This window comes from Odontesthes bonariensis, chromosome 3 (genome assembly GCF_027942865.1).
Source record: "Odontesthes bonariensis isolate fOdoBon6 chromosome 3, fOdoBon6.hap1, whole genome shotgun sequence".
Taxonomy (NCBI): domain Eukaryota; kingdom Metazoa; phylum Chordata; class Actinopteri; order Atheriniformes; family Atherinopsidae; genus Odontesthes; species Odontesthes bonariensis.
This window is the reverse complement of record NC_134508.1, coordinates 9606131-9743075: the sequence shown is the minus strand read 5'-3', so window position 1 is coordinate 9743075 and position 136945 is coordinate 9606131. Positions and strand designations below refer to the sequence as shown.

Genomic DNA, 136945 nt, shown 5'->3' with positions numbered 1-136945 from the left:
AAGCAGGCGAACAAGCGGGCGAGCAAGCGGGCAACCAAGCGGGCGAGCTCAAGCGGGCGACCATGCGGGCGAGCAAGCGGGCGAGCAAGCGGGCGAGCAAGCGGGCGAGCTCAAGCGTGCGAGCAAGCTACAACTAAGCGGGCGAACAAGCGGGCAAGCAAGCAGGCAAGCTAGTATACATCTTGAGGAGGGGGTTCTATTTATAAACTCTGGAGATATCATTTTGTGATGTCATCTATGATAATATCACGGTGATGTCATCTATGATAACATCACGATGACGTCACTGATGACATCGCTGTGATGTCATCTATGACATTCCATCTTGTGAATATTGCTTTTGTGATGTCATAACATTTCTGTGCTGTTGTCATCACACAATTGTGGAACTGAAAACATTATTTCACTCCGTTATTGATTTTCCTGAGAATGAATCTGTTATTCATGTTGGTCAGTTTTACTGAAAAATGTCGCAGTTTCTGTCCATGACTTAGCATGTAGCAGTAGCATCAACAGATCCCTGATCAGGGGTTTGTGTGGGTCGATGACTGGAGAGCAGGTTTTGGCAGGTCCAATATATATAGATAGATTCTGTATATATATCTATATCGTCTGCACCAACGACACCAAGTCAGATTCCTTGTAAGTGCAAACCTACTTGGCAATAAATTCTGGTTCTGATTACGTGTCCACAGGTAGAAAACATCTGTCTGCATCTGGCTCATCTTCCATAAGCACACTTCCTCTGTCAGCACAAGTATGGCGTCACTCTTTGTGATGACCAAGCGCATAGTGGGTGTGCTGCTATCCCACCAAAATATAACAGGGAATCGTTAAGAGAAAAAGCCTGATGGCTTAAAACATCAAAGCAGCTGAAGGAAAGAAAGGGAATCTTTGCAGAGTAAAGCTGCCTGAATGTCTGAAGCTGAAGCTACAGCTCTGCAGTCCCGGACTCACAAACCCCTGATCAGGGATCTGTTGATGCTACTGCTACATGCTAAGTGAGGCCGATCAGCGACGTCACGTTACGTTGCATCTTGGGTAGTTTGAATATGAGTAGTAACCTCATGATGCATACCCCACATTTCGGAGAATCTAGTATTATATATAATATTTTGATATACAATCATTGTAAATATTAATAATTTCTTTTTGAGCTACTTGACTCATTTAAATTTCCCCCATTGGGGGATGGATAAAGTATTTTTCTATTCTAGAAGACGCAGACGCAGACAGGCTTCTCGCCCCACCCGTAGGGCCTCTGGTCAAAATCAAATCAAACTTTATTTATAAAGCACTTTTCATACATTAACATGTAGCACAAAGTGCTATACATGTTTAAAAGCAGGTTTGAAAAAAATGACACCTTATTTCCTTATTTTGAATATCTGTCGAATATCCAATATCAAACCAACTTCACCACGGTCTTCAGCAGCAGCTGCAGGAGCAACATTTCCGTAAAGGTACTGGCTTGATTAAATTCATTCTGGACTCTATATCCGACCACATGAAGACCTCGGGACACGTCGGTTTGGCTTTAGGGACCCTCTACTCACTACCACGTAAGTGTTGTGTTGTTTGGAGCTGTAGAAGAGGTATAAAAATAGTGTTTTGTAGCGGTGACATGATATGCCTCTCTCACTTCCAGGCTAACGACTTTTGGCCAAAAACGGTCAAATCGAAATTCCCAGAACACATCCGAATGACATGATTTTGATGTCAACTCAACATATGTACTCCCAACATCCCGAAAATTGATCTAAAGTGCATTTTACTCCGGATTAGCCCTTTAATCAACTGAAGTACAGCCTTCCTCCTTCCACAATAATGTGGCCCAAAGATGAACAGGCTGGAGGAGAAACCCTCACCTAACCCCTGAAACCACCTCTGCAGCTGTCTGAACAGCGCCTCCAGTCTGGGACATTGGACAAAGAGGTGGTAGACTGTCTCTGACCGAGGGCAGAACGGACAGCCATCCCCTGTGCCAGGATCGAGGTGCACCAGATACCTGTTTGTAGCTATGGCCCCATGTACGATCCTCCACTGGATGTCTCCTGTCCGTTTGTCGACAGGAGGTTTGTACAGGGACTGCCAACAGCCTCCTGGGGAAGGTCCCATGCCAAAAAACTCTGTCCACTTTGATGCCTTTAAACCTACCAGGGTGCGCAGGTTCCCAACTTTAATGCTGAGGAGATAGAGAGAAAAGGATCCTTTTGGTCAGAAGTATCTTCCGGTCCTTCAGCAGAAGGATCCTTTCGGTCCTTCAATGGTTTCTTCATGTCCATTTCTGAGTTTGTCCTCACAAACAGTTAGAAAATAACGAGGCTTTCGGTTTCAATGAGAGTGAGCGGAAATCCAAGAAGTTTGTCTTTGGCAAAAGTCGAATCGAAATGAGAAAAAAGTCGGGTGACAGTGGGGTAAATAAGAATTGACATCAAATGGATTGGAGAGTGGAGTGTTGACACGTTGCCATGGCAACCGAAAGAGAGAAATTTTATTCATAGTGTAAGTTATTAGATACTTAGCTAAACTATATGTTTTATGTTTAATTACATGACATTCACTTCCCCTGTCACAGGCTTCTGTGCCGGCCCTTTGTGTTTTCAGTACGTACAGTTCACATCAGCACTCGTGTTTTCATTTGCACTTGCTTCGTGTCTTTTCACAGGTTGTAGCCCTCAGGTCCACCTCATAAAATCCTGTTGGCGTGAATGGAAATTTGTCTTGTTCAACCACTCGTGTCGTTAAAACTTCACAGACACCCACAAATGTTTGTTGAAGCAACACTAGAGAAGTTTGTGAACCAGAAAAGTGTGTACTTCTGACTGGTTCTGAAGTGCTTTTAGGGGTTCAATCGATGCCCAAAGAGAGTCTCTTAAAGGGGAACTGCGGTATTTTCAACATTAAGCCTCTTTTCTGAGTCGTCTGCAATGTTTTAGAACCCCCCTCACTGCTTTTTTGATGTTTACTGCTGTCTCCGGTATTTGCCTAATTTTGATTCATCTCAACCTGCTTCAGAATGGCAAGTCATGCGCATGTCCAAAAAGGTCCGTAAAAGCAAAATAAACGTCCGTTTTCAAAATAATAAACTCACCGGAGTGGTTACTGGTGTGCACTGGTAGTCCAAATCAAATTTGGTTGCGCAAAGTTGCTTCTGTCGTGTTTTATTTGGCAGCTCGTTCACGCTCGCACTATTTTCTTAGCGGTGGCGGAGTAATATCAACCAACATCCAGTACAAAATGTCAAATAAAACAATCAGAAAACTCAGAATTTAAAACTTTAAAAAACACACGAGGTTTGTGGGAATTTGAAGCAATAAGATCAGAGAAATATTTTCTTTTGGTCTCTTTCACAGAGGACTGATATCAACGCCAACAGTCACCCAATATTTGCAGAGACACTTCCAGTTTATCCTTATTCCACTTGCGCTCAGCTCTGCGACACACCTGTCTCGCAGTGCGAGTTGTTTCATTCAACCAGGGCTCTGGTTTAACTTTATGCTGCCTGCTTTTTAATGGAATGGAAAGGAGGCAGATTTTGATGGCCATCGCGATCTGAATTGCGCCAATCTTTGGCGGAAATTCTCAGTTCAAGCAACGTTTGGCGACTATACACCGTCAGGCAGTCAACATGATGTGCAACACATAGTACATACAGTATAAAAACACACAAAAGTGGGAACGGCTGACAGAGCGCCTCACACACTGACGCCATCTTACTAACTGTTACTAACAAAAGAGATACCATGACTGTTGGAAAGATTGTGCAGCATGAATCTCGATCACGTAACGTCTACTTGTTAGGACAAATTACTAACAAGTAGTGAGCAAGAGAGCAAGCAAGCGGGCGAACAAGCGGCAAAGCGTGCGAGCAAAGCAGGCGAACAAGCGGGCGAGCAAGCGGGCAACCAAGCGGGCGAGCTCAAGCGGGCGACCATGCGGGCGAGCAAGCGGGCGAGCAAGCGGGCGAGCAAGCGGGCGAGCTCAAGCGTGCAAGCAAGCTACAACTAAGCGGGCGAACAAGCGGGCAAGCAAGATGGCAAGCTAGTATACATCTTGAGGAGGGGGTTCTATTTATAAACTCTGGAGATATCATTTTGTGATGTCATCTATGATAACATCACGGTGATGTCATCTATGATAACATCACGGTGATGTCACTGATGACATCGCTGTGATGTCATCTATGACATTCCATCTTGTGAATATTGCTTTTGTGATGTCATAACATTTCTGTGCTGTTGTCATCACACAATTGTGGAACTGAAAACATTATTTCACTCCTTTATTGATTTTCCAGAGAATGAATCCGTTATTCATGTTGGTCAGTTTTACTGAAAAATGTCGCAGTTTCTGTCCATGACTTAGCATGTAGCAGTAGCATCAACAGATCCTTGATCAGGGGTTTGTGTGGGTCGATGACTGGAGAGCAGGTTTTGGGAGGTCCAACCTTTTATATAGATCTATATAAATAGATAGATAGATAGATAGATAGATAGATAGATAGATAGATAGATAGATAGATAGATAGATAGATAGATAGATAGATTCTGTATATATATCTATATCGTCTGCACCAACGACACCAAGTCAGATTCCTTGTAAGTGCAAACCTACTTGGCAATAAATTCTGGTTCTGATTACGTGTCCACAGGTAGAAAACATCTGTCTGCATCTGGCTCATCTTCCATAAGCACACTTCCTCTGTCAGCACAAGTATGGCGTCACTCTTTGTGATGACCAAGCGAATAGTGGGTGTGCTGCTATCCCACCAAAATATAACAGGGAATCGTTAAGAGAAAAAGCCTGATGATTTAAAACATCAAAGCAGCTGAAGGAAAGAAAGGGAAACTTTGGAGAGTAAACCTGCCTGAATGTCTGAAGCTGAAGCTGCAGCTCTGCAGTCCCAGACTCACAAACCCCTGATCAGGGATCTGTTGATGCTACTGCTACATGCTAAGTGAGGCCGATCAGCGACGTCACGTTACTTTGCATCTTGGGTAGTTTGAACATGAGTAGTAACCTCATGATGCATACCCCACATTTCGGAGAATCTAGTATTATATATAATATATTGATATACAATCATTGTAAATATTAATCATTTCTTTTTGAGCTACTTGACTCATTTAAATTTCCCCCATTGGGGGATGGATAAAGTATTTTTCTATTCTAGAACACGCAGACGCAGACAGGCTTCTCGCCCCACCCATAGGGCCTCTAGTCAAAATCAAATCAAACTTTCTTTATAAAGCACTTTTGATACATTAACATGTAGCACAAAGTGCTATACATGTTTAAAAGCAGGTTTGAAAAAAAGACACCATTTTTCCTTATTTTGAATATCTGTCCAATATCCAATATCAAACCAACTTCACCACGGTCTTCAGCAGCAGTTGCAGCAGCAACATTTCCGGAAAGGTACTGGCTTGATTAAATTCATTCTGGACTCTATATCCGATCACATGAAGACCTCGGGACACTTCGGTTTGGCTTTAGGGACCCTCTACTCACTACCACGTAAGTGTTGTGTTGTTTGGAGCTGTAGAAGAGGTATAAAAATAGCGTTTTGTAGCGGTGACATGATATGCCTCTCTCACTTCCAGGCTAACGACTGTTGGCTAAAAACGGTCAAATCGAAATTCCCAGAACACATCCGAATGACATGATTTTGATGTCAACTCAACATATGTACTCCCAACATCCCGTAAATTGATCTAAAGTGCATTTTACTCCGGATTAGCCCTTTAATCAACTGAAGTACAGCCTTCCTCCTTGCACAATAATGTGGCCCAAAGATGAACAGGCTGGAGGAGAAACCCTCACCTAACCCCTGAAACCACCTCTGCAGCTGTCTGAACAGCGCCTCCAGTCTGGGACATTGGACAAAGAGGTGGTAGACTGTCTCTGACCGAGGGCAGAACGGACAGCCATCCCCTGTGCCAGGATCGAGGTGCACCAGATACCTGTTTGTAGCTATGGCCCCATGTACGATCCTCCACTGGATGTCTCCTGTCCGTTTGTCGACAGGAGGTTTGTACAGGGACTGCCAACAGCCTCCTGGGGAAGGTCCCATGCCAAAAAACTCTGTCCATTTTGATGCCTTTAAACCTACCAGGGTGCGCAGGTTCCCAACTTTAATGCTGAGGAGATAGAGAGAAAAGGATCCTTTTGGTCAGAAGTATCTTCCGCTCCTTCAGCAGAAGGATCCTTTCGGTCCTTCAATGGTTTCTTCATGTCCATTTCTGAGTTTGTCCTCACAAACAGTTAGAAAATAACGAGGCTTTCGGTTTCAATGAGAGTGAGCGGAAATCCAAGAGATTGGGAACGGCTGACAGAGCGCCTCACACACTGACGCCATCTTACTAACTGTTACTAACAAAAGAGATACCATGACTGTTGGAAAGATTGTGCAGCATGAATCTCGATCACGTAACGTCTACTTGTTAGGACAAATTACTAACAAGTAGTGAGCAAGAGAGCAAGCAAGCGGGCGAACAAGCGGCAAAGCGTGCAAGCAAAGCAGGCGAACAAGCGGGCGAGCAAGCGGGCAACCAAGCGGGCGAGCTCAAGCGGGCGACCATGCGGGCGAGCAAGCGGGCGAGCAAGCGGGCGAGCAAGCGGGCGAGCTCAAGCGTGCGAGCAAGCTACAACTAAGCGGGCGAACAAGCGGGCAAGCAAGATGGCAAGCTAGTATACATCTTGAGGAGGGGGTTCTATTTATAAACTCTGGAGATATCATTTTGTGATGTCATCTATAATAACATCACGGTGATGTCATCTATGATAACATCACGGTGATGTCACTGATGAAATCGCTGTGATGTCATCTACGACATTCCATCTTGTGAATATTGCTTTTGTGATGTCATAACATTTCTGTGCTGTTGTCATCACACAATTGTGGAACTGAAAACATTATTTCACTCCGTTATTGATTTTCCAGAGAATGAATCCGATATTCATGTTGGTCAGTTTTACTGAAAAATGTCGCAGTTTCTGTCCATGACTTAGCATGTAGCAGTAGCATCAACAGATCCTTGATCAGGGGTTTGTGTGGGTCGATGACTGGAGAGCAGGTTTTGGGAGGTCCAACCTTTTATATAGATCTATATAAATAGATAGATAGATAGATAGATAGATAGATAGATAGATAGATAGATAGATAGATAGATAGATAGATAGATAGATAGATAGATTCTGTATATATCTATATCGTCTGCACCAACGACACCAAGTCAGATTCCTTGTAAGTGCAAACCTACTTGGCAATAAATTCTGGTTCTGATTACGTGTCCACAGGTAGAAAACATCTGTCTGCATCTGGCTCATCTTCCATAAGCACACTTCCTCTGTCAGCACAAGTATGGCGTCACTCTTTGTGATGACCAAGCGCATAGTGGGTGTGCTGCTATCCCACCAAAATATAACAGGGAATCGTTAAGAGAAAAAGCCTGATGATTTAAAACATCAAAGCAGCTGAAGGAAAGAAAGGGAATCTTTGCAGAGTAAACCTGCCTGAATGTCTGAAGCTGAAGCTGCAGCTCTGCAGTCCCGGACTCACAAACCCCTGATCAGGGATCTGTTGATGCTACTGCTACATGCTAAGTGAGGCCGATCAGCGACGTCACGTTACTTTGCATCTTGGGTAGTTTGAACATGAGTAGTAACCTCATGATGCATACCCCACATTTCGGAGAATCTAGTATTATATATAATATATTGATATACAATCATTGTAAATATTAATCATTTCTTTTTGAGCTACTTGACTCATTTAAATTTCCCCCATTGGGGGATGGATAAAGTATTTTTCTATTCTAGAACACGCAGACGCAGACAGGCTTCTCGCCCCACCCATAGGGCCTCTAGTCAAAATCAAATCAAACTTTCTTTATAAAGCACTTTTGATACATTAACATGTAGCACAAAGTGCTATACATGTTTAAAAGCAGGTTTGAAAAAAAGACACCATTTTTCCTTATTTTGAATATCTGTCCAATATCCAATATCAAACCAACTTCACCACGGTCTTCAGCAGCAGTTGCAGCAGCAACATTTCCGGAAAGGTACTGGCTTGATTAAATTCATTCTGGACTCTATATCCGACCACATGAAGACCTCGGGACACTTCGGTTTGGCTTTAGGGACCCTCTACTCACTACCACGTAAGTGTTGTGTTGTTTGGAGCTGTAGAAGAGGTATAAAAATAGCGTTTTGTAGCGGTGACATGATATGCCTCTCTCACTTCCAGGCTAACGACTTTTGGCTAAAAACGGTCAAATCGAAATTCTCAGAACACATCCGAATGACATGATTTTGATGTCAACTCAACATATGTACTCCCAACATCCCGTAAATTGATCTAAAGTGCATTTTACTCCGGATTAGCCCTTTAATCAACTGAAGTACAGCCTTCCTCCTTGCACAATAATGTGGCCCAAAGATGAACAGGCTGGAGGAGAAACCCTCACCTAACCCCTGAAACCACCTCTGCAGCTGTCTGAACAGCGCCTCCAGTCTGGGACATTGGACAAAGAGGTGGTAGACTGTCTCTGACCGAGGGCAGAACGGACAGCCATCCCCTGTGCCAGGATCGAGGTGCACCAGATACCTGTTTGTAGCTATGGACCCATGTACGATCCTCCACTGGATGTCTCCTGTCCGTTTGTCGACAGGAGGTTTGTACAGGGACTGCCAACAGCCTCCTGGGGAAGGTCCCATGCCAAAAAACTCTGTCCATTTTGATGCCTTTAAACCTACCAGGGTGCGCAGGTTCCCAACTTTAATGCTGAGGAGATAGAGAGAAAAGGATCCTTTTGGTCAGAAGTATCTTCCGGTCCTTCAGCAGAAGGATCCTTTCGGTCCTTCAATGGTTTCTTCATGTCCATTTCTGAGTTTGTCCTCACAAACAGTTAGAAAATAACGAGGCTTTCGGTTTCAATGAGAGTGAGCGGAAATCCAAGAGATTGGGAACGGCTGACAGAGCGCCTCACACACTGACGCCATCTTACTAACTGTTACTAACAAAAGAGATACCATGACTGTTGGAAAGATTGTGCAGCATGAATCTCGATCACGTAACGTCTACTTGTTAGGACAAATTACTAACAAGTAGTGAGCAAGAGAGCAAGCAAGCGGGCGAACAAGCGGCAAAGCGTGCAAGCAAAGCAGGCGAACAAGCGGGCGAGCAAGCGGGCAACCAAGCGGGCGAGCTCAAGCGGGCGACCATGCGGGCGAGCAAGCGGGCGAGCAAGCGGGCGAGCAAGCGGGCGAGCTCAAGCGTGCAAGCAAGCTACAACTAAGCGGGCGAACAAGCGGGCAAGCAAGATGGCAAGCTAGTATACATCTTGAGGAGGGGGTTCTATTTATAAACTCTGGAGATATCATTTTGTGATGTCATCTATAATAACATCACAGTGATGTCATCTATGATAACATCACGGTGATGTCACTGATGAAATCGCTGTGATGTCATCTACGACATTCCATCTTGTGAATATTGCTTTTGTGATGTCATAACATTTCTGTGCTGTTGTCATCACACAATTGTGGAACTGAAAACATTATTTCACTCCGTTATTGATTTTCCAGAGAATGAATCCGATATTCATGTTGGTCAGTTTTACTGAAAAATGTCGCAGTTTCTGTCCATGACTTAGCATGTAGCAGTAGCATCAACAGATCCTTGATCAGGGGTTTGTGTGGGTCGATGACTGGAGAGCAGGTTTTGGGAGGTCCAACCTTTTATATAGATCTATATAAATAGATAGATAGATAGATAGATAGATAGATAGATAGATAGATAGATAGATAGATAGATAGATAGATAGATAGATTCTGTATATATATCTATATCGTCTGCACCAACGACACCAAGTCAGATTCCTTGTAAGTGCAAACCTACTTGGCAATAAATTCTGGTTCTGATTACGTGTCCACAGGTAGAAAACATCTGTCTGCATCTGGCTCATCTTCCATAAGCACACTTCCTCTGTCAGCACAAGTGTGGCGTCACTCTTTGTGATGACCAAGCGCATAGTGGGTGTGCTGCTATCCCACCAAAATATAACAGGGAATCGTTAAGAGAAAAAGCCTGATGATTTAAAACATCAAAGCAGCTGAAGGAAAGAAAGGGAATCTTTGCAGAGTAAACCTGCCTGAATGTCTGAAGCTGAAGCTGCAGCTCTGCAGTCCCGGACTCACAAACCCCTGATCAGGGATCTGTTGATGCTACTGCTACATGCTAAATGAGGCCGATCAGCGACGTCACGTTACTTTGCATCTTGGGTAGTTTGAACATGAGTAGTAACCTCATGATGCATACCCCACATTTCGGAGAATCTAGTATTATATATAATATATTGATATACAATCATTGTAAATATTAATCATTTCTTTTTGAGCTACTTGACTCATTTAAATTTCCCCCATTGGGGGATGGATAAAGTATTTTTCTATTCTAGAAGACGCAGACGCAGACAGGCTTCTCGCCCCACCCATAGGGCCTCTAGTCAAAATCAAATCAAACTTTATTTATAAAGCACTTTTGATACATTAACATGTAGCACAAAGTGCTATACATGTTTTTAAAGCAGGTTTGACAAAAAGACACCATTTTTCCTTATTTTGAATATCTGTCCAATATCCAATATCAAACCAACTTCACCACGGTCTTCAGCAGCAGTTGCAGCAGCAACATTTCCGGAAAGGTACTGGCTTGATTAAATTCATTCTGGACTCTATATCCGACCACATGAAGACCTCGGGACACTTCGGTTTGGCTTTAGGGACCCTCTACTCACTACCACGTAAGTGTTATGTTGTTTGGAGCTGTAGAAGAGGTATAAAAATAGCGTTTTGTAGCGGTGACATGATATGCCTCTCTCACTTCCAGGCTAACGACTTTTGGCTAAAAACGGTCAAATCGAAATTCTCAGAACTCATCCGAATGACATGATTTTGATGTCAACTCAACATATGTACTCCCAACATCCCGTAAATTGATCTAAAGTGCATTTTACTCCGGATTAGCCCTTTAATCAACTGAAGTACAGCCTTCCTCCTTGCACAATAATGTGGCCCAAAGATGAACAGGCTGGAGGAGAAACCCTCACCTAACCCCTGAAACCACCTCTGCAGCTGTCTGAACAGCGCCTCCAGTCTGGGACATTGGACAAAGAGGTGGTAGACTGTCTCTGACCGAGGGCAGAACGGACAGCCATCCCCTGTGCCAGGATCGAGGTGCACCAGATACCTGTTTGTAGCTATGGCCCCATGTACGATCCTCCACTGGATGTCTCCTCTCCGTTTGTCGACAGGAGGTTTGTACAGGGACCGCCAACAGCCTCCTGGGGAAGGTCCCATGCCAAAAAACTCTGTCCATTTTGATGCCTTTAAACCTACCAGGGTGCGCAGGTTCCCAACTTTAATGCTGAGGAGATAGAGAGAAAAGGATCCTTTTGGTCAGAAGTATCTTCCGGTCCTTCAGCAGAAGGATCCTTTAGGTCCTTCAATGGTTTCTTCATGTCCATTTCTGAGTTTGTCCTCACAAACAGTTAGAAAATAACGAGGCTTTCGGTTTCAATGAGAGTGAGCGGAAATCCAAGAGATTGGGAACGGCTGACAGAGCGCCTCACACACTGACGCCATCTTACTAACTGTTACTAACAAAAGAGATACCATGACTGTTGGAAAGATTGTGCAGCATGAATCTCGATCACGTAACGTCTACTTGTTAGGACAAATTACTAACAAGTAGTGAGCAAGAGAGCAAGCAAGCGGGCGAACAAGCGGCAAAGCGTGCAAGCAAAGCAGGCGAACAAGCGGGCGAGCAAGCGGGCAACCAAGCGGGCGAGCTCAAGCGGGCGACCATGCGGGCGAGCAAGCGGGCGAGCAAGCGGGCGAGCAAGCGGGCGAGCTCAAGCGTGCGAGCAAGCTACAACTAAGCGGGCGAACAAGCGGGCAAGCAAGATGGCAAGCTAGTATACATCTTGAGGAGGGGGTTCTATTTATAAACTCTGGAGATATCATTTTGTGATGTCATCTATAATAACATCACGGTGATGTCATCTATGATAACATCACGGTGATGTCACTGATGACATCGCTGTGATGTCATCTATGACATTCCATCTTGTGAATATTGCTTTTGTGATGTCATAACATTTCTGTGCTGTTGTCATCACACAATTGTGGAACTGAAAACATTATTTCACTCCGTTATTGATTTTCCAGAGAATGAATCCGTTATTCATGTTGGTCAGTTTTACTGAAAAATGTCGCAGTTTCTGTCCATGACTTAGCATGTAGCAGTAGCATCAACAGATCCTTGATCAGGGGTTTGTGTGGGTCGATGACTGGAGAGCAGGTTTTGGGAGGTCCAACCTTTTATATAGATCTATATAAATAGATAGATAGATAGATAGATAGATAGATAGATAGATAGATAGATAGATAGATAGATAGATAGATAGATAGATAGATAGATAGATAGATAGATAGATAGATTCTGTATATATATCTATATCGTCTGCACCAACGACACCAAGTCAGATTCCTTGTAAGTGCAAACCTACTTGGCAATAAATTCTGGTTCTGATTACGTGTCCACAGGTAGAAAACATCTGTCTGCATCTGGCTCATCTTCCATAAGCACACTTCCTCTGTCAGCACAAGTGTGGCGTCACTCTTTGTGATGACCAAGCGCATAGTGGGTGTGCTGCTATCCCACCAAAATATAACAGGGAATCGTTAAGAGAAAAAGCCTGATGATTTAAAACATCAAAGCAGCTGAAGGAAAGAAAGGGAATCTTTGCAGAGTAAACCTGCCTGAATGTCTGAAGCTGAAGCTGCAGCTCTGCAGTCCCGGACTCACAAACCCCTGATCAGGGATCTGTTGATGCTACTGCTACATGCTAAATGAGGCCGATCAGCGACGTCACGTTACTTTGCATCTTGGGTAGTTTGAACATGAGTAGTAACCTCATGATGCATACCCCACATTTCGGAGAATCTAGTATTATATATAATATATTGATATACAATCATTGTAAATATTAATCATTTCTTTTTGAGCTACTTGACTCATTTAAATTTCCCCCATTGGGGGATGGATAAAGTATTTTTCTATTCTAGAAGACGCAGACGCAGACAGGCTTCTCGCCCCACCCATAGGGCCTCTAGTCAAAATCAAATCAAACTTTATTTATAAAGCACTTTTGATACATTAACATGTAGCACAAAGTGCTATACATGTTTTTAAAGCAGGTTTGACAAAAAGACACCATTTTTCCTTATTTTGAATATCTGTCCAATATCCAATATCAAACCAACTTCACCACGGTCTTCAGGAGCAGTTGCAGCAGCAACATTTCCGGAAAGGTACTGGCTTGATTAAATTCATTCTGGACTCTATATCCGACCACATGAAGACCTCGGGACACTTCGGTTTGGCTTTAGGGACCCTCTACTCACTACCACGTAAGTGTTATGTTGTTTGGAGCTGTAGAAGAGGTATAAAAATAGCGTTTTGTAGCGGTGACATGATATGCCTCTCTCACTTCCAGGCTAACGACTTTTGGCTAAAAACGGTCAAATCGAAATTCTCAGAACTCATCCGAATGACATGATTTTGATGTCAACTCAACATATGTACTCCCAACATCCCGTAAATTGATCTAAAGTGCATTTTACTCCGGATTAGCCCTTTAATCAACTGAAGTACAGCCTTCCTCCTTGCACAATAATGTGGCCCAAAGATGAACAGGCTGGAGGAGAAACCCTCACCTAACCCCTGAAACCACCTCTGCAGCTGTCTGAACAGCGCCTCCAGTCTGGGACATTGGACAAAGAGGTGGTAGACTGTCTCTGACCGAGGGCAGAACGGACAGCCATCCCCTGTGCCAGGATCGAGGTGCACCAGATACCTGTTTGTAGCTATGGCCCCATGTACGATCCTCCACTGGATGTCTCCTCTCCGTTTGTCGACAGGAGGTTTGTACAGGGACCGCCAACAGCCTCCTGGGGAAGGTCCCATGCCAAAAAACTCTGTCCATTTTGATGCCTTTAAACCTACCAGGGTGCGCAGGTTCCCAACTTTAATGCTGAGGAGATAGAGAGAAAAGGATCCTTTTGGTCAGAAGTATCTTCCGGTCCTTCAGCAGAAGGATCCTTTAGGTCCTTCAATGGTTTCTTCATGTCCATTTCTGAGTTTGTCCTCACAAACAGTTAGAAAATAACGAGGCTTTCGGTTTCAATGAGAGTGAGCGGAAATCCAAGAGATTGGGAACGGCTGACAGAGCGCCTCACACACTGACGCCATCTTACTAACTGTTACTAACAAAAGAGATACCATGACTGTTGGAAAGATTGTGCAGCATGAATCTCGATCACGTAACGTCTACTTGTTAGGACAAATTACTAACAAGTAGTGAGCAAGAGAGCAAGCAAGCGGGCGAACAAGCGGCAAAGCGTGCAAGCAAAGCAGGCGAACAAGCGGGCGAGCAAGCGGGCAACCAAGCGGGCGAGCTCAAGCGGGCGACCATGCGGGCGAGCAAGCGGGCGAGCAAGCGGGCGAGCAAGCGGGCGAGCTCAAGCGTGCGAGCAAGCTACAACTAAGCGGGCGAACAAGCGGGCAAGCAAGATGGCAAGCTAGTATACATCTTGAGGAGGGGGTTCTATTTATAAACTCTGGAGATATCATTTTGTGATGTCATCTATAATAACATCACGGTGATGTCATCTATGATAACATCACGGTGATGTCACTGATGACATCGCTGTGATGTCATCTATGACATTCCATCTTGTGAATATTGCTTTTGTGATGTCATAACATTTCTGTGCTGTTGTCATCACACAATTGTGGAACTGAAAACATTATTTCACTCCGTTATTGATTTTCCAGAGAATGAATCCGTTATTCATGTTGGTCAGTTTTACTGAAAAATGTCGCAGTTTCTGTCCATGACTTAGCATGTAGCAGTAGCATCAACAGATCCTTGATCAGGGGTTTGTGTGGGTCGATGACTGGAGAGCAGGTTTTGGGAGGTCCAACCTTTTATATAGATCTATATAAATAGATAGATAGATAGATAGATAGATAGATAGATTCTGTATATATATCTATATCGTCTGCACCAACGACACCAAGTCAGATTCCTTGTAAGTGCAAACCTACTTGGCAATAAATTCTGGTTCTGATTACGTGTCCACAGGTAGAAAACAGAATCTAGTATTATATATAATATATTGATATACAATCATTGTAAATATTAATCATTTCTTTTTAAGCTACTTGACTCATTTAAATTTCCCCCATTGGGGGATGGATAAAGTATTTTTCTATTCTAGAAGACGCAGACGCAGACAGGCTTCTCGCCCCACCCATAGGGCCTCTAGTCAAAATCAAATCAAACTTTATTTATAAAGCACTTTTGATACATTAACATGTAGCACAAAGTGCTATACATGTTTAAAAGCAGGTTTGAAAAAAAGACACCATTTTTCCTTATTTTGAATATCTGTCCAATATCCAATATCAAACCAACTTCACCACGGTCTTCAGCAGCAGTTGCAGCAGCAACATTTCCGGAAAGGTACTGGCTTGATTAAATTCATTCTGGACTCTATATCCGATCACATGAAGACCTCGGGACACTTCGGTTTGGCTTTAGGGACCCTCTACTCACTACCACGTAAGTGTTGTGTTGTTTGGAGCTGTAGAAGAGGTATAAAAATAGCGTTTTGTAGCGGTGACATGATATGCCTCTCTCACTTCCAGGCTAACGACTTTTGGCTAAAAACGGTCAAATCGAAATTCTCAGAACACATCCGAATGACATGATTTTGATGTCAACTCAACATATGTACTCCCAACATCCCGTAAATTGATCTAAAGTGCATTTTACTCCGGATTAGCCCTTTAATCAACTGAAGTACAGCCTTCCTCCTTGCACAATAATGTGGCCCAAAGATGAACAGGCTGGAGGAGAAACCCTCACCTAACCCCTGAAACCACCTCTGCAGCTTTCTGAACAGCGCCTCCAGTCTGGGACATTGGACAAAGAGGTGGTAGACTGTCTCTGACCGAGGGCAGAACGGACAGCCATCCCCTGTGCCAGGATCGAGGTGCACCAGATACCTGTTTGTAGCTATGGCCCCATGTACGATCCTCCACTGGATGTCTCCTGTCCGTTTGTCGACAGGAGGTTTGTACAGGGACTGCCAACAGCCTCCTGGGGAAGGTCCCATGCCAAAAAACTCTGTCCATTTTGATGCCTTTAAACCTACCAGGGTGCGCAGGTTCCCAACTTTAATGCTGAGGAGATAGAGAGAAAAGGATCCTTTTGGTCAGAAGTATCTTCCGCTCCTTCAGCAGAAGGATCCTTTCGGTCCTTCATTGGTTTCTTCATGTCCATTTCTGAGTTTGTCCTCACAAACAGTTAGAAAATAACGAGGCTTTCGGTTTCAATGAGAGTGAGCGGAAATCCAAGAGATTGGGAACGGCTGACAGAGCGCCTCACACACTGACGCCATCTTACTAACTGTTACTAACAAAAGAGATACCATGACTGTTGGAAAGATTGTGCAGCATGAATCTCGATCACGTAACGTCTACTTGTTAGGACAAATTACTAACAAGTAGTGAGCAAGAGAGCAAGCAAGCGGGCGAACAAGCGGCAAAGCGTGCAAGCAAAGCAGGCGAACAAGCGGGCGAGCAAGCGGGCAACCAAGCGGGCGAGCTCAAGCGGGCGACCATGCGGGCGAGCAAGCGGGCGAGCAAGCGGGCGAGCAAGCGGGCGAGCTCAAGCGTGCGAGCAAGCTACAACTAAGCGGGCGAACAAGCGGGCAAGCAAGATGGCAAGCTAGTATACATCTTGAGGAGGGGGTTCTATTTATAAACTCTGGAGATATCATTTTGTGATGTCATCTATAATAACATCACAGTGATGTCATCTATGATAACATCACGGTGATGTCACTGATGAAATCGCTGTGATGTCATCTACGACATTCCATCTTGTGAATATTGCTTTTGTGATGTCATAACATTTCTGTGCTGTTGTCATCACACAATTGTGGAACTGAAAACATTATTTCACTCCGTTATTGATTTTCCAGAGAATGAATCCGATATTCATGTTGGTCAGTTTTACTGAAAAATGTCGCAGTTTCTGTCCATGACTTAGCATGTAGCAGTAGCATCAACAGATCCTTGATCAGGGGTTTGTGTGGGTCGATGACTGGAGAGCAGGTTTTAGGAGGTCCAACCTTTTATATAGATCTATATAAATAGATAGATAGATAGATAGATAGATAGATAGATAGATAGATAGATAGATAGATAGATAGATAGATAGATAGATAGATAGATAGATAGATTCTGTATATATATCTATATCGTCTGCACCAACGACACCAAGTCAGATTCCTTGTAAGTGCAAACCTACTTGGCAATAAATTCTGGTTCTGATTACGTGTCCACAGGTAGAAAACATCTGTCTGCATCTGGCTCATCTTCCATAAGCACACTTCCTCTGTCAGCACAAGTATGGCGTCACTCTTTGTGATGACCAAGCGCATAGTGGGTGTGCTGCTATCCCACCAAAATATAACAGGGAATCGTTAAGAGAAAAAGCCTGATGATTTAAAACATCAAAGCAGCTGAAGGAAAGAAAGGGAATCTTTGCAGAGTAAACCTGCCTGAATGTCTGAAGCTGAAGCTGCAGCTCTGCAGTCCCGGACTCACAAACCCCTGATCAGGGATCTGTTGATGCTACTGCTACATGCTAAGTGAGGCCGATCAGCGACGTCACGTTACTTTGCATCTTGGGTAGTTTGAACATGAGTAGTAACCTCATGATGCATACCCCACATTTCGGAGAATCTAGTATTATATATAATATATTGATATACAATCATTGTAAATATTAATCATTTCTTTTTGAGCTACTTGACTCATTTAAATTTCCCCCATTGGGGGATGGATAAAGTATTTTTATATTCTAGAAGACGCAGACGCAGACAGGCTTCTCGCCCCACCCATAGGGCCTCTAGTCAAAATCAAATCAAACTTTCTTTATAAAGCACTTTTGATACATTAACATGTAGCACAAAGTGCTATACATGTTTAAAAGCAGGTTTGAAAAAAAGACACCATTTTTCCTTATTTTGAATATCTGTCCAATATCCAATATCAAACCAACTTCACCACGGTCTTCAGCAGCAGTTGCAGCAGCAACATTTCCGGAAAGGTACTGGCTTGATTAAATTCATTCTGGACTCTATATCCGACCACATGAAGACCTCGGGACACTTCGGTTTGGCTTTAGGGACCCTCTACTCACTACCACGTAAGTGTTGTGTTGTTTGGAGCTGTAGAAGAGGTATAAAAATAGCGTTTTGTAGCGGTGACATGATATGCCTCTCTCACTTCCAGGCTAACGACTTTTGGCTAAAAACGGTCAAATCGAAATTCTCAGAACACATCCGAATGACATGATTTTGATGTCAACTCAACATATGTACTCCCAACATCCCGTAAATTGATCTAAAGTGCATTTTACTCCGGATTAGCCCTTTAATCAACTGAAGTACAGCCTTCCTCCTTGCACAATAATGTGGCCCAAAGATGAACAGGCTGGAGGAGAAACCCTCACCTAACCCCTGAAACCACCTCTGCAGCTGTCTGAACAGCGCCTCCAGTCTGGGACATTGGACAAAGAGGTGGTAGACTGTCTCTGACCGAGGGCAGAACGGACAGCCATCCCCTGTGCCAGGATCGAGGTGCACCAGATACCTGTTTGTAGCTATGGCCCCATGTACGATCCTCCACTGGATGTCTCCTGTCCGTTTGTCGACAGGAGGTTTGTACAGGGACTGCCAACAGCCTCCTGGGGAAGGTCCCATGCCAAAAAACTCTGTCCATTTTGATGCCTTTAAACCTACCAGGGTGCGCAGGTTCCCAACTTTAATGCTGAGGAGATAGAGAGAAAAGGATCCTTTTGGTCAGAAGTATCTTCCGCTCCTTCAGCAGAAGGATCCTTTCGGTCCTTCATTGGTTTCTTCATGTCCATTTCTGAGTTTGTCCTCACAAACAGTTAGAAAATAACGAGGCTTTCGGTTTCAATGAGAGTGAGCGGAAATCCAAGAGATTGGGAACGGCTGACAGAGCGCCTCACACACTGACGCCATCTTACTAACTGTTACTAACAAAAGAGATACCATGACTGTTGGAAAGATTGTGCAGCATGAATCTCGATCACGTAACGTCTACTTGTTAGGACAAATTACTAACAAGTAGTGAGCAAGAGAGCAAGCAAGCGGGCGAACAAGCGGCAAAGCGTGCAAGCAAAGCAGGCGAACAAGCGGGCGAGCAAGCGGGCAACCAAGCGGGCGAGCTCAAGCGGGCGACCATGCGGGCGAGCAAGCGGGCGAGCAAGCGGGCGAGCAAGCGGGCGAGCAAGCGGGCGAGCTCAAGCGTGCGAGCAAGCTACAACTAAGCGGGCGAACAAGCGGGCAAGCAAGATGGCAAGCTAGTATACATCTTGAGGAGGGGGTTCTATTTATAAACTCTGGAGATATCATTTTGTGATGTCATCTATAATAACATCACGGTGATGTCATCTATGATAACATCACGGTGATGTCACTGATAAAATCGCTGTGATGTCATCTACGACATTCCATCTTGTGAATATTGCTTTTGTGATGTCATAACATTTCTGTGCTGTTGTCATCACACAATTGTGGAACTGAAAACATTATTTCACTCCGTTATTGATTTTCCAGAGAATGAATCCGATATTCATGTTGGTCAGTTTTACTGAAAAATGTCGCAGTTTCTGTCCATGACTTAGCATGTAGCAGTAGCATCAACAGATCCTTGATCAGGGGTTTGTGTGGGTCGATGACTGGAGAGCAGGTTTTGGGAGGTCCAACCTTTTATATAGATCTATATAAATAGATAGATAGATAGATAGATAGATTCTGTATATATATCTATATCGTCTGCACCAACGACACCAAGTCAGATTCCTTGTAAGTGCAAACCTACTTGGCAATAAATTCTGGTTCTGATTACGTGTCCACAGGTAGAAAACAGAATCTAGTATTATATATAATATATTGATATACAATCATTGTAAATATTAATCATTTCTTTTTGAGCTACTTGACTCATTTAAATTTCCCCCATTGGGGGATGGATAAAGTATTTTTCTATTCTAGAAGACGCAGACGCAGACAGGCTTCTCGCCCCACCCATAGGGCCTCTAGTCAAAATCAAATCAAACTTTATTTATAAAGCACTTTTGATACATTAACATGTAGCACAAAGTGCTATACATGTTTAAAAGCAGGTTTGAAAAAAAGACACCATTTTTCCTTATTTTGAATATCTGTCCAATATCCAATATCAAACCAACTTCACCACGGTCTTCAGCAGCAGTTGCAGCAGCAACATTTCCGGAAAGGTACTGGCTTGATTAAATTCATTCTGGACTCTATATCCGATCACATGAAGACCTCGGGACACTTCGGTTTGGCTTTAGGGACCCTCTACTCACTACCACGTAAGTGTTGTGTTGTTTGGAGCTGTAGAAGAGGTATAAAAATAGCATTTTGTAGCGGTGACATGATATGCCTCTCTCACTTCCAGGCTAACGACTTTTGGCTAAAAACGGTCAAATCGAAATTCTCAGAACACATCCGAATGACATGATTTTGATGTCAACTCAACATATGTACTCCCAACATCCCGTAAATTGATCTAAAGTGCATTTTACTCCGGATTAGCCCTTTAATCAACTGAAGTACAGCCTTCCTCCTTGCACAATAATGTGGCCCAAAGATGAACAGGCTGGAGGAGAAACCCTCACCTAACCCCTGAAACCACCTCTGCAGCTTTCTGAACAGCGCCTCCAGTCTGGGACATTGGACAAAGAGGTGGTAGACTGTCTCTGACCGAGGGCAGAACGGACAGCCATCCCCTGTGCCAGGATCGAGGTGCACCAGATACCTGTTTGTAGCTATGGCCCCATGTACGATCCTCCACTGGATGTCTCCTGTCCGTTTGTCGACAGGAGGTTTGTACAGGGACTGCCAACAGCCTCCTGGGGAAGGTCCCATGCCAAAAAACTCTGTCCATTTTGATGCCTTTAAACCTACCAGGGTGCGCAGGTTCCCAACTTTAATGCTGAGGAGATAGAGAGAAAAGGATCCTTTTGGTCAGAAGTATCTTCCGCTCCTTCAGCAGAAGGATCCTTTCGGTCCTTCATTGGTTTCTTCATGTCCATTTCTGAGTTTGTCCTCACAAACAGTTAGAAAATAACGAGGCTTTCGGTTTCAATGAGAGTGAGCGGAAATCCAAGAGATTGGGAACGGCTGACAGAGCGCCTCACACACTGACGCCATCTTACTAACTGTTACTAACAAAAGAGATACCATGACTGTTGGAAAGATTGTGCAGCATGAATCTCGATCACGTAACGTCTACTTGTTAGGACAAATTACTAACAAGTAGTGAGCAAGAGAGCAAGCAAGCGGGCGAACAAGCGGCAAAGCGTGCAAGCAAAGCAGGCGAACAAGCGGGCGAGCAAGCGGGCAACCAAGCGGGCGAGCTCAAGCGGGCGACCATGCGGGCGAGCAAGCGGGCGAGCAAGCGGGCGAGCAAGCGGGCGAGCTCAAGCGTGCGAGCAAGCTACAACTAAGCGGGCGAACAAGCGGGCAAGCAAGATGGCAAGCTAGTATACATCTTGAGGAGGGGGTTCTATTTATAAACTCTGGAGATATCATTTTGTGATGTCATCTATAATAACATCACGGTGATGTCATCTATGATAACATCACGGTGATGTCACTGATGAAATCGCTGTGATGTCATCTACGACATTCCATCTTGTGAATATTGCTTTTGTGATGTCATAACATTTCTGTGCTGTTGTCATCACACAATTGTGGAACTGAAAACATTATTTCACTCCGTTATTGATTTTCCAGAGAATGAATCCGATATTCATGTTGGTCAGTTTTACTGAAAAATGTCGCAGTTTCTGTCCATGACTTAGCATGTAGCAGTAGCATCAACAGATCCTTGATCAGGGGTTTGTGTGGGTCGATGACTGGAGAGCAGGTTTTGGGAGGTCCAACCTTTTATATAGATCTATATAAATAGATAGATAGATAGATAGATAGATAGATAGATAGATAGATAGATAGATAGATAGATAGATAGATAGATAGATAGATAGATAGATAGATAGATAGATAGATTCTGTATATATATCTATATCGTCTGCACCAACGACACCAAGTCAGATTCCTTGTAAGTGCAAACCTACTTGGCAATAAATTCTGGTTCTGATTACGTGTCCACACGTAGAAAACATCTGTCTGCATCTGGCTCATCTTCCATAAGCACACTTCCTCTGTCAGCACAAGTATGGCGTCACTCTTTGTGATGACCAAGCGCATAGTGGGTGTGCTGCTATCCCACCAAAATATAACAGGGAATCGTTAAGAGAAAAAGCCTGATGATTTAAAACATCAAAGCAGCTGAAGGAAAGAAAGGGAATCTTTGCAGAGTAAACCTGCCTGAATGTCTGAAGCTGAAGCTGCAGCTCTGCAGTCCCGGACTCACAAACCCCTGATCAGGGATCTGTTGATGCTACTGCTACATGCTAAGTGAGGCCGATCAGCGACGTCACGTTACTTTGCATCTTGGGTAGTTTGAACATGAGTAGTAACCTCATGATGCATACCCCACATTTTGGAGAATCTAGTATTATATATAATATATTGATATACAATCATTGTAAATATTAATCATTTCTTTTTGAGCTACTTGACTCATTTAAATTTCCTCCATTGGGGGATGGATAAAGTATTTTTCTATTCTAGAAGACGCAGACGCAGACAGGCTTCTCGCCCCACCCATAGGGCCTCTAGTCAAAATCAAATCAAACTTTCTTTATAAAGCACTTTTGATACATTAACATGTAGCACAAAGTGCTATACATGTTTAAAAGCAGGTTTGAAAAATAGGACACCATTTTTCCTTATTTTGAATATCTGTCCAATATCCAATATCAAACCAACTTCACCACGGTCTTCAGCAGCAGTTGCAGCAGCTACATTTCCGGAAAGGTACTGGCTTGATTAAATTCATTCTGGACTCTATATCCGACCACATGAAGACCTCGGGACACTTCGGTTTGGCTTTAGGGACCCTCTACTCACTACCACGTAAGTGTTGTGTTGTTTGGAGCTGTAGAAGAGGTATAAAAATAGCGTTTTGTAGCGGTGACATGATATGCCTCTCTCACTTCCAGGCTAACGACTTTTGGCTAAAAACGGTCAAATCGAAATTCTCAGAACACATCCGAATGACATGATTTTGATGTCAACTCAACATATGTACTCCCAACATCCCGTAAATTGATCTAAAGTGCATTTTACTCCGGATTAGCCCTTTAATCAACTGAAGTACAGCCTTCCTCCTTGCACAATAATGTGGCCCAAAGATGAACAGGCTGGAGGAGAAACCCTCACCTAACCCCTGAAACCACCTCTGCAGCTGTCTGAACAGCGCCTCCAGTCTGGGACATTGGACAAAGAGGTGGTAGACTGTCTCTGACCGAGGGCAGAACGGACAGCCATCCCCTGTGCCAGGATCGAGGTGCACCAGATACCTGTTTGTAGCTATGGCCCCATGTACGATCCTCCACTGGATGTCTCCTGTCCGTTTGTCGACAGGAGGTTTGTACAGGGACCGCCAACAGCCTCCTGGGGAAGGTCCCATGACAAAAAACTCTGTCCACTTTGATGCCTTTAAACCAACCAGGGTGCGCAGGTTCCCAACTTTAATGCTGAGGAGATAGAGAGAAAAGGATCCTTTTGGTCAGAAGTATCTGCCAGTCCTTCAGCAGAAGGATCCTTTTGGTCCTTCAATGGTTTCTTCATGTCCATTTCTGAGTTTGTCCTCTCCTGTAGTCGTGCCTGTAATGTTGGCGATGCCTGAGGGGCTGTCTTGACTGTTTGACTCAATCAGTAAGTGAAACAGTTAGAAAATAACGAGGCTTTCTCTTTCAATGAGAGTGAGCGGAAATCCAAGAAGTTTGTCTTCGGCGAAAGTCGAATCGAAATGAGAAAAAAGTCGGGTGACAGTGGGGTAAATAAGAATTGACATCAAAGCCACTGTGACATCACAGTGGAATGGAGTGGAGAATGGAATGGAGAATGGAGTGTTGACACGTTGCCATGGCAACCGAAGGAGTGAAATGTTATTCATAGTGTAAGTTATTAGATACTTCGCTAAACTATATGTTTTAATTTTAATTACATGACATTCACTTCCCCTGTCACAGGCTTCTGTGCCGGCCCTTTGTGTTTTCTGTACGTACAGTTCACATCAGCACTCGTGTTTTCATTTGCAACTGCTTCGTGTCTTTTCACAGGTTGCAGCCCTCAGGTCCACCTCATAAAATCCTGTTGGCGTGAATGGAAATTTGTCTTGTTCAACCACTCGTGTCATTAAAACTTCACAGACACCCACAAATGTTTGTTGAAGCAACGCTAGAGAAGTTTGTGAACCAGAAAAGTGTGTGCTTCTGAGTGGTTCTGAAGTGCTTTTAGGGGTTCAATCGATGCCCAAAGAGAGTCTTAAAGGGGAACTGCGGTATTTTCAACATTAAGCCTCTTTTCTGAGTTGTCTGCAATGTTTTAGAACCCCCCTCGCCGCTTTTTTGATGTTTACTGCTGTCTCCGGTATTTGCCTAATTTTGATTCATCTCAACCTGCTTCAGAACGGCAAGTCATGCGCATGTCCAAAAAGGTCCGTAAAAGCACAATAAACGTCCGTTTTCAAAATAATCAACTCACCGGAGTGGTTACTGGTGTGCACTGGTAATCCAAATCAAATTTGGTTGCGAAAAGTTGCTTCTGTCGTGTTTTATTTGGTAGCTCGTTCATGCTCGCACTATTTTCTTAGCGGTGGCGGAGTGATATCAACGAACATCCAGTACAAAATGTCAAATAAAACACTCAGAAAACTCAGAATTTAACACTTTAAACAACACACAAGGTTTGTGGGAATTTGAAGCAATAAGATCAGAGAAATATTTTCTTTTGGCCTCTTTCACAGAGGACTGATATCGACGCCAACAGTCACCCGATATTTGCAGAGACACTTCCAGTTTATCCTTATTCCACTTGTGCTCAGCTCTGCGACACACCTGTCTCGCAGTGCGAGTTGTTTCATTCAACCAGGGCTCTGGTTTAACTTTATGCTGCCTGCTTTTTAATGGAATGGAAAGGAGGCAGATTTTGATGGCCATCGCGATCTGAATTGCGCCAATCTTTGGCGGATATTCTCAGTTCAAGCAACGTTTGGCGACTATACACCGTCAGGCAGTCAACATGATGTGCAACACATAGTACAAACAGTATAAAAACACACAAAAGTGGGAACGGCTGAAGGAGCGCCTCACACACTGGCGCCATCTTACTAACTGTTACTAACAAAAGAGATACCATGACTGTTGGAAAGATTGTGCAGCATGAATCTCGATCACGTAACGTCTACTTGTTAGGACAAATTACTAACAAGTAGTGAGCGAGCGAGCGAGCAAGCGGGCGAACAAGCGGCAAAGCGTGCAAGCAAAGCAGGCGAACAAGCGGGCGAGCAAGCGGGCAACCAAGCGGGCGAGCTCAAGCGGGCGACCATGCGGGCGAGCAAGCGGGCGAGCAAGCGGGCGAGCAAGCGGGCGAGCAAGCGGGCGAGCTCAAGCGTGCGAGCAAGCTACAACTAAGCGGGCGAACAAGCGGGCAAGCAAGATGGCAAGCTAGTATACATCTTGAGGAGGGGGTTCTATTTATAAACTCTGGAGATATCATTTTGTGATGTCATCTATGATAACATCACGGTGATGTCATCTATGATAACATCACGGTGATGTCATCTATGATAACATCACGATGACGTCACTGATGACATCGCTGTGATGTCGACAACAGCACAGAAATGTTATGACATCACAAAAGCAATATTCACAAGATGGAATGTCATAGATGACATCACACAATTGTGGAAATGAAAACATTATTTCACTCCGTTATTGATTTTGCTGAGAATGAATCCGTTATTCATGTTGGTCAGTTTTACTGAAAAATGTCGCAGTTTCTGTCCATGACTTAGCATGTAGCAGTAGCATCAACAGATCCCTGATCAGGGGTTTGTGTGGGTTGATGACTGGAGAGCAGGTTTTGGCAGGTCCAACCTTTTATATAGATCTATATATATATATATAGATAGATTCTGTATATATATCTATATCGTCTGCACCAACGACACCAAGTCAGATTCCTTGTAAGTGCAAACCTACTTGGCAATAAATTCTGGTTCTGATTACGTGTCCACAGGTATAAAACATCTGTCTGCATCTGGCTCATCTTCCATAAGCACACTTCCTCTGTCAGCACAAGTATGGCGTCACTCTTTGTGATGACCAAGCGCATAGTGGGTGTGCTGCTATCCCACCAAAATATAACAGGGAATCGTTAAGAGAAAAAGCCTGATGATTTAAAACATCAAAGCAGCTGAAGGAAAGAAAGGGAATCTTTGCAGAGTAAACCTGCCTGAATGTCTGAAGCTGAAGCTGCAGCTCTGCAGTCCCGGACTCACAAACCCCTGATCAGGGATCTGTTGATGCTACTGCTACATGCTAAGTGAGGCCGATCAGCGACGTCATGTTACGTTGCATCTTGGGTAGTTTGAATATGAGTAGTAACCTCATGATGCATACCCCACATTTGGGAGAATCTAATATTATATATAATATTTTCCACCACAGACCGAGAGACTGGTCGCGCTCCAACGCGTCACGTCCGCTTTCGATATGATTGGTCGAAGTAGTACGTGACACACACATTGAATTCTCCAATCAGGTTCGAGAGGTTTTTGAATACAACCCCCGCCTACTCACAGCAGAGAACAGCTAGGCAACCGACAAAATTCCAGATGGATGAGAAACATCCATCTGCGTGAGAACCAGGTGACGGTCTTCTTCCTTTTGGGATGATTCGGGTGAGGCTTGGTGTTTACAGCAGCATTTTCAGGAACCTGTTTACAGCGGTTGTTACTCCAAGTGCCCTTGGTCAGGATCCAGGGTTGGGTAGCAGCCACGTCACTCCATGCCACATTAGGACGCACTTTTGTGCTGCTGGTTGATCCATCCAGGCTTGGGGTAAAATTATCCACCTTCTGACTTGAGTCTTCCTCTGTGATCTGGCTCTCCAAGCCATCTTGGGTCTTCTCACAGGCTTGGTGAGTAGTGACTGTCTGACTTATTCTAGGCTTGTTTGTTTGGGAAGTAGGCCCTCTCACCTGATTTGCTCTAGGCTGCTCAATAATGCCCAGACGCTGGTTTATGTCTGCAGTGATAATTCGCAAGTCATTGCAGGTGTTTGTTTATATTCAATATTTATTTTTATTTCTATGCATCATATGGCAGGCTGCAATCTACTGAGTTCAAATAAATACAGAATGTTCTAAATTACTGTATATAGTGTTTTTATTCTTCAATCAGTAATATAATTAATATAAACATATTTGATGTTAAAGATGTTATAGAACGTAACAGCGTTATAGAACATAAAAAATAATGCCACAGTTACTTTGCTGAGTAACTAATTACTTTTACAATGTGGTAACTGAGTTACTAACTCAATTACTTTTTGGGAGCAGTAGGTAGTAACTGTAACTAATTACTTTTTTAAAGCACACTTTGATACATAAACATACACCTTCTTTCACGTTTTTGTATCAAGACTTGAAGAAAAAAAACTCATCTGCTTCTTGTCAGGTCTTAAAACAATGTAATACAACCTCAGATGAGCTGGTAGTGATGTTCCCTGCTGAGACTCAAAGACTTTAAGACTTTAAGACAAGAAGCTCTGACTAACTTTGACAGAACACACTTGTTGACTGAAAGGCATTTACAGGTATACCTGGTTAGAAAATGAAGATTTTGCTCAGCTGTCGATTGAAAAAAATCATAATATGACTCTTTTTCTTAATACTCCGCCTGTGTTGTTTCATACAGTGAAAGCAAGACTCTAAAAGCATTGCTGATGTCTTTCCTCCTTGGCATTGTGTAAATATTTACACCGCATAATATGTCATGTCCATCTTAGGTTGTATTTACTTAACTTCAGGACATCTTTTTTTTTAAGTCCTGACATGTAAAACCATAGAACTGAAAGAGTGTGTACTTCTGATGCATTGCCATGGCAAAATGTAAATTGTTTGCGTTTTGGAGCCGTTAAATGAGCTTTCCAAACCCCAAGTAATGCCTGGGAATAGGATCCCAAATACAGATGAGTTGAAGAGGCGACGTCAAGGATGCAGAGCAGGAACAAAAGGGAGAGAAAGGAGGAAGAATCTTCAAACTATTTCTCCCCTTTGTCATCGTGGAAGTGTGATATCATTGGCAGTTAAAATGGAGGAGCTTGGAACCCTGACGAGGATGCAACAGGGACATAAGGAAGGAAATATTTTTTCACAGAGATCTGGTCACAGGAACAGGTAATTACGTGGGTAGACAGAGACTGCAGACAGAGTGGTAACGGTAAAGGAGGAGGATTGCAGTGTTTGTTAACAGCAGATGGTGTAATCCTGGACATATCACTGAGAAGGAGACCCCAGATGTCTAAGCGAAGCTCCTGTCCATGTTGTCTACTGATAAAGTTCACCTGTTTCACTTGCCAGCGCTGTGTGTGACATCTTCAGCTAAATTGTCGCCAAGCTACAAAATCTACAACCCCAATTCATTAATGGCAATCTCTAAAGTCACCTCTCTGTGCTACATGTCAGCTGAATTCTAATTTATTTGTCATCTATCTATAGGAATAGCATTTTTTTAAGAACAATTTATACTCGAGCAGTGTAATTTCCCTTTTGAGATAAATAAAGTATTATTTATTTTTTTTATGCCTTTATTAGATATGACATTTAGAGAGACAGGAAGCAGTGGGGTTTTTTATTTGGTTTTTAATTATTATTATTTATTTTTTAAATTTTAATTTTAATTTTTTTAAATTTTTAAAAATAGATTTTTTTTTAATGATTTTATTGCCTTCTTATGATTTTATGTAGCTGTGAAGCACTTTGAATTGCCTTGTGTACGAATTGCGCTCTATAAATAAAATTGCCTTGCCTTGCCTTTATAGACAGGAAATTCATTTAATAAGTTAACAGTTTAAAAAGGTTTAAAAAGATTAAAAATTGCGTACATTGACTTTAATTTGTTGTTAAGCTCAGGAGAGTGTGGTTACCGGAGTCATTTTGGTCAGGCGGCATAGAGTGGAGCCACACAGTTTTTTGACCTTTCTCTCTCTCTGTCCCTTTCTTTGTTTTTTCTCTCACCTTTTTTATTTTCTCATACTGGATCATTGCTGTACCATTCTTTGTGTTTTTTGGAAGTAAATTGAGGAACAAAAGAGGATCTTGTGGAGTTTTTATTTTGTCGTGGATGTGGATGACGAGAGAGAAGAGTGTCAAGCTAATGGCTTCATTAAGGAACCTACACACCCCATAAATAAAATATTATTGAAGTGAATAGAACAAAAGTTCTTGCTCTTCGCCCAATGTAAGTCTGGTTCTGCTGGAGATTTCTTGGTGCTAAAAGGGAGATTTTTCCCCTCCACTGCTGCCAAAGTGCTCGCTTGAGGGGAAATTGTTGGAATTGTTGGGGTTTGCTATACAGTGCCCTGAGATAATTTGGTTCTGAACTGGTGCTCTATAAATAAAACTGAACTCACATGTTCTTCCCTCCCAGGCTTATTTTTTATTTATTTATTTTTATCCACAAATTCCTTCATATAAGATCTTTATATCCTTCCGGTACGAGAGCATAGTTAGACTCAGTAGGTCTGATGAGAGATTTATTCAATTCATGTAAGGTGATTCAGTCCTTTGGGAAGAAGTTCCCATTTTCCACCAATCCCAAGCGACAGGGAATCTAACGGGACTGTAGGATATTTTGCATTTCAGCAGCGGCCTCGCAGTTGAGACATAAAAGCGCAACATCACCACTGAAAAGATGTGAGCACATCTCCTGTGCTCGTTAGAAAGATCAATTCTGACTTTAGAAACAAGCAGATTGCTTGACCCTAAACGTTTTACATGCGTGTGGAGAATTACATTAGCTTTTGTTCATGAACACAGAGCTCAGTGTACAGATGAAATGTGTTCTTTTTCTTTTCTTTTTACTCCAGAAAGCAGCCCAAATAAAAAAAGAAACTATTCATTGCCACCATAACTGAAATAGGCATGATAAGTAAATGAGTGTAAGACCGGGGTTTGGATGTTTGAATTATTGTCTTACATAAACTATCGGAGGGCTGTGGGTAAAGGAAGAGCACGAGGACAACGTCGGCCATATAACTCGATCCAGGGCTGGCCCAAGCCTTTATGGGGCCTTAAGCAGAATTTCATTTGGGGCCCCCCTAACATCACCTCAGCTCCAGATGCCTCATTATCCCATAGGCTACACTGTTATGTGTGTGTAACGGACCCAAAATCATTAGCATTATTTGTAATCATCTTACATTATACAGGTGCCATTCTTGTTTTTAACCTTAAAGGGATAGCAAACTCATAAATATGGTTTAATTAACTTTTACATAAAGAGTGATGTATAAGTATGGCTCATTAATTTAATTATTTGAAAGTAACATCAGCAGGCTGGAGACTGCATTTATAGTAAACACGTTAAATAGTTTAATTTCTTTCAGATGTGCAATGGTGTGCAAAATGTTAAAAATCTAAATACAAAGTAGAATCAAATGACATTCATATTATCTTACAGAAAAATAAAGTTGTAATCAAAATGAAATACTTAAATAATAAATACAATACTTAAGTACTTTTGCCCAACGGTGGCAGCAGCCAACAGGAGGCATAAATTAACCTAGTATTAGTATTTTGTCAAAATTATTATTTTTTTCTGGTGTAATACAATTTCGCTTAAATTATTCAATGTTATTTTAATTTCATGTATATATTTACTTTTTTATCACAACGTCTCGTTGCTCTCTGGGGCCCCCTGGTGGCGGGGGGGGGGGGGGGGGGGGGGCCTAAGTGACCGCGTAGTAGAAACAATTAGTTAAATCGTGGACTCAAAATAATGAACAATGCAAAACAAGGCAATCTGCTGAATATGTATTGACACCAAAATAAATCTCCTCTTACATTAGATTAGTCAAGATCCACCACTCAAACACTTTTACGGCTATGATGCGTTTTTTTTCAGAACCAGTTGTCGTTTTGTTTTTGTTTTTTCACCCCCCTGCGATGCCGCCCCGGGCGCCTGCCCGGTCGGCCCGCCTCTAGGACCGCCCCTGAACACGTGAAGATGGCACGATGCTGCGCGCGTAATGGATTTCCCCTGAACGCTGCTGCCTGTCGGGGGTCCAGGAGCTGCCGCTGCAGCAGTCCGCGCGCGTCAGATCTGCTCCACACACTTGATGCCGGTGACCTTGGCCGATCACGCATCTGCTGTCGCGCTCTTCTTCTCGACATGGCATCATCATCATCACCATCACCATCATCACAACCTGCCAACGGGCCGGATGAGGACTGCGTGTTGCAGCGTGGAAGATCTCAGAGTGACCCGAGCAGCATCACCGAGGTCCGCCTGGGGGGAGCTCGTGGAGCAGGTAAAGAGAAGCAGAAGAAGAAGGAGGAGGGGACGCTTGTTGGACATATCTGTCAGCTGCTGGTTGGTGTTTTAGTGGTGCGGGGACAGGAGTCACATACGTGTTTCAGATTCTCGGTGATTCCGCTGAATTTGCGCGCAACAAACGTGGGTTGTGTTGTGAACGTGCGTCATGTGGCTGCGGTCCCTCGTCGTACTGGTGACACTGCCTTGATAAGATGTCATTCACAATGACGTGATGGTGATTTAGTGGGATGTGGCGCTGTTCTGTTAGATTGTTTCCAGCTGCTGTCATTACGCTGCGCATCCCAGCTATGGCTTTGCACGTTTTGAACCATTTGCGCTCCCTGCATTTGTCCACGAAAACTGATCCGACTGCTGTGATGATGTCATCAGTGCAAAGAAAAGCAAACAGAGTATTTTTTACTGTATTTGTGTATCAGAGGTTTGCGTCAAACGAAAGACACACACTGTACAGCTGCGCGTCACGGGAGGACGCAGTACGCTGAGCTGCAGCTGATGAGAGAGCTGGTGGTGTATTTGACTGTTTCCATGGTGATCTAAATGGCAGAAGGCAAGAGCTTGGCTCTCCAACTGGGAGCCGACATGGTGCTTTTCTGTCTGCTCCACTTTGCCTATTTTTTTCTTCCTTAAATGTATTTGTCTTCAACGCTTTCAGTGACGTGCGGCGACCAGCAAACCTTAAAGTAAAATGCCAGTTAGTCCGTGAAAAGGGTTTATTTGGGAGCTGGGAGTCACATTTCCACTGGAAATCACTGGGCAGGCGTTCACTGTTGCTCAGTAGCGCCCAAGCACCTGTATAGATTTTGAAAGGTATTGTGTGTGCTGCTTGCAGCCACATAGACTCAGCTGCTGTTGGGGGGGGGCGGGGGGGGGGGGGGGGGGGCTGCAGTGATACATAATTCAGGATTCTTGGCTTCATCATACTTGACTAGGCTTTTTTATTTTTGTTTGTATGTGATGCTCCTGCAGTGTGTTTGAATATCAGGCCCTTTCCAGGGCCAGCTACCTTAAAAATAAGAGGGTCTCCGGGTTCTCTCTGTTTTCATGCCCCCTCGGTTTTCCAACGCCTGTCCCTGTTGCTGTGGTTGTTATGGTTACGTAACAGCGTTGGTTGTCTGTGAATCTCTGAGTCGACACTACAAGGGGCCGTCTCGTGATATATGCTCTTATCACCGTTTTAAACTGAATGTCCAATCCCACCGTCCAGCGAAGCGCCCCCGTGGCTGATTTTAATCTAATGCCTGATGTTTCCAGTGCAGTGTCAGGAAGGCAGGGCTCAGGCACTGCAGCCAGTCCTCCCCCCACTCTTCTTCCATCTCCTTTCTGAGTCCTGGCACCCCTACTGCAGCTTTGATCCTGGCACTTAAAGAACCACGTCCATAAAAGGAGGAGTGATAGATCTCTGATGGTGGGATTATCAAGGCACCCAGCTGGGCAATGTCACAGTGAATCAGCTGCGTAACAGGCAGGACTCCATGTTCAGATGACATTTCTGTGATACTTTGGACTAGAAACGTCTGCAGCACGTGGGTGGAACCAGAACAGGAAAAATCCCGTACTGCAGAGTCCTTACTTAAGGCAACTCGAAGCAAAAGTTCATACTGCTCCTTTTGACGCCAAAGCAGGCAAAACACTAAAGATTTGGAGTTAAAGGACAGTTTCATTAGCCGCATTCGCACTGTAGGAACCTTTGGCAGTTCCTATAACCTTTTCAGGAACGGGGACGTTTTTTCACGCATTCACTCATACAGGAACTCGGGACCACGGTTCCTGTAACCATTTCAGCTCCTTCTCCTCGGCTGGGTCTGTTCTGGGTTCTATAGGAACACATCTGACGGAGGTGTTTGGTGGTTGGTAGCTACGCCCCTTGTCATGTTGTCACGGCTGAAATGTTTCCTCATACGACACAGACAGAACCCGCGCGTGTTTAAAGGGATAGTTCGCCTCTTTTGACATGAAGCTGTATGACATCCCATATTAGCAATATCATTTATGAACATCTTCTTACCCCCTGCTGCGTCCTGTGAGCCGAGTTCCAGCCTCGTTTTGGTGTTGACGAAGGTAGTCCGGCTAGTTGGCTGGTGCTTAAAAAAATAAAGCGTCAGATAAAGCTCAAAACAATATGCGTATCACTACGGGCTGTGTAGACCGAGGTGCAGACCAAGCAGTCCCCTGCTTCCGAGCAAGAAACACCGTAACAGGCGCGGCTGTGGGCAGGTGGCAGCACGCAGTAATGTGAAGGGAGAGAAAATAGCGCCAAGCTATCGTTTGGTGAACGATTTTGTGATGCAAATGTATTACTCTTTTGAACGCATATTGTTTTGAGAAGCAAAACGCTTTATCTTTTAAACCCCAGCCAACTAGCCGGACTACCTTCATCAACGCCAAAACGAGGCTGGAACTCGGCTCACAGGACGCAGCAGGGGGTAAGAAAATGTTCATAAATGATATTGCTAATATGGGATGTCATACAGCTTCATGTCAAAAGAGGTGAACTATCCCTTTAATAAGTTAAACTTACACGCTCTCCATATTAGCTTCTTTGTGGTGTTTTTTTCTTCTCTCCTTACTTTTCGCGGGTTTTGTTTTGTTTTGTTTTGCTGTTGAATGTGGCGCTAAAGTAACACGTCACTGTCGCAGACGGCTGCGACGCATCAGTCTCTGTCAGGTCCCGGCTCATGTGCGAATGCAGACTGAAACATTTCCCCTGGGGAAGGACAGTTATCAGAACGAAATTCGAGGAGGACCGTTCTTAGAACTGCTCTGTCCGAATGCGGCTATCGTGCACTTTTTTCACAAGCCGACACAGTTTCCTGAGGCCTGGGACAAATCTGTGATATGCTTTGGTCCAAATGACACAGGGGCTAGCACAGCTGCTCCTTTTCAACCATTTATTTGGACCTCTATTCAAGTAGATCATTTTAGGGGCCAGTGGAGGGAACCACTGGACTCCACTCCAACCCTCTCATCCACGAGATCTTTTGAGATCTGTAGTACAGGGTAGTACAGGGTTTTTTTTGTTGTTGTTTTAGTTGGGTGGGATGTCAGACACCCAAATAAATGCTCTCAAGCACAGAATTTTTTACAGTGATTTTTCCATTAAAGATCTCCTTTAACCTAAATACTTATTTGGCAGAAATTTCCACCTGGCATGACTCTGCTTAGCCTGACCAGCTGGAGTAAGTCGGCTGATTATGGATTAAAATATCTTCTCTTCCGAATTCTGTTGATTCATAAGGATCAGTGAAGCATCCACCTTGTGCGGCACATACAGGCTGCATTATTTGCTCAGTTAGAGATAGTCTTGTACAATAAGTGCAGCCAAAAATGCTGTAGCCCAAAGGTGGAACCTGCTGCAGTCGCCAGTGACTCCATTGTGACACATGAGATGCCTGCAGACAACATGGATGTTCCTCATTGGTTTGAGAACTCAGCCAGTTATTTATTTCCGCTGAAACTGTATATTTGTTATGGTTTGTTGTAAGAGACGATCCAAATGCAGGCGCATAAGTCGGGGGTCGGGGGATGAATGAACTTTTATTGAACATAATTTAACAAAAGTACTGCCAAAGCAGGGACTCCAAAAACAGAAATCGAAATAAAACACTAACAAGGGGCTCACACAAAAAAACAAAAAAAAAACAAGACAGGAATATGGTGGAGGAAGCAAAAATAAATCTAAACAAAGACACAAACAGAACAGGAAGCAGAGCAGAGACTAAATATGTTGTTTAGGTGAGGATCTGGCAAAGGACAATAAAAACCAGGAGGTATTTATACTGTGGCTTGAAATCACAAATGAACATCAGGTAATGGTTAACTGAGACCAAGTGTGAAGAAAGAATGCATTTAGCAGAAAGTTAGCAGGAATGTTAGCAACGAGTGCGTTAGTCCGACTTTAAAAAAAATTGGATTTAGTACGATTTCGGTTTTACTAAGATGTTTAAATGTAACTTAAAAGTTCAGTGTTTAAGTGCTTTGTTTGTTTTTTTTATTTCTTCTAATTTCATGTTAATCTACTTAGTGTGGGCAGCAAACAACAAGCTGGCAGGGTAACAGCATGGCAACGTTTAGTAAGGGAGCTGTGAGCCCTCACATGTGCCAAACTGGCTCTGTGAGCACCTTTGGGGACAGTTCAGTGAATCAACTTAGACCCCATCCCATTCTGCTTCTGTATGTACACACAGAACACCGATGTGCAACAAAGGCTCATCAGTCCCTCTTTGAACAGTTAAAGCCTCGTTTCCACTATGCAGTCCGTCACGGGTCTGTTCAGAACGGTTCGCTTATTTCAGTGTTTCCACTACCACGAAAGCGTACCGGTTCCATGGTATCCGTTACCATGTCTGTAACCCTTCTGCTTGGGGTAGCGAGCACACAGGACCGGTTCCAGGCTCTGCTCTCCGTTGTTGGTGAGGAGGCTGTGCAGCGGGAGCTCGATGGCGCTGTGCGAAACGAAAAAGTTTTCCAGCTGATTGCCGCAAAAATGGCAGAGAGTGGTTTCAACCGGACCGCGAGCCGGTGTCGCATTAAGCTGAAGAAGCTAGGAGGTGGTTCGAAATTATGGATGTTATTTGTTATTTGCTGTTATTTGCTATTTACGCTTCGGCATGCACTCCGCCCACCCCTGAGGGTCCCCTTTGTACAGTGGGAACGCAAGCTGACCCCAAAGAGACCCGACCCGTACCGTACTGACAGTGGAAACGAGGCTTTTGTGCAAACAGGGCTTTGCGTTCACTTTCAACTTAAACATTTCAATAATCAGTGTTTTTTTATAATGACAGAAAATGTGAGTACTTCCAGCTCAGTATCCCCAGAAATGGTATGACACAGATTATGGACATAATCCGCGGTTCACCTGATAATTGCAACTGTGACCATGACAAATGAAAAATGAGTAAACTGTAATCATAGAGAGTTTTGTAACTGTCTAACCATGTATTTTACTACATAAACCTAACTGTGTACATTAATTCTGCAAAAGTGGAACGTTTTACACTGTGGACAAACGTAGCTGGTTCGTTATCTGTCATGAGTTTGGGTTGGTACTTCCCATGTGAAAGGTGAAACAGATAGCGATGAAACCACAGAGGACGATCACTGAAATCCACAATTGGCTCTTTAGAGTGTTCTCAAGCCAATAAAAAATGAAAATGATGAAGGTTTCAGGTTGAGATGTAGTTTTTTGCAAGCAGTTTCGACATATTGGGCCTACAATGAAACATAAGCCACTGTGGATCTTTAACATTATGCACTAAAAGTTCAATTCCTTGACATCAATAGCTACACCAACCGATCCAATAAGATAAATTCAACATTTCTTGACCACCAAAGCTGGTAGCTTTGAGCAGCTCCTTGCGGGTTCATCTATTGGACACGTGACAGAAGAAATAGTCCCTGCCTTAAAAAGACAAAGCCAAAGAAAATGACGACCGTGGTTTTAAAATTCTAAAAAAAAAAAAATATTCTGAGCGCATAGATCTGGGAGTGCAGCGCCCTCACTGGCAAGATGTATGGCACGGCATGATTTACTGGAAGACAATCGAGCACCTAGAGCCTCGTCAACAGTGTTGGTCAAGTTACTTTTAAAAAGTAATTAGTTACAGTTACTAGTTACTGCTCCCAAAAAGTAATTGAGTTAGTAACTCAGTTACCACATTGTAGAAGTAATTAGTTACTCAGCAAAGTAACTGTGGCGTTATTTTTTATGTTCTATAACGCTGTTACTTTCTATAACATCTTTAACATCAAATATGTTTATATTAACTGACTGAAGAATAAAAACACTAAATACAGTAATTTAGAACATTTGGTATTTATTTGAACTCAATAGATTGCAGCCTGCCATATGAGGCATAGAAATAAAAACATAAATATTGAATATAAAATTCGAGTGCAAAATTAAGACACACAAATGTAAACTTGGGTAAAAAGAACCAAAGGAAAATCTGGCCATTAAGTAGTCCAATTCTCTGTAACTGTATTTTAGACCTACTGAAAACTATCCTACTCACTGGTCACCTGTTTCTGACCCAAAAGATCGAGTGTTTTCGGCCACTCGACAGAATCGAGTGGCTCCGTCTCCTTCCCAGGGCTCACGCTAGCTGCATTTAGGCCTGGGGTTGGGTTAGCAGCTGCAGAAGCAACAAGTGCTTCATATTCGCATGGGTTGATGTAAGGTGCTTCATTAGATTTGAGTAACTTGAGGCAGACGTGGATAAAGTTTTTTTCCCTGGGCATAGCGTGCATGTTACATACACATTCTTGCCTTTTATCTCCACGAGTGAGAAGTAGTGCCGGTACTTCCAGTTAGAGAACGCTACCTTTGAACTTCCCTGGCTCGTCACCATTGTCGCTGTCTCGTGTGTGTTTAGTCGTCAGCGCGTGCAGTGAGACAGCGTGAGCAGGGAATCCACCCACACAGCCAATCATCATCGCATTTGCAACGGTGTCATCATCCCCACCCCTGCTCTCTCCAGGCAGCGTCCAGCTGATGTGTAGCCGAAATCCTACAACCAAATTGTAGTAACGCGCCACTTTATATTCTCAGTAACGATAACGGCGTTGTAACGATAGGAAAAGTAATTAGATTACTCCGTTACTGGAAAAATAACGCCGTTATACTTAAACGCCGTTACTCCCAACACTGTTCGTCAAGCCTATAAATTGTCGGCCTCGGTATTTTGGTCCATTTTTGATAGTACAGCAGTTACGTGCTTTCAGCAATTAGCAACACTTGTCGCTCACTTTCAATTTTAGATACAAATAAAGAGATGTAGATAAAATAGCGAACCAGAGGATGTTTTTACAACATGTAGAAATGACTCATAGCTTTTTGCTCCTCAGCTTGTAGATCTAAGCCATTAGCTTAGGATGCACATGCAATCCAGAGAAATAGTAGCAAAGGATTGCTAAAACGCTCCTATTAAAGATAATTTTCATTTGATTGACATGGGATTTCACACAGCTTCTACGGTGTAAGTGAAGCACATAATGCCAGTTGATTTTGCTCCCTGTCTGCAGGAGCCTCATCTTCCTATTGAAGTCGGTGTTGTTGGACTATTCTGTCCTGACGCTCTAACATCAAAGGCTTTCTCCTTGGTCACCAGCAAAGCCCCACCCGAACCTCTCCGCTACCGACAAGCCTCAGTTTAGCCTCAATTGAAGGAAAGGGAGGGGGGGCCTGATGAGGAGATTAGGATTCCTTTTATTTGGGTGCCTCATGTTTTATTAATCAGGACGCCTCCACATAAGCTAGTTTGTCTCATTCCATAATCAGAGCTGCGACTGAACAGAGAGAGAGGAGCGAACCTGGCACCTGGCAGCTCCCTCCTACGTGCGTTTTCAGCACAGCGAGGAGTATGTGTGAAATATCTCCTCAGCCACCGTGAGTCACTGCGAAGCAAGTGCAGTTCGACGTGAGATGAAAAGTGTGCATAGCTAGGAATAGAAAAACAATAAAGCAGTGTCGCTCGCACTGTGCTCAGCTGTCAGTTGTAGAGAATTTGGCAGCGAGCAGAGTCAGACAGTTTTTGTATTTTGTCCTGAAATCTTGGACCAGGAGCTCACAGAATGTATTCCGGTCCTCTCTGTAGACTCTTTCAAGCTGCCAACACTCCCATTTCACGCACTCACAGTGTCTTTGGCATGAGGCAGAGTGCCTGAGATTTTAACTTGAGATGCCCCAAAAATGCAGAGGAGCGTGTAATTGTAGACTATTGACTTTAGGTCTGTGAGCCAATGCCAACATTAGCATCCTCTGGCATAAAGTGTATGATCCCTCAGAGCCCCCTCTGCCACAAAATACAATGCATCTCACCTTAAAATGACAAGAAAAGAGACCTGTAGCTCCTTTATTAAAAAGGTATAAATCCTTTTCCAATGCTAGTGGCAGCGTGTTTATCATCAGTACACCAAGGGCTGCAACCATAGACTTTACAGTCTACTAACTATTACTTCTTCGTGGGAACAAGCCTATAGGCCACAATAAAATTACATCGTAAATAACACACCATGGTAGAAGACTATCTCTAGTAAGCAGAGATTTTTGAGGCCCCGTACACACGAACATGGGTATTTAAAAAAAAAAGATTGTCAAAACCAACTCTTTTTCTTCATGTGCATGCAAAGCAGCTCAGTATAGCCACTTTATTCTCAAAGTTGTTCCAGCAGCTAGAGGTCCAATCGAGCCTCGATAAAAACCGTGGGATGTTGGCGGCTGGTTTTTTGTTGGGTGATGTAGCATTCTGATGCCCCCGTTCTTGCCCCCGAATTTGAGAGTGACTGTACATTTATGTGCAAACATGTAGTAAAAAGTGCTATTAACAAGTTCAGCCCTGGCAATATATTGCTGGTGTGTCCTGTTGCCATGCCAACAAATGGGAATTTGACACATATTTTGATGTCAGACCAAGGAGTAACGGTGCACAATCTGACTCTACAGGCTGAAAAAAACAATTTTTTCTTGCTGTACACATAAAGGTTAAAGTCAGAATCAATTAAAATCTTCACCCTGTAGAGTGTTTTGTAGAGCATTTGGGTGCCCAAACTGCAGTAACATGTGGACAAGAGGCATGAACGCGCAGAAAAAATCTTCAGACGTCAAAATACTCATGTTTGTGCGTACGGGGCCTGATACATTTAGGCTAGTTTATCATTTTTGACTGGACCATGAAAGTTAGCCCACGCAGCAGGGTTGATAAGCAAGCTGTCTTGTGGGTATTTTTCAGCTTCAGCTCCCATTGATGGGAACACAACACCTGCGTGTACGTGCTAATTTTTACAAGACTGGGCACAGCTAGCTAATTCTTTACAGATAGAAACAGAAAATCCCTGTCGGTTGTTACTGTAATTTCCCAGCTTGGGATAAAAAAAAGTATATCTATCTATCTATCTGTCTGTCTGTCTATCTATCTATCTATCTATCTGTCAGTTTCAGAGCCTCCATGGGAGATGTTATGGTCAGTAAACGTCTCTGTTAATAAGTCTCTGTTAAGAAAAAGTGAGCACTCTTGTAGCCCTGAGTCCAGCACCCACATTGGAAATGAGCTTTTGCACATGGGTGTTTTGTTCTCATAAATGCCAATGGGACCTGAAGCCATTTAATACCTGCGATTGCTTCAGTCATTTGACGTAGGAGTGAATGCCAGTTAAAGACTTTTCAATTGCACTCAAAAGACTATTTTTAGCAAGTGCTAACAGGATTTTTGACCTTTGTAAAAAGCACTAAAGAGTGCTGCTAATGGTTCTTCTGGTCTCTTCTATGGCACGGTCTCAGAGCTTTGATTGATTTGAGATGTATCTGTTAGAATTATTAGTTTCACTTGGTTGTACATGGTTCATATGCAACACATATTCTATTTTTGGATTTATCCACACAGTGTAGCGCAGAATTTATCTTTGCATTAAAACACACAGAGATTTAAAAGGGCACGATAGCCGCATTCGGACAGAGCAGTTCTAAGAACGGTCCTCCTCGAATTTCGTTCTGATAACTGTCCTTCTCCAGGGGAACTGTTTCAGTCTGCATTCGCACATGAGTCGGGACCTTGATAGAGACTGATGCGATGCAACCGTCTGCGACAGCGACGTGTTACTTTAGCGCCACATTCAACAACAAAACAAAACAAAACAAAACAAAACCTGCGAAAAGTAAGGAGAGAAGAAAAAAAACACCACAAAGAAGCTAATATGGTTCTTCGAGGCTGGAAGAGCTCACAGAGAGAGTCAGGATCGAGCGCAGGCCATACTTCTTCGTTTCATGAAGGAAGGAGAGCAGAGCGCCGCAGACAAAGGAGACGACGTGTCAGTTTAACTTATTAAACACGCGCCGGTTGTGTCCGTGTCGTATGAGGAAACATTTCAGCCGTGACAACATGACAAGGGGCGGAGCTACCGACCACCAAACACCTCCGTCAGATGTGTTCCTATAGAACCCAGAACAGACCCGACCTCGGAGAAGGAGCTAAAATGGTTATAGGAACTGAAGGCCGTGGTCCCGAGTTCCTGTATGTGCGAATGCGTGAAAAAACGTCCCCGTTCCTGAAAAGGTTATAGGAACTGCCAAAGGTTCCTACAGTGGGAATGCGGCTATTAACAGGGTGAAGTGCAAAACGTGTTAAATTTGAAAAAAACGACATAATGTGTCATTTCCTAAAATATATGTTTACAGCTGTATTTACACTGGTCAAAATTGTGAGTGGAGAAACTCAGATGCTGGGGGGCAAGATCAGTATATGGGGCAAACAATGGGTCAGGGTGCCACAGCTGCCACAAGAGGGCTGTACTTGTCAGATGGCAGAAGTGTTGCATTGGTCAGGCGAGCAGTGACTGTCACGCCCGGACCAGCACTGCAGTCATCGCTCCCAAAAAATGGGGACGAATGATTTGTCCAAGGTCGTGCAGACGCATCAGAATTACTCGGCACCAAAATGCAAGGTTTAACAATGAGTCAAGCGAGGGGGCAAAGTTAGAGAGAAAACTTCACACCCTCTTTGGGTAGTTTTACAGCTGCTGTGGGTCCTATGGGTTGTTTGAATCTTGTGTCTGTTTCAGGAGCATAGCAGCTGAAAGCATTGCTAAAAAGTTTTTATCATGAGCAGCATGGTCATGTGTGCGACTGCTGATGAGGATAATGAAACTGTGACTTTGCTCAGACACTAATAGGTGGTCCGGTGAGTGAATTTTACCCTTGAGCCTGTGTGGCATTGATTCTTTTAAATTAGTTGGCTAAGACTCTGTGGTACAGAGGCTATTTCAAAAGCACCCTTTTTTGTGCCAAGTCATCTCTCGCGCTGTTACGCACTCTGCAGAGACGTCCCTGGCTCCCACTGGCTCAAGGGCCCCGGGGAGCATCACAGGGTGCAGGACAAAGCATGACGTCACCCTTGACCAATGTGATCAGGGGACACAATTTCCATTATGCAGGACACTGTCATTAATGAGATTCAGGGCCGTATTAAGTATTTAAGAAATACAGGGCTACTTTGACCCTTCGTTACAATACGTGACCCTTTTTGTATTGTATTTTGAATTACACACAATATTCGCACAAAAGTACCAGATACAGTTAAGCCAAAAATGAATCATTCCCATGCCAGATTCTATTTATAATCATTCTATATTTCTGGCATAAACAAGTGACAAAAAAAAAAGTGTTAAAACATCATCACAGTCAAGCATGGTTAAGCTTTCAGGGTGTTTATGAGCCAGTGGGCTTGGCGATCAAGGCATCATGAAAAAAAAGAGGACCGCATTAAGATTTTGAAGAAAAACATTCGTCAGTCTGCAGAAACACTTGGCTTTTGGCAACATTGGATCTTTTAACATGATAATTATCTGAAACATACAGTCGAGGAAGTCAAGAATTGTTAACAGATTTAATGTCTACATTTTGGAAGAGCCCAGCAAGATTCCAGACTTGAATCCTTTGATAATGCTAATATGTTTTTTTTCCAGCCAGCAGTAAATTATTGGTCAAATAACATTCACTTTAAAGCAATACTATGTAACATTTCTACCTTAAAATAACAGTTTGAAAAAAATTGTGCAGCTAGAATGAGTTTTAATATTACGATTGGCCTGTCTCCTATGCCCTTCGGGGGTCTGAGTTGGAAAAACTGCGCTATGTAACTTTGCTGGAGCGGCCTGGGAGCTGAGCGGAAGTACTTTGACTTGCTTTCTGGCACACCTACCGCAAAAACAAATAGACCCCTCTCACGCTCCCAGGTACATTTGATTACTCTTACCTTCTCGGTCGACATAGCTTGCACCTTCTAACTCCTCGCCGGTTCGTCAACAAACGTGAAAAGTGAAAGTGAAAGGGTGTTGTATTTACGACAGCGTAACCGTACATTACCTCCAAGCCTGTAGGAGAAGCCCCATAGTGGGCTTTTTGAGAAGTTACATTGTATTGCTTTAAATCAGAATTTGATATCAACATTAATAGTTTTAAGGCTTAACTGCTGTTGTTTGTAAGGCTGGCACTATCAAAATTTGTCTAATTTTACACACTTATTACTTTATTCAATCAGCTCAATGTACAATAACAAACTATTCTTTGTCACATAGTTGTCCTTATTTTTATTTTTTAGTGTGTGTATGTGGTCCTCTGACTGTTTGAGTTTGGCATGGCTCCGTTGGAAAAAGGTGATCCCATATACTGATTTTACATCAAACAAAAGTTCCAACAGTAACGCGGTTAAATGGGTTTTCTAAGTATCAGTATAACAAGCTAACATTGTCTGTAGTTGCGCGTTTTTCATCAGGGTTTCATCGAGTAACTACCGTTACTAAGGTAATGGGGACATATCTGTAAACTACAACAGCATGAAGGGATGGCATTACACTGTATCCTACTGTTGGACAACAGTTTATGATAAGCATGACTTTCTTTGATAATTAAGTTAGTTTATTCAATTTGGCTGAACTGCTGAAATCAGCCCACACAGCCAGACTGAGAGTGAGCTGCCAGCTGCCTTGAAGAGAGGCAAATTCTATCAATCTCATATCTTTATGCCTGTTATGACCCCAGGTCTAGGGGATCAGGGTGGTAACATAAATGTGTCCAGAGGGAAAAAGTAAATACACAGTAAATACATCAATCGGCAAACTACTGGACCCAAGTTAAACATGGAAATGCTGAAGAGCCAACAATGCCATGGTTTCTTTTTCAAGAAGTAACAAACAGGGTGATCTAAACCTTGTAAGTCTTGCTGTAACAGCCCCAGCGGCACTGGCATCAACCTCCAATTTGAAAGGTCGGGTCAAATCAAGTGCAGGTCGGGGATGGTATAACTTAAGCATGTTCACATGGCAGACGTGAGTTTTGCGTCGCCGATTAGGGGTACCGATCACATAGTCATTGTCTCCCATTTTCTCTAGAACTTCATAAGGTCCATCAAATTTGGCAGGTAGGGTTGAGCCAGAAACGGGTAGGAGAGCGACAACCTGATCTCACATTTGGAAGTCCCTTTTGACAGCTGTCTTATCATAATTACGTTTCATCTTCCTCTGAGCATCAGCCAAGTGCTTTTTAGCCAGAGTGTTAGCATGACACAGGCGTTCACGAAAAGTTTGCACATATTTAGTCTTTTCGTAGAACCTTCTGCAGGAACTAAGAAAGTTTCTTTTAAAGCTCTGAGTGGTCCACGAGGTGTGTGACCAAATACTAGTTAAGCTGGATTGAAACCAAGGGATTCTTGAACAGCTTCTCTAGCAGCAAACAATACAAATGGGACTCCTTCATCCCAACTTTTCCCAGTGTCTTGCTACTTGCGTAGCATTGACTTCAGGGTCTGGTGCCACCGTTCCAACGCACCCTGGGACTCTGGGTGGTAAGCAGATTAAACAACATGCTTAATATTTAAGGTTTTAGCTACCTGTTTGAACAACTTTGACTGGAAGTTTGTTCCTTGATCGGTTTGTATGGTTTTTGGTAGACCAAACACAGAAAAGAATTTTGTTAGTGCTTTAACCACAGATTTTGCTGTAATCTTATTTAATGGAATGGCCTCAGGGAAACGAGTAGCAGCACACATGATGGTGATCAAATATTGATTTCCACACTTTGTTCTTGGTAGCGGTCCAACACAGTCTACTATGACATTGTCAAATGACTGATCTATCACTGGGATAGGGCACAATGGAGCAGGGGGTATTACCTGATTTGGTTTACCAACTATTTGGCACATGTGACAACTGCGACAGAACTGTGAAACATCACGTTTTATACCAGGCCCGAAAAAGTGTTTTAACAGAAGCTGGTATGTCTTGGTAAGACCTAAGTGAGTAGTCCACTGGCTTTCATGTGCCAGAGACAGAACCTTTTGTCTATATGTAGTTGGGATAACAATCTGTTTTACTTTACTCCTGTCTGAGCTTTCTGCACCTGATGAAGACCATTGACGCATTAAGACACCTTGTTCCACAATGTAAGCTTTTTTCTCTTTATTGGCTTGTTCAGTACTTACCACATTCTTGAAAAAATTTTGTAATGTTTCATCAGCTTGTTGTGCAGAAGACAAATGTTGTCTTGTCAGGGGGCTGGATGCTCTCTCCCAGAGTGGCTCAGGCTCCTCTAGCTCCACCAAATCTGGAAGTAACGAAACACTGTTACTTTCGGAAGACAGTGGATCATAGCGAGGGAGTGTACGCGGGATCCTACCCCCATCACCCAACTCAGCATCCACACTCGGACCATCTTTATGGTCTTCCACAGACGAGGTTGTCTGGCTTGGCACTGCAACAGCCAGTGCCGATCAGACACTTTGATCGCACCAGCTTCCATCAACTTGGCCACTACTAGAGCCTTTAGGTAATGTTTAAGGACCTGCAGTTTAAAATGGTCCACAATTAGTGGCAGCTATTAATAAGCTCAATAGATGGGGCAGCTAAAAAGTGCTCCAGGCTGAATGTAACTGATATAGCACTTAAATACAAGTGACCCCAAAAAAAGTTTTTTGTTTTTTTTCTCTCTACTGTACCTCTAGACACAAGGATCCTCTTTAATTATCCCGGGACCTCTCGCACCCCAAGCGAGAATCATTCCCCTTGACCCTGATCATATCCCAGACGAGCCCCCACTTATGTTAGGACCCCAGGTCTAGGGGATCAGGGTGGTAACATAAATGGGTCCAGAGGGAAAAAGTAAAGTTTAAATTAATTTATTACAAAGAAAAACGTTCCATAAACAAGACAGGGGATACACTTTAACCACACAAACTAATATGGTGAAACCCCAACAATAGAATAACCGATAATAACCAAAGTAGCAAATATAACTCAATCTCAAAATAATCCAGGCAAACAGGGTAACAAACTTCCCCCAAACACAAACTTCTAGTTAGAAGCACTAGTCAGTTAACTCAAGCTGTTAAACAGAGTACAAATCCCACTGAAGTTTCCCAAAACAGTCAACAAAAGGCTGCAGCAAACAAAGTGGGGATCATCTATACAAAGTCTGTTTCTAAGGTTGTCCCCATGGGGAAATTAGTTCAGGAGCCTTTTATAGCGTGCAGGTGGACCTCATCGTCGACTAATTGGCTTGTCATCTCTGCTGGTCCAATAGGGGTGCTCTGCAGCTCCAAGGCAGCCAATCAGCGGAGAGTGCTCCCACACTTGAATCTACATTTTAAAAAAAAACAAAGCGTCTGCAAAGCTTCTAGAGGCCATAACAATGCCCATAAGTAAATAGTGTCATTTTCAGAGCTGCCATGTGAGACGGTCTGTTAACTTGTGTTGAAAGAAAGAGTGCACACTCTTGCAGCCCTGAGTGCAGCACCCTCATTGAAAATTAGATTAAGTGTTCCTATCAATGCCGATCAGAGCTGGAGCCGATAAATACCTGTGACTACAAAGTCATTTGATGTGTGACTGAATTAAACACTTTCCCATTGCACTCAAAAGTCAGATGTTAGCTGGTGTCATCAGTTTTTTAAAAACATTTTCTGCACCAATGGGGATTTAGTAACATTTGAATGACCTGATTGCTCACTGTTGATCAAATATGGTCAGTCTACATAGTATTGATTAAGTTGTTAATAAATCTTAAGCAAAGCTTTCAGGGGTTTTACAGATAAAAGCTTAGAAAAACAAGTAATCAAAGGAATGATTCTGATTTTGAGTTTAAAACTGGTGCTTCTTCAAAGTTAGCCATCATTTTTTTTCCTTTTTCGATTCATTTTTTTTTTTTTTTTAGCTTCAGAGTAATTTGGCCATCTGCATTTAACAACAATGAGCTGTCTGATATAATAGAGTGTTCATTAAGATGAATGGAATAAAAGCAATTCTACCTATACTCTTCTCTTTCTGAGAATAGAGAGAAAAAAATTGATATAGAAGGACACTATTTGTGTCCAAGAACAGACGTGATTAAACTGCAGCACAGGCAGAAATGGAGAAACTGTACTACCCCCTCCCCCCACTACACACACACACACACATACATACAGTGTCTCCCCTCCCCCAACAAAACAATCTGAGACCTCTACGACAACAACAACAAGGATGCTTCACATTATGATATGAAAATGCTTTTCTGGCTTGGTCAGCAGTGGCCGTGAAGGCATGCCCAAAGACACAAACGGCTCGTGTTCACTATTCTGTGCTATTGACAGCCAACTTCGCTCCCAACAGAGATTTGCTTTTATGCCTCATTGTGCTCTGTGTGACCGTAACTCGTAAAGTATTTGAGCGAAACAGCTTTTTGATCATTTGAACAGATGATGCCCTGCATGTATACCCATTTGTTTTTTCATCTTTTAGGGGTTTAACATACTGGAAGTGCACTCACATATTTTGTAGCATCAGTGTTTTCTACTGATGGTTCATGCTATCATGCTGTAATATGCCTTATTTCAAGAAAGGAATACAGTCTACTGAATGTGTGGCAGCGGCACAGATATACCCAGCGACTGCACGTCGGGGGAAGCTACTTGACTTAAGCTGTCAGCCATTTACACATAATGTATCTTTTATGAATGTTTCATGTGCTGACCTAATTTCTCTCAGAGCCGAGTAAAAGCAATATGTTGCGCACGAGAACGCGCCAGGGCGCCCAGCTGATCCTTCTAACATCGTCTCTCAATGAGGGGGTAGCAGTGGCAGGCCAGAGGAAGCAGGGCTGCGATGTGATCACTCTGATACTCTGAGAAGTCAAGAATAGTCTCTGTAGACCGCCCATGCAGAGTTATTTTCAACCATTTGTTTTCACAGAATCTACACTGCATCCCACTGCGATGGGGAACAGAAACAGCCTAATGAGGGCTTTATCACACAAAGCAACTCTCGCTCCCTGTAGAAGATGTAATTAAAAGAAACATTTAAGCCCAGAGTTGGAAGGGAGAGACTGCGCACTCCGACAGGCTTGAATGTCTCAGTGGTGTTGAAGGAGGAAGAGGAGGAGGAGGAGGTGGAGGAGGAAGGGGTGGGTGCAGCAGCTGCAAAAATCAGTCGGCTGGAGCTGAACACGTGTAACTCCCTCTGCTGTAGAATTAAGGCCTTAAAAAAGTACAAATTGAAGGGTGTAATCAGTGTCAAACTGCTGTTCTGGTGTGACTCGAGCCACCCTGTGAAGACACGGACACGTGTCTTTGATTGCATTTTTACCAGTTTTGCTCCTCACCTGTTGTAAAGGCTGGAGCACCTGTTTCAGCTTGGCATGCCACTGCTGGGATAATGAGTGGCACTGACAGAAAGTATCGTCTCATTCCTCACTCCTTTAAAGGCCTGATGCAGCCTCTCTTTAGGCTGACCCGATCTTTACCAGCCGGTTATTTGTTACTCTTTCCAGTCGGAAAAAAAAAGGTAGAGCTGGGAAGAGAAGCCTTGTAGGGAGCAGTTTGCTTTTGAACCGCAATCCTGATTGTTTTCTGATAATCTCCAAGTACAATCAACCGACGTCACTCCTCTGGGTGGCAATATGAATCTGTCGGTAATCCGCCCCTTTAGGCCAGACTGAAATAACTACTGGATGAATTGCCATGGGATTTTGCATAGATATTCCTATCCTCTTGAGTAGGAACATAATGGTGCTGCTTGTGCATAACTTGATCGATATTGTCTGAAAACCTTACTCACACTGATTTCTGATCCTCTTCTTTTCATCTAGTCTGCCTCTTCTTTTCATCTAGTCTGGCCCCTCTGCCTTTTAGTGTATCTATCACTTCATTCTTAAAATAATCTGAATTCATCCGGGAAAAAAATGAAGATAGATAGATACAGTACATAAAAAGTTTCCAGATCAGTATGCTCGGATCCTCAGGATACCGTAAATGAAACCATAGACTTTGTTTTACGAGCGCATAAAACCAAGTTTAAGCCCGGTAGAGTTGCAGGTAGTGAATGATTCTTTTGCACTGCCCGTGTTATGAGATGGAGCAAGCATATAAATAATTGTGTCATCAGCATAATTGTGTATTTTTGTTTGAATTTCCATGCCCAATTCACTTGTAAATATTTAAAAACAGAATAGGTCCCAAACTGGAACCCTGGGGGACACATTTAGCTGTCTCCAGAAGGACAGATTTGTGGTCCCTCCACTTAAATACGGAGCTACAAGATCATTTCTGTTGCATTTGAAAGCAGGCATGAGATCATTTATAACAGCCATAACAGCACCAGTAGTGGCCAGATCTAACACCAGGCAAAAATCCTTTACAATGTTATTATCAATTAAAACTGTTTCAACTGTTTCCGAAATCCAAGTATCTTAGCCAAAAATTGAGAGTTTAGAGATCAGAAGTTAGTTGTTCATCGTACATTGGGCAGCTTTCCAATTTTTTTAATTTGTACAGACACAAGACTCAAATTACAGTTTGAGTAATGGGCTCAGTTACTTTATCAGATGCCACTGCTAAAAGATAAGGATCCAGATTGTCTGGCTTGTCAGACCTAACACGGTCAATGCCTACCAGAGCTCTGCAAACCTGAGGAACTGTGAAATCAGACAGATTCATTTTCACATCAGTGGCAGTGGAAGTCAAGTCTGGAACAGATTTATTTAGATTTAAACATTCAAATATTGACCCAGCACGAATAAAGTGATTTTGACAGAATACTGCAAATAAAAGACACATCCATCATTTTTCACTATAAATCACAATAATCACACTTTGGATGGGGAACATTGTGAACAATGAACTGGCCCACATCACATAACACGTTAACATACAAATGATAAGATTTAGCCTAAAACATGCTGTTCCCGCAGTGGTAAAGTCTCGGTGTTGTTTTTCATCTCAAAAATTTAGTTCTAAACAACAGGCAAAATCCAAAGTATGCAGGCACCACTCAGAAGGTCTAGAGAGTAATATGTTTGATTTGTCATTCAAATATTTGGGGGGAAATTTGGGGGGGGGGGGGGGGGGGGGTGTGTGTCTAACATTGTGAGAGTTGTGTTATTTGTACATGATTTAAAAAGCGGATTTATTGGAAGAAGTGGGGGATCTACTAAAGCCTTGTTTCCACTATGCAGTCCGGTACGGGTCGGTTTGGAAACAGTACGCTTTGGGGTCAGCTTTGCGTTCCCATTGTACAAAGGGGACCCTCAGGGGTGCTTGCCGAAGCGTAAATAGCAAATAACAGAAAATAACAAATAACATCCATAATTTGGAACCACCTCCAAGCTTCTTCAGCTTAATGCGACACCGGCTCACGGTTCGGTTGAAACCACTCTCTGCCATTTTTGCGGCAATCAGCTGGAAAACTTTTTGGTTTGGCACAGCGCCATCGAGCTCCCGCTGCACAGCCTCCTCACCAACAATGGAGAGCAGAGCCTGGAACCGGTCCTGTGTGCTCGGTACCCCAAGCAGAAGGGTTACAAAAATGCTAACGGTGCGGTACGCTTTCGTGGTAATGGAAACACAGAAATAAGCGAACCGTTCCGACCCGACCCGTACCGGACTGCATAGTGGAAACACGCCATAAGGCTACACTGTATGGGTCCCAGATTCTTGAGTACCCTCACCGAACACAACCGGGTTTTTGTGCTTTATCAAACCTCAGTCACGGCAGTGGTAAATTAATACGATGATCATACAAAATGTTGCCTGATCAGGCAGCATTGAGCCCAACCTGACAATCACGGCCTCCTCCACCCAACCCCGAAGCACCGTCCTTAGAGGAATCCCAGACATTATTACGCTTGCAGCTCACACACACTACGAAGTGGAGGCAGTGTCTTCCCCACTGCCCCAGTCCTCCATCTGTTGGTGTGACACTGCATCAGCTCCGAGGCTGAACCTACCTGATGAATGATTCAGCAGATTTAAAGGGGAACGAGGCTGGAGCGGAGCAGCAGCGGGGCTCTGGAAATGTACAATTTATGTTTCAAACCAGGCAGTGCTGCTATAATGCAAAGTCTTTTTAGTCAAGTTACATGTCAAAGACGTGACTAAAACACAGTCGGTCTCTGTTTACCACCTGTGCAGTAGCTCTGAGCCTTGCATGACATTTCAGACTATTCTCTGTGAAATCTGCAGTGATCATCCTGACTGTTGGGTCTTGGGCACATCTGCAGTTTTTTTTTCTTTTTCCTGAATATGACCCAACAAATGTTGAATCCATCCACCCATATTTAGTTATTTCACCTTGCTGGGTCTGACAAGGTTTTCAGAACAAATTATTTGGGGCGATAAAAGGACAAAAGTGCTATTTAATATTCAGTGAGACGGTTTCGTTAGCCTGGAATCGTGGGGAAATGAAACTCGTTGTGTTTAAAATGACCTATTTATGACCAACGATGCCGTGGTTTGCCCTACTGCAAGGCAGCCACATGGATGATAAATGAACAATCTTGTCATTTCGGACTAATTATTAGATTATTTATGTAACTGTTCCTTTGACAGGCTCTCATTGACTGCCCCATGATTTATTTACTTTGTGGCTAATCTCTGAGGCACAGAAGCGCCACTGTGACCACTTTGTGGTTTGAGGTTTGCAATCAATTGTAAAGTGCTTTGGTGCAATTTGTTCCATGACTGGATATTCGAGCAGTTATTTTGCTGAGGCCGAGCATGTTTCTCCCGCTTGTGTCATCTCCTCTGTGAGTGCACAACACTTACCCCCCCCCCCCCCCGTCGAAAAAACACACAAAATGCTGCTACCACTCATCTTCTATGTTTATGATGCACCGCTTCTGAGAATTCAAACCCATAAACCAGTAGAAACATGGGGATGTGTTTTCAGAAAGAAATGTTGTTATTCTAATCTAGTTAACAGTTTTCTATTAATTAATTAATTTTTTTTTTTTTTTAACTAATATCTACTCCGTAGCACCGACTTCTTTCCAACACATTCTGATTATCAACTTGTCCCATAATACTGCTCAGTCAAGGACCCCTCCCCCCCTTTTTTTTTTTGCACCACTGGTCCCTCAAGCGTTAGACCGTTACAAGCTGCGAGTGAGAACAGGTTGTTCTTTCTGGATAGTTTCGTTCAGCCCTATTTTTACGGTAATTCAGCAATTTGTGTTTTTTGGAAATGATTTTTCAGCCAATTTGCTTACATAGTAGGAACTGCTGAGGCAAAAACTCCACATTTGGATGTGGGCAGTGGTCCGAACCTCTGGACTGGTATCCAAAAGACCCCAGACATCCTCGCACGTTGGTTTTAGGCGCTGAGAATATCTGGTTGTATAAAGAAAAATGTCATGGTTTTCTTTTTAGAATAGATCCTTTCACAACATCAGTCTACAGTGTGTAAAAAAAAAAAAAGGAAAAAAGGTCCCACACTCATCTGCACAGGACTTGAAAAATATTTTTCCTCGTCAAGTGAGAGTAACCAACGCGGTCCATTATTTTTTTTTGTTTCCTTATTTCCACACCCACAGTCTCTGAATTAAGAGTAATTGCACCTTTCCACAACAGAGCCCAGTTTTCTGGCATGTACCTAATGCAACTATCATTCCAAACATCGATTACAAGAATTTAGTTTTTCTTGGAATAACGAGAGGCGTTTTGCTAGCAAAAAAAATGGCTATTTAGCTGAAAGTGGATGCAAACCAAATACATCTCCGGCACCAGCCACTGAAACGCTGCCTATCTGCTTCCAATATGTGAGCGCTACACTACTGCAGTCCCTCACATTCCTCCAGGCCCGTAAGCCAGAGGTCATTTGTCAGTTTTAACCGGTCACAGATTGTGTAAACAACCGTCTGGCTTCCCCCTCCATCCTCGGCCATATTAAATGAAGCATCGTAAATATTGAATGAGATTTGGGTTTGCTGCGTAGCCTACATCGTTGTTTATGTTCTTTGCTTACAGCTTGTGTTCCAGGGGGATGAAATCCAGCCACCGACTTTTATCATGTCTGGTGTAACTCTGCCCTGTTTGTATATGAGCGGCCCAGAAGAAGATCGATCGGAAGCCTGTGTTTACACACTGAGTGGTGTTAACTCGATCGTTAATAATTCGTCTCCAATTGGCCACACGCACAGTTTATGGACCTATAGGAAAAGAAACTAATTTAAACACACATTCTGCGCCTTGTGAACGGAACAAGTCTCACCATCTACTTATTTAATTGCCAGTGGCATCTAATTATGGAAATGTGTACATTTCCGGCCCTGAATTAGCTAACACCTTTGCTTGAGTAATTTTGAGCTGTTTTAGCTCTATGGATGGCATTTTCAGCTGACTAGTGTTCTGGTGCCACAATGAGCTCGACTTCTTCAGTTTTGCGTGACTGGTCTTGACTTCCAATTTCCGCAGACGTGAAATGAACACGACCCCTAAAAATGAACATCCAGTAGGAACACTGGTGAGCAGCTGACTTTTCATCTCTTGTCAACGTCATGTTAGTTATGTCCAAATAGCTGCAATAGCGACAGCAGTTTTAGTAGGCTCTGCTGTAGTTTGTGTTTTATGCCAATAATTAGAAAATGTTAGCTTGCTAACAGTAAGCATTGATGAAGTTTTATTAACTGAAAATTTGCGAAGAATAACTTTTAAAATGTGTTGATAAACGCTAGATTGATATTGAATCCTTATTTGAAAGCAGTTTTTCAGACGTTATATATATATATATATATATCTTTATTTTTTATTAAATAAATCCAAAAGATAAAGACCCTTGTTAGTGGGAACACGGTAAGATTACTTATTAAAGGATTATATACTTGCTATTTCAAAATGACAGACCCCGCTGTAGGCCTTTGTCATGATTATAGGGGACGTAAATCTAAATGAAATTGAATCTGTGTTGAATTTTAGTGCACTTGATTTTTGTTTTGGTTTTTTTCCTCCACATTTCCCCCCTGCTCATCCATAACCTCACTGCACTGGTTGGTCCAAGCAACAGACAGGTAATAAATGCTTGTCAGCACCCCTAGCCCTAAATTATGGGCTTAAATTTGTCTCAAAAATAACTGCAAATGCACAGAGGGTGATCTACAAATATGCCTTGAGATGCACACATGTTTTGCTATCCACAAATACAAATTCCCTATTTGTAACTTGTGTGTTGGTTTTTACAAATATGTGTATGTGCAAATATATAATTTTCCATTTGTAAAACGAAAAGCCATTTATGAAATTGAAAATTCTGTTTGTGAATCGTGACTCAGCATTTGTGGATCACTAATCACACGTTCGTATTTTTGAGACATTCTTTCTCCAAATCCACACAGATCCACAAACCAATAGCTCGTGATTCACAAAGCACAATCCAGTAGATGGCACAAATCATAATCATAAGTCCTTCCAAAACCAAACAGCTATGAGCAAAATTAGTGCTAGAGTAAGTGCAATTAGTTAAGAACCTAGACAAATGGGAAAAAAGACAATTTAGGCTTATTGGCATATTTGTAGATCACCCTCTGTGCATTTGGGGTTATTTTTGAGACAAATTAAAGCCCATAATTTGAGTTGAAACTGAATGCAGGCAGAATAGTGTGGGCAGTCCTGGTATTAGGCTGAAAGGTGGCGGAGTAATTAAACAGCACTGATGTTCAAACAACAAACTGCAGGCTCAGAAAAAGGCCGACCACAGTTTTCTAACCCCTTGTGACAGTGGAAATCACTTTACGGCAGAGGTATTTGTCTTGTGGGAGGAAAGGTACAGGTGTAAAAAATTAATTGTAATCAAGAAAGAATGCCATTCGTGGCGCTCTATGATCCATGCTAGCTCACACGGTTCACACTTGAATAACATTTGCGCCAACTGCGTCTTTTCCAACATTTTAATACGTATTCTGTGCTTTAGGTCTGCTGTTTCCTTAGAAGAAAAGACTTAAAGGGATAGTTCACCTCTTTTGACATGAAGCTGTATGACATCCCATATTAGCAACATCATTTATGAACATTTTCTTACCCCCTGCTGCGTCCTGTGAGCCGAGTTCCAGCCGAGTTTTGATGTTGATGAAAGTAGTCCGGCTAGTTGGCTGGGGTTTAAAAAATAAAGCGTTTTGCTTCTCAAAACAATATGGGTTCAAAAGAGTAATACATTTGCGTCACAAAATCGTTCTCCAGAAAAAGTCAGACCTCACAATCGCTTGGCCCTATTTTCTCTCTCCCTTCGTATCACTGTGTGCTGTGTAGACCGCGCAGACCGAAGTGCAGACCGAGCAGTAAACACCGTAACAGGCGCGGCTGTCGGCAGGTGGCTGAACGCAGTGATATGAATGGAGAGAAAATAGCGCCAAGCGATTGTGAGGTCTGAGGCTACCTTTACACGGAAACGGTCTGAAACCAAAACGTAAAAGTGGCGTTTCGTTTTCACTTTTAAATCTGCGTTTAGACGAGCGTTTTAGGGTGAAAATCTGCGTGCATACGGAAACGCAAAAGTGTGTGACATTTCATATTTATCGATGCAGTAAACAGGCCAGATGGCTCGGTGGCAACACTACCAAGACCAAGTCTTTCTACTTCTCTTCTACCTGTTCACTCCAATCGCGCAAAGTAGTAATGAAATACTTAATAATGAAATGACTCTTGAACGTCAATTACCGCGCCTAAGGCGAGTTGAAAGTCCGCAGGGACGGACATGTTGATAGCCTACTGATGTTTCCCACGGTTTTCTGGCGCTTTATTATGCTTGTCATGTCATTTCTATGTGACGAGAAACGCAGCCAACTAGCCGGACTACCTTCGTCAACACCAAAACGAGGCTGGAACTCGGCTAACAGGACGCAGCGGGGGGGTAAGAAAATGTTCATAAATGATATTGCTAATATGGGATGTCATACAGCTTCATGTCAAAAGAGGCGAACTATCCCTTTAAACTGAGAATAAAATGAAGCCAAAAATATCTGTATGTATAAACATACAAACATGCGGTCCTATCACTGAAAATGTTTTCCGTCTGTAAACACTGTACAACACCAGGCCCGCCTACTACGCTGGGCAGTTGAGGCTGTGAGTGTGTGCCACTTTATTCGCCCGCCTCCTCCCGTTCAGAGGGGCGGGGTCCGCCATGATGCTACATCATCACTAGCAGCCAGTTGCAGATGTAACTCGGTGGCTTCCACTTGCTCCGCTTTTCTTTTCTTTTTTTTTTTCCTTTTCTCCCCCACCTCCACCGTCAGCTCCCACCGCCTTTAAACAACACCTTTAAACCACTTTCTGACCGAGGTACGTGAGCGTTGTTTCCGTTTGTTTGTTAGTAGAGAACAGAGACTGTCTCCGGCTGTCTCCGCTCAGTCGGTCCACTCTTCGGGACCATAATGATGTGATACCGCGAGGCGGAGGAGCCCTTGGAGAGCTGTTTGTCCGACGATAAGTAGGTGTTGCTAGTTTTTGCCGTTGAGAGCATTTCCACAAAAGCGCTGTCCTTGCAAAGGTGGCTTTTGTTTATTCATATGAAATTGACTTGTGTGACATTTCAACACATATTAAGCTCAAACTCTGTCCTGTAAGATGATCTCACCAGTTTACAGCGACCTGTAATTAAATAATGTTGATTATTTTCAGGTGTGATTATAGTTGAGTTTATATCTTTCTTTTTCCCCCTCTTCTTTGATTGCTTTTAACTGTGTTTTTTAATTTTTATTCTATTTTTTTCTCTTTAAATTACTGCTTTATGTTGTTCTTTTAAATGCCTTTTCTCTATGTAAAGCACATTGATGAAATGCGCTGTATAAATAAAAGATGCTTTGCTTTGCTTTAAAAAAAAATTATCATAAAGTAAATTTTTTGATTTATCAAAATCAAATCTATTTGTGTAGCACATTTCATGTACTAACAATTCAAAGTGCTTTACAAAAAAATAAAAGCAGCTGCTGCAGGGAGTGTAAGAAGCATTAAAAATGCATAAAAATAATGTTAATAGGATACACTTAATACATAGAATGTGTGCTTGTGTTTGTAGGTGGTGCAAATTGAGTGTTTTTGACAAGGAAAATGGAATGTAAGTGATCGGGATGTTGTGACATTTCCAGGTGCTCTGTGTTTGCCACAGTCAGCAGCCTCATTGGCTGTAGCAGCAGAGATTAGCTGGAGGCAACGCCACATTCTACAGCATCTGACTTCTGACTATTCAGTTTAGCTCTGAAATAAGCACTCCAAAGAGTACGCTGAAACCCCAACGTCTTCGGCCCGCAGTTGGAATGAATATTTAAACATTGCTTGCAGAATTTTTTTTTAAAAATCAGCATCTTCCTGACTTACATTATGCATCATTAAGACGCTGGGACGTGATTGGCTGTGGTCCCTCCGTCTCTCTGTGTGGCAACAGCCTTCCCATCCACCCAGCAACTCCATGTTCCTCATGCTGTGGTGATTCTCCGTCTCTGAGGGCCCTCTCTGCAGCATCCTGCGTGGTAACTATAGTAACTGCAGCCTGACCCTGTGCGTGCTTGTTACAGTTACTACAGGCTTGACCTGAATTTCTCACCGCACTCCAGGCAACCACTCACAGCTTGGACAGCTGACCTGCTTCTCACATTGATTAGTGATCAAGCAGCTGTGGGCGAGGGCGGAAGTGTGCTTGTGATTGGCTTTATGTTGTCAGAGGAGCCAGCTAATTTACACTGGATCCTCCTCAGGGGGTTTGTTGAGTTGCTTATGTCGAAGCAGTACATGATTCTCTAAGAATTTAGTTTTTTTTTTAAAGATGTTACACATGTAAGTCTAGCTTTGGGTTGTAGTCAGTTGGAGCTCCGATGAAAATGTTGATGGCGAGCTGTCCTGCGCCCGTGAAGGAAGTCTGGGTTAAATATGGCTCCTGCTATTCGGTAGAATTTAGGAGAAAATATTTCTGATGGCGGCTGTTCTTCCTTTTTAATTTGAACTTTTAATTTTCAGCTCCCGACCAAATTCACCTCACCTCAAATCAAATCAAATTTATTTGTATAGCACATTTCATGTACAAAACAATTCAAAGTGCTTCACATAAAATAAAAGCAGTGCAGCAGGGAGTGGAAGAAGCATTAAAAATACATAGAATAGAAATATACTTTATTCATCTCCCGATGGGGGAAATTCAAATTAGTCAAGTAGCTCAAAAAAATTATTAATATTTACAATGATTGTATATTAACAACAACAATAATAATACAATAATAAACAATTTTAATAAAAAATACTACTAACTAATAATAAATGACCAAATAAATTAAATAAAAATAAAAAATCAATCTGACAATTTGAGAAGAACATAAAAGAATATAAAGAGAAACAAATAAAATAATTAGGGCTGTGACTCGATTAAAATTTTTAATCGCGTTAACTACAGGCTTTGAAATTAATTAATCGCATTTTAATCGCATATACTTTATCCTTTAGAAAATTAACATTTTCAACAATATTTCAACTAACACAGAATATATCCCTATTTGAAATCTGAATGTAGCATGCATGAAAACACAGTATATAGAATCTTGGATGTTAAGCTGCGTTGGGCCCCCATTAGCTTCCACGCTAGCTGCTACATGTTCCGAGACACATAATGGCTCGGCGGCCAGCAATCGGATAAACCAATGAAGTGAATCAATCCTGTGAAAGAATGAAAACAAGGGAATGAAACCTGCACTCACCCATTATGAAGTTAACTCTGCCAGCCCCATTATCTTGCCCCTGCTCAGCCAACTCCTTGAAGTCGGGTATGATTGGTAACGTTACGGCGGCTAGCATTAGCAACGAGGCTGCTAGGCTTGCTAAATCGGTAAGCATTAGGCTACTGAAGAAAGCTAGTCTTTTTAGCTACGTTATATTATCATCTTTCTTCTCGGCTATAACCTTTTGTTTACGGTCACTGGCCCTAACCTGACGAGCTGTCAAATCACCGGAAGTTTTCACCGGAAGTACAGGCGCACACACAAAAGCTCTCTCCAGACATATCATTCTTTCATTCCGCCCAGATGAAATTTAATGCCGCATGAAATATTGGCTACACAACGAGCCCCTCGTCAGCCCTCATCATCAGTAAATTTCTGAGTGGGTGCGATCAGTCTTGCTTGACTTGCGTCCCTCCGTCTGTATTTAAAAAAAAATAAATAATAATAAAAAAATAAATAAATTATAGTGTGCGATTAAAATGCGTTATTTTTTTTAACGCGCTAATATGTGTGTAGTTAATTAATCGAAATTAACGCGCTAAAGTCCCAGCCCTAAAAATAATATAAATGAATTTAAAAAACAAGCAACAGTCCAGATAAATTAAAAGATATTTCATGCATAGACACATGAGAAAAGAAATGTTTTTAACCTGGATTTAAAAATGTCTCCATTTGGTGAAAGTTTAATCTCCACTGGCAGTTTGTGCCACTTGTTTGCAGCATAACAGCTAAATGCTGCTTCTCCATGTTTAGTCTGGACTCTGGACTGGACCAGCTGACCTGAGTCCTTGGATCTAAGAGCTCTGCTGGCTTTATATTCTCTGAACAGATCACCTGTGGAATCCCTCAGTATAAATCACAGTACATTTCATTTCTGCCTCCCCGCAGTCTGACTTGGATCGGCAGCACAAGTGCACATGATTAATTTCTTAAGGGACGGATGAGCAGATGTTGTGGATTTACAGGCTGCCAACAGAAACTGGAGGCGCTCGTGGAACCATCCCCACGCTGCCCACGGCTCAGCTGCAAGCTCCCTGAGGTGTCAGCTTGTTGTCGAAGCCAGACTGTGTAGGAGTGACTATTTCTGTCCTTTCTTCAAGGAACCTCTCTCGTTCTCTCTCAGCTCAGCCAGTCTCTGTGCTTCTCTGCCTGTCCGCCTGTCATTGTGATACCTCCTCTCCAGCTTATCCCGCAGACTTAAGTGTGCTTCAGGATGTCAGAGTACCTGCTAAGAGCGGGTAGACATCAATTCGCACTGTCTGCGGCAAGAGATCAAAGCTTCTGCACGCTATTAGTCAATCAACAAGAAGCGAATTGGCAACTGTTTTAACGGCTGAAAGGAAGGAACGACACATTTTTTTTCAAGTACCAGCTTCTCAGATGAGAAGATGACTTGTGTTGTTGTAAAAAAATGATTTATTGGTTATGGATGATTTAGGTTGGAAGTGTCGTTTTAGTACATTCTCCTTTGATAAGACAGGCTTCAGTTGTACCAAACACTTCAAACCAACATGAATAATGGGGAAAGGATTTCCAGAATCGAATCTCTAATGTCCTTGTTTTCAGCTACCTTTTAAATAAGTTTAATTAAAAATAAAATAAGAATTAGAACGGAAAAGATTAGCTGGCTAGTTTGTCCAACTGCTGAAAATGGAAAAACATTTGAGTTCTTCTTTTTAGGCAGAAATGTGACCAAGTTGATTGTTTCTAAATGACTATAATTGCAGATTTTCTTGTATCAGTTGTCTGATTAAAATTCATTAAAGAAATCAAGTAGCTCTCACTAGGTCTTAAAATGAGGTAAATACAACCGGAATTAGACAACAGCATGTGACATATTACCTATTAGCTGATATGCTGTGTTTGGTTTCCTCCAAACGTGCAGCTGTGCATTAGGACCAAACATCTGCACTTTGGTCTCATCTGTTCCAGAAGTCTTGCGGTTTGTTCAGATGCAGCTTTGCAAACCTAAGCTGTGCTGCCATGTTCTTTTTAGAGAGAAGAGACTTTCTCCTGCAGCCCTTCCACACAAGCCATACTTGTTCAGTCTTTTTCCAACTGTGCTGTCATGAACTTTAATATTTAACATGCTAACTGAGGCCTGCAGAGTCTGAGATGTAGCTCTTGGGTTTTTTGCAGTTTCTCTGAGCATTGCACAGTCTGACCTTGGGGTGAACTTGCTGGGACATCCACTCCTGGGAAAATTGGCAACCTTTCTGAATGTTTTCCACTTGTGAAAAATCTTTCTCTCTGTAGAATAATGGACTTCAAATAGTTTGGAATCACACGTATGGCTCTTCCCAGATTGATGGGCAGCGATAACTGCTTCTCTTAGATCATTGCTGATGTCTTTCCTCCTTGGCATTGTGATAAAATACACCTGAATGCTCCAGACCGGGTTACACAGTTAACGACGATGAGTTTATCAAGTGTATTTGATTAGCAGCACCTGGCTGCTACTTACCCTTTAAATTTGAATGGATGCAGTAAAGGATGGACTCACCCGAGGTTGTATTTTCATAAATTTATGACCTGATAGGGACCAGAGGATCGCTCATTGGAATGCATAAACCTCTGGAAAATGTTATTTATTTTTTTATTTTTTGGGGGTGTTAAATTAATGCAACTTCATTATTTTAAAAAAAAAAAAAAAAAAGCTTGGGGGGGGGATGAAAGCCGCAGTCCTAGAGCTGGCAATTGTATGTGTGAGTGATGTGAAAAACGTTAACAGAAAGCCACCCTCCCTCCAACAGCAGCTCTTCCAAAACACCGCGAATTGATGGCAAATGCGGAACAAAAAAGGAAAATAAACCATTTGAAGGTACAGCAGGACGTTATAAAAACTTCTACACTGTCGTTAGCTGCGTGCAATATGTGTGCACTTCTGTCCCTGCTGTATGATGTGAAATTGTTCAGCAGACGTCCATGTTCTTCACAAAGATGCACTCGTGGCCCAAAATAGTAAAGTCAGTTGGGAGTGCTGGCTGCAGATGTCTGCACTGACCTCAGAAAAGGCAGTTGTGCTGAAGCTGATTTTATTTATTCCCCTCAGTCTTTCAAGACGTCTTTAAAAGCATCCCATTGTGTGTGTGTGTGTGTGTGTGTGTGTGTGTGTGTGTGTGTGTGTGTGTGTGTGTGTGTTGCCCTGAAACCATGTGAGTCACGCACGAACAATGCGATTCTCTGTGCTCTCCTCAGGAATTAGGCTGGAATCAATAAGGCATTTTCTGCCAGTGACCCACATTTTCCACTCTCACATGATGGAGGGGTGTCCATACCGTTCAGCCAATTGTGTTAGACGTGATTAAAGTAAATTCTCAAACCTTGATCATGTCAGTGAGGCCGGTAACGTCAGGAAGGTTTGAGTTGTCTGCAGCCTGTTTTTTGAGGAAGCTGCTTTGTGTTGTAGATGTGATGGACCAGCAGAGGGCGCTGCATTCCGGTTGCCTGGTCTCAGGGGTGCGTACGCCTCCCGTCCGCCGCAACAGCAAGCTGGCCAGTCTGGGACGCATCTTCAAGCCCTGGAAATGGAGGAAAAAGAAAAACGAGAAGCTGAAGCCTTCGGCAAGTGAGTGTGACAAAAACGTCTCGTGTTTCCTTCAGCGGCCGTAAACAGCGGCTGGTTTGGGATTCACCTTGGGGACAGGAAGATTGAGTCTGCATCTGCAAATAGTTTCCAGTTCCCATGCAGTCTTTGGCCCGGTTTCATCAATATTTTTTGTTGTTTAGCAGCGGAGAAGAAGGCAGCTGTACGGCAGAAGAGAGATGACCTCGTCAGGCGGAACCCCGGGGAGACGGAAACAGGTGCAAAATCAGAGATTAGCACACCCTCCCGAGCATGCACACAAATGACTCCAGGCTTGTTGCAGTTGACTTGTTCAGCCACATGATGCCCAACTGCCGCACAAACTCATTGCTGTCCTGTCTGTGGGCTGCACGCAGAGTCGGATCTTGCTTGTGGGGGTAACGGTGAGGATCCAGACACTCCGACTCACTCTGATGTAGAGGACAGAGATGAGGAGCTCGTGGCACCTCTGGCCAGCACCAGCGAAGACCTGGGGAGTGACTTAGAAGCCTCAACAGGTAGAGTCCAGCACTGGTCAAAGAGCACACAAAGCACAGCATTGCTGTGTTTTTTTTTTCTTCCTTTCAGTTTGAAGGGTTAAAGGGATAGTTCGCCTCTTTTGACATGAAGCTGTATGACATCCCGTATCAGCAACATCATTTCTGAACATTTTCTTCCCCCCTGCTGCGTCCTGTGAGCCGAGTTCCAGCCTCGTTTTGGTGTTGACGAAGGTAGTCCGGCTAGTTGGCTGTGGCTTAAAAAATAAAGCGTTTTGCTTCTCAAAACAATATGCGTTCAAAAGAGTAATACATTTGCATCACCTGCACCTGTTACGGTGTTTCCTGCTCGGAAGCAGGGGACTACTCGGTCTGTACTTCGGTCGACACAGCCCGTAGTGATACGAAGGGAGAGAAAATAGTGCCAAGTGATTGTGAGGTCTGACTTTTTCTGGATGCATGATTTTGTGATGCAAATGTATTACTCTTTTGAACGCATATTGTTTTGAGAAGCAAAACGCTTTATTTTTTAAACCCCAGCCAACTAGCCGGACTACCTTCATCAACACCAAAATGAGGCTGGAACTCAGCTCACAGGACGCAGCAGGGGGGAAGAAGATGTTCAAAAATGATATTGCTAGTACGGGATGTCATACAGCTTCATGTCAAAAGAGGCGAACTATCCCTTTAATTTACATTGCAACGTCCACTCCACATAATAACGAGGTTAATGGTGTTCAGCAGATCACACGTCATGTTGTTTTTAATCCGGTTGATTTTTAATTTGATTGATGTAGTGGTAGTTTACAATAAAAGTCACCTCACACCACTTAACAAAGGAAGTTCATTTCAAGTCCAGTATGTTTAGTCCATCTAATGAGCCTGTTAGTGATTTTAGTGCTTCTAAACTGAAAGAACCTCTCTGTGTTGATGCATGTCTACATTTTCTAGTATTTTGCTGCCATTTTTTTTTGAGAAGTGTGGTAAATATGTGGAACAATCTGATTTGGAGGCTGCTCCTGGGGTACGATTGAATAGTTAAAAAATGCCTCCCCAAAAAAATCCCAGCCAGTACAACTGGTTTAAACTATGCTCACAATGTGGAAATATGTCCTATGATCACACAACTTTATTTATGTTCATCTTGCTTTTCTTTTCTTATAAACTATGAAACATAAACTGAAAGCCTAACATGTAATATACAAAATGTCTGTAAATTGCCTGTAAAATGCCATTAAATAACCGGCCATCTTTACACGGACCTGAACTGACGATTGTCTTCCAAATAGTCCAGTTAGGGTTATATTTGTACTTATTTAATTTGTTTAGGTTATCTCATGATGGCTGCTGAACCATTAATCATTTGGAGGGGGAGCTGTAAAGTAAAACGAGCGCACCCATAAGGAAGCGGTAACCTCGGCTGCGTATCTGCCACCCTGACTGGGGACATTTTCACAGACTTGTTTAAAAGCAACCAGAGAACGAAAAGAAAAAAAAAATAATTAAAAAGCAGGAATTGCATGAGCACGAAGAAGAGTATCGAGTGAAGGAGAAGGGTTCAAACTGCACTAGCAGCAGTTAATCTGAGAACATAACCAGAGTTTATAGGCGAAACTGAATATAACTGCCCGCTTAAAGGAACTTTTTCAGTGTGCAGGCAGAGTTTTGAAGGAGAGCAGTACAATATCTGAACGTGAACGTTAGAAATCCTGCTCTCAACTCAAGAGTACTCTTGATAAAAGATAGGGATGTCCCCTATACTCTACCTGCTTGATTCTTAACAGATACAGGTAGTAACCAGCTGGTTAACACGACGACTCCTTTCATATTTAAAGAGCCACTATTTTCCTCAGGAGCTGTGTGTGTGTGAAAAAAGAGAATGAAATGTAGAGAAACATTCTTATGTTATTTGTAGGGCTGGGCAACGATTAAAATTTTTAATCTAATTAATCACATGAATTCCCTGATTAATCGCATTTGTACGCAAAATCCAAAAATGAATCCAAAAGTAGTGTATAGCTTTTAGCATTTAGTTTTATTTTAAATGTGCTGCCATATGAATGAAAGTGCCATAACATTTGTTGTGCAAACACACTTTTAACATCAGCATCTTTCTGTAGTTTTTATGTAGAAGCCTCGCTCCACTGTCTGTTTCCTTGAATGACTTGCTGCTATCAGTTGTGTGTGTTGCCTTTAAGTGATATTTTGGACTGGAACTACTACGCTGAGAAGACAATTCAACTTGGCTGTAAATGCAGGAGTTGTTTTTTTTTTTTTTAATTTATTTTGAAATACGTGCTTTTATGTTGAAACAAGTAAAACAGGAAATAGCGCTAGTTAGCTTTGTGAGCTAGAGACCGAGGAGCACCTGTAACGGTGATGTCCAACTTTAAAATGAAAATGTAAACGTTCCGTACCCTTCTTCATGTTTGGTGGACCCGCAGCAGAAAGCAACAGACTTTTACAATAATAAAACCTGCATTAATGCGCGATAAATTATTTGTCTGCGTTAAATAAGTAACAAGTTAACTCGTTATTATCGCGTTAACTCGCCCAGCCCTAGTTATTTGATTACAGTCCACTGTTGCCTCACCCTGCCAGTTCTTATTATATCAGGATCATTCTGCTACTCACCAGTTGCCAGAAACTTCAGTCACTGTAGATCAATGGCTGCTCTATTCCATTTTTTATGTATAAACAATGAACTCAGTGACTGTTAGGATTTGGATTTTGAGGCAGAAAGCATCATTCACCAATTGGTGTCCTGGTGGACTGGGATGGCTCCAGCTTCACCATGTCTCTAATCGTCCACAAGGGGGAGACAGAGACTTCAGAAACAAAGCAAAACCTTTTCTTTACCCTTGCTGATGGTTCATTTCAGTACAAGATACGTCTGAAGATTCGAAGACGGTGGGAGATCCCAATCAGAGCGAAGATGGAGAAGATGAAAGCACCTCCCTAAGCGACCCCTGTGAAGAGAAGATGGCGGCGAAGGTTGAGACCGTCGAGGGGAAACAGGAGGTGGCGGCGGCTAAGCCTCAGAGACGAGCCAGTACCCCCCCTCCTCCAAACCTTCCAGTTAAACTGCTCACCAGACTGGGCAGCCTCGATGGTGAGTGTACCTGGATGAACCTGTGTCTCACAGTGGTGTCATCTCCCGCTTAATGACCAGAGCGTCTGATTGTTGACTGGTTTCTTCTTCTTCTTCTTCAGGTGTTCCTTCGGTGCCAGTTAAAAAGTCCCCGGCCACCTTACCCAGGAACTTCACGCTCCCCAAGGATCCTCATGGCTCTCTATTGAGAGGCAGGATCTCCACACCCACTGGGTCCCCCCATCTCGGAGCGCTGCACCAACAGCTGCCCCCCAGCTGCATCATTGAGGAACTGCACCGCGCCCTGGCTACTAAACACAGACAGGACAGGTCAGACTGGATGTGCAGCATTTTGAACTCACACCTTTGTTGTGTAATTTCTATTTTGTCGGTGTCACCAGATCAAATATAATTTTAATTTGTTGTAAATCACTACAGTCTCAGCTTCCTGTCAACCCAAAATATGAAGAATGTGAATTAAAACTAGGGCTGGGCGCGTTAACTCGTTATTATCGCGCATTAATGCATGTTTTATTTTTTTATTTAAAAAAATAATAATTAAATTAAAAACAAATTCCTTTTTTGGGGGGGTTTTGTGCCTTTAATGGATAGGAAAGTTCAGAGAGAGAGGAAGCAGGGGGCATAGAGAGGCCTCTTGTACATGTGGCGCCTGTTCAACCCACTATGCCACAAACCACCCCCGTTTTATTATTTATTTTATTATTGTAAAAGTCTGCTGCTCACAGGCTTTTATTTTGTAAAAGTCTGTTGCTCACAGGCTTTTATTTTGTAAATGTCTGTTGCTCACAGGCTTTTATTTTGTAAAAGTCTGTTGCTGTCTGCTGTGGAACCGGAAAAGAAAGTAATCGGCGGATCCACCAAACATGGAGAAGGGTACGGAACTTTTACTCGGCCATTTTCATTTTAAAGTTCTTCCAGACGGCGGAGTCGACAGAACCAAAGTCATCTGTAAACACTGCCAAGTTGAATTGTCTTCTCAGCGTAGTAGTTCCAGTCTAAAATATCACTTAAAGGCAAAACACACAACTGATAGCAGCAAGTCATTCAAGGAAACAGACAGTGGAGCGAGGCTTCTACATAAAAACTACAGAAAGATGCTGATGTTAAAAGTGTGTTTGCACAACAAATGTTATGGCACTTTCATTCATATGGCAGCACATTTAAAATAAAACTAAATGCTAAAAGCTATACACTACTTTTGAATTTATCTTGGGATTTTGCGTACAAATGTGATTAATCGTGATTAATCAGGGAAATCATCTGATTAGATAGATTAAAAATTTTAATGGTTGCCCAGCCCTAATTAAAACACGGCATCCTGACAACTTATTTCGTAAACAATGACTTCCCATTTAGATTTGTGTGGATTACTTATTGGTACTTTAGTACTTAAATTATTCCACCTTTTTAAGACAAAACATCTGTTTATTCCTAATAGGTCCTCACATTATGTGTGTGGAAATGCCCAAACTTTCACTTTGCCATGAATTCTGCTATTGATTTTCATGGTTCACTTCCATCCTTCCAGGTTTTGCTAACGCGTTGGACAGTTATTGATATGGCAGCACGAGGGGGACCTACTTAATGTTAGGCGCGAGGTCTTAATGTTATGGCTGATTGGTTTTAGGTCTTAATAAAATGTCTGTCACATGCTTTGGTCCATTAGAAACTACAAAGATGCAGTACATGGGCTCGCCTTTCAACCATGAAACTAAAGCTCCTTTCATTGCAACTGGAGTGAGCCACACGGCTCCAGTTCAACTCTTTCATCTGCCTTATCTGTCCTGTCCTGCAGCCTCAAGCAACCATTCAAATCTGATTTTGGACAATAATTACACTCGGTTACCCGATGCTTGTTCATACTCTATTAGAAGGAATACAGCATCTATGCAGAGGTTACACTAGCTAACACCAAACTGGTGCTTATTCTCAAATATTTACACTTCCCTCGTCTGCAGTTCTTCCACAGACGGTTGGTATTGATTTACTCTTACAGGCTCATTGTGATGCAGGTATTGAATTGTTTTCAATAATAAAAAAACACTACAGTTAGTTACCGTAAGCCTTTAAAAACATTTTGGCTACATTAAGTGCTAAGCTATTAGAGTTGTTGCAGATTGACTAGCTGTTGAACTGTTTCACCTCTGACCATTCTTATTTTATTCGTCCGAGTTCATGTTTGATGTTCTGGATGATGTTTTCTTTGTCAATTCTTTCAGTTATGAAAATTTAAAAAAAAAGAAATGCATCAAACTTGCATTTGTTCGGTGTCACAGTTATTTTGCACAGTATGTTAGGGGTGTTGGTGTAGGTGGACCAACTCATGTCTCCAAAACCAATAAACACATCAAAATGTGACTTTTATGTACCACTACATGCACATTAACAGAGCATCCTATTGCAAACTAAATATCTGACATGATAATAGAAGCAGATTGTGTTTCATTGGTTTATTTAGTTTATTTATTTATTTTTTGTTGCTTTTTAAACGCATCTCGGCCACCGAACAAGGCCTTTTGCTGAAGTTGTCTCTGACAGGCTCGCCTTGTGACATGTGATCTCAGTTTCCAGACAAAGGAAGCACGCTCTTCTCCGAAACGCAGACTGGATGGACGCCTGTCTCGCACGTCCAGCACAGAGAGGGAGCCGGCCGGGGAGTCGGGGAGCAAGAAGGAGTCTGATGAGAACAAGGAGAACTGGCGCCTGGACGAATACTTGAGCGACCAGGACAGCTGGAACGACTCCGTGATCTCTGGTAGGTCTCCTGACAGCGGACACATACTTGGATATTTACTTTGCTGCTCTCTGCCTCTTAATATGCAGAGCTAACAGAGTCTGGGCACGGCGTCAGAGGATAACGAAGCAGCACAATCTCTGCTGATGTCTGTTACAGTCGGAGAATGACCCGGAGAATTATAGCGCTGGTGAATGGCAGACCTGCTGGTATTAAGTTTCAGTGACCTGCCAACATCTGCTCTGGTGGCCTAATTCTTGGTCATTCATGTGGGTCAGTGGTGCACGGTCGCCTGCTGTTAACATGTGTGTGACTCTGGAGGGAAAATATTAAAAGGGTGGGTCTAAAAGCGAAAGCAGGTTCCCTGGTTTGCTCAGTCTAAAATACTTTTTTGACCGCCGAGCTGAACTGATGAAAAAGTTGTTGGCAGGTGAGTGTTTTCACTTTGTTAGATTAAATCTGTTATACAAGAAGGATAGAGAATGATTACTCGGTACATATTTAACATTCTCAAAGGTTTTCCAGGTATTTAGTTGAGAGATTTGTCGGGTTTTTTTCTTTTCCTCGGGTCTTAGCAGGAAGCACAACAGCACGCTGTGTGGTGATTAGCATCGCAACAGAAGGTTTATCTGGAAAACTATGCCTGGCAACCACTCGCGTCTGTACTAATCTTCCTTTGTGCTGAACAACCACAGGGACCCTCCCCCGCAGGATGAGGAAGGAGCTGCTGGCTGTGAAGCTTCGGAACCGGCCCAGCAAGCAGGAGCTGGAGGACCGCAACATCTTCCCAGTGCGCAGCGACCAGGAGCGTCAGGAAATCCGCCAGCAGATAGAGATGAAGCTGGCCAAGTGAGTCGCTCTGTGTGGACCCAGATCAGCATACCATCAGCTCCCCCCCCATCAGACCCCCACCCCTCTCATCATGCCCTACCTCATGTATGTCTGTTTGATCACTCAGCACCACTCTGGTCTACATTTTGCCTGCTTGTGTTTTCCTCCCACCACCCACTGTCCTTGAACAAATCCTAACAGCTCTCACTGTTTACTTGGAGGTCACATTTGAAAATGCACTGCCCCGTGATATCTACTTGAATCAGTTGTGTGTTTTGAGATGCTTTGGTGGCTACCTCCTCTTTTTGTATCCTTCATATGAGGAAATGTTGGCTCACACTAGGGCTGGGCGAGTTAACTCGTTATTATCGTGTTAACGCATTCATTATTTAACGACGATAAATATTTTATTGCGCATTAACGCATGTTTTATTTAAAAAAATAATAATGATAATTAAAAAAATCAAAACAAAATATTTTTTTAGGGCCTTTGTGCCTTTTAATGGATAGGAAAGTTCAGAGAGACAGGAAGCAGGGGGCAGAGAGAGGGGGCACGACACGCAGCACAGGGCCGTCTGATGCGGGACTCGAATCGGGGCCAGCTGCAGCGAGGACTATAGCCTCTGTACATGGGGCGCCTGCTCAACCCACTACGCCACGGACCACCCCTGTTTTATTATTTATTTTATTTTGTAAAAGTCTGTTGCTCACAGGCTTTTATTTTGTAAAAGTCTGTTGCTGCAGAACCGGAAAAGAAAGTAATGGGCAGATCCACCAAACATGGAGAAGGGTACGGAACTTTTACTCGGCCATTTTCATTTTAAAGTTCTTCCAGACGGCGGAGTCGACAGAACCAAAGTCATCTGTAAACACTGCCAAGTTGAATTGTCTTCTCACCGTAGTAGTTCCAGTCTAAAATATCACTTAAAGGCAAAACACACAACTGATAGCAGCAAGTCATTCAAGGAAACAGACAGTGGAGCGAGGCTTCTACATAAAAACTACAGAAAGATGCTGATGTTAAAAGTGTGTTTGCACAACAAATGTTATGGCACTTTCATTCATATGGCAGCACATTTCAAATAAAACTAAATGCTAAAAGCTATACACTACTTTTGGATTCATTTTTGGATTTTGAGTACAAATGCGATTAATCGTGATTAATCAGGGAAATCATGTGATTAATTAGATTAAAGATTTTAATGGTTGCCCAGGCCTACTTGAATCAGTTGTGTATTTTGAGATGCTTTGGTGGCTACCTCCTCTTTTTGTATCCTTCACATGAGGAAATGTTGGCTCACACAGAACTAGGCTAGCTCGTGCTAAACCGTCACGCTCCAGTCCTGACCTAAACCCTCAGTCATGAACATCCTTCTCGTCTTAACCCCAGACACTTGGCAAACTAAACGTTTAGAGCCGTTTTTCCTCTGGTGACCCAGTTTAGAGCGTTTCTCTCAGACTTTCCAGCTGCTTAGTGGACCACTGTGTCTAATCGCCAATGTTGTCTGGCAGCTGGTAATGTAACAAGCGTGCAGTGTACAGTGGAGTTTATCAGAGCTTTTCTCTGAAAAACAGCTGTTTGCGGAAACAAGGCAGAGGAGAGCAGACAGCGACCGTGAGACAAAATATTGAGTTGTCATGGAAGTTAAGTAAATGATGTGTAATGCACTGTAAGTTTCAGCCACAAAGCCAAACGAATAAGCTGAAAACTGAAGAATTTATCTATGCATTGACATCTTGTACATCTCGCAGGTATTCAATCCTTTCTTGATTCTTGAAAAACTTTGGCATTCTGCACTGGTATGTCTGGTGTGTCCATTCATATCACACAGCTCTATGGTAGCCTGATTATGAATGAATAATGATGTGCAAAGTGACACTCCCGACCACTCAGTCAGGGCACAACTCATCAGTACACTTTCTAGGTTTTTTGTTACTTATATAAAGCTAATCCGCTGTTGGCTTAAAACAGCTGAATCCATCTGAACAATCCTGCAGGTAATCCTACCTCTTATGAGGCTGATCGTCTTTTTTATTTAATTTTTTCTAACACTGTATGTTATGCAGGTAAAAATAATGCCTGTGCTGTACTTTGGCACAAAATATGAGGGCTTTTTTTTTTTCTTTCCATTGATGTTTTGGACCTTTTCTTCATCCTTTGGTCTAATTCTTTTAGTGTGGAAGAGGATTTTCTGAACCTCAGAAGAGGAATGCAACCCAGAACATAATCGCATTTGTTGTGTTATGTAAAAGGCAGTAGGTTGTTATAATGCTGGCTTTGGTTAGGCTCTTTTTGTGAATAACGAAGCAGCCGGCTGTGGTGCGAACTCTCAGTCTGAGGTAGAAGGTTCACACTTCCAGCTCCAGATCTCTTGGTTAAAAAAAGAAAAAAAAACAACCTGGCTTCAAATTAAAGTTGGATTGTTGCCGCTTCCAACAACCAAGCAGGTGTTGGTGCCGGACAGTAAAACCGCAGCTCTCTTGACTGATTTACTTTTTGTACTCGCACAGGGTTGAAGCTGCTTTTGTGGCTGTTTTCGCTGTTGCTTTATGGACAATAAACGCACCGAGTTTGTTTTTCATACCTTTGTTAATACGGATAGCTGTGATGACGTGTGTTAGAAGTACGTAGCAACATGAGTGTTTTATTTGGAGGTTGACCTGCTTTCAGATGGTTTAAACAGAAGCTTTTGTTCTCAGAATGTGACACATTACATTAATTAGTATTTCAAATGCTTTAGTATGAGTCCCAGCTCAAATGAACTAGCATGTTTCTGTATGTAACAGTGCTGAGATCTATCTATCCATCCATCCATACATAAGCAGTTGATAGAGGCCTCTTTTTTTAACTTTAATGACTCTTTTTAGTGGATACCATATAATCTTTAAGGACTTTGGTGTTGTATCTCACTTGATGTGGCGTCCAATACTGCACACCCTGTTTCTCTCTGTCACTTTCACATGTGCGTCTAAATTAAGCCGTAACGGTAATCAAAAGTGCCCAATGTCTGAATGACTTGATGCCTTTGATGTCAGAAATGTCCCCGTTTGGAAAGGGAAATATTAGCCCCACCATGCAAGTGTATGGGATTGGTTGTGTATAAAACCCTGACTGTTGGAATCTGTAATTTGGCAGTTGTCACTGGTGCAATACAGTTCAACCTTTTGATACATTGAATGCATAATTTTGGTCACTTTTACCTTAATGTGATCTTCATTCAGACATCCGTGTGAAAGTGAAGGAAAAAAATCTGATTTGTGCAAATTTAACCATACATAAAGCGAGGCATGATTGTCCTTACAGTCACAGTTTTTCTCATGACAACATGTCACATCGCCGTAAAACCGTCAAGTGTGCAGTTGTTGTATAAGTCACTGCAGTGTTAATGCCTTTCTTTAGATTCAGGGGCCGTTTACACGGAAACGAAAACGGGTTAAAAATGCAAAACCTTTTTGCGGATGCACTATATCGTTTAGATGGTAACGGCGTTTTGGGGGCATGAAAATGCAAAAAAGTGAAACCGCCCTCCAGAGTGGAATTCTTAAACGCTCCACTGTCGCGCCACCGTGTAAAGGATGAAAACGCAAAACTGCGTTTCTCGTCACATAGAAATGACGTGACAAGCATAATAAAGCGCCAGGAAACTGTGGGAAACACATCAGTAGGCTATCAACATGTCCGTCCCTGCGGACTTTCAACTCGCCTTAGGCGCGGTAATTGACGTTCAAGAGTCATTTCATCAGATAACAATGATGAGCGAGAGTAGTAAAGAACAGACCAAACTTGGTCTTGGTAGTGTTGCCACCTAGCCTAGATTTAAAAGTGAAAACGAAACGCCACTTTTGCGTTTTGGTTTCAGATCGTTTCCGTGTAAAGGTAGCCTCAAGTTTAGTGAACATTCGGTGTTAAACTCATGGGGGGTTTGATTGCACCACACTAACAGCATCACTCTTTGTTATCAGCTCAAGGAAAAACCCATATTCATTGTTGAATAAATAAATATTGGCACTGTTCAAACTTACCTCCTCTTTGGTTTCACCCTCAGAGTTCCTTTTCTCAGTGTCTGAGCTAAATGAATAGAAAAAGCCTGAGCTGCATCTCTCTGTCAGATCTCTCCGACAACATTTTGTTAAAACAAAAGGTTCCTTTTTTTTTTTTAAGCTTAATTTTGATGGTGATGGTGTAGCAGGCAGCAGATACCCTCTGCAAAGAGGATCGGGCCACTTTTACAAGCAGACACTGCTACGTTTTACACCAGCACTGCACGCTTGGCACTCTGATATGAATTGTTAACGTGATGCAACGTGGTGTGTGAAACGTCGACTCTATATGACAGCTCACCTTGTGCACTGTCCAGCCACATGCAAGTTGCAAATGTCGGTGCACACGACGAGGCTCGTTGCATCACTTTCTCAGGCATGTCTGAATGCGGAGTGAGGCACATTCACAGAAAAGTGATCGGTGTGTGAATGCTGTCGCTTTAACATGTTGATGAAGCCCTTAACGTCATGCACGAAAAGTCTAACGTGTGAAAAGGGCATTTGTCTTGACTATTGTCTGTACAGACGCAATCACATTGTTTAGTTGAGCCGTTCTTAGCCCCAGTTCTTAGTCCATTCCAAAGGGTCACAAGATAAATCTGTGTGCTGCCATGATTGATGGGAGGGCGAAAGAAGAGTACTTCTACTACTCAAGTCACATATTTGGGCATTTACTACAAGAGGTAGTTTGACTGGAGGTTATGCCACAACATTTTGCTTCTTTTTTTTTTTTTTAGTCGCTGATTGTTATAATTAGTCAATGGAAGTGTGATGTGTCAGTATCTTTGGAAACTAATCTTGCAGTGTGGATGTGAAAGACCTAGCTCAGTGATACTCACTATTTATTTCACAAGAGCCACATTGGCAGAGCAAAATCAAGAGAAGAGCCACTTTTACGACAACATACTAAATATGCATTTCTACATATAAAACATCCCACAAAAAAAGAAACAACACAGCCAATACATGTTAAATTAAGACCATATTTACCTTAATACTGGGATGAGCGGAAGCTGGCGTGCTTGTCCTTGACTTTCTTCATGATGTATTTGTAGTTTATTGTTGTAATCATAGTGAGACATTCAAGATGGACATGGTTTTTGTGCTGGTTTTCGCCCTTTTTTAATTAAAAACCGATCCATTGTGCCTGCATCTCGCAGTACACCCGACGTTTGTTGGCTCGTCCCCTCTCTGGCGACTTCATGCTGATTTTCGTTTGGTTTTTGTGCTGGTTTTTGCCCTTTTTTTAAATTAAAAACCGATCGATTGTGCCTGCTTACAAATACTTTGTATATTTTTTTTTTTAATTTTTTACATTTATTACTTTATTTTATAATTATTATATTTGTTGTTTTTATGGCACCAAACAGACCAGGCCAAATTCCTTGTCATGTAAAAATTACTTGGCAATAAAACCTTTTCTGATTCTGATTCATCTTGCGCTAGCTCCTTTAGCCAGCGCGCACTGCGGTCAAGAGTGACGGTGGTTTAAGCGGGCTGCGTTGCCAGGTTTAACAGAGCCCCCTTTAGGAAACACCATTAAGCCTTAATTAATACTTAATAAAAATACTTAATACTGTGCAGTATTCGCTGTATGTTATTTGAAAAAATGTATTGTTATTGTTACCATATTGTTATAAGCTACTATGCAAGTGCGAGCCGCCAATTAGAGATTGAGGAGCCGCACAATGAGTATATCTGACCTAGCTGTTCGATTAATATTGGAAATCGTGTTCTTCTATAAATAGCCACAGAACAGTGTGATAGTCGCTGTATAGTTTTTAAAACATAAAGGTCGAGGCGGGACGGTTCCCTCCAGGGGAACTGCCCCCCCCCGTGTGTCCTGGATATGGTTTTATTACATCATCACAGGTCAAAGCAGCTAATTAGAGAGATGAAGACTTAACTCTGAGAGAGAGTTGGTTTCCGTTCCTGTCCGACCACACTGGGAGGGAGACAGAAGAGAGAACGTTTGATAAAGCAGGATTAATTTTTCAGCTAAGCCTTTTGCTCCCCGCTTTGTTACTTAGCTGTGAGAGATGAGCATGGCAGGGTGACATTTACACAGGCTAAATGATAACGTTGCCCACCAGCTTCTTTGAGCATGGCATCAGGCTTCCCCATGTGCCTTTTTCCCACGCCCTCACTCAAGGCATTTCACAGCTGCGTGTCAATCTGGTTAGGCGCAGTTGCTTTGCCTGCGTCTGATATATGTGACGTTATCGTAAACCAAAGCCGCTCCAAGCACGCTTCCTTCCACGTGAGCGCACATGCGCACATTCCGGCAAGTAATTGCAGAATAGCAAAAGACTCTCTGAACTTTGTAATTGAGCATAACAGAACAGGGCAATGGGAGCAGTTTGGTCTTATGACACTGCTTCATCCCAAACTCTGCTTATATGAAGTGTGTCCCTGATTACACTTGCATAATGAAAACAGGAAGTAATCAATTGAATGTCACAAGGGGGTAATGTAACATAGGGTCATGTGCAGTGTGAGCAGGCTGCCTGTTGTGTGCTTGACAGGTCAGAAAGAGGACACATTTGAGATAAATTAGAAGTGATAAAAATGTGAATTTAGATGTTTTTCTTACTATATGCATTTAAATATTGTTTCACATGACATTGACACAAAAGTAGGGGACATACCGTGCACATTCATCCCATGATTTAAAAAAAAAAAAGGGTCATTAAATATTGAGCCTGCTTTTTCAGATGACTAAAACTGTGCGAACACCCAAAAGCAGAAATGTGCAGACTTATTCTCTTCACCAAATTTATGTAAAGCCATACATGAACAACTTACATTTGCATGTCAAAAGAAAGTTTGCACCACAACTCAACAGACATAACTGAAAGCAACAGCAAATAAGTAGCACAATTCTTTTTGGCATTCTGAAACGGAGACCCTCATCAGTGAAGCGGAGTATATGAAATCTACTCCTTTTGGTGGTCTCGGAACAAAAACTGCCGAATGGAAAATAAGTTGAAGAAGAGATCATATCGCTTCTGTTGAAAGAAAAGAATCTCATGAAGATAACTAGGAAACGTTCCGATTATAAAAGAGAGGATACGCGGACCGGTAACTTCTTCATGGGCTATGGATGAGCACTTTGCCTGTACAGCAAACAGCTTACTGTTGAGATGATCTGAAGGGAAACCCAGATGTACAGATGGATCTGTATGTTTGCTTATGGCAGGGTATGAGAATGAACTCTAAATGCGTGTTCTTATCTAAAGCTTCATTAACAAGGTCCTGCACAGCCAATACGCACGACCATGACACATGGCTGCCGTTACTCTAATTATATTCGAGTATATTATAAACATGTATGATTTTAAACTAAATCAAGGAAGAAAATCATTCTTGCACCGAACAATCTCTGTGAAACGGTCCGTTTTGTTTTATATAAAATTATGTCGCCTCTTTTTTTTGGTCATCAAATGTGTTTTTTTCAGTTTTTCATCTGTTGGTGCCAGGAGACATTGGCTGTGTTCGAAACCGCGTACTACATACTACATATACAATATATATATTACAAACTGCATACTTCCATACTGCATACTCATCGATCAGACAGTATGCAGAGTGTTTACCCACAATGCATTTCGCTCCTGCCCGAGCCGAAATCAGCCGGCCTGAAGCTGATTTCACTTAAGCTCTAAACTCTGTAAACTTTAGCAACATTTGAAACATTTTCAGGCGAGAAAGTAGTCGTTTAGATCCCCAACGTGTTGAAAACCTGACAAAATACCGGCTATTTACAATTTTGTTCCCACCAATTTGGCGCTACTAAAACTAGCCACAGTGAGCAACGCACTTCCGGTTATTTTCACAAGATAAAATATGCGTTGCCTTTTATCATAGGGAAAGCCATTGCGATACAATTGGTGCTTTTGTTTTGAAAACAGGAAGTGAACCTACCCTTGTTGTAGCTAGCTTGAAACTGCCGTTTTGACAGGAAATGACGATCGGCCACGTTACGTTGCATCTTGGGTAGTTTGAGTATCAGTAGTAACCTCATGATGCATACCCAACATTTCGGAGAATCTAGTATGCATCCGGGAACTTCTCGCTTACTCAAACTCGCATACTAACTCAAAAAGTTAGTAGGAGTAGTAGGAGAAGTATGCGGTTTCGAACATAGCCACAGGCTGGCATGAAGACCAGACAATGTAGACGAACATGGATATTTTGACAAACCAATTTTTCCATCCCCCCCCCCAAAAAAAATCCTGTTCATACACATTTACAACTCAGTCAGTAGAGAAAAGCAGGGTATGACCAAGACAACACGGGTTCCACAGTGACCGCTAACTTCACACTGGGTACAGGTAGTACATACATCCAATTAAATTCAGTTTTTGGACACAGTACAATTCAAGCCAAATATCATCTAATGCATTGTAGTAATCCAAATATAATTAAATTAAATTGAATAAGTTGAAAATATTGCCTAGCAAAGGAAACCAACAGATTGCTCTTTAGTTCAGTCCTCTGTCCTGAGCATGCACAAGGTGACAGTGGAGAGGAAACCTCCAGCAGAACCAGTCTCAGGGGAGTGTGGCCATCTGCCTCGACCACTTGTATTGACATTCCAAGGGTGTTTGCGGTCAGAAGGGATGTCCAGTTGCCCCGATGAATTGTTTAGAGTGTGCACAACTTCTCTGACAGCACTGACAGGGCATCTGGTTACAGTTGTCTTCCCCTCAGTGTGCGGGTGAAACGGCTCACTCACAGCCAGAGAAAACTCCCTCAGTAGCAGCAGCTACTTTATTCGTGTTGGCATCAACCATTACCATATCAACAGTGGGAGGTTAAGAGATATTCTGATGTGAAACCAAAGCGTTAACAGCACACAATCAATTGTGGCAAGCCAAAAAATTCCTGCGACTTTGTCAACATGACAACACTGTAAATGAAGTTTGGTTTTTTTTAAAGATATATTCACCTCGCCGTGAGTTTTTCAGAATATTGAATTGGAATTCAGTTGAAATTGGAATTGGATACACAGTAGTACTGTGTGAGTATCACCATTTACAGGTGTTTTTTTTTTTTTTTAAAGACTTTGATGGCAGAGTAAAACATTTTCATTGATAAATGGGAATCTTTACCAAAGTGATGAAGAAAGTCGAGAAGTCCCTGATTCAAACCTCGTGAGAGAATCGTGGGGACTTGGTGATGAATGGCTGGCTCACTCCTCTTTGCAGAGGGTCCCTGACTTTGTACAATGCAGTTCTTGTAATCTCATTGACCAAAGTGTCGTCTTGTAACCAAACTCTTAAACCCAACACACCCACCAACCAAAGCTAGTTTTCATTGACAAAAATGGCCCAAAGAGTCGACTGAAGGAGAAATGCTTTTAAGGTCTGGCAAAGCAAAATGTTTAGTTCTGTTAGTGGGTCACAGAGTTACTGTCATAACATCAAATCGCTTTGCTATCAAATGTTAAGACTTTCCCAGTTATTTCTTTTACACATCTGTGGACTCATTGCAGTGCTTTTGGTTGAAAATGAATGAAAATGAACATCCATTTTAGTCCAAACTTAACTTACTGTCGGAGGGAAAATCATATTGAAGACCGTACCCTGAAAAAAACAACTCATAAGATTTACTTAAAAAGTCTTTGTAAGTATTTACACTCAAATGATTTAAGTAATATTTAATCCTGCAATATCAAGTAACACTCACTTGCCAGTATTGCCATAAAACATAACAGTTTAAGATATTAAGTAACATTTACTTATTTACATCAAAGTTTTAAGTTATATTTATTTAAACAAATTAAGTAAACTTGTTGTTGATAGGCAGGAACATCATTTTACTCAAAATTAAGTAAATTTTATATATCTGTAGTATTTGCTGTTATGAAGTAACTTAATAGATTTTAACAATACACTTTCATAGTAAAGTTTATGTAGTATTTCTAGGTTTATGTACATACAACTATTAAACATTTAAATTGTATGAGGAAACCTAAGTAAAACTTACTCTTCCCCCATAATTCATGTATTACGTTAATAAAATGTTTAATTTTACTTAAGAAGCTCTAGTTCTTACTGAATCTTAAAAATACAAGGTAGAAATGATGACAGTTACTCTAATAGAGTTTACTTCACCAAAAAGTCACTTTTTTCAGTGTAGTTTAGTATGCAGAGGAGTGGACGTAAGCTTTCTGACAGTTGTAGAAGTATAAAATGATGTTTTAGCAGAGTTTTACACGAGTATCACAATGGTAAGCAGGTACTACCCCACTTAGCTCTGAGTTACTGACCACAGGACTGGCTGGTCGACATGACCTGAGTCAGGGCTGCAGACAGCTGAGGCATGCCATTGTTTGGAGTGATGGCACCGTGTGCTTGTCTGCCAGTGCCAGTATCCTGCTGACCACATGGTTTACAAGAGAACATGACGAGTCCCTCTGGGCAGCTCGCACAGCAGCAACAAAAGCTGCTCTCTAAACATCCACTCTGTACCGTTGGTTGTGTACACGTGCTATGAATCATACGGAATCTGTCGCATTGAATGGGTCGTGCTAAATGGAACAGAGCTGTGTTTGTGGAGGTGGCTAGAACTCTGTGTCCTGTATGAAGCACTTGTATCAGCGTTGAAGTGCTCCGAATGGCCTTGGGAGGCGCAGCTGTTTGTGCAGCTTTGGGAACAGAACAGCCTTCATTACAGGCAAAGAACAATCAGATGTTCTTACCTTGACTGTAGATCAGAAATCCATCTGAGTTACCCCGTGCAGATGAAAACATCACTTGAAAATGAATGGGAGTCATTGTGCTGTCATTTTGCTCTGAGCAGGTCAGATGTTCTCATTTGATGCTGCTGTGTGTTTAAAAGAGGACATGTTGTGCCATTTCTTTGTCATGCTTTAGATACCACAAAGAGAAAGTATCACAGCTCCCTTTTACGCCATGAAATTGCAGCTTATTTCATAGCAGCTCTGTGGCAAGCTTGTGCCACCGTGGGTTCCCAACAGATGCACAGACACTGGGTTCGAGTTACTCTTTTTATTTCTTAACTCGAAAGGATGAACTCAGGGGACGGTCTCAGTTTCTCCACGCTTTCCTTGCTCTCCTTGCTCCCCTTGCTCCTGTTCTCTCTGCCAGGTCATCTCCTGGCTCTCCTTCCTCCCGCCCAGACCAGCACGCTACTGATAAAGGGGAGAATGATTAGCTGATGATGTGCAGATGTGCCCATCATCTCCCCTCCCCCTGTCCTCTGAGCCCTTCCCACCTCTCCTCTGCACCTGATGCACCACGCCCCCCTCCACAAGCTCATTTTAGGGGGAGAATTTATCCACTTGTCACAACTTGCCTTTTCTCTTCCGCGAGGTGAGTCTCATCTCAGGTCTCATCTCCTACAGCTTCTAAGGCTGCAATGATGCCTTGACGTCATCGATTACTTAATTTAGTCGATTTGCGTTGCATTGCACTGTTTCCATCACCAACAAATCTTCCTAAGTGACTGGATTATTTATTTTTTTAACAGAAACCTAATAAAACTGCGCTGTGTGGAAAAGGCCCACCACAGCAACACAACTGCGATGCAGGAACATCTAAAAAGACATAGAGACCGCTGTGTATATATTATTGAGTTTTGTCTGATTGTTGGTCGGTACCAGTATTGTGTTTCACAAACAAACTCTGTATTCACTCAAGTAAGACTATTAGCTAGCTAATGCAAATGGCTTGTATGGCCAAGCTACTGCTTTCGATCATGCTTGTAAGTTGTACCCACTGTGGTCATGCATGTGCAGAACAGGGCTCGGCTATTTAATTTGAATTTAATTTACAATCGTGGCCTTCGACGACAATTAAAGCAAGACATCCATTCATCCATCCATCATCTTCCGCTTCTCCGGGGATCGGGTCGCGGGGGCAGCAGCTTAAGCAGAGAAACCCAGACGTCCCCGTCCCCGGCCACTTCCTCCAGCTCTTCTGGGGGGACCCCGAGCGTTCCCAGGCCAGCCGAGAAACATTGGCTGTGTTCGAAACTGCATACTGCATACTACATACTATATACTCATCGATCAGACAGTATGCAGAGCGTTTACCCACAATGCATTTCGCTCCTGCCCGAGCCGAAATCAGCCGGCCTGAAGCTGATTTCCCTTAAGCTCTAAACTCTGTAAACTTTAGCAACATTTGAAACATTTTCAGGCGAGAAAGTAGTCGTTTAGATCCCCAACGTGTTGAAAACCTGACAAAATACTGGATATTTACAATTTTGTTCCCACGAATTCGGCGCTACTAAAGCTAGCCGCAGTGAGCAACGCACTTCCGGTTATTTTCACAAAATAAAATACCAGTTGCCTTTTATCATAGGGAAAGCATTGCGATACAATTGGTGCTTTTGTTTTTAAAACAGGAAGTGAACCTACCCTCGTTGTAGCTAGCTTGAAACTGCCGTTTAGACAGGAAATGACGATCGGCGACGTTACGTTACGTTGCATCTTGGGTAGTTTGAGTATGAGTAGTGACCTCATGATGCATACCCAACATTTCGGCGAATCTAGTATGCATCTGGGAACTTCTGGCTTACTCAAACTCGCATACTAACTCAAAAAGTTAGTATGAGTAGTGGGAGTAGTAGGAGAAGTGGTTTCGAACACAGCCTTAGTCTCTCCAACGTGTCCTGGGTCTTCCCCGGGGCCTCTTCCCAGTGGGACGGGCCCAGAACACCTCACCAGGGAGGCGTCAAGGAGGCATCCTAACCAGATGCCAGAGCCACCTCATCTGACTCCTCTCGATGCGGAGGAGCAGCGGTTCTACTCTGAGCCCCTCCCGGGTGGCCGAGCTTCTCACCCTATCTCTAAAGGAGAGCCCAGACACCCTGCGGAGCAAACTCATTCCGACCACTTGTATTCGCGATCTCGTTCTTTCGGTCACTACCCACAGCTCGTGACCATAGGTGAGGGTAGGAACATAGATTGACCGGTAATTCGAGAGCAAGACAATCGTCATAAAACAATTATTGTGCTGCATTCTATCTCTCAATAATGGTTCTGATTCTTCTGTGACAAATACAACGCACTTGGGGAATTCAAGAATGGCCATTAGAAGTCAGATTTCTTAGTTTAGTCAGATTTCAAAATACCAGTATGATCTCGTTTCTTTCTCTTTCTAAATTATTGCTGATAAGAATTTGGTGCAAACAGCAAAGAAAAAAAAGAAAGGGCAAAAGTTTTTTTGTTTTTTGTTTTTTTTTTAAAACCTATGGGGTTTTAAATCGGGTTGTGTTGACTTCTTCTCGTTGGTACCTACCTTGACGACTCTTTCTCTTGAGAGCGTTTTTTTTTTTTTTTTTTGTCCCCTCATGCACAGAAATATGTCTCCTGTGTGTGAAATCTGATTATAGCTTCTTTCAAAATGACTCACTCCTACTCCCAGTTTAGAATCACTAATTAACCCATCAGGCATGTATTTGGAACGTGGGAGAAATCTGAAACACAAGGAGAAAAACCTACGCAAGCGCTGGGAGAACAAGTGCAGGCCACACAGAAAGACCTGTCAAACCAGGAGGTTCCGACCTTGCTGGTCTAGAATCACGTAAAACTTTCATGTGTATGAGACTTATTGTCTCATATCTATCTAACCCCATTTGGCTGCTCTTTTAATTTCCCTGTCCCTGATTGGTAACAGTATAGATGTATGCTTTATTTTTTCCCAACTTTACTACAATACCAACAAGCCTCTGCTCCCATTCCCATAGGGAATCACGAAATATGAATGGCAGTATAAATCTAAATCAATATAAAAGTGACTGATAGTAGTTGATAAAAGCAGACAGAAGCCACAGATCATACTGCTGAGAACGCTGACATGTCAAACGGCTGTAAGATTGTGGATTAGTGTTTCTTTCCATCATGCACCTGGAGGTTGTCGTTGACTTTTTCTTTTCTTTAGAAATGCAATACACAGGCTCATCTTGTGGAGACGCAGTCTGATTTCAGATGAGCCCCTCTATTCACTTTATATCTAAATAATTGAGGGATTTTACTTGGGGAATCATATGATATTATAAAACAAAGAGGTTTCTTTCTCTTGAGTCTCTTAATGCGGCATAATTTTCTTTGATGGTTTCAAGAAAGACTAGACGGGGAAAAAAACCTAAACTAAGACTTTTTTGTTTTGTTTTTTTACATTTTCAGAACAGAACAGAGAAGCCATTTGTGGGAGTTAGTGAGTCATGTACACTTTTCTCTTAAAATAAAGCCTGGTGTAAGTAATATCAGGTAACATATAAAGAGTTTAAATACCATAATAGGGAACTATTGTAAATACCTTTTGAAATCTTTCCTTTTTATAGACATATTTAACAAACATTGTGTTGTGTTCAGCCCATGCACTGCTATGCACTGACAAACACATGGAATATTGCATCGATTTCCATCACTTTAGTGCATCGCTATGCAGCAGAATGCAGAGCAGCAGGGCGGCCCAGGATAGCAGAAGGGAACCCTCTCTTTCTAAATTTAGCTGCCACTGGCAGAATGGTGCATCAGCTCCCATAATCAATGGCCTGTTTACGTCACTGTAGAGCTTCCCCTCCCGCTGTCCCAGTCCCTGCTGATGGAAAAATAGCATTCTCTCTCCCCCGTCCCCCTTCTGATTGAACTGTCCCTACACCACTGCAGAGGAGCTCACCGCAGTTTACTGCATCGCTTTATATATCTCCATCTCTTTTATTGTCTTTTTTGCAGGCATCTTCAGTTTGTTCGCTCTGCTGAGATCATTGTTATATAAATGTGACTCTGCAAAGACTGCTGAGATTTCTTTGCAGCCTGATTGACCCTCTGTGCAGTGGTGAGAGGGTGGCAATCATGCATCCAATAACCAAGAAGAAATCTCCTAAGTGTGGTTCAGAAGTGATGCCTTTTCTTTTCCCTGCGTTTCTTAGTTTCTACGTGTCACGTGAAAGCGTTGTTGCAAGACTGAGAAGGGACTGAGATAAGTGGAGCTGGCAACTTTTAAATTAGGCTAAGATAAGTCAGTGTTTGGTGGATGCGTGGTTGTCCCTACGGTGGGCTTCCCGGGTTCTGTGCTCCTTGGGGGCTGTTGGTGGCCTGGGTCTGGGGGCCCTCTCGGCCTGCTTCTGATTGCTGGGGGGATTGTGGCCCTATACACTGATATTTAAGCATGGTTATTATGTGGGACCATCAATCTGTATGCACATGCACATAATCATGTTCATGCACACACACACACACACACACACACTTTTCCCCTCAAAAGATATATTGAGGGGAAAAAAATAATGGTGGAACACATTCATTCATTAATAACCAATGATAACTTTCTTTGCTTATTTTTTTCTTTGCTAATGTCAGCAAACCGCAGTCAAACTTTCCACCTGATGCAATAAAAACAACAGATTTATCACAAAAGCACAATTCTTCCTTTAATTATCCAACCATCTTTGAAAAGAGCTCAAAGAACAAATCCAGCACCATAACTGACCCCTCGTCCAAACGACTGAAACAATCCAACAATCGAGCATTAAACAAAACAACAGCAGAACTGGTGTGAGCTCCAAAACCAGTTGGGATGCTTTCAAGTTACAATTGATTGAACTGATAAAAGGTCTTTCCGGGGCAATGAGGTATCGCTCAAATAGTTCACATGATGTTTTCTGACCCCTAACAAGAGTACAAAGTTCAAGGATCCATGTCCAAATTTGTAGAAAAAGCTAATTTAGTGATTATTAGACACGTTTTCTGCTTCACTGAAATGTCTGCACAGATAAAACTCCATCTGAATGTGACAAAGATCATAAAGGAAGTGGAAGGAGGACACACAGCAGCGATGTGACAGGAAGCTACTCCGTATCTCTCAGTCCACCGAGCCTGAGAGGAAGCACTAATTGGATATCTGTGCCACACAGGCTGATTTCTGCTGACACCACAACTCACTGTGTGGAGCAGAATAGAGCACCTAACCACAGCTGCTGTCCTCGGCTTCAATAAATAACTCCGAATCTCATTGGCCACACAGAAGCTGACTGCAAGACGGCAATGTGAGCATTTAGGAATCCCAGAGCTATGAGTTTGTCTGGTTTTTTGGGTTGGTTTTTTTTTGCAGTCCTCTAAGTGGAACATCATTTTAGTGTACTTGGACAATGCTCTAAAAAAATTGGAAAGGTTAATGTGAAAACTGAAGCGATTTCAGGATGCATTTCCTTACATCAAGCACCACCCTTTTAAATATTACTGCTCCAAACTGTATTCAGCACTGTGGCAGTTTCCAGGCAACCACAGCTGTCAGGTGGTGACTGGCAGGGAATATTTTCAGTTTCATAATCCTTTTCACCCAGGATGAAATATTAATTCATGCTCGGTGAGGGTTTCCCTCCCTCCTGTTTTTTTTTTTTTTTTTTTCTCTCCCACAGGTAAGAAGTCGGCTTAGGGGAAGGCATCGCTTCCGAAATCAGAAATGTCAGCGCGCAGCTTTCATAACAGCAGGGAATGTAGTTCTTTTTTTCTTTTTTTTCTCATACAACAAAGGCTTGGCCTACTTTGGGTACAAAGCTGAGTGAATTCTGAGGATACACAGTGTAGCTGTAGCAAGAAAAACAAAAAAAAACAAAAACAGTTCTGTAGTCTCCGTCATCTGAGGGCAAGAAAAGCAACCTTAGCCTCTAAAAGGAAAGTGGCAGCTGCTCATGTTCTAATTCTTTACCACTCACGTGTGAATAAGTGTGAAATTTCTTTTTTTTGTTTGTTTGTTTTCTTGTAGCCTAGCTGCTGGTTTCTTGTTTTTGTTTGACTTGTGTAAGACACTGGTTCTGTTATCTGGAGCATATTATTCTGCTGATTATGCTATCGTGACCCCCAGCACTTTAGTCCAAAGTACTAACTTCAGAGACAGAAAAAATCTGCTCTAACATGCTTATAGAAGCTGCATGCTGATGGATGTTATTGTATATATTCCATAAAATGATATGAGGGGAAAAATTAGTTGGTAAAAGGCTAAAGAGAGGATCTTACAGCTCTACAGGAGTAATAACACATGAAATATCCCGTCATAACAAAATTGAGTTTTTCATTTAAAGTTGCTTGTTAAACACTTGTTGGTGCAAAATGACTATCTTATGTTTGTAGTCGTAAGTGCGACTAAAGAAATATGAACAAATTATGTACTTTGGCTGGAGGACAAAGTACCTAAAGAGAGCATTTAGAATTGGTTCTTTGCTAAGTTATAGACTCAAAACTTGTTCATCCCTTGAGTTAGGTGCATCATGTTTGAATGATCCATAGGTTAGTGCTCAGTGGCTTAATAAATAAGAAGCGGATTCCTCTGAATATGGAATATGAAAAAGCAGCCCTTGTCCAAATAAGAAAAACTTTGAAAGACCTACACTTCAAAATACATTTTAAAAGATTACACCGCTCCATATGTCTAATATCTAACGCATGATGGTTGTTGTTTTTTTTGTTTTTTTTATCTTAATGGTTTCATAAGAGTAGCGCCTCTCTCAGGATGTCTCTCGGGTTGCTGCTGGTGCCTTTTACAGTGAGCGGCGTCACAGTCGGGCATCATTCCAGTTTCATGGCTGGCGTTGGCTGATATTGTGAAACAGTTGGAGACGCGTAAGCACCGGATGACACAGCCTGCACATATATGGCATGAAGCAAAAATCCTCAAATTACACGTTGTCACTAGTATCCACCACCCTCTTTGCGCAGGTAGTAATTAATGTTCCACAATGTTTTTTTTGTGTTTTTTATTCGGGGGATCTAGCCGCTAGTACCCTCTGATTGAAATGTCAGAAGTCTTAAAGCGTCTGTGCCCACTCAGAGCATTGTTTGTTTTCCCCCGCTTTCCAACCCACTGCCAAATCAGGGTTAGCTCAGCAGTGATCACAGACATGACCCATGACATACGTGCTCCTTTGTTTTGTTTTTTTGCCTATAAATAGATGGTAACTGTACGGTAAGGGTGTAACTTGGGCATGAACCTCAGTTATGGATTCACAGTACAGTCTAATATCAGTACTACAAAGAAAAATAAGAAATGAAATGTGGTTTTTTTCATGTATTTTTGCATAGTAAAATACTCAAAAGCATGCCTGAATCATGATGTCGGCGACAAAGACGCACGTAAAAAAACGCCTTTCTCTCATTTTGTTTGCGCTGAGGGAGCAGCCATCTTGTTTTAAAACATTTTTAGGAATGGTCACTGGATACGAACAACAGGACGAGAGCAGATAAGTAGACAGAAAGTCTAGTCTTTAAGTCTAGTCGTGCTGATTCTTTGATTTACAGGCCATGCTGAACTGAACGTCATCCATTAAACAATAAATACACACACACCATTAAACCCTTTTGGTATGGTACGGACTTTTTTTGTCCTAGTCTGGGTCTTGTATGCATCCCAAATTGTTTCTGGTTTTCTTGTCAACTGTAAAAGTGTTCTTACTTTGATAAGAATCAATGTCCTGTTCTAACGTACGTTGTTGATACCCCCCGTAAGAAAAATCCTACTTCGGTAAATGTTTGTCTTCTCCTCTGTAAAGTGACCAGTCAGTGGACATTTGACTTTTTTAGCGTAATGTATTGACATTTTGTGGGGTGGATGTCCATGTCACGTATCAAGATGATTTTTGTCCACATCTACAGGATGGATTGACGTTTAATTTCTCTGGACATTCATTGTCCCCATACTGCGACTCCTGAAAACGTTGCCGAGCCCCCCTGAGGAAAAGTCAGGACAACATTCGTTGTTTTTAGTCAAATATTTACTCAACTATTAAATTGACTCCCATAAGACTAATACACGTATCCATGGTCCCCTCAAGAAAAAGTGTAAAAAACTGTGATTCTTTTGACTTTTCATCCAGAATAATGATCATTTCAAAATTTTAAATGGTATTTGCTGTGGTTTATGAATGCAAATGGGCTTTCCTGTGAGCCTCACCTGAACCACATGCTTTGTCATAATTACAAAAGGTCAGCACGTTCAACAGTAAACATGGTGTAAATGCTAAAGAGCGTGTTAACAGCACGCCTGATCCTGAATGTAAACGCCGCATAGCCATCAAGGAAGCTGTTAAATGACTGTCGGACTTCATCTACATTAAAGCAGCCGCATGTTAAAATGCAGTTTCTGTGCACATCGGCAACATCGGGCTTTACGGTTCATTTGCAAACATTCATTTGTTAATTTCCCCTCCTACTTTACATGCCACAGGTAACTTCTGCAGAGGGAATAGCATGCTGGTTAACAACGTGTACGTGTGTGTGTTGCTCTTGTTTTACACGTTATCGTTTTCAATTCGCACATTTTTCTTTTTCTTTTGATTAACACAAGGATAAGGAAAGAAGTATAAGCTGCCAACAGATTTATATTTCCATCTGCTTCAGAGGCTGAGAAGTCCAGGCTTTATTCAACAATGACAATTGTGTCAAGCTTTTCAGAAAACTTGCAATATACACACAGTTGGAGCTTTTCTGGTGTGGGAGGGTCTTTTTTTTTTCTAAACATATTTTTATGATTTTTCATTGATTTAAACATGAACATTATATCCCTATCTGGCAATAATAATAAAAATAAATAAATAAAATGGAATAAAAATAAATAAACATAGAATAAAACAAAAAAAATGATACCAATGTAGATAAATAATAATTAATAAAACAAAATTACATTCCAATAGGGTCACAGCAGTGCACAAATTGCAGAACTTGTACAGTTAATCACAATTCAAGGTTGTGAGTTTCCAGAAAGTCCATATAAGTGAGCAAAATTCATTTTCTTTTACAATATTTGTTAGTCTTTCCAAAGCGAGACAGGACATCAGATCTTTTGTCCACATTCCAATAGAAGGTGTGTCCATACTGTGTCCAAAGTCAATGAGCAGTGACTGCTGCTAAAGTTCTCTGAGTATATTCCCAGTAAACATATTTTGGCTTGCAATGGAAGTTTTCTTCCAACTATGAGGCCGATACAATGTAATACATTGTGGGAGGGTCATTTTAGTTTTAAAGTATTGGGACGTCTTAGAGCCGCCTGAGGTGTCTGCATTGTGTGAAGTGAAGACTTATGCAAATTGCTTTTTTCGTGTTTTCTTCTCCGCGGCAAGTTGACAGCCGAGCCAATAAGGTAAAGTCCCCCGTAGTGTCGGAGGTTGGTCCGTGCTATTTTAAGGCGCCTCAAACACTGTGTTCCCAGTGGGTGTTTGAAGACCCAGACTTGATCTCTAACTGGATCTGTGGACCTGCTGCAAAGGGCAAAAAGCTTAGAGACAAACAGCTGGCTAGATGGATGAATAATTGATTCATGCTTTTATGTAAGAGTCTTTGAATGTGCCCCATGCGCTGTTTGTCAATAGCACAGTGAACCATTGAAGAGGAGTTTTACAAGTCGGCTGCAATCCCGTCGATATACCAACACCTAGGGGTGGGCGATATGGGCAAAAAAAAATATCTCGATATTTTTTAGGATTTTCCCGATAACGATACTTTGACGATATTTTCCAAAAAAAAAAATAAATAAATTAAAACTTGCGTTAAGATCACAATAAAATGACTAAAAGAATAATTGCAGTGACACAAGTATTCAAGGAAAGGACATTTATTCTCTTAAACAACTTCAACAAAAATAAATAAAATTCTTGTAAACATGAATCCACACATCTAAAAGAAGAGGTTATGTCCTGCCATCGCTTACTCCTCCTCTCATACGGTACCCTTTAGCCGAATGATTCTGCCAGCGTTTGTTGGGAACCTTGTGGTTTAGGCCTACCGGTACTTGTTTTTTGTTGAGAGTCTCGGGAGTTTTTCAAATTCTTCATATTCCTTACTGTGGTTGTAGCGCAGGTGGTGGAAGAGATTCGTTGTTGAGCTTTGTTTGACTGTAACGGATTTTCGGCATATTTTGCAGATTACATTGTCCTGAACAACGTCATTCTTTTCGAACCCAAACCATCTCCAGACTAGAGAGGTAGACCCCCGTCTTGGCACTCAATCGTCTGACCCTGAAGTGGTGGATGGCCCAGCAGCTTCAGGGTCGGATGCTGCTGCTTCCTCTGCTTGCATTTTCTCCTACTGCGTGCGTTGCAGGCCGGCGTGGCGGGTCTGGCCCAAGACTATTCACGCGAAAACAGTCACAGTAGAGCTACTTTTTTAAGGTTTGCGGCGCGGCGCGGCGCCGTGGTAAGGGCAGAGGACCACTGGCGCCGCACTTTATTGATTTTTGGCGATTGAAAAAAATAAATGTATATATATATCTCGATATTGCAAAATTACTCATCGTCAAAACAACATTCACAATAATTTTGCAAACGATACATATCGCCCACCCCTACCAACACCACCTTTTTTAACTTGGCGATGCTGGATATGTGTGGCCAACCGGCATTCTCTTTCATATTCGTATGACCTAGTCAGGGAGACATTCGGGTCAACAAAACAAAGCCCAGAATCACAACTGAGTTACGTAAATACTGAGCTTCTGGTTGGCTATTCTAAAGATGGTTCCTTGAATTATTCCCAACCCCCCCTTGGACTCACTCAGACTCCACATCCAACCGTAGCGCTGCTGCCTCCTCACGCTCCGTCACCGAGGGGAAGAAGGAGCGAGAGATTAGGACACACCTCAGTGGGTTCCAACCGGCCTCCGCTTGGCCGTGGCGTCTGACTCATCCTATTGTCTTCCACTTTTTTACGGGCTGACATTCCCATCAGCCCCTGCTCTCGCAGGCGACTCATTGCTTTGACGTGCTGGCGAGTTCTCCAACAAACGAGGAACTTTGGATCCCTGCAGGAGGCTGTGACTAAAGGGCCCGCTTGGGGTTGTTTGGCAAAAAAAAGAAATAAGCTGACTCACTTTTGCTTTTATGCCACTTGCATTTTAATTCCACTTTTAATGCAGAGCAGCTGTAGTTCCAAATGCTACGTACATCTCATTGGGCTTTTCTGGCAGATGCTGATGTGATTGCCTCTGTGAACTGAGGCAAGTGTTATTGACCTGAAATGTTTTCTGCTGAAGGCTGAAGACCACAGATCACACCATAGCTTTGCTCCATTTAACACACTGGCTGTGTTCGAAACCGCATACTACATACTACATACTACATACTACTTACTACTTACTACTTACTACATACTACATACTACATACTACATACTACATACTACTTACTACTTACTACTTACTACATACTACTTACTACTTACTACATACTACATACTACTTACTACATACTACTTACTACTTACTACATACTACATACTACATACTACTTACTACATACTACATACTACTTACTACTTACTACATACTACTTACTACATACTACATACTACTTACTACATACTACTTACTACATACTACATACTACTTACTACATACTACATACTACTTACTACTTACTACATACTACATACTACATACTTCCAAACGGCATACTCATCGATCAGACAGTATGCAGAGTGTTTACCCACAATGCATTTCGCTCCTGCCCGAGCCGAAATCAGCCGGCCTGAAGCTGATTTCACTTAAGCTCTAAACTCTGTAAACTTTAGCAACATTTGAGAAAGGCGAGAAAGTAGTCGTTTAGATCCCCAACGTGTTGAAAATCTGACAAAATACCGGCTATTTACAATTTTGTTCCCACAAATTCGGCGCTACTAAAGCTAGCCGTAGTGAGCAACGCACTTCAGGTTATTTTCACAAAATAAAATACCCGTTGCCTTTTATCATAGGGAAAGCCATTACGATACAATTGGTGCTTTTGTTTTGAAAACAGGAAGTGAACCTACCCTCGTTGTAGCTAGCTTGGAACTGCAGTTTTGACAGGAAATGACGATCGGCGACGTCACGTTACGTTGCATCTTGGGTAGTTTGAGTATGAGTAGTAACCTCATGATGCATACCCAACATTTCGGCGAATCTAGTATGTATCCGGGAAAAAAAGTCAGTATGAGAATTAGGAGAAGTATGCGGTTTCGAACACAGCCACTGACTCGCCTCAGCTTCCAGTATTGGTGTGTCTGTGGTCTTGTTTTTAAACCCTGAGTAGTCCCAGCCACAGCTGAAGCCATCACAGGACAGGATTATTTTAGATCCCATCTGCCCTGTCAGTACTTGGGATGGCTGTGGACCAAATGTTTGCAGCTTAGAAAAGGTTTCCATTATTTTGTCCTCATCCTAGCTGAAGCTCGACTGTTGGAACTTAAATGCAGGTATATAATCATGACAATCATAATGACAGGTTATTAGCACATTCAGGTCTGATCTGAGGCACTTATGGCCTGGTTATTGTGACATCTTGAAACGCATACGTGTCCTAAGCCACACTAAAAGACCACTTGACTACATGCAAGTAACAGTGTAGTGGCCATTTGTCCATAAAAATCCAAATTAAACTTAAACCAAAACAAAATCAAAAGGCCACTGATGCACCATGGGGGATGTGGTTTAACGCAGGCAAAAGAAGATGAATGTCCAAACTGAATTCTTGCGTTTTCTGATAATTTATTTCCAAACAATAAAACAAACAAAAGAGCAAAGAAAACCTGCTGTTCTCTTCTTTTCCCTGGTAAAAAAAAACAAACCATTGGCCCACCCAGGTGCATGCTGGTACTCCAGGTGCCCAGTGTGACCCAATTACCAAAAATATTCTAAACAAATAACTAACAACGAATATTGGCAAAAAATCTAATCTAAATAAAGCACTGAAATTAATAAAATAAAGTTACTCATAATTAGCCAATTAAATTTACAGCTAGAACCAAAAAACAAAAAAAAACTTTACAAATAGCTCCTACAAACAGTTTAAAAAAAAAGTTAAACACTGATTTTCCACTGACTACGCTTCTCCTGGGGCTACAGTAGTGGACACAGCTCCGCTTTTTTCTTTGCAGAGACACGTTTCCCGTCCAAAAAAGTCTCACATGGAGGCTCTCGCTGGCTGTGAACGCGCTACTGTTGGCATTGGGAGAAAGTTGGGTTCTTATAGCAGGTGTACCTGCTCAAAATGAGCCAGTTTCAGTATGTTTGCTCCCATGTAAAAGCAGCCGGGATGGCATTAATGCAGCCACATTGTTGCTTTTAGCTGTAATTATAGTTACTTTTTGTTTATACCTCTTTATTTAAACAAGCCGCTCTTTTTGTGAATGAATGAGGTGACAAAGAACGAAGCCAGCTTTGCTGATTTTAGCGAACACAAAGCAGGACTGAAGCTTAAGGGAAAATGCACATCAAGAGGCATACAGAACCTGTTGATATGCTGCACGTTACAGGTGGTAAGCAGATTTTTTTTACTTTAACATAACTGTTGTGTTTTGCCATCTTTCAGCCTTTTTGCTAATAGACCGGTTTAAAATGGAAACTGCAGAGTTTAAAAGCTTCCCTTTGTGTGTCTGTCGCTCTACAACATCACAATTCAATTCGTTTTATGCTCCTTCTGCGTCTCTCATCCCGCGTCCGTTACATAACCGAGCTTAAAAAACCTCCATTAGAAAGACTCGGGCAGATCTGAAATGCGCCTGCATAATGATCCAGTTCATGCCACTGACTGCATTAATGGTTTTTACGCACCCGTCAGTCCGACCTGCTGATGTCCCGTTGCTGAGGGCCGACAGTGTGATGTTGCTGTTTATCTGCAACAGAGCAGCTCACTCTGAGACACACACGTGGGGGGAAATTTAAACACCAGGTGTGAACACGCCGCCCACTTGTGATCGGAGCGCCCGGGGACACGTGACAGCACCCGGTCCGACCAGCCCGCCTGTTTCTACTCGAGTTACGGTTCACGCTAGCAGCATCGTGATCCTTTTTTTCAGATGCGCACGTAGACGGGAACTGTGAGCTTCATTAAGAAAGGAATGTTGCAACGCAGTAGGACTAAAGTTAAAGATAAAGGTGCATTTGGATATTCATAGACGAATGCACTTCTTTTGTCTGGTGGGTGTGCCCCCCCCCCGGTGTGCCGGTGAAAATATAAAACTCCAACAGTGCTGTGATGGTGCAAAACTGCCTTTTTAAATGTAGTCACAAAAATGCTTGAAGGCTTCAAACATAAAAAAAACTGTTGATGCAAAACACCAGTTATTTGTGATTATTAACACCCGTCTGTCTGGAAGTTGAAGTCTGTGTCTTATTTATCCCTAATGTGACTTTGGGAGAGCAGCTCGAGGGGACAGGAGGTACCACAGGGATCATTTTTGCCAGATTTAAAAAAACAAATAAAAAAAAAAACTATCTGTCCACTTCAGTATTGTGAGAGAAGAGGGCGATCTTTCTCTGAAGAAGACACCGTGTTCCTGATTAATGGACGGTGTGTGTCCGTCCCCACAGCAGTTAGTGTGAATGTGTTGTGATCCGTCTCTCCTCGGCTGGATTAGGACAGTTGTTCCTTTTTGCCACGCTAGTCGTGACCGGGTTCCCTTTATCTAACCTCCTTTTGCTCAAAGAGAGAGTTTGTGAGTGTTGTGAGTGGTCTGGAGGCAAACTGCTCAGTAGATCTACTTTTCTTTTATCCCCTCAGGCAGCCGAACAGCATCTCAAGTCTCCCACGAGAGATGCAAAGAGCAGAGGCTGAGACGTGAATGCTGCTCAGAGAAAAGCAGCTTTAAAAAGGCCGCTTTGGCTCATTTCTTCTGCAGAATGACTCGAATATAACCCACGTAATGAGATGTGGATCTGCTAACGAGACATTTCCGTTTCTATCTTTTTCTGTGAGAACACAAACTCTAGTTTAAGATTGAAAAGCGTCTGCGGTTTGATCATTATTAAACTTTTATCCACCAAAAATGTGTATGTAGTTCCTGTTTTAGTGATCAATCTGAGCATTGAGTCATGTCTGAATCCGATCAGTGTAATTTTCTGTGTTGGTAAAAGTTTTCCACCTTTGGGATCCGGCCCAGCATTGACAACTGTTTATGTTGGAATAAAGCCATGTGAGGAATCCTGAAATTCAGGAGATGTGGAATGCTGAGGAGTGACCACGGCTAAATTTGGTTTTTGCAGGCGCTTTACAAAGGCGATGAAGGGCTGAGTGTGTGTGCTCACTTAACCGCATGCTACATGCAACGAGTTAATCCGCTCAGTTATTCACTAACTAACTCCTACTTTAAGAAGCAAACAAAACTAAGGTTCTAAACTGCAAAGAATTTTAAATACTCATGGAATCAGAGTAAAAAAACTCAATCATGCAGACAGAAGAGGCATGAAATAGACTGCGATGGTGTTTGGGTTGCCTCTTGGTGTGTTGCTCCATGATTTGTTGGGCTAAATACTCATAAAAACGTTGGATATGCAAGTTTGTGCTGTTGGGATTGAGTTGGAGGGACACGTGTTTTCCTCTTTCCCCGCTATTTCTCCGAAAAAGTTGGAACAATACAGCAATAACAGACAATCTGCTCCCTCCGTTGCAGCAGGTCTGTACGTGTTGTGTGTGCGCGTGTTGTGTGTGCGCGTGCGTGGGGAATCTCCTCCTCAGACCCACCCCTTCCCATTAGTATTTGAGAATGTGGCGATGCTACATCAGTCAGTCCACTCAGCGCTCCGCATCCTCCACACAGCTCCGGATATTTAGCCGCGTCCGCGTCTTCCGCCTCTCACCGAACTTAGTTTCTGCCGCGTGCGGTACGACGCGCAGCCGGACTATTTTTTTTCCCCGATGTGGAGCCTAAAATGTTCTAAAAGAAGCCACCCTCTGGAGTCGAGGTGGGACGCGGTGTTTGCCTTTTGGATGTGCGGTGGATCTTGGTGCTCGGGGCAGCGGCTCGCTAAGTGCTAGTAGCGGAAGGAGGAGGAAAAAAATAGACCGAAAGACTTTTTGGAGCGGTCCGCGGAGGCTGCGGGGCAGCCAACATGGTTCAGAACGTAATTCTGGTGTTCTTCCGCAGGAGACTGAGCCAGCGGCCGGCGGTGGAGGAGCTGGAGAGCCGCAACATACTGAAGCGTGAGTAGTGGAAACGTGGATAAAGCTCCGGCCAAAGTGCCCGGAGCTCTGAAAACAAGCTGCCACTTTGAGAAAATGTTTACAAGCCGAAAATGACGCCATTGTTATCATAAGTTGAAGAGTTAGCTGCGCTTAATCAGCATAAACGGATACATTTATCTATTTTTTTAAAATATATACAATAAGACTTTATTTAGACAGTTTCATTATGAGCTCTGTGAAAGTTTAAAAATAGGACGCAAATTTAATGCCATTTATTGTAAAAAAATTGTGTTTTGTCGGCCTATTTCGAGTCATTAGATAGATAGATAGATACTTTATTGATCCCGAAGGAAATTCAAGCATCCAGTAGCAGACATAATAAAGCAATAAAAATGTTTATACAATTATAAACACTTTAAAAAAACAATCTAAGAATTAAAAAAAAAAAACAGTTTAAAAATATAAAGTGACCAGTGAAGTAAGTATGCGTCAACTTACACTAAAAGTTAACTTCTGCTTCTTTTTTTTTAATGGAGCTGGTGGATATATGATGATGTGCTGTTTGGTACAATAGGGTCCCAGTAATAAGGGGTCAGATTGCTGTAGAACGGCTCTGGCGGCCTCATATTGGATGATCTGCAGCCCAGTCTTAGCTCTGCAGGAGTCCTGACCGCACAGAGCAGAACAATCAGGAGACGACTGTGTGAGGAGTCCCACCTTTATTTGTGTTCTGATGGAGTCGGGCCACCTGTGAGCTCCCAGCAGCTGTCCTCCTCCTCCTCCATAGCAACACATGCTCAAGCTGAATTTGACTCATTTGCCTGCAAGGACACACAGCCTGAATCACAACCCTCGCCATGCTTTCATGTAGCACCAAAACAACCAATTCTACTGAATAGAAGAGTTGGGTTTAATCTGCCAAAAGTAGGTCACCAAATATTTTTGGATAAATATTAAGAGGTTTGAAAGAAGAAACAAATCCCTGATCAGATCAGTGCTCTGATCCCTCTGTGTCTCTGAGCGCATCACTGCTGTCGTAGAAGTACTGATGACGACGCGCTTCGCTGATAACCAGGATAAACGGCTATAATCTGATGGAATGTCTGAGATCATTTTGACTTGCTTATTTCTTTTTTTGGGTTAAATTATTCATCTTTCCTTGTGTCGACAGAGAGAAACGACCAGACTGAGCAGGAGGAGAGGAGGGAAATCAAGCAGCGGCTCAACAGAAAGGTAGGCGGCGCTTTGGAGAGAAAAGAATCAGTTTAATCTCACGTTTGACTAGTCAAAACAGGCTTAACGACTCCACCCGCTGTTGTCTTTTGATTTTTTTGATTGATTTTTTTTTTTGCCTTATATCGCCGGTCTCTGTAAGTGCATCGATAATCTGACGGCTGCCTTGACTTTTCCAGCTCAACCAGCGGCCGACGGTGGATGAGCTGCGGGACAGGAAGATCCTGATTCGTTTCAGCGACTACGTGGAAGTGGCCAAAGCTCAGGACTACGACAGGCGCGCTGACAAGCCCTGGACCCGGCTGTCGGCTGCTGACAAGGTACCCGACCGCGCCCCCCCTCTCCTGTTTCTGCAGGGGGGACACCTGCTTTTCAAATTAGATCTGACGATAAAACCTTGGAAAAAACTGTGTCGCATTCCCGGAAAAATGCTTTTCATCCCACGAGATTTAAATTAAGAAGAAAAACTTATTTTTTGTGTCAAGAACCTCATTGGGAAAGTGTCCATTTTTGGCCAAATAAGCTAAGACAAACTGAACAAATGATAGTCCCCATCAATGTTCCCTATAAGCTGCGCGCCTGCGCATAAAATAAAATTCACCATAAACGTATTAATTCATATCTAATACTAGACCTAATCTAATAATGTGTTTTTCTGTACCATTTTTCAATGTAACGCAGTGAGTGACAGGTGTTCAGCCAATGATACGATACGGTTTACTTACGCTGTGCAGCCAATCAGAGCATTGGTAGTGCTTTCATATGTGCCCATACGCGCCGTGCAGGTTAGCTAGCTAACAACAGTGAGACGCAACCCCTTATCATGGCGAAACGAACGGGCAGCGCCAGCGACACATCCTCTCACCAAGCCAAAGCAAAAAAGAAATGCGGTTCTTTTAGGATGGAATGGCTGTCTGAGTAGCGGTGAAACTGGGTGAGATTTTTTTCTTTTTGGAGTGAGAAAAACATGCAGGCTGCAAGCATGACTCTCACATATAACATACTATACATCTCATGAACAACAAGATTTTTGCTTATATTCAAAGTAAACTAATGGAAATTGCTGCTGTGATTTGATTCTTTTAAATAAGCCATGTAACTGGCTATGATCCAAGGTTTTGAACAGGTGTGATGCAGGTGTGTGGCCACAGCGTGCACATCTGATGTTGCTCACAGTGGTGCTCAGTGTGCTCAGGGAGCTTGTGTGTATGCCCAGACACATGAAAAACTAGAGAGAACATTGGTCCCCATCATCCCGAGCGCTTTTCATCCAGTGTGACAAAAGAGCTGTTAAATTGCATTAGGTTTGGTTCATTCTCCCTCCCCCAGCTACGCTTCCATAAACCACACCTGAACAGCACATGCTTCTCCATCCTCTGGTGTGTGAGGCGCACCTGGGCTGACGCCTTTTCTTTTTATGCTCCGCAGGCGGCGATCAGGAAGGAGCTGAACGAGTTCAAGAGCAACGAGATGGAAGTTCACTCTTCCAGCAAGCATCTGACGAGGTCAGTTTCGACTTGTGTCTCTTACCGTTGCCTTTGCTGTCGGATGGCGATGTTTCGGAGGGTCGCTGTGACATTGTGCAAAGACTAAAGTAGTTTCCACAACGGTTTGACAGGGATGAGTGCACACCCTGCAGAGCAGAGCCTAAATTTAGCTGCACGCAGGCCCCGTGGGATGAAAAAGTTGTGCCATTTTGCAGCATCTCCCCCCGATAATGAATGTCCTCGCAATATTTAGCTTACGTTTCGCTTATGTCGAGGAAAAAAAAACTGAATGAGCAATAGTAGTGCTTACACAAGGCCCCGTTTTTTTTAAGGAGCACTATCCACTGAGCTAATAATAGAAGTCCCGACTGTTGAAACCATTCGATGCAAAGCTTTTAAGTAAGGCTGGGCAACGGTTAAAATGTTTAATCTAATTAATCACATGATTTCCCTGATTAATCACGATTAATCGCATTTGTATGCAAAATCCTAAAATTAATCCAAAAGTAGTGTATAGCTTTTAGCATTTAGTTTTATTTTAAATGTGCTGCCATATGAATGAAAGTGCCATAACATTTGTTGTGCAAACACACTTTTAACATCAGCATCTTTCTGTAGTTTTTATGTAGAAGCCTCGCTCCACTGTCTGTTTCCTTGAATGACTGTAATTTAAAAAAAAAACTGCGTTAATGCGTGATAAAATATTAATTGGCGTTAAATAATAACGAGTTAACTCGCCCAGCTCTACTTTTAAGCCCCGCTCACACTGTTCCCCTCTTTTCTGCCTTGCAGGTTCCACCGGCCTTAGCAAGGTTTCTTCTATGAAGAGTTGCCTAAATCTGGTTCTGTCAGTGAAGACCTTGCACGGAGTCTTCCAGCGCCATGGCCCACAGTCAGTGGGGTGTCCTGATATTTGGGTCCAGCGAACCTTGGAGGCTATGTCTCTAGGAATGGATCTGCCGGTAGAAGAGGCTGCATGCAGCGAGCTCCACTTCTGCTCAGAGGAGCATCTGCTTAACCTTCACTACACCTTGTCAGAGGAGCAGGAAGGACAGAGGTCCTGGATGCGCCGCAGACGAGCAGAGACTTCTTTTTGTAAACAGACTCTTTTGAAAGACTTCCTTTTCGACGCCGCTGTGGGGGGCAGGCGTGCATGTGACCCAGTCCTGCTCCGCTGTCAGTAGTCACACCCCCGAGCTGTGTCTGAGTCTCACTGATTCAGCTGATGAATTTCATATCGACGGTGTAAATGTTCTTGAACAGAAATCCCTTTGTAAGCACTATTTATTGTCTGCACAATACAGCTTTTTGATTCCTAACAGACCTCGTTTGTTTTGTGTGTGGCGCGAGTTGATGCGTTTCAAATTTCATATTTTAATATCACAGCATAACAGAAGTGTGGGTTTATTTTTTATTTTTTTTGTCCTCTCAGAAAAATCAGGATTATGATAATGACGCTGACTACACCGGGTTATAATCCCTTCAGATTCACCTCGGTCATTGTTGTGGTTAAGGAAGCAAATGACCGTAAAGCTCACCTCGTTACATCAGACGAGCAGCAGTTTGCAGGCAGTGACCCGTTTCTGATGGCGCTGCGTTACTGCTGGCCACTAAGCGGCTTAGTTGGGGTAAATTCCCACCTGAAAAGAAGTTGGCCTGACTGCGTTTGTCCAGTTGGGAGCCTGAAGCGCAACGAGGATAACGGGAGAACGTCGTTGTGTTTCTGTGACGTGACATCTCCCAGAAGTGATTCATCAAACGCATTAAAGCGAGAGGCGATGGAGGTGCACAAACTCACTGAAAAGCCTCTTATCTGATATTAAAATGTAGAAAAAAAGGGAAACCAGCCCTGGTTTGGTAACGTCTCCATCAGGCCTGTGGGTGCTGGAACAGATGGCAGCTCCAGTTTAAACTGCAGGACGACGCAGTGTCTGGAGTAACCAAACCAGCAGCTAGTGGCTGATGGTGGCGCAGGTCCGATCCAGAACCTGTGGAGGTGCGTGGGAGGTAAAAGGATATCCTAACTTCCGGGGGTGTCCCGCAGGTGGCTGAGGGCCACGGCCAACACACGCTCGACATATGTTTTACAGTTTCAAGCCAAGTGTAAGCGTGACTGTTCCCAAAATAGGCTTTGGATCATACTGTAAATGATGTCATAGATCCTATTTTTAATGACGAAGCCCTGTTTCCAGTATTTTACGTCACTGCAACTCAGTTGCATGTCAGCAAACAGTTGCCTCTAATTTAAAAAAAAAAAAAAAAAACATACTAATGCAAGAAAATCCACCAACAATGGACAAATATTACAATATCACAGGTGTTCTTTTATCCTTGAACACAAAAGCCACAATGGTGTTCCAGTGGTGTAACGTATAATCAGTGGAAGCCCAGAGCAAACGTCACCACTGAGCATCATGCCGTCTCCTAACATGGTGCCGCCTTATGTAACTATCGGCAACAAGCACAACATGACGGCCTAAATAAAGAGACGGGTCCCCTCGCAACAACTCTGGTATGACAGCCAGAACCGTTTGTGAAGATCATCCGTACAAATAAAGAAAAACGGGCAGCCCACAGAGAGCAGGGGGTGACCTGTTTGTAGCTGGAAAAGGTAAAGAGGAAGTAGATTTCATTTGCAGCCCAGAGAAAAAAGGCTGAAGCCAAACGGATCACTGATGCTATGTGGCCTGCGTTACCGTTTCCTGCACATGAACATTAAAGTAAGTCATGGTTATGAAACCCAGAGAGCTCAGAGGAAGATGCTCATTTCTGTGACTGTGAAGCTCTCAGGACTGAGAGGGTCATCGGGTTCAGAGTCAGAAGAGTCCACCGCCGCAGAGGAATGACTCAAAAGGCCTGGATTTCAATAAAGGTCGTCCAATTTAGTTTTATTTTGATTTCTGACGATAGAAGTTAAGGGAATGAACAGTTACAAAGTACATTTAAGTGAAGCTCAGACCTCTTCGCTTCATATTCCTTTCTGCTTTTTGTTCCACGAATGGAACTAGGTACTTTTTTTTTTTTTGAATGATAGATTTTTTATTTAACACGTATAAAAAAAGAAAATGTATGTAACTATTTGTACATACAAAAGAAAGAAAAAGAGGAATTTTAAAAAATAATAATAATTCAATCACATAAAGTGCTAATACATAACAAAACGCCACACATTGTTCGAAAAAATGAATGGGAAGGAGTACAATACTTTTTAAATCCTTACCATTTGCTTTGAAGCTGCAGTACTTGCTACCACAGATCATAACTGTACAGAACAAACCGCATCATCCTGTAGTGTGGGATACGCGGTTGTCGCCTACAGTACTGTTTATGCATCAGTAATGACCAGTAAGTCTCAATTTCCCCCCTCATTTCAATATATGTAGCCAGGAAAATAGAAAATAGGTGCAGCAATTTGTTGAAACATGAACAAACACACATGGGAAAACATTATTTAAAAGTTTGTACTGTTCTAACAAGCTTGAAAGTCGATATTTGCTCTGAGCTCCTTTATTCTCCAACACAGCCTGAACCCTCTCAGACAAGCTTTCTGTCCTTTCTTTAAGGAGTCTTCAGGAATAGTTCTCCAGGCTTCTTGAAGGACATCCCAAAGCTCTTCTTTGGATGTGGGCTGCCTTTTGTTCCGTTCTCTGCCAACATGATCCCACACTGCTTCAGTAATGTTGAGCTCCGGGCTCTGGGGAGGATTCATCCCTCCATCAGACCTGCTGCCACTGATTTTCAGCCCACTTCTTGTGTCCTTTGGCACAGCTCAGCCTTTTCTCCCTGTTTCCCTTCCTTAAGAACGGCTTCTTGGCAGCCCGCCATGCTGAGATACTCAAAGTTTTCGGTTAATGGCTCTTTAGGTAATCACCTTGTTGGTGCAAAAATGCTATTTCATGTCTGCACAACATTGTTTTCTTTGGTATTTTTCATACATGCAATAAAAGGAATGGCAAAAAATGATGTCTCTTTGCAACAACCTGCCAGTAACCAAGTGGCTGAAGACACAACTATACATTTTCTCTTTGCTGAGCTGTCTGTTGTGTGTGGACACAACACTGGTTCATCCAAGGACTGTGCTGAAGATTAATGAAAAAGCAGCCAAAGTCCAAAGAAAAACTTTGAAAGACCCTCAAAAAGCCTGAAGGACTATTGGTGAATACCAATTTAAAAGATTACAAGAGGGTCTGGCTGCTTGGAAGCAAAATACAAAGAAAGGAGGGGTGACTCAAGTGTTTTGTTTTGAGTGCTTTCTCTTTTTTTTGTTACTAAGATTTTACTGATGGTACCTTTTAATCAACATTTTTTGAAAAGCCAGAAGTGTAGAATAAGAAAAGTCCTCCTCCACTAAAGATGGTGTAGCTTCAATGCACCGGAGCCTCAAATCGGAGCAACACTGCCATCTGGTGTCCATCAAACATATCTGCTTTCATGGAGCAAGTGGATGACGAATGGATCATGTTTTTGCTGCCTCAGAAAGGAAAAGTCAGTTATATCTATGCAAAAAAAAAAAAAAAGAACAACAAAAATCTGCAGTAAGGCTTTTCAATATTTGCGTTAATTTTCGAATGAATGCCTATTTTGTGTCTGTCGAGATCGTAATTAAAAATATGAGCCAACATGTTCAGTTAGTGTCCAGCAGAGGTGTGACCAGAATGGCATGTGTGGGTGGGCAGTTAGCTCATCTGAGCTAACTGAAAAAAATCGGTGGAAAACCACTACTACAACTTCAAACATAATAATAATGATAATAATAATAATAATGATGATGATGATAATCATCATGATAATAATAATAATAATAATAATAGCAATAATTCAATTCGGTAATGAAAATATGGTCACACTAGCATAAATCATGACCGTCAATTTTGTTAACAGTGGAATTTTTTTATGATTTTTTTTTTATTTATTTATTTTTTTGTAAAGAAATGTAGAACTTGTATGATGCATGCAAACGCACCATTACAACGCCATCAGGGTCACAAGAAATGTGTTCACCAAGTAACTGCTGAAGAGAAGAAATAAAGCTGAGAGTACCAGAATACTATTACCCTCCAGTCCTGTTGTATACCAGAACTAAAATCTACATCCATTGTCCAGCAGAAGAACAAAGTGTTCAGCACTCAGAGGCATGGTTAAGGTAAGAGAGGATGAAACCCAACTACCACTCTATCTAGGCAATTTCAAGACAGTCACATCCATCTGGAATACTTTTAAAGGGACACTATGTAATAAATTAAGTCATTTATTAGCTCAAATCAACATATTCATTCATAAATTAGTCCTCATTGGCATGTCCATGTCCTTCCTGTCTATGAAAAACGACGAAGTGCCGAGAGGGACATAAAGCACTTCGAATCGCGTTTTCCCCAACGCCAGGCCTGCAAGCGGAAATGACGTCATTTTGACGTCACGTCCGCCGAATGGCTTATTACTGGCGCTAATGGTAAATAGATTTTATCTCGTAAATGATCCCACTAATAATGCATTGATTGTTACCAAACTTCTGCCGTACTACACATAGGCTCTTAACTCACAAAACGAGGCATTAGAAAGTTTGTAAGTTTACCGGGAGTTTATTTAAAAGAACACTTTCCAGATAGCAACTACACACTGCTGCTAACGCTAACGCTGCGTCGACGTCACTTCCGGTAACTCCCGGAATATGATTTGCACACCAAAGACTATGTCAACTTATGTTATCTGACATGTTTTCTGTCATCTGCATTTATAGTGTTATTGTATGTGTGTTATGTAATCCTTTGTACTGTGTGTCTTGATGTCTTTTTGTTTGTATGGACCTTGAGTCTGAAGCTATAGCTTCTTGAATCTTGACACATACCGCCTGCCGTAGTTCAAAAAGTTGCAACGCACATTTGAAAACCCGAGGCGCTAGAGAGCAAATTCATTCGACTTTGCAAAATAAAATCGCACCACTAGATGGGGGAAGAAATTACATAATGTCCCTTTAAATTGTCAGGTATTTAAATTTGGATGAGAAAGCTCAAGCTGCCCACACATGCACTGCTGGCTGCGTGCCTAGGCTGGCAATTCAACTAGCTAGCACAGTCTCCTGGTCTTAACAGCAGGTTAGCACAGGCAGACTGCTGTAACTAGCTGACTTATCAATGTGATCTACACAAATCAACAAGTATATGAAACAAACAAGCTCAACTCAACAAAAACTACTACCACTACTTTGTGAAAAGATGACAGAGAAGAACGAAATAGGAACATGAATCGAAGTTGTCAGGTATTTAAATTTGGTTGACGAAAGCTCAAGCTGTCGACACATTCACTGTATGGGCTTAAAGTAAAGTAAAGTAAAGTAAAGTAAAGTAAAGTAAAGTAAAGTAAAGTAAAGTTGTGCTTGCTATTTGAATGGAGGAGGACTGACAGACACGCCCCCTATTCAAACGAACCAAGCAGTTTTGACGATTGTTCTGCCCCTTAACCCCTTCGCCATGTTGCAAATATGTCCTATTTTGGAGAGGTTTTTAGACCAGGACTTTAGGATGCAATAGCTTTTGTTTAACATGCTCCACATTCTCTATTGAGGGTTTAAATTCAAGTAGATACTTGGGGCAAGACATCCAGCCAACTCCAGCTTTTTACTACCTTCATTAAGTCTACATTTCAGATCATTATATTCAACAAAAACATCCGAAACTGTGAAAATCGACTTTTTTTTCCAGCAGCAAGGGGTTAAGGTTACGGGGGGGGGACATGATAACAAAAAAATAAATAAAGCTATAAACTTTGCAGATACATGCTTTTTTAAAATCACCACCTGCATTTATTCTATCATTATAAGACACAGAGATAATAAATTGTGGCCTTTTTTCTGGCCAGTTTTCTTTGGATGGACAGGGCGTTTCTCAGGGGGGCAGGACTTGTTCTTGGGGGGGGGGCATATTTTAAAAATAACAATGTTTTTCATGTTTGGAACATGTTTGGAATAAAAAGAGGTTTTATTTCATACATTTTTCATTGGTGTCAGATGTTTTGGTGACGAACACTGGTCAACAGGGCCCCCTAGGATTTTTTTGCTTGGGGCCCCCACAGACTCTAGAATCGCCAATGCCCTGGTGCAGAACCAGAGGAAGTGATGAGTAATAAGCCCCCCCCCCCCCACACACACACACCTGATTACACAGCGCTCTATTAAAGGCCATAAAACCCTGCTGATCAAATAAAGTTGCCTCAGTCGGAGCTAAAAATATCCGGATCTGTTATTTCTTTCATGGCTCAGGAAGCGGCTGTCAGACGATCAGCTCGCTGACGTGAGTGCCCGGGAACGTCGGCCCAGAAACCGCAGGAATACCTCACATTCCTGCGGTGTGTAGGTCAGCTCGCTCTCTCTCTCACAGCGGCGGAGGGATGCAATCCTACCTGATCCCAGTTTTTCTCCTGGAGCCGGAGCCCCGTTCTTAAAAATGTGGATTCTGCTCCAGCAGGATGGATTTATTTCAGATGTGATCATCTGCTTTATTCACCCATTTACAGCCTGGAGCTGTCACAGTTGATTAAAGATCACAGGATTTGGCTCTTTTAGGTGTATTATACATTTAAGTACTTGTTTTAGAGCATCTTGAAGGGAGAAATAAGCTCTCAACATGGTCTTCAGTGCTGTTTAACTTTCCCCTGGAAGTAACCAGGAAACAGTTGCAGAAATGTGCAGAAACGTATTCAAACGTTGATGTAAAAACAGAATATAAAGCAAAAAAGAGAGCTTTTACAGTTCTGAGCAGCTTTAAAGTGAATATCTCCTCTGAGCTCCTTTATTCACAGACTCAACTCAAGTCCCCGTAAGTTTTTTTATCTTTAAGTTTGATTGTTTTTTTTTTCTTATTGCATAGGTACAGATTTAGTAAATAACATTTAAAGGTTTCAAATTAAGAGATTTGTCTTTTTTAAGATCGTTGTCCGTCTATGAGGATTCATATTTCTCATTTTGAAAGCCTTTTTTAATGTATAAATCATCACATAATTATGATTTGACTCAAGCAAACATTTGATTTTCCCCAAAACCGAGAAACTCTTGCAGGACAAAAATAAATCCAGAATATTAAATATCTGATTATGGAGCTTTAAAGGTAATTCTCAACTTTACCAGATAAGAGTTTGTTCACTTTTTATGACACAATCGTAGTTTTACGACTTTTTCTACAATTTAACTGCTAAAAATCCTCAGAGTAAATTCCTGGATTTATCTTTACGTACAGTTAACTCAACATTAGCTGCTTTCTGGGGCTTTCAGCTTTTCTCCTGCAGTCTACTTCAGCAGGTGAAAATGTCACAGTCTGTCAGCTGTAATTCATTCGTTCTTTTTCTAGATTATCGTTCGTGTTGTTATTAGATTTTAATCATAAACTTGTAAATGAAGATGTTTTTCTAACCGTGGTATTAATCAGAATAATAATCGATAGTCGCATCTCGGATTCAGGAGGTGCAGTGTGGTTTTCGTCCTGGCCGTGGAACAGTGGACCAGCTCTATACCCTCCGCAGGATCCTGGAGGGAGCATGGGAGTTCGCCCAACTGGTCTACATGTGTTTTGTGGACTTGGAGAAGTGAATATCTGCTCTGAGCTCCTTTATCCTCCAACACAGCCTGAACCCTCTCAGACGAGCTTTCTGTCCTTTCTTTAAGGAGTCTTCAGGAACAGACTCCTTAAAGAATAGACCAGACTTCCTGGTTCTGGTTCTGCCAGAGGTTTCTTCCTGTTAAAAGGGAGTCGTTTCTCTCCACAGTCGCCTCAGGCACGCTCAGGCCGGGAGATTGGACCGAAAAAGAAAAAGTTTTCACTGCAATCTGTTGGTTTCCTTAGCTAGGAAATTGTTTTTGAATTGGCTCTATATGAACGAATTGGATTATTTTATGAATAATTATGATTACAATTAATTGAATTCCAATTGGCTTGAATTGGTCTTACTATCTAAGTGCCTTGAGATGACATTTGTTGTATTTGGCGCTATATAAATAAAACTGAATTGAATTGAATAGTTCTCCAGGCTTCTTGAAGGACATCCCAAAGCTCTTCTTTGGATGTGGGCTGCCTTTTGTTCCGTTCTCTGCCAACATGATCCCACACTGCTTCAGTAATGTTGAGCTCCGGGCTCTGGGGAGGATTCATCCCTCCATCAGACCTGCTGCCACTGATTTTCAGCCCACTTCTTGTGTCCTTTGGCCCAGCTCAGCCTTTTCTCCCTGTTTCCCTTCCTTAAGAACGGCTTCCTGACAGCCACCCTTCCATGGAGCCCATTTCTGATGAGGCCTGGGCCAACAGCAGATGGATCAGCTGAAGGTCCAGATGCATCTCTCAGCTCCTGTGTCAGGTCTTTGCTGGATTTTTTCCTCTTTCTTAAGGACATCACTTTCAGATCCTGTTCATCTGCTGTAGATAGTTCTTTAGGCCTGACACTTCTTCTTTTGTCCTCCACTTTTCCAGTTTCCTCAAATGTTTTAAGGACACACTGCACACCATGCTGAGATATGCCAAGTTTTCAGCTAATAGCTCTTTGGGAATCACCTTGTTGCTGCAGAAATCCTGTTTTCTGTCTGTCAGACTGTGTTATCTTTGCTGTTTCTCACACATGCAGCTAAGGAAATGGGAACAAATCTTAAGTCCAGTCTAAAACCCACAAAGAACTTCTAGATTATTCATTTCTGGTGGCATAAAACAGTTTAATCATTTAATTTATATTAATTGTTCCATAATTAGTCATTAGGTTATATCTTATATTCCTTTTTTAAGCTTTAAATTGAATCTTATTTACTTTTTCTTGATGTTGAATAAAATATAATTCTTATTATTGTCTGTTTTTTTCCTACTTTTCTACTTTTAGACGCTGATAGCGTTTATTTTTTTGGGATTGGGATTTTTAGGACTGAATTTCATATAATAATTTGACTCTTTTGGTAACTGAAAGCAGTTTTAACGTAAATGTACAACAAAGTTGAAACTATGAAGCTGTTTTTCATAGATGCAACTAAAGAAATGGGAACAAATGTAAGTTGTCACTGGTTCAGGTGCCTTTTTATGTTTGATTCAATGTCGAATATCTAAAGAAAAACTTTGAAAGACCTTCAGAAAGCCTGGAGAACTATTGCTGAAATCTGGCTGCTTGGAAGGAAACAGAAACAAATGAGGAGAGACTCAGTACTTCTGCACATTTGTAAAAACCCACAATGGACAGTGTCAAACGGTCCACATGAACTCACATTAACTTGGAACCAGACTGTATATTTGATCCTCACAACAGATTCAAACACAGGTCCAACCCCAGAACCCTGGCGTGTAATCATAAGATGATGGAAAGAGCCGTTTCATTCATTCATGTTTTATTCACGACGATGAATAAAACCTCAAAGCTACCGTTTGGTCTGTTTTCAGAGGGAAAAAGGAAAAGAAAAATCAACCATTTGCAGTTGAAATAAACAGTTTTCACTCCACAAAGCACACCGATTTATTCCTTTTGGTTTCCATCCAACTGGGAATTCTTCATCATTTACTGTTCTTTTTTACGGAAGCCCAGAGCGGACGTGGTACGTATAAACTTTCATCTGATGGTTCTCTCGAGATCACGAGATGACTCTCTTTTCTTGAACGCTCATGATCAGTTTCTCAGTGTTCTTAAAGCCTTTCCAAGAACGGACTCAAGCTGAAAAAGATTTTGGAGAACCCGACATAGATCAACGCATCAGATTTTTACTTCTGTTGAGGTCTAACAGCTGAAACTGCAATTTGTTTGTCTTGTAGAGATAACTTTCATATCAGCCCGCGTCATTTAAGGAGACGGCCGGCTCGACTGCAGCTCAACAGGCGTTTACACCTCAGTGATCCTGCTGATGTAGTCGACTTCATCAGTCAAATCAAATCAAATCAAATTTATTTGTATAGCACATTTCATGTACAAACAATTCAAAGTGCTTTATATAAAATAAAAGCATTGCAGCAGGGAGTGGAAGAAGCATTAAAATACATAAAAGAATATAAAGAGAAACAAATAAAACCATTTAAATGAATTTAAAAACAAGCAACAGTCCAGATAAGTTCAAAGATATCGTGCAGATTTCATGCATAGACGCATGAGAAAAGAAATGTTTTTAACCTGGATTTAAAAATGTCTCCATCTGGTGAAAGTTTAATCTCCACTGGCAGTTTGTTCCACTTGTTTGCAGCGTAACAGCTAAATGCTGCTTCTCCATGTTTAGTCTGGACTCTGGACTGGTGACCGGCTGAGGGGACCAGGCCGTCTCCATGGTTACCGAATGATGCACGAGAGGTGCCGTTATCGTTTTCTCGAGAAAACGATATCGGCATGATTGGTGTGTGTTAAACCTGATTCCTTTCTTCAGATGCTCGTCACACCAGCGGGATTTGCTTTGTGCTTTTTCACAAACGCTCCACATTCCATGCTTGATTCATAGGCTACTTTATTCAGTTTAATGAAAGGGGGTTAACAATGCGTACACCTTTGCCAGAAATACATATAAACACATATAAACAGGGGCGGACTGGGGAGAAAAAGTGGCCTCGAAAACCATCGGTAAATTAACTCGTTATCTCGAGAAAACAATCAGAAAAAAGTTTATATGTACCACGTCCGCTCTGGGCTTTTTAAACACCATACTTCTGCATATCTAAAATAGAATCTATTCATCTCAAAGAACACCATTTTAAAAGCATTTTCACTGTAAATGCCACATCAAATCAAACCACATTGCTGTTCTTCTGTTTTTGTTTACAGCAACAAGTTCAAAACACAAACAAACAAACATCAGCTGATGTTCAACAAACCGTTCATGATGATAAATTTCTGTGTCGCTAAAACACTCGTTCAACACACATTTCTGGCTGTTTTTTTGTTTAGTTTTTTTACATTTTTAAGTGTTTGCAAAATACTTATTTTATCATCTGAATATATAACCACCTTAAAGGAGCAGTTTCACTGTTTATTGAACAAATTAAACTTAACAGAAGGGAGACTAACGAACTAAACAGTTTTACCTTCAATATAACAACAGGCAGCGGTGAGGGTTCAATACAAATGACTGAAACCTTTTAATCATTTTAATCAGTGATTCATCTCCATTTATCTCCAGGTGTAAAAGGATTAATCACCACATAAATCTATTTCTACCTGAAACAACCTGAAAAGATCCAAACTCAACACATTTTCTGTTCGTAAATTGTAGGTTAAATTGAAGATTTGACATTAAAAAAGATCCCAGATGAATTATTGCTTTTCTTTATCAGCAACTGACCATCTTCTAAAGTAATTTATGGCAATTTAGAGAATTTACCGTCTATAACAGCAGAATAAACTACCAGAAACATATTTAAAAAAAAATACATTTTAAAAAAAAAAGGCAGAGAAAAAAGATAATTTATTTCAAATATAGAAAATTATTTTTATTCTTATTGCATAGGTACAGATTTAGTAAATAACATTTAAAGGTTTCAAATTAAGAGATTTGTCTTCTTTCTTAAGATCGTTGTCCGTCTATGAGGATTCATATTTCTTATTTTTAAAGCCTTTTTAATGTGTAAATCATCACATAATTATGATTTAATTCAAGCAAACATTTGATTTTCCCCAAAACAGAGAAACTCTGGCAGGACAAAAATAAATCCAGAATATTAAATATCTGATTATGGAGCTTTAAAAGTAATTCTTAACTTTACCAGATAAGAGTTTGTCCACTTTTTATGACACAATCATAATTTTACGACTTTTTCTACAATTTAACTGCTAAAAATCCTCCAAGTAAATTCATGGATTTATCTTTACGTACATTAACATCCCTCGTTGTGTTTCTTTTTCCCAAATTATTTGATTGATCTGATTAGGGTTGCTAAAATGTCACGTCTGGGCTTCCGTACAAAGCTGCAGGCTGAAACCAGAACAGCTGGTTCCCATCACCGTCACTGCCTCAAGAGCTGATGGAGCAACAAAACGTTTAAGCACTTTAAACACATTTCTGTCATCTACACATTTCCCTCAGAAGTTAAACACCAGTGAACTTAACTGGATGAGTCTGTAAGTGGTTCAGATTCATGTCCCGCTTAGTATTTTAAACACTAATAATAAATCAGCGGAACATTTTGTCTTTCTCGCTTGTAATATTTCAAATACTTCCATGTCGGCTAAACAAAGCACTCCTTATTCTGTTTTATCTTGTTATTCTTATTCACTGATGTGATAAACTGTGTATCATCTGGTCCTTTTATTCAGAGCTGCTTCACTCTTTCTGGTAGTTCTGATTTTCAGCTAATGTGCCGCCGCTGGGTTAGTGCTGACAGGGCGTATCCAGGCTTTGTCCACATTTCCAGCAGCAGTGGTGCTGAGGATGCCACGTCCGCCCGTCGTCTGCCGTGAGGAAAGATTTGCAGAAGATGAGCTGTGGAGGGAGAAGAAAGGTTTGGGGTGAGTGGTGAGTACGATGTTAGCTGGCCTGTGGTTACACACAGCAGACAGATCCTGTCATGGTCTGGGTTCTTTTTTGGTTCAGAACTTTATTGCTCTGATTTCCATCTTAGGTTCTGGTTTTGTTACTTCCTGCTCTTGTTTTAAATCTGGCTTCATTTTGCTAATCACCACCACCTGCCTCTCGTTAGCGGTTTGCTCCTCAGTATAAAATACTCCTTGGTTTCCTTTGTCCATCGACCAGATGCTCGTCATTGTTTTCTTTATCCGCCCTCACTTCTGTCAGTCTGTCGTTTTCCTTTCTTTAGAGTTTTGTTTTCCTGTTAATCCCCGTTTTTTGGTTTCCTTGCTTTTTCTACCTCGGCAGTGTCTCCGTTTCTGCATTTGGATCCTTTTCCCTTCCTGCTCCAGCCATGAATCACGATCATGTGGATCAGATCCAACCTTATTCAGTGGAGTCACATGGCACTGAAAGGATCGGATTATTGGCTAAATTACAATAAGAGTGAGTTGAGTAAGGGTAATTCTCCTTGGATATATGGCGGTGAATGAATCAGATCATAGGCACAAAGCGTGTCATACCCCGGTATGATAGGTGGCGCTGTACCCATTCCAGCTGTTGCTAATAGAGCCACTTCCTGTTGACCTCTTCACCACCAACAACAACAACAAACTCAGGCATTGGAGAAAGATGGAGAACGCAGAGCCAGATGAAGCTACGTCCCTCTACATTTGGTCTGTGATGAGCTGCTTGTTGCACAAACTCGATGCCCAACGGAGCATTCTCCATCACGTTGTTTGTTTCTTTCTGACGGCGACAACAACAGGAATATCGTCTCCTTTGACTTCCGGGTCACGACCCCGGGAAAACATCTGGAGCATGTGCAGAACGCAAAGTCTGATTCACCACGTGCTTCAGCGTCTACAAGCAGGTTTAGAGTGAGTTATCTCGGGGTCTTAATCCGATCCGATTCAATTCTTAGTCCGATTAAGGTGTCTACATGCACTTAATAACTCAGTCTGATTGCAATTTAGCAAATTATCTGATCCTTTCAGTGCCATGTAACCCCACTGACTGTAGTCACTATCCTGAATTTAAAAAACTCACAGCACCACGGCCAATGACTCATTCCTGGAGGGTCACATGCTACCATACTGTCAAAGCCTCCGGAGTCAAGGAAGCCTGCCAAGGGTGTGCTGCCGCCTGCCGCCTGCCGCCTGCCGCCTGCCGCACCTGTTACGGTGTTTGCTGCTTGGTCTACACAGCATGCAGTGATACGAAGGGAGAGAAAATAGGGCCAAGAGATTGTGAGGTCTGACTTTTTCCTGGAGAACGATTTTGTGACGCAAATGTATTACTCTTTTGAACACATATTAAACTTTTTATTTTTTAAACCCCAGCCAACTAGCCGGACTACCTTCATCAACACCAAAACGAGGCTGGAACTCGGCTCACAGGACGCAGCAGGGGGTAAGAAAATGTTCATAAATGATGTTGCTGATATGGGATGTCATACAGCTTCATGTCAAAAGAGGCGAACTATCCCTTTAAAGCCAGGAGGAGTCTTTAACTGGTGTCAGTCAAGCCACATTGAACACCTCAGAGTATGTAATGTGATGGATTACTGCAGTATGTGATGGTTTCATGTCATTGCGTTGTTTTACATCGTGCGGTTTCAGTCGTTCTTGTTCCAGAACTTTTTTTCAGGACGGCGGACTCACCTCGTCGCAGCCTGAACAGCGCGGCCACACCGACTGACAGAAGTGGCGTCCGCAGAACAGCTTCTGATTGGACCAGAAGTAGACCAGGTCCACTAAGCCCTTCCCGCACTCCGAGCACACGAAACATGTGGGATGCCACAGGGCGCCATGGTAACCCGCACGCTCGGCGTAAACAGCAGGGCTCTCCTTGGCGACCTCGCCGTGGCAGCCGGTGCACTGCTGGAGGACAGAACAGCAAAGTAAAAAGGTCGTGTGTAAACTAACTCGTTGTGTGTTTTCGGTTACATAAAACATGTGGTTTAACTGTGAAAGCAGCCAGAAACGGATCTTTGAAGCATTCCGACTAACACATGGCAAGTTTAGAGCAAACTTATGCCATGTCGGTCAGATTAAAGGCGTAGTGCTCCGACACCAACAGCTGCAGATCTTGTTGTGACATTTTAGGGTTTTTGGAGAGTTCTGTGCAGATGAAAGGCAGATTTCGTGGGGCCGCCATTTCTGGGCAAAAAAGCGAGTCTCTTGGAAATGTATACCACTTGTCAATGAGTTTACATACAGTGGAATGATTTATTTTAAATACTGGAGATCTTTTTAAATCCCTTGCCAGACTCATGAACATCAATAATCTTTTTTTTTTTTTTTTTCTTCCTGAACCTCTTTGAGAGCTCTTTAGATTCTGAATGAACGAGTCCAACTTTATCTCTGAGATACGTTTTCTTTTAGTAGTTCCCAGATCCAGACTAGTATTCCTGAACCACCAGCCTTCTCAGTAGCATCTTACACATACAGCTCAAATCTATTTTTCTATTTTTAATCTAATTAATCACATGATTTCCCTGATTAATCGCATTTGTACGCAAAATCCAAAAATGAATCCAAAAGCATTAGCATTTAGTTTCATTTTAAATGTGCTGCCATATGAATGAAAGTGCCATAACATTTGTTGTGTAAACACACTTTTAACATCAGCATCTTTCTGTAGTTTTTATGTAGAAGCCTCGCTCCACTGTCTGTTTCCTTGAATGACTTGCTGCTATCAGTTGTGTGTTTGCCTTTAAGTGATATTTTAGACTGGAACTACTACGCTGAGAAGACAATTCAACTTGGCTGTAAATGCAGGAGGTTTTTATTTAATTTATTTTGAAATACGTGCTTTTATGTTGAAACAAGTAAGACAGGAAGTAGCGCCGGTCACCTCCGTGAGCTTCACACAGAGACCGAGGAGCACCTGTAGCGGTGATGTCCAACTTTAAAATGAAAATGGCCGAGTAAAAGTTCCGTACCCTTCTCCATGTTTGGTGGATCCGCAGCAGAATGCAACAGACTTTTACAACAATAAAACCTGCGTTAATGCGCGATAAAATATTTATCGGCGTTAAATAATTAACAAGTTAACGCGATAATAACGAGTTAACTCGCCCAGCCCTACAAAAAATCCATCTTTTGGCGTCTAATTTTTTTATTAAGATAGAATGAAGGAAGAGTTATCAACAGAGCAGATAAGTAGCTGAAAAATATTGATAATTTCACTTTAATACTTTAATGTATATTTGGGGCAGATGTGTTGTAGAAAACTTTTAGAGGTAAGAACGTGTGGATTTTCAGCGACACCATGAGGAGGAGCAGGATTTTTGACTTCATCTTCAGGGATTTGATCTGCTTACATGTTCGGTCTTGGCGTCTGTTCCGTTGGTGGCAGCGGAGTCGACGCTGCTGGTGGCCGATGTGGGGCTCTGCTGCTGCACAGCGTCCTTTTTATCACCGCGGTCCTTGGCCTCCTTCGCTGTCCTCTGAGCGGCTGCTTCCCTCAGAGCTTCGGCCTCACCAGGTAAGGCCACCTCACCCACTCCCAGCGCCTCCTGTTTGTACTGCTTCACAAACAGCAGCATGGAGGAAATCTGCAGAGAGACGGAGGAGAGGTCGGAGCCAGCATCAGTCTTTCCATCATTAACCAGCCAAGACTCGGCTTCACATGGATGGAGGTACTTTTTGTATTGGGTTAATGGGTTAAAGGTAGGGTAGGAGATCCTGGATTTTGAGTCCAGGGAAGCTGCATTTTGAAAATACACAGGTCAAAAGTCCCAACCTTTTCTTCAGACTTCCCCCCGAAGCCACGCCTCTAGAGTACATGAACGCGCAATGCTTGTTCACGAGCACCAAGGTGCACGAGCGCTGTTCTGACAGCAAGCATCGATTGGTTTGGCTAACTTTTTCTCATGGCGGATTCACAGGTAAGAAAATACCTTTCAACATCTTAATGAACCGTTTAATAATGCTAGGTGCTAGCCAAGCTGGCTCTAGTTTAGCTTCCTGCCAAGCTTCTGGGCACAAGTAATTCGTTCACGAAGAAGGGGGAAGGAGGGGGAGGGAGGAGCAGATTGATAGACGCATCAGAATCCAATCATCGTTAACGGTCCGTTCAGTATGATTGGATAGTGTTTTTCCTGGATTGTTCGTTCTAGAGGCCACTAAAACTTTTCATTTTTGTGTCAAAACTTTTAATTAATTGGTTGCAATGGGGGGTGTGAAGAGTATTTCAAGCAATATGTAAAAAAATGCTCCAGAAAAAGAACCCCTACCCCACCTTTAAGTAAATCTGGTAAGCAGATATGAAGCGGTTTGTCTTATTGATTGAGTAATTTACCTCCTCCTCACTGCCCAGGCTCTGACACTTCATGGGGTCCTGATCGTAGGCGGGGAGCTGGCTCAGGAGCTGCCTGCGACGCTCCAGCGCTCCATCGGTCCCTGAGACGGAGCGTTGACTTTCTGGGAGGAGCTCCATGTACTGCATGGCCTGAAGGGATTGGGGCATTTTAGTTCTGGTTAGAATTACACAGCTTAGAACATATTTGTATTAGCTGTCACTCATAATGATGCGCAGGCACATTCCTGTCCTTAAAATGAATTATTTACATTTTCTTGCTGCACTAATCAATAAAAGGTTAGACATTAAAAACCACTTGGTTAGGTTTCGGTATTTAAAGATCCAGTTTGTCGGATGTAGCGACAACTAGTGGAACAAAGTTTCATTTCACCCTCCTCTTCTGAAAGGGTGAAAAAATGTAAGAGATCTTCTCTGGAGCCAGTTTTTGGTTTGTCCCTTCTGGGACACCGTAGTAACGTGGCTAGAGTTCCGAGAAAGGGCAACAGTGGCATATCTGGATGTAAATGAGTTGTTTTAAGTAGGGCTGGGCAACGATTAAAATTGTTAATCTAATTAATCACATGATTTCCCTGATTAATCGCGATTAATCGCATTTTTACGCAAAATCCAAAAATGAATTAAAAAGTAGTGTATAGCTTTTAGCATTTAGTTTTATTTTAAATGTGCTGCCATATGAATGAAAGTGCCATAACATTTGTTGTGCAAACACACTTTTAACATCAGCATCTTTCTGTAGTTTTTATGTAGAAGCCTCGCTCCACTGTCTGTTTCCTTGAATGACTTGCTGCTATCAGTTGTGTGTTTTGCCTTTAAGTGATATTTTAGACTGGAACTACTACGCTGAGAAGACAATTCAACTTGGCTGTGTTTACAGATGACTTTGGTTCTGTCGACTCCGCCGTCTGGAAGAACTTTAAAATGAAAATGGCCGAGTAAAAGTTTCGTACCCTTCTCCATGTTTGGTGGATCCGCCGATTACTTTCTTTTCCGGTTCCACAGCAGACAGCAACAGACTTTTACAAAATAAAAGCCTGTGAGCAACAGACTTTTACAATAATAAAATAAAGTAAAAATAAAAAGTTTTTTTTAAATAAATAAAAAACTGCGTTAATGTGCGATAAAATATTTATCTGTGTTAAATAATTACCGAATTACCGCGATAATAACGAGTCAACTCGCCCAGCCCTAGTTTTAAGGTAACAAAAATGCAATGATTTTCTTTTTCAGACATTCTAAACCAGTAAAAAACATATTAATGAATACTGGGTCGCATTTCTGCCATTGATCTAACCTTAATGTCACACACAGAAACTTAAAAAGCTTCTTGGTAAGTGTTCGGAAAATATAATAACTGCCTTGAAATAGACCTCACAACATCTCCCACATATTACATTTTTTTGGAGCTCCAATTAATCTCCCACTGAAATACAGTCCTTTGAAAAATGTGCCAACTGTCAGAAAAACTGCACAATTCTGACATTTATTAACATAAAAACATAATGAATATGATTTTTGTTTGTACCATTGATGTTTAAGGTGGAGTTGAGTGAGAGTAAGCTTAAATTTTGGGGTAAAATTGAAAATGCTAACATCTTCAGAACGCCATCGTCTCTGTTTATTCATAACTTTCTCTTCATTTTGACTCTTTGCTGGAGTTTTTTTCCAACCACTGAAACCTGAGGAACAAGTTTAGTGATCACACTGTCCAGGTGTTTTCAATGACACATCTGTGCGTGGTCGAATTACCGTACAAGTAAAATCATGACTAATCGTCTGGAGCCGCTCGATCTCCAAACTCATGCAAACAAAGAAGTGTCCGCTGAAACAAAGAAGATGCTTCAGATATTTTGAGACGCACACATTTGGAGAGCAGTCTGTTGGCTTTGGATCCGTCTCTACAAGCTCAGCCACAGTAATGTCTGTCATCGTATAATTATAGGTTGTAGAGTCTGAAACATACTCGAGTCTGTTTTTAATGGAAACCAGACACTTTGGACTGATCTAACCAGAGAAAGCTGCAAAAAACTGCACTGAATTCTAACTAAATTCGACTTAACATGGACAACAACCCGTTTTTGTTCTTTTTATCATTAGTACTGACAGTTCAGGTCAATATAATAAAAAAAAAAAACAACACACCTTGACTGTTATTAACCTAACTGAACCTACTTTAAGCCCCTCAGGACAGCAGAAGCTTCCTGCACGTCACTGATCCTCACCAGTTTCTGGTTGAGTCCGGCCGGGGCCCAGTCGTACGTTGTGGTGTTGAAAGTCGGATCTTTGCGCGACACCACTGGATTCGTCACAATCATCCGGTTTCTCTTGTACATGCGAAGGCCGCCGCCTCCTTTAACCTTTGCTGTCAAATGGGCACTGGGCGAGTCCGCGAGCAGGCGTCCTATTTGCTGATCATCTTCATGGTCATTTCCAGGAGCGTGGTCGACCGTGCTGCAGCCGCACGCCACACATGCTTTGCTGGACAGACGGGAGACTAAGAGTTAAATCAAATCAGATCAAACTTTATTTATAAAGCACTTTTCATACATTAAAATGTAGCACAAAGTGCTATACGTGTTTAAAAGCAGCCCCCATCCCCACCCCACCCTGCCCCACCCCAGCACATACACACAAACAGACATATGCACACACACGTTAATAAATAAATAAATAAATAAAATAGAAAAATAAAACAAACAAATAAATAAATAAAGGCTGAATTGTAAGACTGGGCTGTTTTCTTACTTATTGGATTACTTCTTTATTCGGCTGTGTAAAAACACTGATAGTTGTGCATACTTTTAAAAACGTTTCCCCCAGTTATAACCTATCAGATCTCTTATTATCTTTGTAGAACAACTGAGATGGAGATCAGTCCTATGAAGACCAACTTTGTCTTTGCTTCTGACCATTTTACTGTGTATTTTCTGAAATTTGGTGTTTTTTGTTTCTGTTTTTAAATATGTTAAATGTTGCCATCATACACCTTAGGAGAGGTGAACTAAAAGCAAGATTAATGGCTTAAAGAGGTATATCGAGCCTAAAAATCTGAATTTTCAGTATAATAAAAGGTGCTCTCTTTTACACTGGCTAGATCATCATGGTAACTGATTCCGAATACATAACCTGCTCCAGAACAGCTCAGGGTTTTGGATTAAAACCCCAACTAAAATAAAGTTTGGACCCTGTTTAAAAATGTAAATAAAACCAGAATGCAAGGATTTGCCAATCTCTTTTACAGAGATCCAGTTCATATGAAACATATCAACTGTTAAAGGTGAGATATTTTACCATTTCATAAAAAATATGAACTAATTTGAATTTGACGGCAGCAACAACTTACATCGTTAAGGATCGCTTAGTTACGTAGTGATTACATGTTTGAACCATGACAATGAAAACCCACTACAGCAAAACCATGTGATACAGCTGTAAATGTTATATACTTTATTTTTTTCATCAAATTGAACCTTAAAACTTTTAAATTCATTAAACTTTTCAGAAAATAGCTCAATTCAGAAAATATTAGGGCTGGGCAACGATTAAAATTTTTAATCTAATTAATCGCATGATTTCCCTGATTAATCGCAATTAATCGCATTTGTACACAAAATCCAAAAATTAATCCAAAAGTAGTGTATAGCTTTAGCATTTAGTTTTATTTTAAATGTGCTGCCATATGAATGAAAGTGCCATAACATTTGTTGTGCAAACACACTTTTAACATCAGCATCTTTCTGTAGTTTTTATGTAGAAGCCTCGCTCCACTGTCTGTTTCCTTGAATGACTTGCTGCTATCAGTTGTGTGTTTTGCCTTTAAGTGATATTTTAGACTGGAACTACTACGGTGAGAAGACAATTCAGCTTAGCAGTGTTTACAGATGACTTTGGTTCTGTCGACTGCGCCGTCTGGAAGAACTTTAAAATGAAAATGGCCGAGTAAAAGTTCCGTACCCTTCTCCATGTTTGGTGGATCCGCCGATTACTTTCTTTTCCTGTTCCGCAGCAGACAGCAACAGATTTTTACAACAATAAAATATATAAAAATGTTAAAATAATTTTTCTTTTTAAAAAGCGTTAATGCGCGATAAAATATTTATTGGCGTTAAATAATTAACGAGTTAACGCGATAATAACGAGTTAACTCGCCCAGCCCTAGAAAATATTAATAATCACAATCAACTGAATGGAATTGCAGCTTAGGCAGCATGGACAGGATACATAAAAATCCTGTTTGTATGGTACCCTGTCCACAGATGAGAACGTTTTCCATGGGTCCTTTTCACAACTGCCTTGTTTATCTGTACTATGTAATTTACAAGTTTGTGGGAACTGGTCTGTCAGTTAATAACCATCCAGGGTTTAATCACAACCAGAGGAACGACGTGTTTCTTTAAGGGCAGAGAAGCAAGAGTGGTAAGACTGCTGAACTTTTCATTCTTTTCATTGTTTTTCTTTTTGTTTCGTTTCTTTTTTTTTGGGGCAGAGAAGAAAAAATTGAATTGAAAAAAAGAGCAGCTGTACCTCCAAGAATGTGGCTGAAACCCAGAGCAGCTCTCCTTACATACAAGACACATCGCTGCACCTCCTCCAGCACCCGCTGCACTCGGCTTCATCGACATCTGAGAGGAGACGCAAGACACAACAGTGCAAGCCAAAGCGTAGGAGAAGGGAAAAAAAGACTTAAGTAAAAAGTATTAACTTTATAAGTCAAAATCATGGTAACATTGCGATACATCACAATTTTGAACTGTTTACATTGTAGATTTGACCAGTGTGCATCCAAAGCCTGATGTAAGTTAATGGGTTAATGTTTATATTCACAAAATATTCTGCATTTCTTGGTTATATTGCGTAAGATGACTCAAAACGATGAACATGGCTGGTAAGCAAACCCCACTCGTTGTTCTAACTGCTTGCACTGGAACATAAACAACTTTGGTGGAACGTCATCCCTCCTTACTTCACAGATGAAAGGAATGCAGCATTAGGCGTAGCTCACACATCACAAGGTAAAATAGAGGCTATCATGACTTATTCTGTTCCATTCAGGATAAGTCATCTGTTTATAAGTATTCTGTTCCTAAAAATAAGAATACTTTACTGATAGCTACAAGACAGGAGTTGATCACATTTGTATTTATTTGATAAACTGTACTGTAACTGTACAATTTTTTCACCACTTTTAACTTCAGAGTCCTTTCACATTGGACATAAAAACAAGTCACTGATATTTTGACTTTTGTCTGCAGTGTGAAAGAGTAAAGTTTGAATTCAAATAAGCTAGTTAACCTGCTGAAATCGTGCAAGAGTCACTTATTTTTACTAATTAATAGCAAATACTTTACTTTTGGTGTAAAAACTGTTAGGCTACTGTAAAGTAACTGATGTTAACAGGCTCTTGAGCACAAATGGATGTTAGCAACAGGACCGAGGTTAAAGATTTGCTAACTGACTCCGACTCATTACTATTCATTACCCCAGATAGATGTTAGCATTCTGGCTAACTCACGTGATTCTTTACCATTAATTTAGGAGAGCTGTCAGCAACTGGTCTATGGCAAATAGCTTTCTCACTGATTTAGTAACTGAAAGTTAACTCTTTGGAGAGCCATTAGCAACTCGGCTAAGCTAAAGAGCTCACAAATAGATAGTTACCGATTGCTAGCAAGCGCTTTAGCTTAGAAAGATGTTAACATCATAAGTTACAGAGCGGTCTAAGTGATTTTGTAACTTTTTTTCTGTTTTTCCTCAGCAAACCAGTTTAGCAGATTAATTTACCAACTGACTTACTTGATATTGTTTCTAAGCTCTTTAGCTTAGAGAGCTGTTAGCTATTGAGTTAAGCTAAATAGCTCGCCAACTAGCTTACTAAGCAAGTTCTCAAAATACTGTTAGCAATCAAGCTAAAGACCTTGTTAGCTTGACTTGCTTCTCTCAGCAATGACCAACTACCCCTGAAATCTGTAATTCTAGAAAATAAATTACAAAGACTCACATCTATTCAATTACTTTCAGGGTTAATTGGCCTGAAGACTAAACACACATCAGTCTATTTCCTCATTGAGCTTGAAATATTGGTATTCGTAAAGCAAGACCAATATTTAAAAGCTTAACTCAAAACGCTGAACTGTCCCTGAAAAAAATTGATTATGAATAATCAGATCTCGCTTTTATGTCTAGTTTTCATCCAACATCCACCAATGACTACTGTGATATGTGGGTAAAATCTATGCAGAAAAGTTAATATCTGGACCTAAAATTTCACAATAACATAAAGAAAACTGGATGGGCATGGCAGCAATTTGTTTAACAAAAACAGAAACTTTTATACTGTTGTACAAACCCCAACAAAGCCTTTAGATACTTGTATAAAAGAGTAAATGTGGAGAAGAAACCAACTTCTCGACATGATGAGGTGGCAGTGATGATAAGCTTGTTTGCAGAGGTTTTGGATAAGAAAGAAGAGTTGTTTTGACCATTTTCAGTGGGTGTGGAAGGATAAGAAGAGAGTTCACACACATACACACTACACAAGCAGGATGGATGATCTCATCGGTCCACCCAGTGACATCATCGTCACTGTCTTGACAAACACGGCTGATCCTCCTCTATACTTCAAGCTGTTTTTTGTGATTAGTATTACATGTATTCATCTCAATCAAAAGTAATCGGTAAAAAGGAATTTTACATTTATCAACCGATAGGAAATGGTCTTAAGCCGAGGTCCTCTTACAAGCCATTCTTGGAGCTTTAAATCACATTCGTGTACTGTAGCTACTGGTCACATGTTGATAACTGTATTTGTACACATATGAACTGTGTAATTTTCAAGAATCTTTTTGAGTTTTGGACATTGGAAGTGAGCTCGTTTTGTCAAACCGTTCCCTTCAGGACTGTTTCAGGGTTCGAACTTGGTTTTAGGGTTTAGGTGAGGAATTTATTTGTTATTTATGAGGTCGCAGTAGGGACTTGGCTGTTGGCATCATGTGAACAAAGTATCCTCACAGCTCTAGAAAGGTTAACATAAATTAAACGACTGACTGCTTTTAAAGCCTCTGGCAGAATACCCGACAGCTAAAACAACCTGCTGCTGTGTGTCCGACAGGCTATCCACCTGCCAATCTGTCACCAGGTATTAACAAGCCCATAACTCCCTGAGGGAACTGATGGTGGGGGTATTTATATGTGCAATATACAAAATATTTACACAGACAGAAGGACACGTGCTCTTACACAATAGTAAATTACACATGCTAAACCTGGCTGAGGACTTTTTGCAATGAAACGCTTTCAACCAAAGTGGGAAAACAAGACAATGTGTGGGGTAAAATCATGTTGAGGCAGGAAAATGCCAAACACAGATGACGCAAAGCTGAAACTAGATTATTGTCAAGAATATACTTTGTTACTGCAGCAGCAACCAGAAAGTTTGACCTATTATGAAACATGTTCATTCACTTGTCCTATCTCAAAGGCAGAGATGGGGACTCAAGTCACTGTGACTTGGACTCGAGTCGGTGTTTTGATGACTTGTGACTTGACAAAAAATAAAAGACTTGAGACTCGACCCGGACTTGGAAGTTAAAGACTCGGCACTTAACTTGACTTGAGGCTGAGAATGGCGTCATGATTGGATCCCTACCCTGTCAATCAGTTATGCCCTCTCTACATACCTTAAGTGTTTATTGGAGAGAAAAAACTCATATCAGCATCAACATGTCAGCGGGAGGGGGACCGAGAGTCGTTGTCTTCGGCTTTCATAATTACCATTTTGACGGCAAAAGACGAACAGCACAGTGCAAGACATGCGGCATCAACATCTCAGACAGCCAGACGACAACTTCGAACTTTGTTCGTCATTTGAAGATCCATTCTGACCAGTAAGTGCTTCAGCACTCTGAAGTATTTTCAGTTATGACAACCCGATATTACACACAGTAAACCCAGTAAATGTAATTTTATGAACATAAAACAAGACCTCAAAGAGAAGTCAAGTTGAAGACCACCTCTGGAAAACTTTTTTCACTTATTTATCTTCATTTAGTTTCGTTCTATGTGTAATTTGGTTCAGGCATAAAATTGGAGTTAAGCTTTATAAACTAAATATACTTGGTTAGGTTTAGTAATGATGAAACTGTTTGATTAAACAGTTAAACCCGCTTGTCATCGTAAATTAATCAAAATTTGACAACTAAACAGTTTCATCATTACTTTCAGCCTTTATTGCATTTATTTCACAATATTTGATGTATTCAGCTACATTTGAACATCTTCTGTAATCACTTTAAATGTTGGCAGCGCTTTGTTGGGTCCCACTGCTGCATTTATTCCTCATGTTTGTTACGGAAAACCTTTGGAAGCATAATTATGTTTTCATTTACTCAGTTTCACATAATATTTGATTAGGTTTCGTCAACATAATTGGGAAGTTTGGTTTAAAAACTAAACTTGTTATACTTGGTGAGGTTTAGGAAAATATTGCCATCTGGTTTAGTATGTCGGATACCAATGGGAGAACACGCCATGTTTACCTGAGACTAAAAGTTAAGTTGGGCCGTAGTGACAGGGATGCGAACAAAACAACAGAATATGTCACCGTTAGAGTAAGAACAGGTCGTTTTCTTAGTATTTTCCCCCTATATGGATGGAGTGTTTGCATGCATGGACAAAGCTTGAAATGTAATCAATCAGCACGATACATCTTATTTCTTTAATCTATATAAAAAAGGTCAATTCTACAAGTGTTGGCCTGGACGAGCAACTTCCTGGAATCTCTGCTGTTTGCCTAACTGCAGTAAAACCTCTTATCGTTAAGTTTGTCCCTTAAAATGTTTGTTCAGATCAACCAAACAAGAAGTAATAATTTGTGAGTATCACTGTTGCTGGAAGGCAAAGTTTTGCCTATTGTTTGTCTCCAATTTTGAGATCTTCAACACTCAGTAACAAACTTTGTCCTTTACTTTCCTCATATTACTGTTGTTAAGATCTGAGAGAGCATGGCAGTTCAGAAGTGATGAAAAGACAAGTGTCATTACAATGACAGCAGAGAGAGGAGTGTGTTTAGAGGTGTGAAGCCAGAGCATGTGTTTAAGTCCATGTGACAGCAAATCGACCTCTGATCAGCTCGTGTTAAAAAGGTCACAGTGATGATGGCCGGGATGGAAACAGCTGAGGAAGAACAAGACTTTATCCCTCTGGAATACACCGACCGACAGGTCTTCATTACTATAGTACTGAGTTGAGTTGTGTGTAAGGCTATAATCAACAATGTATGCGGTCCTGGGGCTAGTCATGCAAGCTTTTAGATTATTTTAGCCGATTTCCCTTTTTCTTTTTCTGTGTTTTAACACTAACTAAATCACAAAGTATTATTAGATTAAACATTTTCACTTTCAGCCTTTATAACTTTTGTATTTCGTTACATTTTAAAATCAATGTTGGCAGCTCTTTGTTGGAGGCTCCTGCCAGCTACCAAACAGTACCGCACTATAAGCCGTTGTGAATGAGAACTTTTACCCAACAATGCACAGGAGAAAACTCTCTTTCTGAGCAAAAATATGCTGCAGCTCTATATTTAGGAGTCAGATAAGGCGAGCATGTTGTAGGTGGATCAGACTCGGCTGAACTTCGGCCAAGTTATTTTGAATATGTCAGCTATGCGAGCAGCAAAGTGCAGGAAACGCTGTGAGATAAGAGGCTCGGGGTCACAGGGCAGGCTCGACGCGCTCCGGTTACCATCCTGAGTCTGAGTCAAAGCCAAGAACTTTGACTCATGGCAGCCACCGCATTCCTTATAGCTCAGCAGTGGTGTTACCATCACCATTCTGTCAGAATGATGGAGATATCCTGGTTATTTCTAATGGTGCATTTGAACTTTAAAGAGATTCTAAAAACAACTGAGGCAACACACAGTTTTGGAGACTGATTCGCATTTTAAGCCCTCAAACATGGCCGAGGATCAGTTAAGTTCAGTGTCTCGTGTGATTGTAAATTCATAGTTTTGCACTGTTAATTGAACAAAATAGACAATTATGTGACTTTGCATTGGGTTATAAGAAATATTAGATTAGAATATTGGATTCTACCTGATTTTACATTCCTCTTTTTGATGTTTAGAAGTGTGTTAAACCACAGAATTAAACATCTTTAACACACATGATGCTACATTTATGGACCTAAATGACCTGATTTGAATATACCTTTTGTCATGGCCTCTGGTTTTGTTCTTTGCATCTTTCTTGTCTGTTATTTTGGCTTCTGTGATTTTTTTTTTCTTCCGCTTCCATTTTGCCCAGTATTTATACTGTAATACTTATATTACACTTCAACGCAGATCAGATTTGATGGTTCACAACCATAGCTACAGATGTCTTGCGTCTGACTTTTATGTAAACGTGACTCCCGCACGTGCACTGGATACCTTTCTGCAAGCGTCATTTGTATCAACAAAAGAAAACATCTTATTTATGGGAACATTTGGGAGATTAGATCGAGAAACAATGCTGAAATCGAAGCCATCGCAGCACATTTGTGGATGACGTTTAGATCTAGAGGACAGCAAACACCTGCCCAGTTGTATAGAAAAAAGCTCAGAAGAAAGACAAAGCTTCAATGCTTTTGCCGTTTTATTGCCTTATGTACCAGTTCAGGTTTTATTATGACAGGCCTCAGAACATGCATATAAGCAAAAAGCCACATGGAATCCAATGTGAATGTCTTCACTCGTGTTCCACAGCCAGAAATAATCAGATATATATCCAGTTGAGGGACCACATACTGAAGTTACACAAATAGGACATGAAAACAGAAAAGACGAGTGGACTTCTGTGTCCACACAGCTGAGAAATAAATCAGATTGATGGGGGAAAAAAATCATATTTGAGTCACTCCAGCCTCAGTTACCTGCTGTGTTTTGCTTGGATTGTGTTGTTACCTGCCTGTGAAACGCTTTCAGTTCACTTTTTAAACTTAGCACAAAGCTGACACGTTTGTCCTTAAAGTAGGGCTAAAACTCAGTCTTTTTTTTTGCAGGTTGATGTGGGAAAACTACCTGGGTTCATGCACATAGTCCACCCAGTCTCAATAAAGTTAAGAGTAGGTTTGGAAGATATGAAAATAGTGGCATTTCTAACATTTTTGTAGCTTGCAAGTTGATTTAGATTTTTGAGAGCTGCATTAACGTGATGCTAATGTTAGCAAACTAACAGTTTTTGTAGCACCAGCTTCCAGAGATGGGGACTCAAGTCACTGTGACTTGGACTCAAGTCGACTCGAGTTGCTGTTTTGATGACTTGGGACTAGACTTGACATAAAATAAAAGATTGAGTCTCGACTCGGACTTGGAAGTTAAAGACTCGGCACTTGACTTGACTTGAGACACGATGATTTGAATGACTTGAGTGTTAAGCATCTAGCAGAACTTCAAACTTTGTTCGTCATTTGAAGATCCATTCAGACCAGTAAGTGCTTGTCAAATTAGCTAATATCATCCTGTTAGCCTAGTCGGTAGTTAGCTAACGTTAGCTTGATATGATACGGGGTGGACAGGTTGGACACATTGGCCAATGATGTTTACTGACACTTACTTATATCTTGTCTTTTCACTTTACTAAGATCAGATTCTGCAGGTAAAATTGCAATAATAAGGTGACTTGACTTGACCATTAAAAAATTACTTGGGACTTGCACATGTGTGACTTGGTCCCATCTCTGCCATCTTCCACACAAGGAAGCGTTAATTATTGAGATATTTGATAAAAGTTTGATTTTACAATTAAGCTAATTTATGTTCAGCTTGGTCTTTTGAGAATTTGGTCAGAGGGAAACATCCTCACAACCCCGACATCCTTTACATGAGTGTTGATGTGTGTGTGTCGAGTTATTTCCATCCTGGTGATGCCACTTTTTCCAGCTCGGGGGCATGAACACAGGGATCAAGCCCTCAACAGGTGGCACTGATCCGTCAGGTAATCAGCCTCAGACTGACGTGACCTCTGGACGGACGGACGTACGGACGGACGGATCTGTGGGAGGCAAAGCGCCGCCAGAACAGACCCGGCAGGAGGATCAGGTTAGAGTGGTCGAGGATTATGCTCAATGACCGAGAGACATTTTCTTTTGAATTAAAAAAAAAAAAAAAAGCTGTGCCTGTGACTAAGGCTGTGTTCGAAACCGCATACTTCTCCTACTAACTTTTTGAGTTAGTATGCGAGTTTGAGTAAGCGAGAAGTTCCCGGATGCATACTAGATTCTCCGAAATGTTGGGTATGCATCATGAGGTTACTACTCGTACTCAAACTACCCAAGATGCAACGTAACGTGACATCGCCGATCGTCATTTCCTGTCAAAACGGCAGTTTCAAGCTAGCTACAACGAGTGTAGGTTCACTTCCTGTTTTCAAAACAAAAGCACCAATTGTATCGTAATGGCTTTCCCTATGATAAAAGGCAACGGGTATTTTATTTTGTGAAAATAACCGGGAGTGCGTTGCTCACTGCAGCTAGCTTTAGTAGCGCCGAATTCGTGGGAACAAAATTGTAAATAGCCGGTATTTTGTCAGGTTTTCAACACGTTGGGGATCTAAACGACTACTTTCTCGCCTGAAAATGTTTCAAATGTTGCTAAAGTTTACAGAGTTTAGAGCTTAAGTGAAATCAGCTTCAGGCCGGCTGATTTTGGCTCGGGCAGGAGGGAAAAGCATTGTGGGTAAACGCTCTGCATACTGTCTGATCGATCAGTATGCAGTATGCAGTATGGAAGTATGTAGAATGCGGTTTCGAACACAGCCCAAGTCTGATTTGTCCAATCCAAATATCTCCAAGGGAGAGGAGTCAGTAATCCCATCCCAATTCTTGGCCCTGGCCCTCCGTTATGCAGAGGTAAGGGATCAAAGAAAAGTGGTCATCTAGTCTCCCAAACCACCAGCTGAGGGACTTAGTGACCACTGCCGCTTTATCTCTAAAAGAAAGGATCTGTCCAAGAAGAGCCAAGTGGAAGGTCAAAGGGGAGAAATAGGATTTGCCCTATAAAGTGTAACATCTTAAAAGCAAATAACTCTCCAACAACCATTCAAAAACCTTTAAGTGTGACATCATCACTTTTCCACTTAGTTTCACAGGTCAAGAAAAGATTAATTAACTTTATGAGTTTTATAAACATGCTCCGTCAGTGTCAGACAATCCAGAAATGTTTTTTTTTTCCACTCGCAAACACAAAAAACACGCTGATAAAGACCCACAATACAGATGAGACGGAACTCATGATCAAGAGTGAACACCCGATCCCTTTGTGCACGGGGAACCAATTTCATCCTGAAGTCCGTCTAAAAAAAAAAACAGAAAATTTTGATTTGGAAGAAGAATTTCACGCCGAGTTTCACCATCACCTGACGGTGAAAACAGCGGCGATGAAACAAACTACAAAGAATAACCAAGAGAATAGTAAAGGCGAGGATCTGAGAATGGCTGAGACGAACCAAAGAGCATAAATACTGTGACTGCAGCTGGGACAGATTGAAATCAGGTGAACCCAATTTAAACTGATAACTCAAAAAAATACCAAGAAAACAGAATGAAACAAAACAGGGAAAACAAACCCTTGAACAATACAGCCCTTTAATGAATGACCTTTACATAAGCACCACCATCATCCTTTACTTAATAACTATATCTGGAATCAGACTTCTTCGTTTCTTAAAAACTACTTCAGACTGTTGAGATGAACTTATCATAGCTCATTATTAACGGAGCTGGAAAAATAATGAGAAAAATCAGAGAATAGTAGGTCGAATATGTGGAAGCTAAAAAATATTTAGTGGTTTTAAGGGATTTCTTTGTAAAGTGAGTGGATACGATCACTAAATTTAACACGTATACGACTGAATATATAACTTAGAAAAGAAAAATCCCCTCAAATGAATGGAAGTTGGCCTTTGAAAGAAATATTTCGAAAGTTTTATTTGAGTGACCTAATCCAGGTTTCATTATAAATTCACATATTAATTATTTAACTGAAATATGTATAAAAGTAGGTTTTTCTAACTCATTTAAAATGACAATGACAATAATGACACTCCATACAGATGCAGCTGTAGTTATCAAACCTTAAATCAACATATTAACATCAGACTTTAACTCTTATTGTTGCTCAGAATATCAAACATTAATGAACACGAACACACAGAGTACAGAAGAAATGTGAAATACTTCTGCAGGTTTTCGAGTTGAATCTTTCCAACTCAAAAAGTGACATTTTTAAGAGGCGACTTGTTCATACATGTGAACAAAACAGCTCAATAAAGCCTCCTTATTCCGAGACGAGAGTTTTTCTCAGACAGGAGATGCCACATCCCACCAGACTGAGTGACCCTCTGACCCTTGACCTCAACATCTGTAGGCATATCTACGTGTGGGCAGATGTTTCTACCTTCTCCATGGCTGCGCTCATGTCCATGCTGTCCCAGAGTCCGTCAGCGGGTCGACTCCTCAGCTCCTCGGCTCTCTAACTCTCTGCCTCTGCTCTTCCAGAACAATGAGACTTTAAATTCCTCTCCTGTCGACCACACTTCCTCTTTCCCCGCCCACAGTCACTCCTGCTGCCGCTCTGCTCCACTGCCCACAGCAGCTCAACAGCCTACACTTTCATCTGCTCACTTCTGCAGCCTTTTTTCTTCTCAGACATCTCCCTTTTCTCTTTGGGAACCAGCAGGAACAACAAACCCACCTTTTTCGCATTTTTTCCACCTCTTTTCAGTTTTTTGCCTCCGCCTGCCAGCTCCTTTATTCTCCACCCTCTGCAACATAAATTTAACAGGTTTCCTGCTCCAACACGTTGCTGAAAGGAAACTGGGTTTTTTTGTACTTTATTTTTATAGAAAGAAACAACATACAATATACAGAAAAACATAGAAGAAACAGTTGGGCACCTACACATTCATACAGACATTATGCTGATCAAATCAAATCAAATCAAATTGATTTATATTGCACATTTCATGTACAAAACAATTCAAAGCGCTTCACATAAAATAAAAGCATTGCAGCAGGGAGTGGAAGAAGCATTAAAAATACATAAAAGAATATAAAGAGAAACAAATAAAATCATTTAAATGAATTTAAAAACAAGCAACAGTCCAGATAAATTCAAAGATATCGTGCAGATTTCATGCATAGACACATGAGAAAAGAAATGTTTTTAACTGGATTTAAAAATGTCTCCATTTGGTGAAAGTTTAATCTCCACTGGCAGTTTGTTCCACTTGTTTGCAGCATAACATCTAAATGCTGCTTCTCCATGTTTAGTCTGGACTCTGGACTGGACCAGCTGACCTGAGTCCTTGGATCTAAGAGCTCTGCTGGGTTTATATTCTCTGAACAGATCACAGATGTAAACCATCAGCAGGCTTTTAAAATCTATTCTGTGACTGACTGGAAGCCAGAGTAAAGATTTTAAAGCTGCTGTGATGTGTTCAGATCTCTTAGTCCGGGTTAAAACTCCAGCAGCAGCGTTCTGGATGAGCTGCAGATGTTTAATGCTCTTTTTGGGAAGTCCAGTTAAAAGAGCATTACAGTGATGGAGTCTACTGGAGATGAATGCATGGATGAGTTTCTCCTGGTCTTTTTGGGAGAGGAAACCTTTAATTCTGTTGATGTTTCTGAGATGGTAAAAAGCTGCCTTGCCTGATGATACAAGTCGGTTCATACAGTAATGGCTCAATTTCGTGGCCACAAACACAATCCATTTTTCCCAGTATTGCGAATAGTTATCCTTTCCATATTTTGAATATTTGTCACAACATCTCTCCAGTCTGTCTCTGTTGGAGCCTGCAGCCATTTCCGGGTTACAGCTTTGTTGCTGGCTGCTAATAATATTTTTTAAATACATTTGTGGACATGTACAAAAAAAAGGACAATAAGAAACTTGTTTAAACACTGTCCTTTTTTCCGTATTCGATCCAATAAGAAACACTCAACAGATAAGGTTAGATTAAGGTGGGAAAAAGAATCTGGAACCGTCACCACAGAAGAAGAGTGGTTGAATATTTGCTCTGTGCAGTTAACTTCCACCAGTTCTGGTCTGTGGAGAGATTTCTGCTGGCGGAATCTGATCAAATATTTCAAAACTCCTGAGTTCAAATGTGTGCAGACAGGGGAGACAGTCAGAGGTTTATGCTGGAGGAACTGTGGAGAACAGCTAGCAGAACATTTTCACATATTCTGGAGCTGCTCAGCTATTCAGCCGTACTGGCAAGAGATCATACGGATATCCAAAATATTTTTGGTGATGAAATTCACCGCTCCCTTTCCCACAATCTATCTCGGCAATATTGCACCCCATTTACTGGTGCGAGACAAATATCTTTTATATTTTTATTTTTTGTACTTTATTTTTATAGAAAGAAACAATATACAGAAAAACAGAACAAACAGTTGGTCACCTACACATTCATACAGACATTATGCTGATGATACAAGTCGGTTCATACAGTAACGGCTCAGTGAGCATCTCTCGTGGCCACAAACACAATCCATTTTTCCCAGTATTGCGAATACTTATCGATCCGTAGACTTAGCGAAAAGGTCATCCTCTCAATATTTTGAATATTTGTCACAACATCTATCCGGTCTGTCTCTGTTGGCAAGGCAAGGCAAGGCAAGTTTATTTGTACAGCACAATTCAACTACAAGGCTATTCAAAGTGCTTTACAGAGACATTAAAACAGTAGAAATAAAAAGCATGATTTAAATTTTAAACAAAAAAGAAAGAAATAAGAACAATAGATAAAATCAGTAGTTCAAATGCGATTAAGTTTTGAGCTTTATTCAAACGCAGATGAAAATAGATGGGGTGAAGCCTGCAGCCATTTCCGGGTTACAGCTTTCTTGCTGGCTGCTAATAATATTTTTTAAAGATATTTGTCTCGCACCAGTAAATGGGGTGCAATATTGCCGAGATAGATTGTGAATTTCATCGCCAAAAATATTTTGGATTGTCCGCATGATCTCTTGCCAGTATGGCTGAATAGCTGAGCAGCTCCAGAATATGTGAAAATGGTCTGCTGGCTGTTCTCCACAGTTCCTCCAGCATAAACCTCTGACTGTCTCCCTCTGTCTGCACACATTTGAAAGGAAACTGGTTTGTTTCACTCTCTGCTGGGCAGAAAGAAACACTCAACTCCACAGACGCGCTTAATCAGGGAGGGTTAGGGTCTTGGAAACAAAGGTTGCAGTGTTTGCAGTGATGTTGGATCAGTTTAGGTCTGGACTGCAGGGCTACCTGGGGCAGTTAGGCCTGACTGGTCAGAGTAAATCAACACTGAGGGATTCCCTGTTCACTACTCCAACCAATCAAAGTAAGACAGAAAAAACTACACAGCCAATAAGAGCAGAAATTCCTCCTCCTCCTCCTCCTTCCATTTTGCAGACTGGGTCAGAAGAAAGTAGACAAAAAGAGGAGCGAGGAACCTTAAAAGCCAGAGGCTGATGATGATAAGCATGGTCTGAGCTCTCTGGAAGTGACTCAGATTGTCCTTTAATACCTTCAATGACACATGTTTAGTAATGACAACCGCTTTGTAGGTTGATTCAGAACATCTCATCAGAATAAAATATTATTTACTTACCAGCAAGATTTTTTTTCTTGGGCTGGGCAACTATTATAATATTTAATCTAATTAATCACATGATTTCCCTGATTAATCGCGATTAATCGCATTTGTACGCAAAATCCAAAAATGAATCCAAAAGTAGTGTATAGCTTTTAGCATTTAGTTTTATTTTAAATGTGCTGCCATATGAATGAAAGTGCCATAACATTTGTTGTGCAAACACACTTTTAACATCAGCATCTTTCTGTAGTTTTTATGTAGAAGCCTCGCTCCACTGTCTGTTTCCTTGAATGACTTGCTGCTATCAGTTGTGTGTTTTGCCTTTAAGTGATATTTTAGACTGGAACTACTACGCTGAGAAGACAATTCAACTTGGCAGTGTTTACAGATGACTTTGGTTCTGTCGACTCCGCCGTCTGGAAGAACTTTAAAATGAAAATGGCCGAGTAAAAGTTCCGTACCCTTCTCCATGTTTGGTGGATCCGCCGATTACTTTCTTTTCCGGTTCCGCAGCAGACAGCAGCAGACTTTTACAGAATAAAAGCCTGTGAGCAACAGACTTTTACAATAATAAAATTAATAATAAAACCTGCGCTAATGCGCAATAAAATATTTGTCGCGTTAAATAATTAATGAGTTAACGCGATAATAACGAGTTGACCTGTTGCCAATTAAGCTAATTAGTTACAACAAGTTCCTCCAGATGTTCCTTATTTCTACCAGTTACTTTTGCTCTCGTTTGAACTTTTTTGAGGCGTGTTGCTGCCGTCAGATTCAAAATGAGCTAAATTTGTTCTTGAAATAAAAACGTCTCAACTTTGAATATTTTTATTTCTTTTTTTTGTAAATAAAATGTTAACTTCTTTGATTTGAGAATCATTGCATCCTGTTTCTATTTACATTTTATAAAGTGTCCCAAGTTTTTTTGGAATCAAAAGAGAGAGAGAGAGAGAAGCAAATACAGAGAGAAGGCGGAAAAAAGGAAAGCAAAATAAATAATTAAGGGAGGAAGAAAGTGATCCAAAGAAAGAAAGAAAGAAATAAACAGAGAGAAAAAGGAGGGACCGAAGGGAGGGAATAAAATGAAAAAATCGCCATTGAGTTTGTTTTTACTGACAATAAGAGCCTGAAATGTTTCTTGGTTTTGTTCTTTATTTATTATCAATGTGTCTCACCTCATGAGTCTGATCAATAACTGAACCTGTGCACATACATATATTTACTTTACTTTATTTTGTACTCTATTTTATTCTTTATGTATATATTTTTAATCTTGTTTTGTATTTTAATCTTGCGTATAAATTTTATATATTTTATTTGATATTCTACTATTCTAATTTAGGAATTTTTAATTTTACTTTAACTTTCTATTAATGTTACTTTGCTACCTAGTTTATATTTTGTGGACGGCGGTCAAAGGTCATTTCACTGCATGTTGTACATGTATAACTATGCATGTGACAAATAAAACTTTGAATCTTTGAATCTTTGAATCTTTGAACTGTTTGAACTGTTTGATTGTTGAAGTTTTCACACAGAAAGTAGTTCAAAGGCATTTTCAGCAGATGTTTTTTTATTAAGAACTGTTCCAACTTCATGTGGCAAATTTAAAAATATATACACAACGCAATAAGGCTCATTTCAAAGCCAACAGTGTAACTGCCTGTATCCATGATAACATTATGTCACATTTTCCTCAGTATTTTACACTTAGGGAAAGTTATAAGACAAACTAATATAAATCATCTATAAAACATGTAAACAATATGAGGTCTGCATAAGTGTGTTTTTACAGTTTATTTATTCAAAAAATATTTTCCCGGGAAAATGTATTACGTCATAAACACCGCCCAGTCCCACGGCCGTTACAAAAGGGTGCGTTTGTTT

The 136945-nt window shown here is 41.7% G+C and overlaps 2 protein-coding genes across 5 annotated transcripts; one reads left to right on the top strand and one right to left on the bottom strand.

Annotated features, from left to right (window-relative positions):
- Window positions 1-31436: 31436 nt before the first annotated feature.
- phactr3b (phosphatase and actin regulator 3b) lies at window positions 31437-100931 on the top strand. 4 transcript variants are annotated; one of them, XM_075460210.1, is made up of 13 exons: window positions 31437-31719; window positions 62642-62800; window positions 62965-63036; window positions 63175-63315; window positions 66176-66406; window positions 66508-66715; window positions 68971-69161; window positions 69836-69989; window positions 96874-96929; window positions 98083-98144; window positions 98324-98464; window positions 99573-99649; window positions 100424-100931. In XM_075460210.1, exons 1-13 carry the CDS (start codon window positions 31581-31583, stop codon window positions 100437-100439), a joined length of 1647 nt encoding a protein of 548 aa, XP_075316325.1. In that variant the 5' UTR covers window positions 31437-31580; the 3' UTR covers window positions 100440-100931. The 4 variants fall into 4 exon arrangements, with proteins under 4 accessions (XP_075316325.1, XP_075316324.1, XP_075316327.1 ...); XM_075460209.1 differs by having other exon boundaries at window positions 31438-31719; window positions 62962-63036; XM_075460212.1 differs by lacking the exon at window positions 31437-31719 and adding an exon at window positions 56675-56809 and having other exon boundaries at window positions 62962-63036.
- An 11083-nt stretch (window positions 100932-112014) lies between these two features.
- Window positions 112015-131994, bottom strand: lmcd1 (LIM and cysteine-rich domains 1). The gene is made up of 7 exons (XM_075460208.1): window positions 131878-131994; window positions 121974-122071; window positions 119672-119927; window positions 117432-117581; window positions 116452-116685; window positions 114788-115006; window positions 112015-113039 (listed from the first exon to the last, which is right to left on the bottom strand). Exons 1-7 carry the CDS (start codon window positions 131902-131904, stop codon window positions 112929-112931), a joined length of 1095 nt encoding a protein of 364 aa, XP_075316323.1. The 5' UTR covers window positions 131905-131994; the 3' UTR covers window positions 112015-112928.
- Window positions 131995-136945: the final 4951 nt, after the last annotated feature.

What these genes read in the sequence shown, in the direction of transcription:
- phactr3b (XM_075460209.1), top strand. Translation starts at nt 31,581, where the DNA reads ATGGCATCATCATCATCACCATCACCATCATCACAACCTGCCAACGGG. An exon ending in CCCCGGGGAGACGGAAACAG is followed by an intron (nt 63,037 to 63,174) that starts GTGCAAAATCAG and finishes GGCTGCACGCAG; the next exon opens with AGTCGGATCTTGCTTGTGGG. An exon ending in GAACGACTCCGTGATCTCTG is followed by an intron (nt 69,162 to 69,835) that starts GTAGGTCTCCTG and finishes GAACAACCACAG; the next exon opens with GGACCCTCCCCCGCAGGATG.
- lmcd1 (XM_075460208.1), bottom strand. Translation starts at nt 131,904, where the DNA reads ATGGACATGAGCGCAGCCATGGAGAAG. An exon ending in TGAGCGCAGCCATGGAGAAG is followed by an intron (nt 122,072 to 131,877) that starts GTAGAAACATCT and finishes GTCTCCTCTCAG; the next exon opens with ATGTCGATGAAGCCGAGTGC. An exon ending in GCTGTTCAGGCTGCGACGAG is followed by an intron (nt 113,040 to 114,787) that starts GTGAGTCCGCCG and finishes CTCCCTCCACAG; the next exon opens with CTCATCTTCTGCAAATCTTT.